At 36.0% G+C, this 144179-nt stretch overlaps 1 protein-coding gene and 1 pseudogene across 1 annotated transcript; both read left to right on the top strand.

Moving 5' to 3' along the window:
* The first annotated feature begins 53494 nt into the window (after positions 1-53494).
* LOC138705776 (trehalase-like) lies at positions 53495-124988 on the top strand. Its single transcript, XM_069834411.1, has 10 exons — positions 53495-53557; positions 55986-56113; positions 91192-91357; positions 95212-95449; positions 97919-98294; positions 102825-102958; positions 109201-109484; positions 115084-115353; positions 118650-118804; positions 124862-124988. Exons 1-10 carry the CDS (start codon positions 53546-53548, stop codon positions 124902-124904), a joined length of 1806 nt encoding a protein of 601 aa, XP_069690512.1. The 5' UTR covers positions 53495-53545; the 3' UTR covers positions 124905-124988.
* Positions 124989-128205: 3217 nt separating this feature from the next.
* Positions 128206-129009, top strand: LOC138705569 (COMM domain-containing protein 5-like; annotated as a pseudogene).
* The last annotated feature ends 15170 nt before the right edge of the window (positions 129010-144179 follow it).

Raw genomic sequence — 144179 nt, 5'->3', positions numbered from 1 at the left:
TACTTACATTTTTAAACATATGATATGAGTAAAAGCACTTTATACATAATCCAATAAGACACTTTGAACATTGTGTTCGAACAATACTGTTACTCCCTTTTTGAGCACATCTCCTCCTCCGTTTCAATGGGATATATTGAACCCAATGATTTATACAATCATATCGAGATTCTCTGCTGTTATATGTAATCGGAGAACAAGTTAGTCTCACACCCGCTTTCTTTGTGATAAACATTGCAACTGATACGAAAATGGCATTCTTGCTACATATATGTTACAACTTGTTGAAAATCGTAATCTTGCGACATATACGTTACAACTTGTCGAAAATCGTAATCTTGCGACATATACGTTACAACTTGTCGAAAATCGTAATCTTGCGACATATACGTTACAACTTGTCGAAAATCGTAATGTTGCGACATATATGTTACAACTTGTCGAAAATCGTAATCTTGCGACATATGTTACATCTTGTCGAAAATCGTAATCTTGCGACATACATGTTACAACTTGTCGAAAATCGTAATCTTGCGACATATACGTTACAACTTGTCGAAAATCGTAATGTTGCGACATATATGTTACAACTTGTCGAAAATCGTAATCTTGCGACATATACGTTACAACTTGTCGAAAATCGTAATCTTAAGACATATACGTTACAACTTGTCGAAAATCGTAATCTTGCGACATATATGTTACAACTTGTCGAAAATCGTAATCTTGTGACATATAAGGGTGTAACAGTATTGTTCGAACACAATGTTCAAAGTGTCTTATTAATAATAATAATAATAATAATAATAATAATAATAATAATAATAATGAGAAGAAGAAGAAGAATGTATGTGTTTAATTCACAAATGTGCTAGATTGTTTTTTATCAATTACTCACCAATTGGCTTAAAGTACAACCATTTACGCCATCAATAATTCCCCCATTCCAATTTCCATTTCCCATTACTATTTATCAATTCAATTACCATTACATTAGAATCTTAATATTTTTTATCAATTACTCGGCAATTGGCTTAAAGTACAACCATTTACGTCAGTAAAATTAGCAACCTTGCATAATATTTGCACACATAGCAGATAGCGCTTATACAATATTTGCGTATCATAAGACGCTGCGAGAACAATCGCCGGATGTGAATTAACAGCTTGCATATTATTTGCATCATGCAATATTTGTGTAATATGACACGTTGCAGGTGCTTCGAAAACATGCTTTTATTATTACTCAGCAATTGCATCACCGGATGTGAGCTTGCATAATATTTGCACGTTTAATCACATCATTGTGTAGATGAAATTTCAAACATGTATGAACTTGTGTATTTCAACTATACAAACTTGTATGAACATATGTAATTCAAATTATTACGTTACGCCCCAACTTCAATTACATACCTGCACTTGTGAATGACGTCACACTTTAAGTTACGCCGTGTGTATTTCAAATTATTACCCCCCTACCCCATTTCCAACTTCAGTTACAAATTTATAACGTCATACTTTAAGTTACGCCATATGTATTTCAAATTATTACCCCCTTCCAACTTCAATAACAAATTTAATTTACAAGTGTGCTATATACATTTTTTTATCAAAAATTGGCTTAAAGTACAACCATTTATGCCCTCCATTCCAATTTACACTTGCGAATTTCCAACACCCACCCCCGCCATTTTCCATTCCCCATCAATTAAATTACCATTACATTAGAATCTTAATAATAGTAAGAAGAAGAATGTATGTGTTTAATTTACAAGCGAATTCTTTACTCAGCAATTCACACACTCGCCGGATGTGAGCTTGCATAATATTTGCATACATAGCAGATAGCAGTGCGAGAACAATCGCCGGATGTGAATCAGCAAAATACTTGCACACATAGCAGATAGCGATTGTGGGATTTTCAAACCTGTATGAACTTGTGTATTTCACCCCCCCCTTACAATTAACTATACAAACTTGTATGAATATGCATAATTCAGACTCCACAACTTCAATTACATACCTGCACGTGTGGCATGACGTCACACTTTAACCTTGAACTCTTAGATTGCCATTTATGACGTAATTTAAGTTACGCCCCTTTCCTACGTCATAATTTAAGCCCCCCACCCCCTCCATGACGTCAAACTTTAGCCACGCCCACTTCTGACGTCATGCTTTGGCCCCGCCCACTTCTGACGTCATACTTTGGCCACGCCCACTATGACGTCACTTGCCACGCCCCCTCGCTCCTGCCTAGCTCCCTAGCTCCTGTCACGTGGCCACCATTCCAATACTACCAACGCTCGCGTCACATTAGTCGGTGAATCCAGTGCAACAAGATCGTCTCGTGTCTTCGTAAGTATGTTCAAATAATTGGTATACTTCCTCTCCTCAAAACTTACAGATTTTGACATTAAAGTTTTCATTAAAAATAAATACTATTTCACATCGCAATGATAAATCACAACACTTGTGCAATATACACGTTTAAAACGTGAGTACATTTGATAACTCAATTTGACCACATTTTCACTTTTGAAGTTTTTCTCTTTTCTATTCCATAATATATATTTCAGATGCAATTCACCGTCCAAGTCGAACTTTTGAAACAAGATCTACACACATCAGTATTATGAAGTTTAAAACGAGGAACATTACTAACATGTTCATAATATCCACAATTTTATGTATTATTGCAATGCAATCACAGTTTTAATTTTAAGCATATAAGTCTGTACATTATTTTATACATATCATAGTTAATTTTTAAACCGTTCATTTCATCAAATTTTCATTGTATTTTACTACAGAGAGTAATAATGAGATATTATATACAGAGCCTGATGATGCCCGAAGGGCGAAAAAGTTCTTAATCTACATTGTTTAGAACATAATGACTACATGTATGAATAAGTGTCATTAGTTTTAGTAATATTTGATTTGTCATATGACTGAATAAACAAACAATATTATATTGTATTATATTGTATTGTAACACAATGTGCTAAGAGTGTTTCTTGGAAGCGTTCCTTAACGGATACAAAGGCATATTCTGTAACTCTGTAAAATTTACACTAACCAAACCAATGGGTGAATGTAAGTGAATCGGATCGCTCTGATGTTCTCTTTAGGAGATATTCACAGTGGATTTTTGGTAAGTTGCGCCAGTCCTCGTCAATCACTTAAAACTAAGGACAACAGAATCATCCAGACCATAAATATTGTAACTTTTATACAAAACGAGAATGTAACTTTTATTCGAAGCAATAATAATCACTTTCTACAATTTAATTCTACTCCCGTCAACAATGGGATTTGCACTCCACACAGTAACACAGTATTCGTTATTGCACTCCACAGACGACACTGACAATTTACTTGGATTATTGAGAACAACAATGTACTGCTAATCTTAACTAATGTTCACAAAGCACTATTTACAAATCGGAACTGTCAGTTCTCAGTTCACAGTTCGTTTGCCTTGGCTAGCTCAGTCACTCGAGTTCACAGTAACTCGAACTCCAGACCTTCAGAGACAGTCCACTGAACTTTGAACTCAGGTCCCCCAATTGCGGTTCACGGCACTCGAACTCAGGGCTTCAGATGCTCACACAGCTGCGGACACACTCAAGTCGAACTCCGGTCTCGAAGCTGGCTTCAATGCTACATAAGACTGGCTTGCTGTCCAACGACTACAACAACACTGCTCAAGTTTACTCGCGTGTCGTAATTTATAACCAAACCATAGCTACGAGAATGTACGATGCTAGAAATTTCCACGGATGTCCTGAGATGGCACTCTCGAATTCTGTGGATTTCTCCCCTCTCTGCCGCGGTCGCTCTCTCTCCTCTCCTCACCTCTCTACGCCACAGCACATGCCCCAGGAAGCAGATGCGCGAGCAACTTGCGCCGAACTACGGCCGACCTTGCTCTTTTTCTGCCGATCGTGAGATTGTATCCCAGCTCTGTCACAATATCAAGGAAAAATTTCCATTGCTAAGTAGGGAATCGAATCCGAAACTTCCTAGTTGAGAGCCAGAGTTGCTAACCACTAGAGTAGAACAAAAACTGGCCAATCAACTGTACACATTCGTGCGCTGTATGTGTTGACTGCCATCCAGGCGTCCATACCCTTATCTTTCTTTTGGAATCTCGGCTCAGTTACTGCCAGCTCACCCACTTTCTTTGTCTTCTGCTCTCAGACTACTACAAAGTTATCAGCAGGGCAAGAGATTTGGAGTACTATAAAGTAATGGTGAAATATTGTATATATAGCCAAAGTTGTTCTGAACTTGAACCTAGCTACTTCACTGATCAAGCAGGAGTACAGTGCAGTCAATGAAAATTACACGCAAGTTGTTGCTAGATTATTTGAGAACCTGCACTGTTTTGCAGTATAGGACGAATGTGTTTGGTTTTTAAGCCTGCAATCTGGTTTTATGGCGGAAAGTTGTAGTCTCATTTATACTTCTGCATTTTGTCTGTTCCGGTATTTTGTTTTAATGGACACATTCGCGGAGAATCCAGTGATAAAGTATTATTATTATTATTATTATTATTATTATTATTACTATTATTATTATTCATATTATTGGCGTAACATCAATATAACGCTTATTATTATTATTATTATTATTATTATTATTATTATTATTATTATTATTATCGATGATGTTTCATGTTGTTATTGATTCACATTTTCGTAACTTTTATATATTTTTATAGTCTCCACTATGTATAAAATAAAATTTAAAACCATATAAGACTCACGGAACCTGGCAATATGCTTTGAGAAACGCTCTTCTATGGTAATTGTAGCAGTTGTCAGACTGAACGAAGAATGATGTAATATGGACATACATTTTCGGAAATCGCCATCAGAGATAATAGCAATAGTGGTAATCACGATTAGAGTATCCAGTGTTATAAACAGTAAAGACCTCTGGAATGCATAGTATAATATTTTCAGAACCTTGTAATATGCTGCCGTGCCGCCACGCTGCAACTACCGTGACAATCGGAGCAGACCTAAGAGGCGTGGCTATAAGCTCTAGGGAGCTCTCGGCTCAGGAAGTGAGACATGGGCAGTATGTAACTTACGGTAGCGAAAGCGACCTAAATAGACCTATAGATATTGTTCTATGGAGAGCATTTTAGCCTAAATAGCTCTAAGCTAGTCTGGTATATTATATAATGGAAACATTTCATGTCTTCACTTATTTGTAGTTCTCTTACATAACATTTTAGATCACCAAGTAAACCAGCCATATTTCGAGCTCCGTCTGTTGCTATAGACATAAGTTGCTTTATACGTAGACTGTTTTCTCCTACACATTTTCTTAATGCTTGGAATAGGCTAAATATTGTCCCGTTGTATTTTCTTTAAATGGAATGGCATAGAGAAAATATTCTTGGAGATCTTTCGTAACTCTGCGGACGGAAACTGTACATTCTACTGTATCAATGGGTTATCTATGTTTTCGTCTAATGCGAGAGAATAGACCATAAATTGCAAATATAGCTTTCAGGTATAGCTCCCTGTAAAGCTGATTTGAATAATTTCAAGGGAAATTCTTCCGGAGCCGGGTATCAAGTTCACAGAAAGCTAGATCTGCATAATACACGTCACTGTTCGTTAACAGAAAACCACAATTTAAGTCACACAGAGTTTGTGTGCACCCAATATTGTATGTTTCACGATTTGTCAGCCCATTTTGAGGTATGTGGATATAAAGCAAAAAATTGAGTTGGTGTCTGGTATAGTTTCTGGGTAGGTAAGTCGGTAGAATGTTGGTGCGCTTAGCCAAAGGTCCCGGGTTCAATACCCGGCCCGGAACAATTTTTCCCTTGAAATTATTCAGACCATAAATTGATGGATCGTTGATTATATTTGTCGTTCGCTTAGTGTTTGAATGTCCATTATCCTCCTCTGTAATATTCATGGGGGATAATTTCATACTATTGAGAACATCAGATTATTCGAGACAAATAATATTAGAAACTTTATTCAAACATGTTTTATTGTACTCCATTATTGCAATTAATTAAGTTTGCGACATCCAAAGCAATAACAAAACTGCATGGAATTTTCTATCACTCTAATATTTTCTTAGTTAGTTATTTAACGACGCTATATGAACTACTCGGTTATTTAACATCGATGGGATTGGTGATAGCGAGATGAGGTCGAGGATTCTTCATGAGATTACCTGACATTCGCCGTATGGTTGGAGAAAATCTCAGCAAAAACCCAACCAGGTAATCAGCTTAAGCGGGAATCGAACCCACGCCAGATCGCAACTCCGGATCGGCAAGCAAACGCTTCAGCCGACTGTGCTACGCCGTTGGCACTCTTAATCTTCTTTCAACACATTCTAGTAACGGAAACTATTTTAATTTATTCATTGTTGTATTGGTTCCATCCGAGCCCTACGAAACGAAAATTATTTTTATCCTCATTTCTACTACATATTCCCTCTGTCCCATAATAATTGTCCGGTACACTTTTATTTCTTGTCCCATAATAATTGTCCAATATCCATAATTTTACACTGGCGTTTACATAGGAGCAAAATGAAACACATGAACGAGTAATACAATGTATTAGTACAGAATCAGTATAACATTGTCACTCAATTAGCAAAAGAAAAAAATTATTAATCCGGGATCTGTATAAATAGGCCAATCATTGAGCAAAAAAAAAAGAACATGAATATTACTTGCACAAATTTATGACTCCAGGATCTGTACAAATTGGCTAGTCATTGAGCCGAAAATAAATACTCCTAGGTGTGCAACTTTATTAACTGCAGGAGTAGTACAAATTGACCAAGAAGTGAAAGAAAGAAAAACATTCTCCTACGAGTAAAGACGAAAAAACTGCCTGTTAGACCGGGAAGGTTGTCATTCTAACAGTTTGCCTAGAACCATAGATCTACTGCTGCAGTGCTATTGTAGCCTCGCCGTAAATGATCCGAGGACACTCCAAGCGAGATGGCAGGATATTGAGGTGGTCCAGGTGCCCTTTTTGCATATGGGGAGTCTTGTTGTTGTTCCCGTCATTGACTTTCATTATTTCAATGAGATGGGACTGCAAAGTGAGGAAGACATTCTTGAGCTTGTTGCGTGTCAGCTGAGAGAAAGCTGTTTCAATGGCGGCGATCAACTCATCAATAGTTTGTGAAGTTGCTTGATGCTGGAGAGACTGAATTGCCCGGAAGTACCCCAGATCGAAAACATTCATATCCGGACTGTTTGGCGGTTGGCACACGAGTTCCGAAGTGATTCCACTGGCTGCTGCAGCATCCATCCAGGTGCGGTCATTGGGAGCGATATGCGGACGCGCATTGTCCTGCTGAACTGACACCTGAATTCTCCCTGTGCGCGGTCCAGGAGGCCATTTTGCATTTATTGCTGGGATTAATTTGGTGATGAACATGGATCCACTTTCCAAAGATTGCCGCCCCCGTTGCCAAATGCAGCGTGCTGTACTTTTACTGACATGAAATTTCTCGGCCGCACCTGTTAATGGCAACTTTCTTCACTACGTCAGCCGTAGTGTTTTTCAACAAAAACTGCTATACCGCCTGCCGTTCACTATCTGTAAGGTTCTTGCTACCCGTGTCACTCACTAACGCCAGTTGTGTTCCCAGGATGTCCATGTCTGTTCAAACGCATGTACTCACTGCAGGAGTATGTTCTACTAACGATTTCCAGCTTGCTTTGCTACACTGGTTTGTATATAGTGCCACACCGGTGAGTTGCAAACCAATACCCACTTTCAGTAATCTTCTGGGTGGTGCGTGTTGCTTGTCTCAATAAGATCACGTTATTGCTCTGCATAACCTTGTGCACTGATCTACTGCGCATCTCCTCATGCGTGCACTTCTCGTTTTCCCCGTCGTCTGTAATTACTGTAATACCATTTCGGCGTACCGGACAATTATTATGGGACAGAGGGAGTAATATATTTCCGTGTACAGTTAGATTTATTAAGTTCATGCTTATCTATGATTTTGTGATAATAATTATAAATGACTATTAGGATTTTAAAACACACGAGGGATCTTCCATTGTCTCCATGTGCGTAGCAAGAATGGTTTTCGTCCTATTCTTCTTTAAACACACGTTTCTGAACAGATGTTGTATGTCTTGGAAAAGAAACTATCTAAATCTAAGCAGGTAATCCGCCACTGATAGATGCTTGTGTACTGGAGTTGTATGGGAGTTGGATGGGAGGGAGGGGTGAAGCAAAGAGAGATCACTTCGCCGTCCCTGTCACAAAACTATTGCTAATAATCATGATTATAATTTTGCCGATCCCTGGTATAGAGTATTTTTTCATTTTCTTCCTCAACGTATCAAATAAGCTCTACGCAAAACTACATACGATCAGATTTTTCCTGTTCTTATAGAAGTGGTAGCAAAGACTGTCACGGTTTTCTTCATAATAAACTGTGATGTTGTGAGCTGCTAGGTTAATTTTGAAACACAATGGGCTGGCCCTAAAGTATTGTGCAAAGTATTTAAAGACTTTAAAAACTTTAAGGTCTTTAAGACCTTAAATCTATTCTATACACTTGTGCCTAAACCTTATTAGAAATTTCTCTTTTTTATTTTTGTCGCGATTTTTCCTTTTTAAAATATGTTCTTTTCATTCTATAACGTCAAAGTTGTCCCGCGTCGTGGCGTCGCGATCTAAGGCATCCTGCCTAGGACTCACGTTACGAAATGCGCGCTGGTTCGATTCTTCATGGGGGAAGAAATTTTCTCACGAAATTTCGGCCAGTGTAATGGGACCGGTGCCCACTCAGCATCATGATGCACTTGGGGAGCTACGATAGGTAGCGAAAATCCGGTTTTGCAAACCAGCTATAACGGCTGGGGGGATCATCGTGATTACCACACGATACCTCCATACTGGTTGGATGATCGTCCATCTTTGCTTCGGCATGTGGACGTGAGGCTAGCAGCCGGCTGGTCGGTCCTGGCCCTTCATGGGCTGTAGCGCCATGAATTTACTTTATTTTACTAACGTCAAAATTATGAATTTCCTGACTACAGCAGATATCAGATTTATCTCTGTTAGGTTTAAAAAGATTTGCGTTTATTTATTGAAATGAAAGTCGGCTTTGAGATTCTCTTTGTAGGAATTTTCCACATATTCTGCGGTTTTACCCAACATCTATTTCTCGTCTTCTGACAGAGGACAGTGTCGTCGTTAACTATTGTAGTTTGATAGTCTGATCAGATAAGTAATTCTTCTTATACAGATCAAATTATGGACACAAAGAATTCAGCGATGGCTGATGCTGTATGTTAGCTTAGGTGACCTTTCACAACAGCTCTTAGAAAATGAATGTTATCTCCAATCTTGAGTTTACTAGTACTGTGATGTCATAGATAAGCGGGTGAACTCATTTCAAAGTTGAGTGTTGTTCCACCCAGTACATTTCCGCCAATTAATTATCAAGATATTTAATAACTTCTTGCACCTGTGGCTACTTGGAATGATTAATCTTAAAGATTGATACGACAATATAAAAAGTATTAGTGGTCTCTGAAAATTAGTTATATAATATAAAATATTGAACTATTTCCTATTGGTTCCAAGATATTTTGTCTTTGGAGCGCTTGGAAACTTCTCCTTACTTTAATCAGATAGCATTCTGTAATATTCTACTTTGCACAGATTTTTGGAAATGCAATGTGATCGAATTTTAAAGTTCTCGGAAAACATTTTGGTGAAAATATTAAACTCAGTTTCCTTGCACGTCACCAGTTACATGGTATTTCTTGACCTACATTTACATTGAATTGCCTTGATCAATATAAGTAACACGCAGAGAGTAAATTTCGCAACATTTTAATTTTGGTGTTACATAACAGCCCAAGATTAAATAAAAGTAAATGAGTACATTACTATTATTCGGTGGAAGAATAGTTTATGTTATGAAACTATTTTATAATGTCATACTTTATTGCATGAGTAAAAAGTTCGTTCCTTCAATAATTTTTACGAATGCAATAAATTTTATAGCATTATAAGAGAGTAAAAATTAGATTTTATGTGAGGCGAAGCCGTAGGTAATAAATTCCACGAGGGCATAAAATCTGTTTACTTTCGTGTGCTCTCCAATATTTTATTCATTACTGGTACCGTATCTAATTTCAAATTTAAATTGTACGCCTTTTCTTTGTAATCTGTTGTTTGTGAAGACGTTATAAATTAGTGAATGCATGGATTTTATGGTTGCTAATGTGTTAGTTGTCAGTGATGTGAATAAATCTATTGTTTTGATTTGCTAAGTAAAATTAAATAAGACCAGTTTAGGTAGCAGTCATGGATAAAATCCTTTAACAATAATTTTTATCCGCGTTGGTTTGATAATGGATACTTATCCATCGTCACATCGCTATGGTAATGGAATTCATTACCGCACTGAGTGCGATGGTTAAATGTTTACCGCACTGAGTATATGTAAATGATTATCGAACTGAGACAATCATCGTATAATGAACGCATTAAACGTATTATTAAATAAACGAGATAAAATATTGTAAGCAATTAGTGGGATGAGCATAATTACCGCTCTCATTTAATTACAGAACTCTACTTACGCCTCGATCTTGCAAAACACATTCGAGAGGTAGTGATGCTCATATCCCACTGGTTGCATAAATAACTATTTTCACTCCCACTGCAGTAAGTATGCTGCTATTAGCGTACTTTTAGGGAAGTAGATGAATCTTATCGTGACTATGTTGGTTGCTATGGACGACGGAAAGTAAATCACTTTGCTTCCCTAGAGACTCAAGTGAAAATATGTTTCGTTCAACAGTCGCATAGCAACAAACAAAATAATACTGGAAAAGTCAACGACCCTCCCAACAGTTTTGTTATTAATCAGTAATGTAAAATGAAGAAAACTATTTTATTACATAAAATGTGGAAGTGGAAGGAACATTATCGTGAGTTAAGTAGAATTTACTAGTCTAGGACTACTTAATTGCAGTCCTCGCTTCGCTCGGGCTCAAAATCGTCCCTAACTAGCAAAACCTATTTACCTCGCTTAATACATAGTATAAATAACTATTTCTCTCCAGCATTTTAAACAATCTTTATCATTAATGAAAATCATGCATAATATGCCACATTATTGCACAAGTGTCGAAAAAATATTACCATACCAACTGAAACGTCATGACTTCTATTAATTATGATAGCATAACTTGTGCCGTAAAATCAAACTGCCGTGGCATAATATTGATGTACATCACTGTTATCACAGTAAGATAAATGCCAACAAGACGAAGACCATGGTTATAGGAAGAAAAGTGGAAAAGGTAAACTTGCGAATTCTAAATGAGGCAGTAGAGCAAGTGTACAGCTTCAAATACTTGGGACGTATTATTAGCAGTAACATGAGCTGCTGCCAGGAAGTCAAAAATAGGATACCAATGATCAAGGAAGGTTTTTATTAGAAAAATGAGCATCTTCTACTGACCTCTGGAGAAAGAACTAAAGAAGAACTAATGAATTGCTCTGTGTGGAGTGTAGCTTTGTACGGGCAGAAACATGGACATTACGACGAAGTGAAGAGAACCAACTAGATGCATTTGAAATCTGGATATGGAGAAGGATGGAGCGTGTTAGGTAGACAGACAGAATAAGAAACGTAGCTGTGTTGGAAACAGCGGTTGAAGAAAGATTGATGCTGAAACTGATCAGAAAGAGGAAAAGGAATTGGCTGGGTCACTGGTTGAGAACAAACTGCCTTCTGAAGGATGCACTGGAAGGAATGGTGAACGGGAGAAGAGTTAGGGGCAGAAGAAGGTATCAGATGATAGACTACATTAAGATATATGGATCATATGAGGAGACAAAGAGGAAGGCAGAAAATAGAAAAGACTGGAGAATGCTGGGTTTGCAGTGAAAGACTTACTCTAATGGAGAACACTATGAATGAATGAATGAATGTTATCAGAGTAACTCCTTTTTCATAGCATGATGTTTAAATTTATTTCTTTATTAATTGTTTCATAATGCTGCCATACAAAAAAACAATGTGTGAAATACCTCTGTGATCTCATACAGGTAATACACTTGTCAAAAGTAGGAAAATCGCTTCGCTCTTTCCCTAAACATTAACTTGTGCTCTAATAATCTATACACATAATTTGAAGCTTGGCATCCAAACATAGGGGGAAAATAGTTTTTTAGTGAAATGTCAATTTTTTTACATAATTTTAGTATTTCTCAAAATCCATCTGTTGTAAATTTTGAGAACTAATGGTTTTTCATAATAAGACAAAACACACACTACAATAAACATTATCATCAGTAGGATTGCTAGAGTTCAGATTCTCTGACATCGTAATGCCAATATGTCGATCTTCATTTGTTTAATTTTTTTAGAACGTCTCTATATTGGTTATTAAGAACGTCAAGGGTGACTAAAACGAATTTACAGGTCAGGTTCTCTGAAGTGTAATTTTCTGAGCAGAGCTGTGTATTGGATATCATAAAGTAAAAAACTTAAGAAGGTCTGATGACATTATTATAATTAAAAATGATATCTTATTATAGTTAATGCCGTCATACGAGCATTTGTCACTATTGATACACATGAATGCTATTATATTATATTGTATTTATTAACATTCCATGGTATTCATACATGCTTACATCTAGAATATGGAACAAGTTAAATAACTTAATATTATTATAAAATCTTAATGTATAGTCACAGTCCAGATGAAATATATACAGACGAGATTTACAATATAGTCTACTAGTACAACACATAGTTTTAGTATCAATTTCATGAAGTGTTATTGAATGTCGTGAATTCACCTACAGAATAGAAGGCGTGAGAAATTAGGTACTTCTTCAATTTGTCCCTAAATAATTTTATGTTTTGAGTTTCATTTTTTATATCGATAGGGAGGCTATTAACAAATTTTACTGCCATATAACGCACTCCTTTTTGATAGCACGATAGACTTGCCGATGGAGTATGAAAGTCATTTTTTGACGTGTATTTATGCTATGAACTGTTGAATTAGTTACAAAGTTTTCACGATTACATACGAAGAAGATTATTAATGAAAAGCTATACTGACAAGCCATGGGCATTATTTGTAGTTCTCTAGATTTCGCACATACTATTATTCTAATCACTCTTTTTTGTAATAGAAATATATTGTTACTATCTGTGGAATTTCCCAAGAATATTATTTCAAAACTCATTACCGAGTGGAAGTATGCAAAGTATATTGTTTTTAAGGTATTGATATTTACTATCTTTTGCATAGATCTAATAGCAAAACAAGCTGGATTTAGTTTGGGAGTAATTTCTTTAATATGATTATCGATTTTTAAGCCAAGAAATTTGGTTGTTGCTGTTTCTAATTGGGATCTATTATTAATTATTGCGCTAGAAATTTGCGAGGTTGAATTTGCACAGGATTTGAATTGAATTATGTTAGTTTTGTTTCAATTTAATACTGATTTATTGACTGAGAACCAGTCACATATTTTGAAGAGAATTTCCTATGTCGAAGATTGTAATGTGTTCGAGTTATTGGCTGTAATTACTATACTTGTGTCATCTGCAAATAATATGGGATGACCTACATCTTTTATTAGGGGGGCAAGATCATTTATAAACATTAGAAAAAGTAGGGGACCTAATATTAATCCTTGAGGAATACCATTATTAATAGTTCCCCATGTCGATGCAGATTTCATAGTTTATTTATCTTAACTTTCTGTTTCCTATCTATGAGATATGAGTGAAACCATTGGTGTGCAACACCTTTAATTCCATAACAATCTAATTTATCTAGCAGCATTTTGTGATTTATACATTCAAATGCTTTGGATAAATCACAGAAAATCCCTCCAACTTGTATTTTTTTATTAACTGCCTCCAGAATTTTGTCAGTTAAACTTAATGTTGCATTTTCTGTGCTTTATTTTTCCTAAATCCAAATTGTTCTGGGACTAAAATGTTGTATCTTTCTAGATGATGATATTATCTTTTATACAATCCTTTTTTCAAAGATTTTGGAGAAGACTGGTAGAAGTGATATGGGTCTGTAATTTTCTGGAGACGTTGTTTCTCCCTTTTTAAAGATAGGAATAACCACTGAATATTTTAATCTCTCGGGAAATATACCATTGAACATTGAATAGTTACATAAATAACTTAATGGCCCAGCTATAATATGTGAACTCGCTTTTAATATTTTGCTTGTTATTTCATCATACCCTGAGGAGTTTTTTGACTTTAGATTTTTAATAATTGCAAATATTTCTTGTTTGTTTGTTGGAAATATTTGAATATTTGGGAATTTTGTCGGAAAATATTGTGTTAAAGAATCTAAACTGTTAGTAAGATTATCTTGGGGGATGTTGAGGTTATCAGTTATTGTAAGAAAATATTTGTTAAGTATCTTTGCAATTTCATTTGGGTCTGACGTTTTTGTATTGTTAGATATAAGGGTATAGATTGTTACTTTACTTTTTGATCGCCCACTTTCTTTTTTTTATTATGTTCCAAGTAGTTTTGATTTTATTATCAGAGTTTTGTATTGTTGTATTATAGTGTAATTCTTTAGCTTTTTGAATTACTTTGTGTAGTATTTTTGAATAATTTTTATAGTGTTGTTTTAAGTTTGTATCATTACTATTTCTGCTTTGTATGTATAATGATCTCTTGGTTTTGCATGAGATATTAATACCTTGTGTAATCCATCTATTGTTACAGATTGTTTCATTTTTATACTTTACAGGAAAACTGGATTCAAAAATATTTAGAAATGTTTCATGAAACTAGTTGAATTTACTGTTCTTATCACTTTGACTGATACTGATTCCCATGTTCCATTTTTAAGATTTATTTCAAAATTATTTAATGATTCCCTGTTTATATTTCTGAATCTCACTTTAGTTGTTTCTTTTTTGATGATGTGTTAATATTTATACTTAGGAGTTGAGCATCGTGATCCGAAAGAACATTAATTATTGGGGTTGTTTGAGATATATCTATTTTTTTCCTTTTCCGATGAATATGTTGTCTATTGCAGTAGCTGAATCCCCTTGTATTCTGGTCGGAAAGTTTACTGTGTAAATTAAATTGAAAGATGCTAGCAATGAATTTAGTTGATCTTTCCTATTGCTTTCTGTTAGATAATCGACATTGATGTCTCGGCAAAAAATATATTCACGTTTCAGTTTCTGTAAGTATTCTAGTGCCTTTTCCAATAAATGAATAAAATTTTCGTAATCTCTAAATGGTGCTCTATATAGACATAGTACAATGGCATTATATGTTTCATTTTCTAATTGAACAGCACAAATTTCTAAATCCCTGTCTATACTGATATGAAAATGAAACATTTTGGGGTTATGTAAGTAGACGCAGAATATATTATCTTAAATTAGAACTTCATTTCTATAATTTACTGAGTAACAGTTTTGTAGTAGCCTATATACTGTATATATATATATATATATATATATATATATATATATATATATATATATATCCCCTTACTGAAAACTACAAAACTCAGTAAGATAGCAATAATAATAATAATAATAATAATAATAGTAATAATAATAATAAAAATAATAAACTTTACAAGCCAAACAAGAACATAGGCCTACATAGATGTCACAGACTTTATCATAGAAAAAGAAATCAATAAGAAGTTACTATACATGATTGTTATAAAAAATTGAATATTATAATGGTTATTATTCAAGTGGTGTGTGTCTCAGTCAGATATTGAATGACGATGCGGTGTAGATATTTATATGTGTGATTCTATCATTTTTCTTCGTTGTTGACGTCTTACAAAATGTTGTTCAATATTCTTTTGACAAGATTAACTCCATACGTAAATGAAATTGTTGGGGATCATGAGTGTGGTTTTAGACGTAATAGATGGACTATTGATCAGCTGTTTTGTATTCGACAGATATTGGAGAAAAAATGGGAGTATAAGGGTACAGTACATCAGTTATTCATAGATTTCAAAACGGCATATGATTTGGTTAAGAGAGAAGTTATATATAATATACTTATTGAATTTGGTATTACCAATAAACTAGTTCGACTAATTAAAATGTGACTCAATGAAATGCACAGCAGAGTCGGTATAGGCCACTTTCTATCAGATACTTTACCAATTCACTGTAGACTAAAGCAAGAAGACGCACTATCACCTTTACTTTATCGTATGCCGGTCTCCGTGGTCGCTCCTCTCCGACGTGTTGTCGAGGTGGGGAGAGAAAACGGGAGTGACGTGACAAGATGGCTGTCGCTTGTGGATGGGGTGGTGATAAGAAACTGTGGTGAAGTTTAAAGGAAAGACTGTTTTTAAATTAACATTTATTACAGAAATAGCTAACAAAGAAAGTATAACTGTGGTTCCCTCCTAGTCCTGTGGTAGGGGTAACGGGGGTCGTGATATTGATAATATCGCCCCGAGGCTTCGATGCGGGAAGAGTTATGATGGGTGATAGTAAAGTACGATTTGAGTGAGAGGGAGGTAGGGGTAACGGGAGTGCCTGGGGAAAATCGGCTTGCTCTCATGTGTGTAGTGGGAGGGGGCAGGATGACTAGAGCGATGGAATCGGGTTGACGGTTGATGCTCTAGGTCGAAGGATCTAACACAGCGTACTGTGCGACTTATCGACGTTCGAGAACACACCCCTTTGGATTCGGAGGATCAACACAGCGCACTATGCGACTTACCGACTCCAAGAGGGGGGGTTGGTGGCCTCTAGCGTTCGGAGGATCAACACAGCGTACTATGCAACCTACCGACAATAGAGGGGGGTTTTCAGGAAAGGACTGTGGTTTATCGAACAAGCCGGGATAAGTGGGGAGACCAATTCAGGAAGAGAAGTGGGTGGGTCGGAGGTGGGGATGAGACAAGTAGCGAGTCGAGAATAACATAAGTTTAGGATACGTAAGAAGTGAGGAAGATTCGGCTGGTGTAAGAAAGAATACAGGAGACGGGGGTGGAGCTTGGCTCCCTGTTCCCGGAGTGGTGGCCGTGTGTAGACACGTCCGAACAAAAGACAACAATAGCGTAGGCCTAGTTGGAAGACTGCTGCCAATGACGGAGGACGCGTTAGAGCTACCTCTTTGCCATCTGGTGAACGAGTGACCTGGCCTTTTTTTTTTTTACTTGGGGATTTATTATTTATTTGAAGTGAACTTTAATGGCAGGCAGAGTAACTCTCTCATGCCCCCATGTTTTAGATTGCTACCAGTGTACTTCATTAGAACCAGGTACCCAGCATCGAAGCCGTTAGCCCTGTGAACTTACAATGTATTTATTTTCCCCTATTATAATAATACGCCTTGTGTCCAAGCTATATTTATACCCCTCTGAACAATGGTGGTTGAGAACGCCGTTGACGTCACAGTGCCTGGGGGTATTTCTACTGCCAACATGACTCGTCGCCGCGCGATCTTTGCTTTTTCCCTCACAAGAGGGGGAAAAAGCGAGCCAACCTGTTTTCTGCGAGAGAGAAATCAGCGACTCTCTTTTGCGCGTGTAGGTTGAACCGTTTAAAGTAGGACGCACGGGCATGGAGAATTGATATATGCAACAACATTTTAACTTTGCTCTAGAATATGCCATTAGGAAAGTCCAGGATAACATAGAAGGTATGGAATTGGAATTGCTTGTCTATGCGGATGACGTGATTTTGTTAGGAGAAATTCTACAAACTGTTAGGGATAATACGGAAATTTTAGTTGAAGCGAGTAAAGCGATAGGTTTGGAAGTAAATCCCGAAAAGACAAAATACATGATTATATCTCTTGACCAAAATATTGTACGAAATAGAAATACAAAAATTGGAAATTTGTCCGTCGGAGAGGTGGAAAAATTCAAATATCTTGGAGCAACAGTAACAAATATAAATGATACTCGAGAGGAAATTAAATGGAGAATAAATATGAGAAATGCCTGTTATTATTCGGTTGAGAAGCTTTTATCATCCAGTCTGCTCTAAAAAAGCTGAAAATTAGAATTTACAAACCAATTTTATTACCGGTTCTGAATGGTTGTGAAGCTTGGACTCTCAGTTTGAGAGAGAAACAAAGCTAAAGTCAGTTTGAGAATAATGTGCTTGAGAAAATATTTGGGGCTAAGAGGGATGAAGTTACAGGAGAATGGAAGAAAATTAACAAGCAAGCCTGCATGCATTTTATTCTTCAGCTGACATAATTAAGAACATTAAATCCAGACGTTTGAGATGAACAGGGTATGTAGCACGTATAGGCGAATCCAGAAATGCATATGGAGTGTTAGTCGAGAAGCCGAGGAAAAAAGACCTTTGGAAAAGCCGAGACGTAGATGGGAGGACATTATTGAAATAGATTTGAGGGAGGTGGGATATGGTGGTTTTTTTTTAATTGGGTTATTTTACGACGCTGTATCAACAACTAGGTTATTTAGCGTCTGAATGATATGAAGGTGATAATGCCGGTGAAATGAGTCCGGGGTCCAGCACACCGAAAGTTACCCAGCATTTGCTCGTATGGGGTTGAGGGAAAACCCCGGAAAAAACCTCAACCGGGTAACTTGCCCCGACCGGGATTCGAACCCGGGCCACCTGGTTTCGCAGCCAGACGCGCTGACCGTTACTCCACAGGTGTGGACGATATGGTGGTAGAGACTGGATTAATATTGCTCAAGATAGGGACCGATGGCGGGCTTATGTGAGGGCAGCAAAGAACCTTCGGGTTCCTTAAAATCCATAAGTAAGTAGTGCTGTGTTATGGGACAGGTATTAGTAATTGAGTCATGCTTCCTATTTCAGCTATATCTTTAAACTATGTACATAAAAATTAATTTCATATTTCTTTGGTTTATACTAATCGATTAGAGCTGTGATCACTGCCGTGCATATCATTTTGATGTAGGAAGAATAGCAGCCATTTCACTTCTTCCTGTTCTGATCAGTAAATTTCCCAACCAGTATCGAAAGAAACACTCAAACTCCTAATAATTTACAATGAACAATTTTATTTAGGTCGCATATAAGAGTCCCCAACTCTGCTAAAGCATTAGCTGATTTTCGTATATCAGAAGTAGATTCCTCTCCACAACCTCTACTGCTGAACATACATGGAAACTTATATAAATAATTTACTTCTCTAATCTTTCGCACTAACAATTCATTACTAGCTTTTGGCCAACTATACTTCTTTGATTCAACATATCCTAATATTTTATGTGATCAAAATGATGTCCAACATTCACTGGTCCTAAGAGAGTGAATCGGGGGAGGTGACAATAGCGGGAAGATGCTTATCTCTTTATAGTTTCACATTATTCCAAGAGAGATCATGTCTTCGTGATCACTGAGACAGCTGATTGTCTGGAGAGTGGAAGCTAACTCATTTTGCCACGCGTTCTTGTTGTGAGAAGAAGAAAAGCAAGAAAACAGCTCATTTTCTGCTATAAAATAATTGCAAGACATGTTAAAATTTTAATACATCCTTGAATTTGTAATAACTCTCAAAACTTTGTAATGAATGTTGTAGTAAAGGTTCTAAAGTTTGTATTTTTAACAACCAACGACCTTGTTCCGCCGTCTTAGGTTGCGTCACAGCACTAGGCATCTTCCCCGATACTTGCGGAAGATGCTAACTTTTTTTTCGGGGTAAGATGACAACTTGTTTCAAGAGTTTTATTATTTTGTTTTATTTCAGGGAATACGTAGACATTATGTAAGGTCCTCTGATAGAGGTCAGCGGATTGAGGAAAGTCTTCAACTTGCGATGGAACATATTAGAACAGGAGATATGAACTGTTTTAGAGCATTTCAAGCACACGGGATTCCTTACCGTACCCTTAAACGTCACCTAGATAAGAATGATGACAAAAAAATTTACTGGACTGAATTCATTGCGTACAAGAAATGTCTTCACGAGTCATGCACACGGCAACAAAATCTGTGCAATGACTATGTTGCTAAGTAGTGTCCATGAGATTCAGATTAAGTCATTTTTGTTATATACATTTATCTAACCAAGGTCAGGTAAAAATACATATATAAATAAAGAGGGAAAGATGCCTGAAATGAAGGTAAGAAGAAACCTGTATCTATAAACGTGATAATTAATGTTTTCTGTTTTGTACCAAAAATATAGTTTCAAAATACCTTCCAGACTTTGATATTTCAATATGAAAATCAAAACAAAAAAACAGTACCTTAAATTTTCAATCAAAGAAAAGGTTATGTATGCATCTTCCTCCGATCCACTGTATTCTCAAAACGTTGTCAGATATTGTTGCTAACAATTTGTATGCTATTTCCTACAAAATGTAGGATAAATATTGAAAAATGAAGAAAACGTGTGATCTGTAGATTTAAGTTTCGTTGATCATATTGCGTTAGATCAACGACGATACAATAAACCTACTGCAGATAATATTGAGGATGTTTTTGTCTCCGAAGATAGTGAGCCACCGAAATACCGTTATGTTGTACATGGAAGATAAGGGGGATCAAATAAAGCCCTCATTGTGATGTGATGATAGGCTACATCCCCTTCTCTTCCCTTATGACTCACAATTGCAACACAGTGTCCTACGCCAGCAAAACAAGCTCACTAGAATAACTTTATGTACTTCGGTTTGTATCATTTCAGATTGCTGTTTGTAGCCATTTCTCACATATTTATAGTCTCACAAGTTATTCCAGCAATATTTAGTAGACCAGTATTGTCGGATAGAAGCGCAAAGATTACAATTCCTAAGGAAAAACCAAAAGGCATTACTTACTGATAAAATGAGTGACGTATAAGATTTTGTAGTCTCTCGATCACTTCAGCACGATCTTTTAGCAGATAAATAGTGATACCGTCCTCTACATTTCAAGGCAGTTCACGAAACATGCATTAGCTATACCAAGATTCTAAGTCTAGTGTCAGAAAGCATGGAAAGCCTTACATTTTCTTAACTCTCACCTGCAATCCGCAATGGCCTGAAGTAGCTAGATACTGCTTTACTCCCACATGAAAAACATACTGATCGTTCTGATATTGTTACTTGTGTTTTCGCATTGAAACTCAAAGAACTGAAGATGGATTTGTTCAAGAAAAAGTATTTGGCATAAAAACCATTAAGAGGGAACTGTTTTTAAAGAGAGATTTTTGACAGAGTTATGCTTCATTGAGTTATTACGTTATTCGCACTGCTACTACTTCCGTGGAGTATGTTTCATTATTATGGAAGCAAATAACTTCCAAAATGTCTCGAATTTTTTTCTGGAAAATAAATATGAAAAATTTTTATTTGAACTTCTAATCAATTTAGTTAGCAGCATTTGCTGTACAAACCAGTAGTAACATTATAAACTTGCTTCGGTTATAAGATTATGACACAAATTATTCCGTCACTATAGAAGTCGTGATGTTTTTGTTGTCGTGGTAACATCTTAAGTTACTGGCACCATAATATGGCATATTGTGGACGATTTTGAGCAATAGTATATGCACAATTAAAGTAATTAAAATCACTGAACTTACAAGTTATTGAATATTCAATTATTTTGAATACTGAAATAAAATTAAAGTTCATGCTGTTTTAATATTTTCTCCCTCAAAGCCATTACATTTCCTATATTTCAATCTGATGGGTACCGTTTCTTCTATCATCATTCCCAGTGCACATCCAAGATTCCATCGTTATGAAGGCGCTGAACAAGTGCCATCCACTTGCCAACTGACCCCTAGGACGAGGTCTAGTAAAACTTAACCAAATCCTCCTTGGGGTAAGGAAAAATGTCCCTACTTTCGGGAGCCGAAAAAAGGAGCAGGACATTTCAGAGATAGGCTGCACGGGCGAGGATGATGACGGCGAAAGATGCAACCCCTACCTCTGCAACTGTTGGGACTTCGCTTCAACCTTCAACTTCTGGAAGACTTGAGTAACAGGAATCTGTGAGTCGGATTTCCAGTAGCAAGGCAAGTGTCAAAGGGAAGTTACCCCGTCATAGTGGTACTCCACCTGAGGCACAACATACCACTAAACGGCCATGAGGAGGCAGAGGAGATCTACGGGTCTCTTGGATGCTGTGTGGGAGGTCGTAACCAGGATCCCTAGGAAGCAGGCACGCACAGGTTCGAGTTCACCAAATTGTGGAGAGAATGCGTCCTGGTCACTTGCGAGGACGAGGAGTCCCTTTGTGGCCATATCAGCCACATCAAACCATGGACAGAATTTAACTTTGTAGCAGTCAAGACTTCCAAGCTTCTTAAGCTCCAACAGGCAATGCTGTAAACCTCTGAAAAAATAATCCTCCAACTCAGGAGGCACTCGGGGTACTGAAAAAAACTAAATAGAGGCCTAAAAACAGCATCGTAAGGCTTGTGTCGCATTCCTGCCTTCTGGGTTGATTTCCAGATTATTGGGTGCATAATGGGTGTCTTTTGTGCCTAAGTGCTATAGTTGAATAGCCTTAAATCAGAAGAAGAAGAAGATACCGTCATTCCCGGATGAACTGACTCACAAAAATACTGAATATGAATCAAGTATTCCAATAATGTAAGAAAGCATACTGATGAACTTCATATAAAAATTAAGCTCTTCACATCAAAGATGGTGATGAAAATGTGGATACGTGAAAATACATAAATGTAAAATGAAAATATGTTTTCCTTTATACATGGTATAGGGAAACTAAAAGTTTTTTATAACTGTACGCGGACGTTTTCCTTTCGACGGATGACTTGCTATAATCTCTAAGGAGACAACTCAGCATCCGCCGTCCAACATAACAGAGAAAGTTCAAATAAGAAGTAAAAATTACCTAAATTAAGCAGAGGTTTGTAGAAATTGTGTGCCTTGTTTCTGCATACATTTTTGGCATTCGTTTATTAACGTATATACCATTAATACTGTACTCGTTGAGAAATAGAGACGGTGTTTTGACAGACGTAATATTTAGTTGTCAGCTGGGTTGCGTAGTCGGTATAGCGCTGGCCTTCTGTGCTCGAGGTTGCGGGTTCGATCCCGGCCCAGGTCGATGGCATTTAAGTCTGTTTAAATGCGACAGGATCATGTCAGTAGATTTACTGGCATGTGAAAGAACTCCTGCGGGACAAAATTCCGGCACACCGGCGACGCTGATATAATCTCTGCAGTTGCGAGCGTCGTTAAAGTAAGATTAAAAGATATCTAGATTTTCCGTGTTAAATAGGGGTCTCTGTTTCGAGGGATGACAGTACAAATCACAACAATAAGAAGTCCAATAAACATGGTCCTCAAATAAATAGCTTTTAACGAAAAACGTACTTCAAAATTCATGTATTGTGATGGGTTAGTAGGGCCACACATCCTACTCCGTAGATTAACTGGTTCTCAATCTCGGCGTCTCTTAGTGAACCTATTACTCGTCTTGCTGGAGAAAGTGCCATGCCATCAAAGATTACAAAATAAATGTGATTTATGCACTACAGATCATCAGCCCATTTCCATAACAAAGTCAGACGACATCTAACAATCTTAGATGGAGGTCCTCTATCTTGGCCTGCTCCTTCCCCAGATCTTAACCCCTTGGACTTTTTTTTATAGAGACACTTAAGGCCTAAGTGCATGTAACACCCATTGAAGTCATTCAACCGTTACAGATTCGTGTCTTCAACTTCCGTCAGCACATCAGAGACCAACTAGAGATGTTTGAAAGTATGTGTGGTTCACTAAGTCGTTGGGCAGAAGGATGTGTTATTATGAATGTAATTCACATCAAGCATCTACAATGAACAAGTTAAGTTCTAATATTTCAGACAATATTAATATCAAGATATATGTTTATTAGCATTGTTTTACTTGTTTTGATGAATTCTACTACCTCTTAAAATATTATACTTTTTTTTTTTTAACATTCTGCATGCACGTGTGTGTGTGTGTCTATAATTGCTTGCAACGTTAAAGTGGTCTGTTGTTTTGTGATTTCAAATAATCACAGGTCGCCGTTTGATGATAATTATCTTAGCATAATCATAAAATGAAGACCTTGAATTTTGAATTAATATACTAGTATCCAATGCAAGAAAGTAGATGTGGAGGTTGCGAACAAAACCGGTCATTTCCGCCGAATACAAAAAATGAGTATTTTACTGTTTCGGTATGTTGAGAAAAGCATATTTCTGAATATGTTACGTGTTTATTCTAACTCGTCATTTCCATGAGAAACAGTATGGTAAAATCAGTATTTTTAATCAAAACCGATAATTCCATATCATACTAATGCCAATATTTTCATTGTCTTTTTTTGTATAAAAAACGGACAATTACCAATCTACTCAAAATCGGTCATTCCCACTTCTATGTGCAAGAGTGCTATTGCTTATTGCAATTACTGTAAAAGTGTTATAATATATTCAGTTTTCGATGATACAGTAGAATGAAAGTGAACAATATCTAGGAGTACGCTCGTTTTGGAGCAACTTAACTAATTTCTTTCTACAAAAAAATGTAATTTGTCAATAAGTATTCATAACAGAAAAATTGTTACATAATCCACGGTTTGAAAAGTATAGAGATTTGGTTTAAAGTAAAAACTTCATTTTTCACAGTCATTTGTTCCCTGTATAAAGATCAGGGGATTTCACATAAGTATATAGTCAGAAATGAAACATCTCTTTTAAAGGAGTGCCCTTGAACTTTTTGTAGAAGCTGTACTCAGAAATTCACTTGAGTAATATTGTGTCCTACTGAAGTTAAAGTTGCCTGGAATCTAAGTATTAAAAGCAGAACTGAAGTAGCCGTTTTTCCTACTTCAATGGGGGCTGCCTCAGCCTGGTGCGATGAAAATTGTTTCATCACGATAAAGTAACTTAAATAGTTCGACGTAAACCTATTCTCTTCTTCATTGAAAGTTTCCGCTTTTATGTTGACAAATTGACTAAAATAACTACAAAATGAATTAACATTATTGAATATTCCCAGATAGTTGCGAAATATAAAGGCCTTCAGCTACATTTGCTTACACATTCTTAGACTGTGTTAATCTGGCAATTTGAAATTACCTTTATGAGCTGGGAGCACAAGCAAAACGAATTTCATGGTATCTAAATGATGGTATGGTAAGTGAGAAAGATAACTAACGGAATTTAATTTTAATGCAAAAGGTCTCAAATAAAATGAGTTTTTGCTGGTGTCTTCTGACTGAGGGACGAGCTTCTTTAAGTGTGATACAAATACTGTAAATGACCTTAGCTGATACAAATACTATAAAATACCGTTACCTGATACAATTACTACTATAAAAGACCCTTAGCTGGTACAAAGACCATCAAAGATCCTCAGCTGATAAAAAGACTATAAAAGACCCTTAGCTCTATTTCTGTTTTTTTTCTAGGCTAAGCTATTTATCTCTGTTCGAAAATTCATCGGATGTCACCGGTGTTGAAACTGGAATTAATGGCAAGTATAGTAACTAAAGAGTTTTCGGCCATCAAGTTCAAGTAGGTGAGAAAACTTAATTTTAAATGTGACTGTTTATGTTTATAATGAGTTATACAGTCATATGAAGAAAAATATAAATTAATTAGTCTAAAAGACATCCATTCACATAAACAAACTGCTTTTATTGACATGAAGTTAGATTCTACAGATTCATGTCTGGTATTCTTAATATATTCTAACACAACAAACATATTAAACGTTTTTGTAGCTGGATTATAACATCGAGTAATTGACTCTTCCCAAATATTCGCGGCTTTCATGACCATTTTCAATGTGTGAACTTCGTACTACATAGTCTGTAGGCGGAATTATTTTATGGACGCTTTGTTATCAGCGAGATTCCAGGTCATACGGTGCCAAAGGATTCGCGTCATGAAACATGACCAATCTTCTTTGAAGAAGATATTGCATGACGAACGAAATTTGCCAACTACTGTTGACTTCACCATTCAGCATTCCAGTAACCTGATTGCAGTAGCTCATGCTAATCCGCTCTTATCCGAACTCGGCAGGTAAGAGCTTATGGAAGGAAAAGAGCATGAAAAATCATGATCCACGAGGGTTATGTATGTATGTATTTATTTACACTTCAAGTGGGCAAGCACCCGGTGGCAGTGGTTATCCACCAGTAATTCACAAACTTACTTCATTATCACACGTTTTATTTTTTTCAATCCATTTACATCAAGATCGGTCAAAATAGTCTCCTTGAAGTATTATAACTGCTTCCTTACGCTGTGGTAGCTTTAGGATGCCGCTTAATTCCCCTTTGAACTTTAGCTTTCGGATGCGTTGGGTTACAGCTGTATTCAATAGAGTTGCATAAATTCGTGAACGAATCGCTCACTCGAACGACTAATAAAGAATCGTAAGAATGGATTCGTGGTATGAACGAATCGTCATTCAAAAGAATCGTAACGAATCGGCATGGTATCACAACCAACAATACAATTCGATTCTATTTATTGTTTGAGGTAACCTGTCAGCGGTCATTTCCGAACCGTGTCGAATCCTCCCGATCGAGCAGACAGAAAGGATTTATGATATTTTAACAAGGTTGGGTTAAATAGCAGAGAGTGTAATGCAAAAAATGTACTTGATAGTAAGGTTCAGCTGATAAATTATTTTTAGGAAACACTATCTTGGATAATTTTGTGGTCTTATGGAGGTCATAATGAATGATTCCAATGAGAAAGAGACCATCCAATGTCTCATATCTCATGCCATCTATGCGAGAGATGTAGAACGTTTTTGTTCTACCTGCTTTTTGCAAAGGGAAGTGTCCTGTGAGTCGTTCGTTGACTTCAAAAGAATAGTTGGAATCGCAGACTGGGAGGAATCGTGAACGAATCGTTATAATCGATTCGTAATGTATGACTGAATCATTGAAATCGACTTCTGAAAAAGAATCGTGTTGCCCAATTCTAGTATTCAGGTCATTTAACATGGAAAAAAGTTTATCCCGAAGTGGATTCTTCATTTTCCGGAAAATATCATAGCCAGGTGGATTCATGTCCGGACTGTAAGCTGGCTGAGACAGTGTTTTCCACTTGTAATCGGCCATACAGCATACACTAGCAATTTGCAGTCTTGAATTATCGTAAAGAAGAAGCAGATAAGACTCCAATAGCTGTAATTGGTTCTGGCGAATTTTTGGGCCAGTTTCCTACGGGCTATGTCTGAACATGTCATCCGTCTGTCTTCTTCCAAAACATTGGCAAAAATTATCTCTGTAAAGAAATCCGGTGATGATTTCGGTCTTCCAATGCGTTGTTTGTTATCAGTTGCAATATGATCTTCACAGACATATCGAGACCATCGGGAAATGGTACTACGGTCTTCTGTAGAGTCACAACACAATTCTCTCGAAGCAGTTCACAATTTCTGGCGGCGTACGTTCACGTAAAGTTTCTATTTTAATGAATGTTTTTTTTTATTTCAAACAGTGACGTGACCTGACTGATTTTCATCGCCCATTTCAATTGCTTATACACAAAAAAAAAGGTTTTAACAATTTAATTGAACTTTCACAGAATCGTTCGGAAGAACTCTCACTATTAACGCAATAAATAAAAACCACGCATATCCATGGAAATGAAAACGTATGCGCAGGTAAGAATCTTAGCCCTAGGTCTTGACTGCTTAAAATTCAGCGCCCACTGCTGAATACCTTGAACTTACCAAGGTCTTTACTCTTATGATCCAATGTGTATCCTCATAGAAGTACCTTAGTTTGCCACATTGGGACCAGAGTGTTGCTAGCTGTGTTCCGATGGGAATGATGGGAAGAAACTGGTTGTAAGTATTGCAAAGACAATTTTAAATGGATATTATGAATAGGCCTACCAATTATTTACAGTTTGTGAGTATTACAACACTGATATTATTATTATTATTATTATTATTATTATTATTATTATTATTATTATTATTATTATTATTATTTAGCTATAAAATCGTACTTTTGTATAGAAGATTTACAATTTAAGTCGCTGGCAAAGTAGTCATATTAGCGCATTTGTCCAGTTGGTCAGTAATTAGACGTTGGCATTCCTGTTATATTTGAATCTAATACACACGGGACATTGCTGTGAACACATCGGGTAGCAAAGGGAATGTGTTGTCAATGGTTTTCAATTTAATGTTCAACCATTACATTCATATGTATATGTTAAATCAAAAACCGTATGTGGTATACATATTGTGATGAAATATTTCATTTAAGCTGAAAAATTTGTACTATACTAACTTACTATTAATAATAGTGTTGGTGATATAATGTATACCTGTAATACCGATCGGACCTGTATAACATGAGATGTAAATACGATTTTTGCAAGCTTTAGCTGCTACATTCGCTTATAAATTTTAATAGTTTCGTGAAAGTATACATTGAGTTGAAAGTCTTTCTATGTTATATTTCGATCACCTGAACTAACAGTTTACTACAAACCAGTCTGTATTCATATCCTTCCAATTAGAATTTAGAAGGTTGAATTCAGCTCTGAGAACTCGAAATGAAAGTCTGGGAATTGAGAGAGAGGTATAGAGGCTTATCGGGCGGGACATGAAGCATCCCCTTCCACTGCAGCCTAAAGAAGCTTTTTGTGCGGCCGTAATGGAATGACTTCTGTGCTGTGAAGCTAAACGTTCCCAACATCCGCGGCACTAAACATTCCTCTCTGTTCTTCTACTGGCTATGCCATATCTTTGGTAATAATCTACATATATATATATATATATATATATATATGTATATATATAAGCTATACACGATTCATTTATATAAATAAATAAATTCAACATTACATATTCACCAATAGACATAATATAACAAAATCCGTGTGCAAATGATTCATTATGCATTACATATAACATTTTGTACTTTTTTTCTAAGACATCTAAGTATTATTATAAGGATAACGTATTTTTTTAAGTCGCCATAATAATCATACATTTCGCAGCTGTGAACTAGCTTGTCTGTTGCCTACTTCAAGGGAATTCATTCTCTGAAGTAGCGGGAAAACGTTCCACACAAGTCATTTATTTGTAAATTAGATTTTTTAAATCTTATTGTTATTATTGATATGTTTGGGTACCAATATTGAACTTAAGTCCCTATTCCCTCTTCTAAGCAGAATATATCCAATTGTATTTGCATATCTGAACTTATATTTTTATTTAAATGTGTATATTCCAACTTCGAAAGTAAGAATTTCATATAGACAAACTCAAATTTGTATTAACATTGAATCCAATCCTTACTTCTCCAGGCCAGCATAGGCAACGTCATCCCTATGTAAGGTATTGTGCACTTTTTAAGTTATTTTGCTTCACTGTAGTCTATTCTTATTCTCAACATAGCTTTCGAAATAACCTAATTTCATATCTATATCTACATTAAGGCAGTAGGATAGATAACAATTAAACATGTAATATTTTTGTTTTAAGGTAGCATCAATTAAACTTCTTTAAACTTATGTGAATATTTCATTAAAATATAATTGTTTTGTTTCCGACGATAAAAAGTCTTATCATCAGCTAATATAAAAATACATAATCTATTTTAAAACCGTCACCAAAATATATTAACACTGTCTAGTCTAGTCAGCTTGTCAACAAAGGCGCTATTTAAACTTTGGACAATGGATTACCGTCCTTCACTACTTGAGTAACATTATTTTTGTGTTGTCAATTGTCATTCCTATGAAAATTCTGATCTTTTTTTTTTGCATAAGTTCTGAATTGTTTCATCCCATGGACACAACCAGGACACAATCTGTTGTTCATATGTCCCATGTGTACTTTACTTTGATATATTCTTTAGAATGCATTCCATAATCTACTTACTTACTTAGAAATGGCTTTTAAGAAACCCGGAGGATCATTGCTACCTTCACATATGTCAGCCATCGCTCTCTATCTTGAGCAAGATTAATCCAGTCCCTACAATAATATCCCACCTCCCTCAAATCAATTATTACATCATCCTCCCATTTATGTCTCGGCCTTCAGAAAGGTCTTTTTCCCTCCGGCTTCCCAACTAACAGCCTATATGTATTTCTGGATTCGTCCAAACGTATTACATGCCCTGTCCATCTGGATTTAATATTCCCAATTATGTCAGTTGAAGAATACAATGCATGCAGTTCTACGTTTTATAACTTTGCAGTGGTTGTGCAGTCCCATTCCGAGACTTATGTTGTGGTTTGGTAACAAGCTGCTTTTTATGGTGATGGGTTGTTAGCCCTTCGCCCAACTCCCAAGCTGGAGGACCACCCCTTATCTGCTGTCCGCGACTGCCTATTCAATATCTTCACAGCTACCCTCCACATCTGGAGGCCGTCTCCTCTATCCACAACCTGAGGACGCGCCATGCTGTGGTGATAAGGACCCACCATACATGGTTCCATAATCTACTAGTAACATAAAAGTTGTTAGATGAAATTACCTCTTTTCACATATTATTTGCGCTACCAGAACATGAACGATACTAGCGAAATCTACATTGTACTCTGCACAGCGTAGGATACACTCATTTATCACCTTAATTAATTAAGAATCAATAGCTTAGACTACAATAAATCTATGGAAAATGCAACATTTAGTTTAACTGACAAAATTCGTGAGGCAATTAATAAAAAATTTCAAATTGGAGGGATTTTCTGTGATTTATCCAAAGCATTGGTCTGTATAAATCATAAAATGCTGCTAGACAAATTAGATTATTATGGAATTAAAGGCGTTGCACACCAATGGTTACACTCAGATCCCATAGACAGAAAACAAAAAGTCGAAATCAATGCAATGAATATCACTATGAAATCTGCCTCGACATAGGAAACTATTAATAGGCCTAATGGAATTCCATAATGATCAGTAATAGGTTCCCTACATTTTCTATTGTTGATAAATGATCTTGCCCCCTAAGAAAAGGTCATCTCATACTCGTATTATTTACATATGACACAAGTGTAGTAATTACAGCCAATAACTCAAAACATTCCAACCTTCAATATAGGCAATTCTCGAAGTATATTATTGGTTCTCAGCCAATAGATTAGTATTGAATTGTAATAAAATTAACATAATCCAATTTAAATACTACCCAAATTGAACTTCTTAAATTTCAATCGCAATAATTAACAATAGACAAAATCCACAACCAAATTTCTTGGCTTACAAATCGTTAATATGTTAAAATGAAAAAATCATATTAAAGAAATTACCCCCAAACTAAATTCAACATGTCTTGCTGTAAGATCTATTATGTAAGAGATTGTAAACCACAATACTTTAAGTACAATATACTTTGCATACTTGTCCTCGATAATGAGTTTTGGAATAATATTCTGTGGTGATTCTACAAATAGTAACAGTATATTCCTACTACAAAAAAAGAGTAATTACAACAATAGAGGTGCCAAATCTAGGGAATCGTGTAGGACAATTTATAAAAAAACTGCAAATATTGCCCTTGGCTTTTCAGTATATGTTTCCATTAATAAAATTCTTCGTATGTAATCGTGAAAACCTTGCAACTACTTCAACAGTTCATAGCACAAACACTAGTCAAAATGCTTTAATAATCTATCGGCAAGTCTATTGTGCTATCAAAAGGAGTGTGTTATATGGCATTAAATTTTTCAATAGCGTACCTATGGATATAAAACTCAAACTGAAAACATAAGATTATTTATAACCAAATTAAAGAAGTGTCTAATTTCTCACGCCATGTAATTTGTAGATGAATTTATGTCATTCATCAACACTGCGTGAATATTTATTTCTTGAAATAAGTATCAATACTAAATCCTTGTATTGTACTATTGTATTGTAAAACTCTTCGGAATATTGTAAAACCCTTCTGTATATATTTAAAATAGACTGTTTCATTGAATTATGACTTTGTAGTAACTTACTGCTAAGACTTGTGGACAAGTTTCATATTCTAGCTGTGAATCGATGTACGAATACGATGGAATATAATCGTACAACACAACACAATGCAATAACCTTTATTTACTTTCTTGAAAAGATTATAGGCCTACGTTACTTTCTACAATCACCTGGAATTTTACGTATATGTTTCAAAATATATGTCATACTCAGAAATTTTCTTTCAATCTCATATAATTTAGAAGTTCAGTATTTAATTCACAATAAACTAAAGATTTGTCATTAAATTAATTATCATTTGCTAAGATTGGTTACCTATTTTTGCAACTTCCATTCAGTAGCTTCTATAAATTATATTATTCCATTTAATTTATTAATTTCATTTTTATTTGTCTACAATTATTTACAAAAGTGGAGTCACTCAACTTTTGTTATAGGCTATTATTAATATATAATTCATCTCTTGAAATGCGGCGTAGGTTCGATTCGCGATAGAGTCATGGATTTTCTCCATTGATGGAGTCGTTCCGGCCTCACTATGGCCCAGGAGTTCACTCAGCCTCTCTCAGAAATGAGTACCAAGGGTATTTCCTTGGGATAAAGGCAGTGAGTACGTAGGAATGACATTCCTATCGCCCTTAATGCCAATTTTCTATACAAGTGGGAGCCTTAACCTCCTGCCACACTGTCGGCCTCCGTGACTTTACATTTTATCTCCTCAAATTAATAAAAAAGTTTCTTCATTTTTAAGCTCTATGTTCCGCGTCGTGTACACTAAGCAGGATTAATAATCGAACATCGTTTTCGATGGAGTTATTTGTTCTTGTGAATGCGAATCATTTGAGGACGAAAAATACAGAGTTCTTTTAGTTAATTACAAATATATCTATGTTTTCAACATTACCGCTCACATGTACATCAGGGGGTTTGAATTTAGAATCAACAATAAAAAAGCAACAAATGATGTTAAAACCGTTCGTAATAATTTTACATAAGAAGGAACCGAGTTCAGAGTTGCAGAAAAGTTAAGGCTCATTCACAATGAAAATTAAGCATAACCGTAACATAAACACAGAAGTTTGCGGCCAGGCTACCAAATGGGATCATTCACAATGATTCACATAAGCATTGACATCAACATTACCGTAAGACGTTAACATGAAAGTTTGCAAACTCCGAACTTTTATGCTTATGCTTACGTGATTTTCAAACAGAACACAATCGTGGAGCGCTGAAGTATACGACAGAATATGAGGAAATAGCGTCGTTGTTATGTTTCCATGATTACCAATTATGTTTGCTGTTATGTTTATGTTCCCATCGTGAATGATGGTATGACTTCTTGATTTTACCGTAACGTTTATATTCTTAAGTTAACGCTTACGTTATGTTTAATTTTCATTGTGAATGAGCCTTAAAAGTTACACGTAAGATCTGTGTTCACATTCACACGAAGTGACATAAATATGAAGACACTATCTTGCCCTGGTAGGTGGAAATTAAAATTGAATTTGCTAGATCGAATTATTTATAGGCCCTACTAACTGCGTTTTAATGTTGCATAACGTATGCCACATTAAAATATATTACTTACGTAGGAGTTGCAGGTTTCTGAATTAAACTTCCAAATATCTCTCCTTCGTTTGTACTTCATTATGTTGTTATTACTTCATTCATTCATAGTGTTCTGCCCAATGGCAGATCTTTCAGTGTGAACCTAGCATTTTCCAATCTTTCCTATTTCCGTCTTCTTTCTAGTCTCCGCATATGATCCATATAGCCTATCTTAATGTTGTCTATCATTTGATTTCTTCCGCCCCGAACTTTTCTTCAGTTCACCACTCCTTTCAGTGCATCCTTCAGTAGGCAGTTTCTTCTTAGCCTATGACCTAGCCATTTCTTTATCTATTCCTGATCAGTTCCAGCATTATTCCTTCTTCACCTACTCTTTATAGCACAGTTTCATTTCTTATTCTGTCTGTCCATTTCACATGCTCCATTATTCTCCATATCCACGTTTAAAACGCTTCTACTCGTTTCTCTTCACTTCGCCGTAATGTCCATGTTTCTGCCACATACAATGCGACACTGCGCACAAAGCACTTCACTATTTGCTTCTTTAGCTATTCCTCCAGAGATCTGCTGAAGATGCTCGTTTTTTCTATTAAAAGCTTCCCTTGTCATTGCTATCCACCTTTTGACTTCGTGGCAGCAGCTCATGTTATTGCTTAACAGCCTAAGTAGGCCTATTTGAAGCTGTCCACTTGTTCCACTGCCTCATTTCGAATTCGCAAGTTTACTTCCTTTAGTTTTCTTTCGATAACCATGGTATTTGCCTTCTTTGTATTTATCTTCACCCAATTTGTATTATTATTATTATTATTATTATTATTATTAGGTATTAGTATTACTATTGTTATTATTATTACTGCTATTGTTGTTATTATTGTTATTTTTTATTACGGGGAAGGAAACAATAATCGCCAATTAGGAACAGGATTATTTGTTCGTAAAAGGCAGGGCATGTAGCACGTATGGGTGAATACAGAAATGCATATAGAGTGTGTTAGCTGGGAGGCCGGAGGGAAAAAGACCTTTGGGAGGCTGAGACGTAGATGGGAGGATAATATTAAAATGGATTTGTGGGAGGTGGGATATGATGATAGAGACTGGATTAATCTTGCACAGAATAGCGATCGATGGCGGGCTTATATGAGGGCGGCAATGAATTTGCGGTTTCCTTAAAAGCCATTTGTAATTATTATTATTATTATTATTATTATTATTATTATTATTATTACTATCATAATTATCATTATTATTATGATATAATCATTAAAGAAGTAAAACTACATAAAGGAATTATTTTTTTCTGAAGATAAAAATATTAAAATTGTATGTTAACTGAGAAATACCGTTTCTTAAAAATTGTCAAGCCAAACACACTACCTAATTAGCACATTTAAATACACGATAATCAACTCATTTCAAGATATGAAGAAATGTAATAAGACTGTTATGTCTTTATAACGCTGTATGGACAAACGTACAACTACTAGATTTAAATTATTTCATTTTTATGCATGAGTATTAGAAAAAATTAATTGTAAGAAAAAAAACGAATTCCACAATTACATTATATTCATACACGAAACAAGGTCAAGGATAATGTATTTGCTTTACTTAAAATAGCGGTTTTTAGTTAATGCGCAAAATGCATGGGAATATGTATATAATTTGCATAACAGTTTTTAGCTTCTCTTTAGCGAAGTAAGAGAAAGTATTGTGATGCTACAAAAATCGATTTAGAGAGTATCATGGAAATATAGGCTACGTTGTTAGCAGACAGCGAAAATGATGTTTGAACAGACGACGGCCTTCTGTTTAATGTTTACTTATAATTAGTAGTTTTTCATAAACTGTTAGACACATTTATTTATCTTTAATGTCTAGAAGTCAATGAAACTGGGAATTATGTAAAAGAAATAAGAGGTTTCATTTTAAAAATCTATACAAGGTGGTTATTTCATTTGCGACGACTGATAGTAAATCTCATAAATCATTTGTCAGAAATTGTTATTCACGTCATTATTCAAATCAATTATATGTCAAAATTTTCTACATGCATTGATTTGTTCCAGTAAAATTAACCTAATCTAAGCATCATGGAGGAAACGCTCTTTAGTTCCCTTTAAATAATTAAACTACACAATTACACTTCAAACTAAAATTTTTTTGACAAAAATTTTACTTACTTACGGCTTTTAGAGAACCCGGATGTTCATTGCCGCTCTCACATAAGCCTACCATCGATCTCTATCCTGAGCAAGATTAATCCAGTCGCTACCATCATATCCCACCTCCCTCAAATCCATTTTAATATTATCCTCCCATTTAAGTCTCGGATTCCTCAAAGGTCTTTTCACTCAGGTCTTCCAACTAACACTCCATATGCATTTCTGGATTTGCCCATACGTGCTATATGTCCTGACTATCTCAAACGTCTGGATTTAATGTTCCTAATTATGTCAGGTGAAGAATACATACAATGCGTGCAGTTCTTCATTGTGTAATTTTGCCCATTCTCCTGTAACTTCATCCCTCTTAGCCCCAAATATTTTCCTAAGCACCTTATTCTCAAACAATCTTACCTTCTGTTCCTCTCTCAAAGTGAGAGTCCAAGTTTCACAATCATACAGAACAACCGGCAATATAACTGTTTTATAAATTCTAACTTTCACTTTTTTTTTTTTTTTTGTGAGCAGACTGGATGACAAAAGCTTTTCAACCTAATAATAACAGGCATTTCCCATATTTATTCTGCGTTTAATTTCCTACCAAATGTCATTCCTAGTTGTTACTGTTGCTCCAAGATATTTTAATTTTTCAACTTCTTCAAAGGATAAATTTCTCATTTTTATATTTCTATTTCGTACAGTGTTCTAGTCAGGAGACATAATCATATTATATGTCTTTTCGGAATTTAAAAGAAGTGTATGTCGTTTTCTTAGCACTTTTTTTTTCAATTTACTGAAGTTGTTCTACCTGAAAGCAGCTTGGGAATTATATTGGTACGTAATTTAGAAAACATCCTTTACGACAATTATAACCTGTTTGATGGCTTTAGTTGTTGATATTAAATTTGTTAGTATCCGTTTACCTATAAAATTGTGTTAACATACAAAGTACCTAAATATAGATTCAATGTATATCCTTTACATTTAGTAACTTTTACACATACATTTTACGGACTTCTGCGGAAAATTGATTGTGTAAATGCAAGCCAGAAGGAAGGAATAATGGATACTCTATGACGTGAGTGATAGCATACAGATCATGTCTGAAGCACTTATGTCCTCCCACGACAGGAAGTCCATGAGATTTATATTCTCATGAATTAAATAACTGTAGGAAATCCAGAAAGTTGGAGCTGGCGAATGAATAAAATTCAGTTATGGCACAAAGGAATGAGAATTTACATAGATATGTCTTTGCCAGTACGACTTTTCTCTCAAGAAGCATTCCATTTGAGACGCATCTTTATATATGGTATTATAAAATTATTGTTCTAACTTATATATTTTGTTAAGTATATTGAATAAATTAAGCAGTCTGTGCTTATCTAGTACTAGGTACTAGATAAGCACAGACTGTTTAATTTATTCAATATACTTAAGATTATAATAACTTGCTTATCGGAAACTTCATACATAATGAAATTATATATTTTGGTTGGCATATTTTTTATGTAACAGCAAAAATCAAGAAAAACATCATTTAAATGAACGTCGCATTGCCACAAGTATGCCTGAATAAATTAATGCTGACACATTTCCAGTGAAAATACTGAAGCTCCATATTCATAGAAGCTAACTTTTACATATTTTCAAACTTGGCTTAGGGAGAGGTTTCAAGGAAGTGCTTTCAAACTCCTCTCAGATATTTTTCTACCAACGTGACGTCCTGCGTTCTTTCAAGTACAGGACAGGAAACTTACCTGCCCCAAATTACTGGTATCAACTGTGTGTTCATTTAGTATTGCATTTAAAAATTTTGGATACTAACTTTGACAATGCTGCAAAACCTATGACAAGAAGATATAGCCTATATACTAAGGGGAAGAAATTATTCAAATAGCTTAACGGAGAAGGGTTCAACTTAAACTGATGTATGTACATACTGAGGGATTAAGGGCTTGGTGGATAAATATGTGAAGAGATAAGATAAAAAACAGACAGATATACGATATGCCCAAAACCAATTTTGGTATTAGTTCAGCTCAAATTTGTATTTCTGCGAAAATATTGAAATCCATTTTATGCAGCATAAACCTTTGTACTTCACATAATGATGCAGTGAAAAGAAACGGCACAGAGAGACAGGAAAACAAAGGTACGTAGGAGTTTTGAAAAAACCACAACATTAAATTTAGCATTAGTGTATAGTCTATTTGTTATGGGAACACATTCGAAATAAAAAGGAAAGGTTAACTGTTATCACCTTTACATGTCTTACAATCACGTGCTCATAACGTCAAAGATCAACGCTGACTGCTCTTTTCCTTTAAACAGAGTCATTTCCTCAAACATTTCTAAATAGATTTTTTTTGCAGCTTCAAGACATTGTGTAACAAAAATGTAAAAACTTCCATAACTATTTTGTTCTCTTTCTGCTATAAAAAGGTACACATACTCACAAGATATTCGTCATGTTTAACGGAAATCCGTGGGATATTTACTAAATTCACTGAGGTTGTAGAGCTATCGCACTTTTCCTCAATCTTTCTACGAAGTTGTGGGAGTAGGATATCAGAAAAAATCCGTTTATTTATATTCGTCTCTGTTTCAGTCCATTAATCAATTACATCAACATATTATCGCAAAATCGTTAAAATCCTCCGCAAGAGAATTTCACGCACCTGGATATTATAATGGGAAGAACGAATGTTCATTTCTGTATATGGATCTAAATACATAATCTCTAATACTGGATATCATTACCTCACCGAATGTAGCACCGTCTTTCCACACCGGAGACCAGAAGAATCCAGGTGCAATTCGTTATGTACAAAGACGATATTGGGACAAATTTAATATACTCCAGATAATCCTGTTTTCCTCTGCCATAATTCCATCAATGTAACATTATTCATCATTATCTCGTATGAAGTATTCTGACAATGTTTCAATGCCACAGTAATGTGCCCAGGCACCTAATGATCTACAACGGACGCCAGCTATGAGGGATAGGAATGATTTTCATTTATAGAGTGGAATTATCGATATAACAAAAATAACAACTGTGTAATTGTCAATTTTTATTCAATTTTATCGCCACAGTCATTAACGCCGCCATCACAATCACCGCCGCCGCTACCGCCGCCGCCACAACCACCACCACCGCCGTCGCCACCACCATCACAATCACAACCACTACCACCAGCACCACCACATCAACAATACTACTATATCATAATGTAAGCAACGTCATCATTAAAACAATTTAAATTCGATTATTAACTATGAGGTGAGTTCGGGTGTGTATTCAAATCAAATCTCGCTTGGACTGATTGTCTAACTACAAGACGAATCTAAGGTAATTTCATTGAGAATTATAGGACTCATTTCGCCAAATGCCATCTCACTATCACCAGTACTAACGATAGATAACCACACGATAGATACCCGATTAAGAAGGAAACTTATAAATAAGCTCTAGGCCAGTTTCATATGTTATATATACATATACATATATAGCCCGTCCCATAAAAGCGTAACTTTGCGTTTTTACGAATTTTTGTAACAGTCTCTACAATTGTCAGCTAGTCCAAACGGTAGGTTTTGGTCAGTCCTATTATTTTATTTAATTTCTTCCTGTAACCGCTACAGGATGCCATCGACAAAGAGTACCATGATACAATAGAGTAAATGCTTTGAGGTTTAATGATACAGTGTTGTTAGAGTGAAAAATAACAATTTGAATTATATTGAAACACATGATATTAAACGAAGTAACGTCAAGGAGATGCGAATTAGTCATGGTCCATATGCATGATGCCTGAAAATAGCTATTGAGCCTTTGAGTGCTGCAATTATTAGATATCTTAAAATATTTTATGCAGGCCAAAAGATTTACAGAAGTCGACTAGGAACCGGGGTATGGTCCCACGGGCTCCTATCATTAGTCCCGTAATGACGATGGATTCCAGATGGTACTTGTCCTTATAAAAACTGATGGAAGGTTCATATAAGAGTCATTCCACGTCAAATCGCACAGCAATAAAACACGACCTTCTCGTAAATGGTCGAAATTTTTTTCATGAATTCCACACATCAAACAAGGAGACCCGTATTGCTTTATTTTCACAATTATTAATTATTTGTGTAGTTATGACTATCTGAAATTACGCAAATTATGCGCGCACTATTACAAAAACTCACTTGGAACTCTGTGTCTACATATAATTGAGATTTGCGGTTTGGCGCATTTGAAAGACTAAATACAACACTTTTTATTACTTTAGGCTTATCACAAATAAATTTAAAATTTGGCCTAATTTTTCAATCAATTATTTTTCAAAGCAAATTTACTATATTATATAGCCAAGTTAAAAATCTGAAAAAATACAGACTTGTTCCCTGATGTATTATCTGTAAACTACTGCATTTAGAAATGTGGGATCTGGACACATACATTTGTAACAATTTATTTTCCGGAGGCATGCACGCTCTCGCGATCCCCAGCTAATGAACTGCTTGTGGCCGTGGGCTAGAAGGCTGCCTACGGAAAGTTTTACGAAATCCCCCGTTGCATATACGCCACACTACAATACAAATTCATTCCTTCATCAAATGATTAATAACTTAAGGAACAGTAAATATTTTATCTAAAGTTATTTTATTATTGTCAGCTCAGCTGAGAGGGGGAGCCCTTCACAAAGTTGTATGTTTATACTATAATATAGCTAAGTGTTTAACGATAGCAAGGCTGAGTAAGGCAGTAAACTTTATGGCAGTAAACAGATGGCAGGAGACAAAATATAGAAGAGAAAAATAATCAGTCAGGGTTTGAATTTCATGGAGTGGCGTGAGTTTTATACAACATTAGTGACAGCAAAGATCGCATAATATATATGAAGTGTTTAAATCCATTTGACCTTCCTAATCACGCTTTTAAAAATAAAAATACACTAAGACGCGTAAGTCACGATTTATTGATAAAGCTTAATTTAAAGGAGTCTTTGAATATGCGAATATGAGATCCTTTTCGTAAAAAACCTATCAACTTCCGGATATGTCAGGTGAAATTATATGTGAAGCCGGTATTTCTTGTGATATTAATAGACATGAATCAAATGAAAGTGCGGACAGAGGAAGTGATTATGCCAGTTCTTCTAGCAGTTATATGGATACAGCGCTAGAAATCAGTAATATAGAGGAATTAAACAAGAGTTTGATGTCAATACAATCCCCTATCAAGAAAAGAAAACTACAACAAAAACAATACCCCGTGAAAAGTTTCAAAAAGTAAAAGGTTCTCTAGCAAGTAAAGTTTTTCATGTAGAAGATGGATCGTCATCCCTTCAAAAGTCGGTCATATTTTATATTTGACGATATGCAAAGAAAATGTACAACCTGAAAATTACATAGTTATTGCAGACTTTTCTGGAAATCATTCATTTGTAATACAAGATTCAGTACAAGGTGTGCATTGGAACAAATGCCAAGCCACAATACATCCTTTCATTGTATATTTCAAAGAAGATACAGAAATTCGTCACAAAAGTATTGTTGTCATCTCAGAAAACATAAAACATGACACCGATTCCTTTCACTTTTTTCAACACGAAGCAATCAATTTCTTAAACTAAGAATTCAACGATATGAAAAAAATCATCTACTTTTCCGATAGATCAAGTTCACAATACAAAAACAAAAATAATTTTAAAAATAATTGCTTACATGAAGACGATTACGGAATTAGCGCCGAATGATACTTCTTTGCAACGTCGCACAGTGGTTCCAAACTCAAATCTGACTGGACAAAAGGTACAAAAGTTTGAACTTCAAAACAATATAAATACTGCAGTTCTATAATCATAAATAGTCGTGTATCTACGATTTGTATTCAGTTTTCCATAAAAATAATTGGTCTGCGCAGGAGCAGGTAGAAGTCAAGTGATCAGCACGACATTCTATTCTCGTTAGCATCGTCCGGCAAATTACCTTCGGAACATCGATGTGTGAAGATATAATATATTGCCAATCCCCTTCGAGTTTCGATGAATAAAACTACAGGTATTTCCCTACATTTTTAGTGCATTTTCGAACTTTAACATTGTGTTATTAAGTTATAATACTCATTAATACACAGAGAAGTGCTCCGAGTTTCGAATTTTATGTTGTTCCCTTTTGGTTTTGTCCATGTATGTGGCTAGTTTGTGTGTTGGTGCATTTCGATGATTGACTAATTTCGATGATTGACTAATGGTGAGATGGGTATGTTTTCTTGATGTATTTCCGGTAGTTCGTTTACTTTTGGTGCTTCTGGTTTGATTGGTTTTAGTTGTTGTTTCATGTTGCTTGGAATTATGTGTTTGTTTTTGCTTATTGTGTTTTTTACTACGTTGTGGTATTGTGTGGTAGGGTCGTTTTTGAGTTCTTTGATGTTGTTTTCCTTGAAATATGTTTCTATTTTGTTGTGTAGGTCTTGTTTGTGTAGGATGACAGTGCAATTTCCTCTATCTGCTTTGATGAAAGTTAGGTTATGTTCTTGTTGTTTTGTCCGCAAGGTGTTTATTTGTTAGCCTATTATTTTTGTTAATAATAATCTGAATATAAACCTATGGTTTTTCAAACTTACATCATTGAATCAGATTGAAGAGTACAACAAATATATAGAATGGAATGTAGTGTAGGATGTTTCATTAAAACTATAACTTTGTGTTACTACTAATTTATTACAGATATGTCGTAGACCTTCACTTCATAAAAATTTATAGACATATGATTGTGAAGGAAATCATGTTTCCGAATACTCTACCCTAAAACGTCGGTTCAGTTTCTTGTAGTTTTTTTTTTTTTTCAATAAATATTTCACAATAAAAATTCTCTGTTCTACAGTGAAAGTCATCTCACCTTCCTTATTGGTCAAACAGTAACACTCACATACGTCATAATGAACAAAATACGCTATTAATATATCCACTCCACTGAACTGGGCTGCTTACTGGAAGCGGGATTCCCCGTCACATCTCCCACAATATGCGTGCTTAGATAATAATTAATTATTTAAGAAGTAATTACCCTTTAGTTGAACAGTACAGGCAGTCCGTCTTGTAGTGTAGAAGAAACACGCGAAATCAGAACCAAGAGTGGAAATACTTCTACAGCTAATAATGATTCTTACGTAATCGTTTTCTTCAATGTGAAGTATAGTGTTTGTTTTATCAGTTCGCTATATATAATAAAAGGTCATAAAGAAAATCTTTGATCTGATTTTGACAAATCGACATTTTGTGTCGTTCATTTCAAATAACGACCTATTACTTTTTTATTGAAAATAATATACATTGAAACAAATTGGCATGCAGGTACTGAATATTAACCAAAAATGTCCAACAGTTTAAATAGTTAGGTTCACACAGACAGAAAAACATACGGTTTGACAAAAAGCCACTTTAATCAGAGTAGGTATTAAATCTCAGCTTGGTGCCCAGCATTCGACCAAGTAGGACGACTATTTTGACGTATACCGATATATTTTTGTGAAGTTCAATTTGGATACATAACTCAGTGGAGTACTATTTGAAATTATCCATGGCCCATTGAATTTCTACTTACAAGGGAAGGGTTTCGGCTCGAACAGGAGTTTCGTTTCCAAAATTTGTATACAGGCCCATCTTTACATCTCTGTAAAGCTACCAAAAGCATTCATTTGTGTAATGTGCGGTTTGTGTGTTAGAGCAATGTGCAAGTTGAGGGGTGGTGAGAGCATTGCACAAATTAAGAGGATGGGACTCCTTACCCGTAAGCCTAGCCTAGCCTAGAAGCTAGTGCGAGTGGTAAAATGTCTAAAGCCCATTTAAAAATATTTTTCTCCAACGTTCTGTCCGAAAATATTGCACCTAATCAAAAGTGTACACTGTTGTGTGATTCATTGAATGCGCACAAAGACACAACCTTAATAAATGAATCATTCCAAGGGTAGGACATAGAATGTATGATCATTCCACCTAAAAAAAACTAAATATATCCAGACTCTGAATATCTATTTCCTTAGACAATACAAAATATATGCTCGGAGGATAACAGATTACATAAGGACTCTTGCAGAGAATCCAGAACTTAACTTGGGAAATCGAGTGTTTATAATGAAAATGTATAATGAAAATGCACTCTGTTATGCATAACCAGTTGTCTGCTCCAGTATTCCACCCTATGCTTCAGTATTCCTGGCAGTCAGCTGGCTACGTGAATCCTGAACAAGTCTCAGACTTCAAAAATGTAATTCAGGTGGCATTTGATTTTTCAGCACTGGAGTGTGGTTCAAAAGATTGTTCAGGTGTTGCTTCTGCGTGTTGTGCTTATTACTCTGCTCCATACTGTTTTATGCATTTTATAGAGAATCCTCATGTACATTTTTAAAGAAGTGTATTAACCAATATCAACCAAACAGAGAGTTACAGAAATGAATGCTTTTAAGGTCTTCATCATCATTGTAAGGCAAGCCTCTGTACAAATTTTTAACCAAAAATTTCTGTTCGAGCCGAAATCCTTCCCTTGCCAGTGAAATTCTCTTCGGATGCATATCTCAGTGAAGTCTTCATTTCGCAGGCTCACCAAGGATATTCAGAGTGAAGGTCGCTTAAAAATAACTAGTTATTCGAGAGTTGGGTATAATTATTTTATTTTTTGTTCAATTTACTATCACTCGGCGTACAATAGAAGTTGAAAACATACTCCCATAGAAAATATAAGAATACCGATAAATCCCGCCTTGAAGATATTGGTTAAACTGAGTTAGTTAATAAAATGAACAAACAAAATAAATTGATTCTCTAGGAATTATCCGTGAATATAGCGAGGCTTACTTAACCCTTTCTAACCCAAATTAAATTTACAAGCAATCCATGTTGAAACAAATAACTGTATTAGGAACAAGTTACGGGAGTGGCAACATTTGAAACAAAACTATATTGATGAAAATGTATTGAAATAGAAGTTATCCAGCAAAATTTACCTTCATATGTAACACACAAGTATATAAATTCTATAAAGTTAATTATTGCCATATGGTATCTATAGGTAAGAAAGGGTTAAGACTATAATCGTTATTTCTAACTTGACACACGATGGGACTCCCTTGACGAGGATTAACACAACGCCAGCCTCTACTTAGAACAGCACTAGATCGAACATGTGTTTACTGGCCTGGATTCGAACCCATAACTATGGTTTCCATAACACCAAAGCAGCAATTTAAGCAATGTCGGTATTAAAAATTTAGCGTAATCAATCTCGAAAAGATACAAATTTGAACTGAAGCAAATGCTAAGGTTAAGAAAAAAGAGCATCAGGGGAAAAACAACAGGATGGGAGAGATAAGTGAATTAAAGAGAAGAGAGGAAGAATGAACGTAGGAGTGAAAGAGAACGCAGAAGACACGGGAGAAACAGAGTGACAGAGGGGAAGGAAATGTAGAAGTAGAAGAAGAAACAAGGCGTGGAGGAAAGTAAGGAAAACAAAGACAACAGTCAGAGAAATAGAGAGAAAAAAAGTAGAAATAGGGATCAAACTCAGACCCCTACAGTAAATCAGCAGAAAGTAAGACGAGGAAGAAAGGCGAGATAAACATAATAAACCAGAAAGAAAAGCGAGGAGAAGAAGAAAGAAAAGGAGAAGAAACTCGGAAAACAGGGGGGAAAAAAAGATGACATTTTAAAGAAATCGACCAAGAAAAGGGATGATCATAGCAAGAGGTAAGAAAACTTTAGAAAAACAGGAAACTAGAAATAATGAGAGCAAATTGAGGAGAGTGAGCAGTACAAGGGGAACAAAGAGAGAAAGCAGAGCAGACGAGATAAGAGGAACAAGGTGGTGGCGGAAAGAAGGAAAAAACCGCCAGATGCCAGAAGTGCAGGGAAGAAGAAAATGAAGTGTGAAAGGAGATGAAACTGTAAGAGGAAAACAAAGATATCATATCTCAATAGCACTCAATTTAACAGGAGGCTGAATGGACTCCGGATCCGTTCTGTAAGTTTTTGTAAGGAGAAAAATCCCGCAATCACTCCTATATGTAACCATATTTTTACACTCTTGCACGAATAGAACACGCTGCACCGTGAACTTAACCCGGAATGTGGTAATGATGGTAATGGAATGTGAAGAAATTATGCCTAAATGAGTCCGAGGTCCAACACCGAAAGTTGCCCAGCAATACTGCTGCAGTTGGCTGAGGGAGAACCTCGGAAAAAATCCCGAGGTAACTTGTCCTAACCAGAATTTGAACCCGGGCCTGCTCGTTTCATAGTGAGACATGCTAACCGTTACTCCACAGCGAGGTACAACTATCAATCGAATTAGCTGTCCGCAAGTGAAAGAATAATCCGACTTATTTGGCAACAACTCTTTAATATATCGCCCAAGATCGGTCTCTGACACTCTGTGTGAAGTATTATCATTTAAGTCGTATTTCAGTCTTAGAGACGTCACAAATATATCTTATACAGTAATTAATAGACTTCGATGAATTGCCACACGCAGCATGCAATCAGGTTGCCGATAGAGGAGGTGAGCGATCTCCCGGTCTCGTAGTATAAGCAGTTCATGTTAAGAGTTGTGACCGGTCCAAATAGATAGAGCAGTTACAGCTAATGTATATCTATGTAAGCACTTGTTTTTGCATTACTATGGTTGGAATAGTCAAAGCTTAACATTTGTTCAGTGCAGACAAGAATTCAAACACACCACAATGAGAGTGTTGCTGTTCCAAACAATTGCTCCTGGAATACCCTTACCCCCGCAGCCAGTCTTGACCCGTTGGAAAACGTGATTGGATGCTGTTAATTATTATGCTGAATATTACGGCAAAATAATGGAGGTAATTGATGCATTGGATAGCACAGACAGTTCCGCTGTTGCAGCTGTAAAATCATTGCCTTCTGAGCAGCTATTGGAAGATATTCAGTTCATTGATTCTAATTTTAAAATCGTGTCCAAAAGCATCATCCTATTAGAATCGTCTACACTACAACTCTCAGAAGCCCTTAATATAGTGTATAAAGTATCACAAACCGTTATCCAAAATAAAAATTCACTAATTTCAGAAAAAGTGAAATGTAAGTTGAGAAACATTATTGCTGAAAATTCTGCCTATTTACAACTTCGTATTATAAATAATGTACTATCAGGACACAACAAGACGTCTAAAATTTGTGTACTAAAAAGTAGTGACTTTCCGTTCTTCAAATATGCACCTATTACATCGTGCGATGTTGAACGTACATTTTCCCAACATAAAAACTCTTTGAGTGACCATCGGAGGAGGTTCACTTTTCAGTCGCTCAAAATGTAAGTAACTCTTCACTGCAATGCACATATTCAAGGATAATGTGAGTATATTACATTAAATTTTAAGAGTAAATATATCTCACTACAAAATAATTGTGTATTTACATGTTTAGACATTGTCTACTTCAATGATCATTCATTATATTTCTTGAATGCAGAATACAAGTTTTATTGTAACCGCAGTATACTGCTAAGTGTTTACTTCAGAGGCATACTCCATCCGTCGCACGTCCCCTTCTCATGCAGTCTATACTGCGTGTGTAGTAAACCTTACGATTCTCGTGGCAATTCCACGAAGTCTAGTAATTAATCTTACCTTCAATTTCAAGTATTAGATTATATGCTGGCATGTTTGAAGAACCTAAATGATTTAGTTTTAATTTTACTATATGGAACTTAATTCTGAGGAAAAAATATACTTAGACAAATGGGCTGTTAGTAGATTTGTAGACAGACACAAACATACAAACAGTTAGGTAGATATTTCGGTAAATAAATAGTTAAATGGATAAGTGGATTAGTTGGTAAGTGAAAGATCTTCGTGGTTGGATGAATGCACAGATGGATAATTTTTCTTTTTCAACTATATGGGGAAGATGAAATTGTTCATAACTACTGACCGTTTTAATAGTGAGGAGTTAGAGTTTGTGATGATATTGTAGATTAAGAATTTCACTCCGATCGTTTTGCTGAAATGTTGTGAAGTGACTGAGATACGGCTTGACCCAAGCTTAATGAAATAATAGTGTTATACCGGTATGTAGTACAAAAGAAGAATACGAGCTGAACAGATCAGTTACATATACATATAACAATACATCCATTCATTAGTTCATTAATTAATTAATTAATTCATTCATTCATCCATAGTGTTCTACCCAAGGGCACATCTTCGACTGAAAGCCCAGCATTCTCCAATCTATCCTATTTTCTGCCTTTCTCTTTGTCTCCTCATAAGATCCAATTATATCTTAACGTCGTCTATCATCTGATATCTTCTTCTGCCCCGAAATCTTTTCCCGTTCACCATTCCATCCAGTGTAGCCTTCAGAAGGCAGTTTCTTCTCAACCAGTGACTCATCCAATTTCTTTTCCCCTTTCTCATCAGTTTCAACATCATTCTTTCTTCATCCACTCTTTTCAACACAGCTTCGTTTTTTATTCTGTCTGTCCACTCCACACGTTCCATCCTTTTCCATATCCACATTTAAAATGCTTCTACTCGCTTCTCTTCACTTCGTTGTAATGCCCAAGTTTGTACCCATACAATGCTATACTCCACACAAAGCACTTTAATAGTATTTTCCTTAGTTCTTCCTTCAGAGGTCCGCAGAAGATGTTACTTTTTCTATTAAAAGCTTCTTTTGCCATTGCTATTCTCCTCTTGACTTCTTGGCAGCAGCTCATGTTACTGCTTATAGTACACTCCAAGTATTTTAAGCTGTCCATTTGCTCTACTGTTTCATTTAGAGTTTGCAAGTTTACCTTCTTTACTTTTCTTCCTGTGACCATGGTTTTCGTCTTGTTGACATTTATCTTCATTCCATAATGCTCACAGCTGCCATTTGTATATATGTATGTATTTATTCACACTGCAATGGGTATATACCCGGTGGCAGTGGTAACTAATTACACTCAATAATGACAATAATAAATTATTAATTAAAAATACAATTAATGATAATACTAATAATTAATACTAATAATAATAATAATAATAATAACAACAACAACAGGGAATATACTAAATTAAATGAAACGATCACTTAAAATAACATTTGAAATATTCTAATTTGTATCTTAAAACTAAGATCGAACTAAAACCCACGAGTATATGTTCATATCTGCACAAGTACCTTTCAACATTACACTCATTTCGCTGTCAACTCACTCACTGCACTGGAACTACGACACATTTCACTGATTCTATCCTGATTTCACTAACACTTCAAAAACATTTCACTGTTCAAATACTTTGCACTGCCACTATAACCTATACAGCTTCACTGACAGGAACACGTTTCACTTACACAGCACACTTCACTGACACGACATACTTCTTCACTGATACAACACACTTCACTGACACAACATAATTCTTCACTGATACAACACTTCAATAACAACATATCATTTACAACCTTTAAGTACTGTGTATAATTACCGTCTATTAGTAAGGTCCTTAAGCCTATTTTTAAATACATTTTTGGTTGTTGGTAAAGCCTTTAGTAAGTCTGCAGGTAAAGCATTCCAGTCCCTGATAGTACGATTGAGAAAAGAAAACTTTCCAGTGTCCGTCCTCTGCCTTCTTTCCCTCAATTTATATGAGTGGTCGTTCCTTGAAGAGTAATTTGGCGGCTGCAACCTATTTTTTATTTCTTTCCAGGCAGGCTCACCTCTGTATGTTTTGAACAGTGCGCATAATCGAATTCGCGTTCTCCTGTCCGTGAGTGTGTCCCATTTTAATGGTGAATTTTTCCGACAACACTTAAGAGCCCGTTTTTTTAATCTTTTCCAGTGTCTTAATATGTTCTAATCTGTAAGGATCCCAACATGCAGCACCATATTCCATTACTGGACGTACTAGTGATTTATATGCAATCTCTTTGGATTTATCAGAACCTTTTCTTAGTACCCTCATCACAAAGTGTAACGCTCTCCATGCTTTTCCCGCTGTGTCTGTAACGTGTTCCCCCCAGCCGAGATCGCTGCTAAATGTTATTCCGAGGTATTTACATTTGTTAACTTCCGGATTGGTTTCACCCCCTAACGTATACGATGCGACTATTTTATTTCTTTTCCTTGTAAAGCTGATGGCTTTGCTCTTTAGAGAATTTATTTTCATTTTGTTGGCTATTGCCCAATCATTTATTCTATTGAGGTCATTCTGGAGAAGAGTAGTATCTTCAAGACTTTTTATTTCCCTGTATAACATACAATCATCCGCGAATAAGCGAACCCTAGATAAGATATTAACTGGCAGATCATTTACAAAAGCCAAGAATAGAAGAGGCCCCAAGACACTCCCCTGCGGGACCCCGGAAGTAATTTCAATTGGGTTCGATAATTCCTCCCCTACCCGTACTCTCTGAGTGCGACAAGTTAAAAATTCCTTGATCCACTGGAGCACTCTGAAGTCAATCCCCGTTGATTGTAGTTTAACCAACAATATATCGTGTGGGACTACATCGAATGCGCGTGAAAAGTAAATAATCACTGCGTCTACTTGGCTATTGGAATCTATTCCGTCTTCTAAATCCTGACATACCGTTATTAATTGACTCTCACATGAATAGCCCCCCCCGAAATCCATGCTGACAGTTATGTAACCAATTTGAGTCATCCCAATGCTGCCTTAGATAAGCTGAAATCAAGTGTTCCATCTGTTTGCAAACCACAGAGGTAAGGCTGACCGGTCTGTAATTTTTTGTATCTGAGCGAGACCCTGACTTATAAATTGGCACCACTATTGCATCTTTCCAATCTCGCGGGACAGTACCATTGTTAATTGATATTTCAAATATACGCACTAGATAGGGAATCATGGCTTCCCCTCCCAATTTTAGTACGTCTCCGGCGATACCATCAGGTCCTACTGATTTATGAGTTTTCAATTTAGAGATCCTTCTCCTTATGTCCCTAGGCTTGATAGAAAACTGACCCGTATTTTCCACAGAAGCTAAGTGTGGTACTATTGTCCTCATCCCAAAAACAGTGGCATAATAGGAATTTAATTTTTCTGCTTTTTCGCTGTCCTGTACGATAAATTGATTGCGGTCATTTTTTAGTGGGAGGCTCGAATAATTTTCCTTGCGTCGTCTCTTCACATATTTATAAAATTCCTCCCACCCGTTTTGTTCACCTTTGAAAAGTTTGTTTAGGTAATTTTCCTGCGCTATCTTCTTCGCATTAAGCAGTTCTTTCGATAGTTGTGTGAATTTTGTTTGTTTTGCAAGGCTTTCCTTGCGCTGTCTGTAGGATTTCCTTAGTTTTCTTTTCAGTTTCCGTATGTATTTATTATAATATTCCGGATCGGGATTGTTTGATAAGCGTTTAACCGGGATAAATTTCTGTATTCCTGTTAATATAATCTGCTTGAACTCCGCCCAGCATTCTTCTACACTACTGCCCTTTACTACCCATGATGAGTACTTTTCTCTAAGATAATTTTGGAAGCCTTCTCTGTCCGCTTTGTTATATTGCAAGATATTTTTGTTCTTTTTACCGCTTTGCTTGTACTTAGCATTCCATAATATTTCAAGAATTACCGCGTCGTGGTCACTAATACCTGGAATCACTTCAATACCTGCGACTATTTCTGAGGGTCTTAAAAGAAATATGTCTAGTAACGAATCTCCCCTTGTCGCCCTGTCTGTTACTTGAATTAAGTTATGTTTCCAGATGAATGCGTTTACTAATGACTGGGCTTGACTCATCCCTCCCTCTATTGTACCCTGCCAGTTTACCTGAGGCAAGTTTAGGTCCCCTGCAACGATAACATACTGCCCGCGGATTTTTCTATTTTCCAACATATCTCTTATTTTATACAGTACGTTCAAGCCTTCTTTCGGGGCCCTGTATAAACCGATGATGTGTAATATGTTTCGCGAATAATCATCCTCTATGTCTACACCCAACATTTCGAACTCCGAGTCCTTAAAATTTTCAGCGCTTTGCAGGCACTCTTTTACACATATAAAAACCCCTCCCCCTGTTCCTACACGGTCGCGTCTGTATGTTACATATTCGTTTCTAAATACTTCTGAGTCTGCTACTTCGCTGGAAAGCCATGATTCCGTTCCTATTATGACGTCAGGATTATGCGAATCTACTAGGTTCCAGAATTCAATTGATTTATTATAAATACTTCTACAATTCACCTGCAGCACCACTAAAGACTTACCATTACATGACATAATATTGGTGATCCCTGTTGTTTCCGCTGTGGCCGCCGCTACCACCTCCGTCTCTCCCATCGCCGTCGCCGCTTCCTCCGCCGTTGTAATAGTACTCGTACATACTATTTGCCGCCGTCATTCCCGGTCGTTGCTTCTCTCCGTTGCCTCCGCCCTCGAGAACAGCGCTCCTAGTCCCGTCGCTCCTCGTCGATTTAGATGGATTCCATCACGTCCCAGGTCCCCGTCACCGATCCACGAATTTGGGTCCACGAATGTTGCTCCCGTTCTATCTGCCACTCAGTCGAATGCCTCATTGAGTCGCCCAATCCGAGTCCAGTGAAAATCTCGTCGCCGCACTATCCCGCTGATAATTATCTTCGCCTGGGGGTACAGCTCCTTCGTTCTTACCGCCAAGTCGTACATATCTCCCATAACGTACTCGAATCGTCGCCTCAGGTCATTGGTCCCCACATGTAATATTACAGTTTTTATGTCCCTTTTCTCCTGTTGCTCCAATTTGAGTTTCACTTCGTCGACTCGTATCCCCGGGTAGCACAGCACTTCGAGGTCCTTATTTTCCTGTCCCACATGTCGCACCATGGAATCTCCTATCACCAATATCTGCTTCTCCTCGCTCGCCTCCCCGTGTTGTTCCTCGCGTAGCCGCCTGTTCTCAGCTTCCATCTCTCTCAGTCGTTCTTCCGTCTGTTGCAGCTTTTCTTTCAGTTCCGCCACCTCTTTCTTCAGCGACTCAATTTCTGTGTCCGTGGTCTCAACAGCTATGTCCCTCATACATTCCCTACACCGCCAGTTTAGCTCGAGTACCATATCCCTTAGTATCATCTCCTCTTCTGCTAATAACACCATATCATCAGCAAATCTTACACACTTTATTCTTCTTCCTCCTACTACTATTCCTCCCATGTTCTGAAAACAGTTCTTTACTAAATCCTCCAAGTAGATGTTGAACAGGTTAGGTGATGAAGGGCATCCTTGTCGTAGCCCTAATCCTCTCCCTATTTCATTTCCTTCAGACATTTCACTTGTTGTTTCATACAAAGGTTACTGATCAGTCTCCTCTTTTTCCAATTCACGACAATTTTCTTTAGGATCCCATTAGTTTATTGCAATTTACTCTGTCAAACGCCTTTTATAAATCCACAAATACTACAATAAAGAATTACAAAAATAAGTGGAAAGGCTATAGTAATAGAATTTACGGAAATTTAATACCTAAGTCATTTGGTAGCAACTGGCTACGGACTGGAATGTCCTGGGTTCAATCATGGTGATGGGATTTTTCTCGTTGCCAAAACTTTCAGAATCCGCTCAGTCTCCTATCAAGTTGAGTACCGGGTTCTTTCCTGGAGATAAAAGACGATCGAAGCATGGCACAATGGGACGGATTGCGATTCTAGCCGGAACAAAATCAATTTTTACATGTTCTCAATTTTAGGCATGTCCTATCTCAAGTTGTTGCTAATGAATCATAGAATGCTTATCTAAGAGAGAGAAGCTTTGACACTAAACGTACGGACGTCACACAAGGATTCTCCTACGTAACCAGTTTTATTGCTCAGTCACGCTGAAATAGTGTAAGAAGCAAGCTTGTTTTGTGTGATCTGGGAGTGAAACATTTTGTGTTTCTGAAATGAAGAATGAAGAACAAGGTTGGTAGATAATTATTATATAAGTTTTATGTTCATAATAACTTTGAATTTTTAGAAACGGCGTGTTAACTTAACGGCGGGAAATGCGATTTTTAAAACTATTTATCAAAGTAAACGTTGACTTATAACACCAGGGACACATAGGATCACATTTATTTTTATGTCAGAATGTAGGTATAAGCATGCACTTTAAGACTAACGTAGTTTAATTTGCTTCTACTGACCGCTCTGCATGTGGTTAATTTTTTTCAGACTCGGAACCGCTACCAATGATTTCGCGCCGTGATCTATTTCCAATATTGCCAATAAAAGTGGCGACTTAGATGAACTATATAGATATGTTTTGAACAAATTATGCATTGAAACATGTGATTCTAATAGTGAGAAGTGCATTCGTAATATTTTGAAAAATATTCGAAGTTATTTTAACAGATGTTGGATGCAGTGCCACCGTAAAAAGGATTATTTTCTTAAAAAACATTGTTTTTGGCAGATCAGAGCCAACAACAAAGATATTTTTGCAGCTAGAAAAGAGGAGATTATTTCTAGATTTCGCTCTCAACTAGGGCTTCTTATTGTCAAGTCGAAATCTGGTGGCCCTGGGACTCAAATGATGTCAATACTGCACGTCGGTTTTTTGAAAACCCACAAATTATAGCCAATATTACGGGCATTATTAAGACCTCATTCACAAATTGTCTGTAATTTTATGCACCATTTCATGTGGATATTCAATATACAGTATATTGAGGCGTTTGAGAAGTACCACACCAATGATACAGCCCATTTAGCCTATATGTACAATTATATCCATGGTAGTACATGCCATTCAGCGTGCAATACTGATACATGGAGGAAAAATTGCAGAAACTGCGATACTTCCTCTTGGGATGTTATTTGAAGATACTCAAGAGGCAAGACACAAAGATTTACGAAAGTACAGGTTAGATCACTGTAGGAAGTGTTCTCTTGAGAGAAACTTAGAAGATGTCCTACGCATGTTAGTATCTTCTGATCCGATCATATCCCAGATCAATCGACATTCAAGTTCAAGAAAATCAAAACTGCTTACGGCTACAAGTATCAGCAGCGAGTGCTCAACTGCAACCCCAAGATGAGGACGGCAGTAGCGGAGATACAACAGATGCTTCAGATTTCTGACCATGAGTCATAAAATGTACTACATAGTAGTCTGTGAAATAATTTCTGTTTACTTTAATTTTTTATTCGCATTAGTTGTATGCAATTTTTATTGTTGTAACTTATGATTTTTTAACAAATAGACATTCTATACTAAAATAATAATTCTCATACAAATATTTCATCAAATGTCGTAATAATTTACCTTCATCTTACTATTTTCAACGATTCGAAACGAATTTATCAATATTAGATTTTGTTCCGGGTAAAATCGCAATCCGTCCCACTGTGCATGGTGCCGACCACACCACCTCATTCTAATGCCGAAGTCAAGCAAGCATGGAGCTTTACCTCAAGCGCCTTCATGGTGGTTTTAGGGGATATTTTTCCTATTTTGACCTAATATCTAAGTAAATTTGTAACTACTTTGCACGTGGAAGAAGAGGGAAAGAAAACTCGTTCTGAGATGGTGGAAGAACGGAACAATAGATCGTGAATATGTGATGGTTGAAACTGTTGTACCATGGGAAAGCATGCGATTCCCAGTATTTTTAATAAGAGTTGTTGTGAGGTAATTGATTGAGCTCTGAACAGAGATTTTAATGGAGTAGACCTAGTGTTTAAATGTGATTATAGAATAAAGGGACTGATATGGTAGTCATTAAGAGGCAAGTTCGTAAGCATATGGGCCACTGACATGGGCCTCCATCAGGGACAGGATTATTTTAAGCGTCGTAAATCTACGACAAGGGTGTCAGGTGTAGCTCCCTTCGCAAAATATCCCTACTAAGAATTTTATCGCCCTTAAAAACTCATCGCCGTAGGCCGGATTTGAACTCGCGATCCTCGGATACAATGGATAATTTGGTAATTACCGGACTACCGCGAAGGACTGGAAAGGGAAATGCTCGGAGAAAAGAAAGGCTTGCAGGGATTTGAACATTAACAAATTGGTTGAGACACTTTTGGACAAGTTCCAATTGCAGGAACATAGATCTCAACTTAAAAACCACAATCGCTGCTACCACTAAACTACAGCGGAAGACTCATACTTTATAAAGCACTACTTTCCTTATCGTGCGACGTCTGAATCTGCACGTACTATGTGTTCTTGGTGTTTCATAATGTAATATACACATCAAACAGCAAATTTTATATATACAGTACGTCGGTATTGGTCTGGGAGAGGAGGAAGTGGGCAACAATTTCCCTTACCTGGTGTCTGATAATTGAGTGACTGATAAGAGGAGCCAATGAGTGCGCTGCTGCGCGCATATATATGTTGCAGAGCTCGTTGGACGCAATCAGTAGTGAAGCGGACGCCATGGCGATAGCGACGGACGCTGGCATCTTCCTCATTGTCGCGGCTCTCTTCGCCGGTGCCGTGGCCGACCGTAGTCCACAGCCCTGCGACAGGTAAGCGATTCCATCGTATAACACCTTCCAAGTTGGTACTCACTGTTGTAGTAAGATGCTAACCGTACTCGGGCCACATTCACGCATTGATCGATGTGGGCGATGCATCCTACGGTAAATTTTTATTATTTTTAACAGGTACTGGTGAAGGTCGACAAAATATATTGAGTCGCGAGACAAGGTTAATCATTTTTACGAAGTTAGTACTTTTAAAAATGAATATTTTCCTTTCCTACGTATGGAAACGTAAGTATTTTTTACTCCCTCACTAATTACTGCATGACAGTAGGTTTTACTGCGTGTATCCATTGGTCTGTCGGCCTCTTTCGATCGGGAGGTAATTTATCACGTCGCGTCGGTGTTATTATAACTTAAGGTATATGAAGGACCGGTTTTTTACAATTGGTACAATACGGCTCTAATTGTACTTATATTCCACTTTTTAATGTGTACAAATTTTCAGTCATGATGTTGACAACAAATACGGCGCGTCATTCTAACAATACATGGAAGCTATAAGTTTCGGATCCTGTCTTTGAGATAGGTATTTGTCCGTTATCAGTGTTATGTCCTGTTTTTTTAATTGGTTATTTCACGACACTGTATAAACTACTGGGTTACTTAGCGTCGATGGTATTGATGATAGCGAAATGGTATTTGGCGAGATGAGACCGAGGATTCGCCATAAATTACCCGAATTTCGCCTTACGGCTCAGGAAACCTCGAAACAAAACCCAACCAGGTAATCAGTACAAGCGAAAATCGAATCCACGCTCGAACGCAACTCACGATCGGCAGGCAAGCGCCTCAGCCGACTTAGCTACGTCCTGTGCTTTATTTAAGTGGTGGTTCGGTGTCGCGCTGACCGTGCGTCATTGGAGTTTCCGGTACAATATAATAATCTGTTCTATAGAGGATTCCACGATAAAAAAAAGCATTGATCTTATGGGCCTTGCTTAGTACACTGTTGCCGCAAGGTGCCTCCGTTAGAGGAAGGAGTGAGGTATAGTATCTCTGTCTCACTCTCTTCCTAAACGTACAGTTTATCGCACAAAATAGGCACGTCGAGTCCAAATGATTAAAAAACCTATTAATGCCATAATGATTTCTGAAAACAAAAACATGCATTATATTTTATATACATTACAATTAAACTTTGGACATTTTGGCCATTAACCAACTTTTGGAGACCTGAACTAGGTTATAAAACAAAAAATAGACATTAAAATACAGTTTAGGTACCTAAAAATACAATTTTAGGCAGCTGGAAATACTATTTTAGACACCTAAATATTTTTAGCCACTCCAACTACAATAACTATAATGATACAAATAATTAGTGAATATTAAATATCACGCTATACAATGATAAAGACAGTAAAAATTATTGTTGTTAGGAACTTCATTTTATTATGTCTTAAATTAAGAATAATCAACTTATTATTAATGCATTCATTGGCCTCATTGCTCTGTATGGCTGCTGATACATACGTCTCAATATCACAGTTAAACTAATGAATTTCTTATTAATACATTATTCATAATTGGCTTTGCAGGACATCATGATCAGTGATCATAATATAAGCCTAAATTTTCTGTTGTGGCACTTTACCTTTTGTTAGTTTTGCGCTTATAAACTGGTTCTAACTTTCCACGCGACACTGTTCTTTTGTATTTCTACTACCCGTTCAAGTGCTCAAAAAAAAAAAAAAAAAACCTGTTACTTTCCGGGAATTTTTTCATTCCTACAACCAAACTATTACAATGTCTTTGAGCCAGAACTTCCTCATTCATTGCTGCACTAAAAATGTCTCACCCATGTCAGACTGGTTAAGGCTGGTTCACAATAAACCGGGAATGGAAACAACGAAAACGAGAACGGAAATAATATTACATACATTTATTTTAACAATATTTCCGTTCTCGTTCTCGTTTCCGTTCCCGGTTTATTGTGGACCAGCCTTTAGCCTCCCTGCCTTCCAACGTGGCGACCTGGGTTCGATTCCATCTGAATGAGCCAGGAAGAAATTTGTGTGGACAAAGCGGGCGCGCGGAGTTTTTCTCGGAGTTCTCCCGTTTCAATACACCTCAACATCCTCATTTTGAGAGTCCCGAATCAATCCTCTAAAACAAATAGCAAATGGCTGATAGTTGTACACATTTATTTTTAATAAAGGCTATTACTGCTACACGAAAAATTAAAACAACATATTAACAAAACAGAAATGGGTATTTTTCTACTCTAAAACTGTAAAATAACTCATAATGGGGAAAAATAGATATTTTAGGCACCATAAATCCCATACCAAATGTTAACATTTTGTATAAAACTTGAACTTGAAGCTATTTCAGCAGTGTTAGTTATTCATGCAGAAAAAATTGGCATTTAGTCTAAAATCCGAGGTCTAATTGTAGCATATTACATGAAGTATACATATATTTCTAAACATCGCAGACAATGTTATACTTATTTTAATAGTGTGAAATCTTGGCCTCAACTGTACCGCCCCTACTTTTCTGTTGAAGTCCACAGTGGATATGTTTGGCAAGAGAGCGGAAGGTTAATCTACTAATTTAGCTGTTACCCCGTTATTCGTAAATTAAATATATGCTAATTTAAGAAGTGTAACAATATTGTAGCACATGAAATCGCTCTAGTTCTCAATGAAATTGTGTTCCATTAATTAAAAGAAACTAATTAATTACTAATTCTCAAGAAAACATTGGTAAATAGTTGATGGTAACAGCCCCCATAGCTAAATTCAATGCTTTTTTTTTTTCTTAACGTGAAATCCTCTATATTTTAGGTCGAAAGAGTAACGCGCTGTAGCGTCGTGGTGTAAGGTATTCAATTTTTTTGCTTGCGTACTCCCAAAATATATTTTTTTATGTCCGCACCCCCAAACTGCATTGAAATTACCTAAAAAGTAATAAAAGACTATGATTTTTGTGTTGTATGAAAAATAAATTATTATTATTATTATTATTATTATTATTATTATTATTATTATCATTGATGCAATAATAAAAGTAATGAATTATGCAAAATGCTACTGAAGCAAGGAAAGACAAGCGTTAATATTGTAAAAGAAAATATGTAAACTGCAATAATTATCAACAAGTATAATAAAATAAATGTCTGAATTTTTCACATAGATTGAATACCACTGGCTTAAGGCATCATGCCTGTATTCGCGTTATGGAAAGCGCGCTGGTTAGAGTCTTCATGGAGAGGGAATTTTCTCATGAAATTTCGACCAGTGCATGAGACCGGTGCTCACCCAGCATCATAATTATTTTGGGAAGCTGCGGTAGATAACGAAATGCGAAATCCACCTTGAAAATTAAAAAATTAAAAAAATCTCCCCACTACTACTACCACCACTACAACAACCACTGCAACTACAAGAACTGTAAGTGCACTTGTACACAGTAATTATATTTGTTTGAGCTAAGACACGAACACATGAACTACCAGAAGTGACTGACTTCTGACTGACTTCTGGTAACCTAACTTACCATAGCAGATAGGGAAGGAAGATTCATTTCATCGCACACTATACTAAAAGCCAGGTTATGAACCGACTAAACCGGAAGCAACGTTCTGTTGCTCTCTTTCTGAGCTCTGTTGCCACATAGTGACGCGAGATTCAAAGTGTGTTCAGCGTTTGTCACCGAAATGTTTAAAATATCTACTGTATATAGTTCTCGATAACACTATCAACAATATTAGAAATTAAAATTATTGTTTTTAAAAAAGCACGAACTAATGACGCCGGTACAAAATGCGGTGGACTCGTAATGCACGTGGTACTCCAAATGAACTGGGAAGTTTGACTACACTGTCTCCGTGATTTCGTTGCCAGATTTTCGTTAGCAGACGACATTTTCACGCGAGATCCAATGAAAAGCTCCGTTCTCCTTTTCCCTTCCAACCCCCCCACACTCAACTTGCCATCACTGCACAGGCTACCCCTCTAACCCGCACTTTCCTCTCGCCCTGCCAACTACTTCCTGTTTAGTCGGTTCATAACCTGGCTTTTAGTATAGACATCACACAAATGTGGCCTCTCTAGTCATGGGATCGGTATGACGCAGGGCCACCGCTGAGGCATCAAAGGACAATCACAAGACTACAGACAAAAGCCCAATCCCGTAGACGGAAGATAAATTTCTTCCATTCCCAACGCCATAAATCGAACTTCGAATCGCGGCATCCACATAGCACGTACTTATTAACTTCCTTAACGACCACGTAACAACTACTAGATTATTTAACGTATGGAATTTGTGATAGCGGGATGGTATTTGGCAAGATGAGGCTGCGGATTCTTTATGAATTACCTGACATTCGCCTTATACTTGGGAAAAACCTTGGAAAAACCCCAACTAGGTAATGAACCTAAACGGGAACTGAATCCACGCCTAAGAACAGACCCGATGCTTGACTTTCCGTAACCTATTTGTACAAAAATAAATAAAATGCAAAATACATCCTTTGAATTGCAATTGCATATAGCAAATGCATGTTATATCAGTAATTTTTAGTATGGTACTGATCACTTGTCTCCGTCTGCAATCATAAATGTTGCTGAAAACAATTGACTGTAGGTCTACTAGACGGATTACAAAAAGGCACATGGAATAGGGGTATACTGAACTAGCACCAACAGATAGCGCTCGTGTACTTTGAGGGATGCGCTTTGCGTGTGCATTTGTTTTTCGGTACATTGAGGATATACGTATTGTACTAGTATATTAAATACTCCTAAAAACAACTAAAAATGACAAATTGTTGTTATGTCCCTATATGTAAAAACCAGAGAAAGCTTTTTGTTTTGAATCAGGTCCCGAAATATTCTGAATATATGCTTTAAATCTTAAAAAATATAAGTAATTAAATTGCGCCTCGAAAGTGCTAGCTATTAAATAAAAGCACTTCAAATAAGAAATTGTTGACTACAGTTTCATTTTGGAAGAGGAAAAAGAAAAATTAACAAACACATATGCAATCTCGTCAGCGAGCTATGTTAGCTTAGATTATATGCAGTAGTTGTAGGAGTCTCCGAAGTTTATGCCTGCAGTAAACTCTCGATAAACTGGGATGTTTATTATCCAGGACGATCCGTAGTGAAATCCATTTCATGAATAATGTTTTTAATGTACTGTACCCTAATTATTAAAACCATGTTTTAACTTTAATTTTCAAAATCATCCTACATAGTACTCAAAACTGCATGTCCTTAACCTACAAAACGCACGACTAATTTTGATAACTGCTGCGATTACATTATGTCATCCTATTAAAAATTGCATTTGATCTTTCTGCAACTACAGAAGAAAATACAAAGAATTCAATCTCGATAGTCCCTTCCCTATAAAAAAAATACATTGGTGGCTGCATATCCTGATTTTAGCGTACGGTCCTTAAATACTAATGATTAAAGGGGGCAATATTCACCTTCGAGATAGTTCATATTTTTTCATTCGTGAATCTCGTTCTCAAAGTTCTCGTTTAGGTTCATGAACATTCAATTTACTCGTATCTACTGCATACTGCAGATTTCCCCACCCATCTCGGGGAATCGCTCAATATTATACAGATTTATGTTATTATTTATTGTAAATTAAATTGAATTATGAGGTAAGAAAATATTGAATTATATTAAATTATACTAGGTTATACAAAATAATCGTAAGTATAATTTTGACACACACAGAAAACCAACAAGCAGGAAAACGTAAACAACTGTAGCATATGACATAACATAGCCCTACAACATGTTGCGCCGCATGGAACTCTCCTGCCATCTAGCGGTAAAACTTCGAATAAGATATTCCTATTGGAGAACAGACACGGAGTGCGCTGTGACGATATCGCGTATAGTGCGGTGGGAGCGAGTTCTGTCCATCAGCATTCGAAATACGAGTACAAGGTTTGTAGAGTTGTGTTATTTTACTCCTGCCTTAATAATAGCTGTAGGCTACCTCACACCTTAATCACGTAAAAGTTGTTTCTTCATATAAAAGAATGACGTCTACAGGGAGGCGAGCTAGTGGATCGTCACTGTCTTTATATTCACTATCAATATCACTATCATCTCTTAAATTTATTACAAAATTTCTGTAAATTCGTCCCGTGATAATCTTCCTCCTTTGTTGTTCACCATCACAAATCAGGAAATGTAGTCTTCTTTATAGGCTTCGTTCGTATGCTTCTATTATATGCAAAGTACCGTTTTGTTGGGAAAACTCACTCTTTACTTTTTTCCAAATCATTTCTATCGCATTACATTGACAACGATAAGGTGGTAAACGCACTCCAAGATGATCTTTTGTTATAGCTAATTCATCCAGTTCGTAAACTTTTTCTCGAATTTTATACGGTGTATTTTTAGTTGATTATTTAACGACGCTGTATTGCATATACAGACAAAAAAACACACACACAAGTATTCTGCCCTAGTGGGTATTTAGTGTCGATGGGATTGGTGAGATGATATTTGGTGAATGAGGCCGAGTATTCACCATGTGATTATCTGACATCGCTTTACCGTTGAGAAAACCCTTGGAAAGAAAAAAACCAAACAAGTAATTAGCCCAAGCAGAAATCGAACACACGCCTGAGCGCAATTCCGGATCGGCAGGCAACCGCATCAGCCAACTGACCAACTGAGCTACGTCGGTGGCTTATACGGTGTAACTCGTTCTAATAATTCTAATAGTTTCCGTGGGATGAAAATCTACGTTTTTTTTTTCTTGCAACATCGCTATAATTTTTCGTTTAAAGGAATTTATGTTAAGGAGCATGTCCACTTGAACAGAATGGTAGCTGGCTGACGATAACCCATTCCTCGCACAGATAATATTAATAAATCTGTTTACGAAGCAATCTTTAAAAGTGTCAGCATAATCCGAAGTTCTCGATTGTGGACAAGAGCGAATGATTACACTGTTCTGCATTTCAAAACTTATTTTCTGTTGTTTTCAATCTGATCGCCGATTCTAAACGGATTTTTTGTGCTGAATTCGAAAATAATCTCCATTTTTCTCCATCACGTCAGGTTTTCAGACAATTCATGAATAACTAGAAATGAAATTATTGCTTTGTGAAACGTTATAAAAATTATTTTCAACAAGAATTTTGTGAGAAAACTAGGCCACAATTTGCTGTTTGCCACTAATTAATAATTAATTAATAATTATAAACACTTTCATAACCTTACCTCAATATTGCACTTCAAATTTTCTCTTCTTTGACCTCCTCGCATTTTGTTCGGAGCAGTACCTTTTTAACATCCAGCAATAGTCCGCAATGTTTCCATTATGAAGCAAAATACCTTTTGAATTTTCTGAGAAGAATCTATGAAGAAAACCTCCACTCTTTGGAATTATAGTTTGTTATATAATTTTAAGACGGCAAGGATGTTTTGGCAATACATTAAATTTTCTTCTTCAGCAAAAAAAAAAAAAAAAAAAAAAAAAAAAAAAAAAAAAAAAAGGACAAGTTCCTTCTCACGATGCTTGTACCATGAAAATTATGTACCTTGAGCCAATACTTTCATTTCTTTTAACCTAGAACCTAATAGTTCTGCTGATTCTTTAGGCAAATTTAAATCCCTCGCTAAATCATTAAGCTCACTTTGATTAAAACATTTATCATCACCAGTATTGTCTGGTTCATAAGTATGATCCACTGGAGATTCAGTTTCAGTGCTACTGGATGCAGATGGCAATGTATCTGATTCAGGGGAACGGGAATATCAGGACCACGAGGTAAGGCCCGAATGGCAGAGGGAATGTTAGGATATAGAATCTCTTTCTTGTTTTTAGCAGTATATTCAGCTACCTTACTGTACAAAAATAATAATCGTCTCCATGATTTGTAGATTCCATCCAAATCATAGGGATACCAAAGGGCAATGACTTCCTTTTTCCATTTTTCCAACTCCTCAACTCTTCAACACAACTACGTCATACTTTGTGGGGGCACTAGGATTTCTCCTGGTCTCCTAACTTAATGCCAAAATATTGAAAGTAAATATTCTTTACAAAAGCTGTTATATTCAGTCTCTGTTTTACTAACGTATATGACCCACATATATAGCAAAACAAATTTGAATCATTTACACGATCACCTTTCGACATTTCTATGAAACAACACTATTATGTTATACTCTCGAGAAAAATGAGAACTCACACACTTCACTTTTACACGACAACCAACAACACAAAACTGAACCTCTAATTTTAAAACAACTTTTAAAAGGGGATAGGTTTATTATCTCAGTAAGGAAATCTGTAGGCTCATAAGCTCGATTGCACTTCCATAAATAAATATATATACAGGGACCCTATGTCATTTCTCTAATTCATTGTTAGTTTTAATAGCAATCTCTAAGAGTAAATATTTCCTTCATAATTTTTTATAACCTGAGACCATACATTTCAACTTCCTGTTTATAGATAACGTTGGGTGCAGACAGATAAAAATCTCAAAGAATAAACAACGGATGTCTTAACCTCGGTTCATTTTAAAGGGAAGGGTACAATTTTGTACATCCTCTAGGGGCGGATACGGTCAGTAGATTTTAATAAATATCAAATACAAACATAATAAAATATATTATGATACATTTTAAGCAATAAAGTTTAAATTATAAGCTGTCGTGCCTTTTTAACAAACGACAAGCACACGTAATATTACTATATTACGAAAAATATTGAAAACATAAAATTTTGAATTATAAAAAATTCTGACGTGGTACGCGAAAACGGATTTCATTTTTGCAATCAGTGTGAAATTGTGATTCGGAAACACTCATTTATTTCAAAACAACAAAATCCATGCAGAACGATGTTATTTACGAAATACTTCCAGGAATGAAGCCAGTTCTTGGGATCCTACATGTGTCACTATGAGCCTGCTTCCATTGTCTGGCGACACTTCAAGACCATCCCTATTTGATGATTTGATGAGTCTTGCTATGTTATGTATTGTCTACAATGATTCTGATTGACCCATGATTCTTCCAAATAGAAAATTGAGCTCTCATCTCCAGTGGTTTATTTCTAAAAGGAAAGTGCCCTAGCTCTGGGATTTCAGTAGTACCGGTAGTAGTTGTCCTCATCCCAGCGTTTTCATCATCATCATCATCATCATCATCATCATCATCATCATCATCACCACCACCACCACCACCACCACTTATGCAGAAATGCATATGGAATGTCAGACGAAAATACATGGTTTCGAATCTAGATCAAGAAGTTATTAGATCTGCAGTGTGGACCTCACTATGAAACTGTTCAAATGTGAATAAAATATGACTTTTCATAAATGCAAAATTTGACGATAATATAAAAATCATAAAGTGCCCTGGTGCCCCCTGGCCTCCAAAAATAGTACCATGGCACCGCTAAGCCTGAAATACGTCCCTATTCATTTACAGAAACTCTCAACTTGTGAAATATCCAGGCATTTTATTCAAGCAGTACCTATGTCACCTGTCTCTATTAGGAATCTCCAACTATCATTCGTTCTGTTGCTACTGAAACCAATATATATTTTATAATTTTGTACACGGATGAAACAGAACCTTTTTTATTTATATTTTCCCTTATTATATGAATTATATTCTCCTCAGGTTGCGGATAGAGGAGACGGCCTCCAGATATGGAGGGTAGCTGCGAATATATTGAATAAGCAGTCGTAGAGAACCGATAAGGGTGGTCCTCCAGCTTGGACAAGGGGCTAACAACTCATCACCGTAAAAACAGCTTGTTACGAAACCTTACAATAAGCCTCGGAATGGGACTGATTCTCTGGCACGACTACAGTGGGCGAATCCAGAAATGCATATAGAGTGTTAGTTGGGAAGCCGGAGGGAAAAGACCTTTGGGGAGGCCGAGACGTAGATGGGAGGATAATATTAAAATGGATTTGAGGGAGGTGGGATATGATGATAGAGACTGGATTAACCTTGCACAGGATAAGGACCAATGGCGGGCTTATGTGAGGGTGGCAATGAACGTGCGGGTTCCTTAAAAGCCATTTGTAAGTAAGTAAGTACAGTAGAACCTCTATTATCCGTAGTAATTGAGGAGATGGACTGAACGGCTAATCGAAAAAAATCGGATAATACGTACATGGAAGATTTTGTAATTTCCTTCGTGGTCTTGTGTTTAACTCGCTATGTAGTGGATCAGAAATTCACTAATTTAAGTCTAGTTGTCAACAACGGGTTTTTAAGGACCAAGGAAATCCGATGTAATGAATGTCTCGGAAAAAATATGAAAAATGGAGGTCTCATGTTTTAGATTTAGCCTACATAATTTGTTACACTTTATCCTTATTTCTGATTAAATCACGCAGTTGTAACTCCAATCTCATATTGTGGTGCGAGATGAGTCCCAGTTTTCCTTTTTCGATACTTGGCACAACACGTTTTCTGTTAACACTCGTAGAAGACATTGTTATATAGAACGGCAATTCGAACAGTAGACAATACTGCGTAATGATAAAGGCTTATAATAAACTAATAACACCATATTGATTATACATCTTGATTACACAACTTTTAACATTATATCACTTCTGATTATAAAGTAACGGAAACGAAAGCAGAAGGTGCGAAGACCACTCAGTTCTGATGATGGCCCCCAGGCCAATCTAGTCAAAAAGATAACCTAGTTAATTAACACGTAAAAGCATATTAAGTAATAACACTCTCTAGAAAAAAGTGCGTAGGGCCTACTAATATAATGTTCAAAACATTACTTCATATAAGTTATATTATTTCTGAAGCAAAAAAAAAAAAAAAAAAAAAAAATCAATCAATCAATCAAGAGCGAGAAATAGACAGTCGGATAATCCGTCAATCGGTTAATAGAGTGACTGATAATAGGGGTTCTACTGTAGGTAAGTATAAATTATATGCTTTCCTGTTGGATACTTTCCCTCATCATAGAAACCGTAAATAGTTCTACGAAATATAACTTTCGAATATTCACTTCACATAATTATAATTACGTTTCGGCCTATTGTGACTCTTTCCCGGAGACCTGAATAATGACATACCGTATTTATATTTCGTACGTTGTCTTCGGCTTCCTTGCAAATTCTCACAACTGTACGGATTACTCATACCACCACACATATTGACAGTGTCAATCTTGGCTCTTGGAAAAATCGACAGTTGTACGTGTTCCTTTTGCTGATAAATTCTTTAAAAAATGAACACATTATACTTAAATTACTTCTCTGCATTAATGCATGGATATAGAGGAAATTGGGTATAACAGTTTTCGTAACACACTTTCATACACCATCGTATAATCCGTCAGGTTTAATATTGGTTATCTTCTTTCTGGAAGGGGAAACAGTCTAGCTTGTCCAAATTCTCATACATGTCACGAATAGACTTGCACAATAGCGGGATTCGTGTGGTTATGTTATCAGGATGGCTAAAGTTTAGGCCTACTGACTAAGACGACTCCGAAAGAATACAAACTTGGAATGTCAGGAAATACACTTACTCCAGGTCCGAACTTGGATGTCCAACTGTTGTAATTAAATCTACTACTGTGTCTTTAGCATGAATGAGTGTATTTGTAATGACTTGTATTATCCACAAGGGCAAATAGATCAAGGTCGTTCCCTATCAAACTCCTCTTTTCCAACCGCCAGCTGTTATTATGACGCATCTTTCGAGTTTTAAACGCTTGTGCAGTTGATAAGAACATATATGGAATACAACATTCCTTTCCTGATTAGTTAATTGTGTTTGTATTACAATCCATAATCATGGCGCATGTGCAACAAAGGTTTATTAATCCAAAGTCGATTTCCCTTTATTAGTTCAGTCACTGAGTGGAAGAGTGAGCATTGTACCTTAATGAGTTTGCAAAAGATTTCTAATTTCTTCATAATCCCCAAAACTCTTTACAAATTTCAATCAAACTCATATTAAAAGAGAAGATGTATTCCTCTTTCTTTTTTATTTCTTTTTCTTTATTTCTTTCTTTCGTCATTTCTTTTTTATTTTCTACCTTCCTTCTTTCTTCCTCTTTTTTCCTCTAATTACCCGAGTACTAAACTTTCTTTGCATTTCTGTATTTAATTTTTTATTACCAAAGAGACCGGTAATCCTTTTTTATTTCCTTCTTTTTGCATTACATTTTTCTTCCTGTTTTACTTTCACAGAAGTAGAACCGATTTTACATTTTCTTCTCTATTTTTCTTACGGTGTAAAGCAGTTGGAGGTCCACCGCTGTGGAGTAAAGGTCAGCACGTCTGGCTATGAAACGAGCGTCACGGATTCAAATCCTGGTTTGGACAAATTACCTGGTTGGGGTTTTCCGGCGTTTTTCCTGAACCAATTGAAGCAGAATTGCCGGGAAATTTTCGGCGTTGGACCTCGGACTCATTTCGCCATCATTAATTCATATATCATCATCATCACCATCATCATCATCCATACAATAGCCCGGGTTAAGTTCACGGTGCGGCGTGCTATACTTGTACAAGAGTGCGGCTGTTCGGCTACCCAATCATTCACAGATAGGAGTGGTAAGCACAATAAGCCTCAGGCTGCAGTGTAAGCCTTCGGGTCCCTCGTCCGTACAAAAGAAAAAATGCAGGCGGAGAGTCATGCTGATTATTTATTCATCTTCTTTTAGTGCTGCTGGTATGAAAGTGTAAATGAGCACGCTACACATTGGTTCTAATGACCAATGAATAGCAGCAGTAAAACCAAGAACACGGTTATTAAAACTGCCTGAAATGAAAAGATTAGTACCGGTACTGTATTGGTCTAAAACTTCAGATGTATCATGTAAAAGGAATTTTCTCAATCTTAGCTGAAAATTCATGTTCTAAGCATAGAAATCCAGTCCCGATAAAAGATAATTAAAATAGATAAATACAAATGAGTAAGGTAAGTGTACCAAAGGCTGACACTTTAAGAAACAAATTATGAATTTTGCTTCATTACAGGCAAGTTAGTTATTTATATGAGTTGGTACAGGTATCAGAGACAAGGTACTTATTTCTGTAAATTGGAGAATCACACAAACAAAGGCTATATGAAGAGCAAATATATTTTTTATTTTTTTTTTCAAATAAGCATGTTACTTGCATCAATAGCTGACACGTCAAAAATTGCGTTGTCCCAAAGGCTGACACATACATGCTCCAAAAGTTGACACTTAACATAAATGAAAACGAGAAATCGGCTGCCAACAATTAGGTTATGCGCCACCATGGGGGAAAGTTTTCGAGTTGATACCACTGACTGAGAGCTGTATTGTCTGAGGTTGGCCAACCTGCATACGCAGGGAGTGATGCGCGGCAGCAAGACGAAGATAACTTTCACAGTAACGGGAGCGTCCAAGTTCTCGTAGCATAGTGTGATGCAGTTTCTAGCCGCCGAAGTCGTTTCACCAATTGAAATTTATCGCCCTATGAAGAAGGTGTACGTGGAGAACTGCATGTCGCGCGCCCGAGTGTATGAGTGGACAAGGCGATGCCAACAAGGGCGAACATCACTGGAGGACGGACGACCCGCGCCCTGGCCAAGTCCCACACAATCATCACGGAAGAAAATATTGTTGCAGCAGACAATCTCATCCGGGCAGATCTGAGATGTACAGTGGACGAAATGCTCTGAACCTGAATATCAGTAATGGATTTGCATCCTATTCAATAATCCACAACTGATTGAAGTACCATAAACTGTGGGCAAAGTGGGTGCCAAAATGGCTTACAAGTGAGCAGAAACAATACTGAATGAGACTAAGTTTGCAAGATCTGATGCGTTATGAACAGGGGGTGGAGGCTTTCTTCGAACGTATTGTGACCGTGGAATGTAACATGATACAACTACGAACCGCAAAGCAAGCGACACATCGTGCAGTGGAAGCACGGCACATCACCATGCCCAAAAAATTCAGAAATTTCACAACCGTAGGCAAGGTGATGCTCATGCTGTTCTTTGAATCAGTGTGTCTATTACTCTGCTACTTCATGGAGAGAGGAGAATCTGTTACCTCCGCTCGATGCTCCGAAATCCTCCGTACTGAATTGCGTCGTGTCGTCAAAAACAAGCGACGTGCACGTTTGCATGAAGGTGTCATTACGTTACACGACATTGCCCGACTACACACAGTTCGTCACACCATGAACACCATTCGAGACCAGCGCTGAGAGGTGCTCGAACATACTTCTTACAGCCCGGACTTGTCACCTTGCGTCTTCCATATTTTCAGCAAGCTGAGAAGTGACCTGGAAGGGCGCCGGTTTGCTTCGCTTGGTGACGTGATTGAGGTATTGCAGCAGTGATACCACCAGCAGCCAAAAGACTTTTATGAACAAAGTATCAAAAATCTGGTGAGCAAGTGGGAAAAATGTCTGAACACTGCTGGAGATTATTTTGAGAAATAGTAAAATTCTGCGGTGAAAAACATTATATTTCGTTTTCATTTTACTGACCCTAGTACTTGGGCCTGGGATAGCACTGTCATCATCTCTGTCCTTGCAATTCTTGTAGCTTCATCTTCAATAATTACTATCTATCTTTCCCTTGAAGGACATGGTGGAGGCATAGTGAATCCTAAGCTAAATTAGGGACATATAAGAAAAACAAAGTATTCTAATTAAACATTCCTTGCAATTACCATAATAAAACGAAGTAATTTGAGTGAAAGTAGATAGTTTTTAATTTCAAGATTTAGAAGAAAAAAGTATTATTTTTTACTAGAACTGAATCTCAGAGTTACAAAAATGTTATGTGACAGGAACAAAATTAATGAAAACCACAATTATTAAAATTTGAATATGAAACACCGGCACAGATACAAAAAAATTTAATGTATTTTAATAGATATAGTAAAAGTTTAAAGTATTCAGACAGAAGAATACAAGGAAAGAATTTGTTGAAACAGACGATTTAAAATTATTACTTGAGTGACAAAAAATTTTGTCAGACTTATGAACAAAATTTTTGAAACTGCTCTTATAGTTGACACTCCCTGTCAGCTTCTGGTACAGAACTTTCTATTGTCAGTAGATTTAAATACCAGGTTCTTGTAACGTTTCTGGAATAATATGAACAAGAAACTCATTTAAATGTTAATTTTTTTATTTCACCAAAGCCTGACACATTGTGTCAGACACTGGAACATCTGTAAAATTAAGAGTACCAATGGCTGACACCCCTGTGGCAGGTTATTCTAATTTCATTTTCAAACAAACCATGTTCTTACTATCTTTTGCATACAAGTTTGCATATTCAATATCAATAACAATTTAAAATTCCACATAAAATGGCATTTATGATTAAAATAATTGTATGTGCATGCTTATCGTTTTGCTTAACAATAATGGCGATTCCATGGAAAATGATACAACAGTCTACTTTGTGCAGCATCCATCATGTTGAAATCAGGTGTATTTCCAGGAGATTACTGTGCGATGTTGCCAAGATAACAGGAAGTTAGAACAACTTCAGAAATTCTGTTTCTGACTACATATAATCTTATTACGGCATATTGTAACTGAAAGTGTCAGGCTTTGGGTCAGTGTCAGCTTTCGGTGCAGTTACCTTAAATAAATGAAAAAATAATTTGCAAGGTTTTCATATTTCTGTCGTAGTGTAGCCCAACCCATATTTGTGTTCTTATCTGATATTAGATGTTCACACAATGGTTTCTTGTGACTCAGGATCAAATGACATTGTTTCACTTATTAGCCAATTCACAGACACTCATTCTGCGACTTTTCAGAATAAGTACTTCATTGTGCGGGATCTTTTAATCGTTTATTGTATTTTTAATCGTAAAGATTGTTTAACAGAGGTGCATCTATGTAAGTAAAGTACGACTTAACGGACTAGCACCTTTTATTTTACACTTAACGTGCTACAAAACCGTTTCATTTAACATATCACTCACCGCCTTCTTTTTTCGCCATTCATTAAATAATAACAGCTCCTTATAATATCGATCTCTCAATTTTCCTGGTATAGCTCTTTAACTTGCTTGTTATGCTTCTACCAATATTTCATTAGGAATTTCAATTCAATCCATTTCTACAAATTAATCCCTGACAAAATCATTTGTAGTAAACACTTTTGTTTTCCTACCATATCAACCGATTAAGACGTTTCTCAACAGTTATTTTATCTACAAATTCTCAATAATTTCTGTTCCAACAAGATACAAATACAATTACTAATTTATTTTCTCTTAAGATATACGATTCAAAATACTATAAAACGTTATACAATACACACCGTTTTAAGAACTCAACATGCTCACATGGATAACTAAACTCACTGTCGCTCCTTTAGTTAAATTCCATGCTCGCATGTTAAGTTCTATGTAACGGTCTTGTAACGTAAATAACTATAACAGAAGACTCACGACGCATTGTACAGCATGAGGACTTTTAGAAATTATATGCTACTGTAGTGCACCCGTCTTTAAATAATTTGCGCCAGTCGAAAACTGCCGAACGAGACAAACAGTAACCAGAACCTCCTATAATTGAGGGCCCCAGTGGAAAAAGGGGCCCACGTCACATTCCTGTTGATTTTTAGTTTCTTCGATAATCCAACAGATCTTGTTATCTAGGACTTCTTTTATGAACTTTCGGTCTTGTGGCATGTGTCTATCGGACATGGTAAGTATTTATAAATGTCTCGTCTTCACTTGAAGAGAGAATCTCTGTGGAGTAAATGCTTCTCTACAAAATGTAGTTTTTGTGACAAAGGGCCCTTATCTAATGAGCCCCTCAATTTTCAGCATCGTCGTTTTATTCCGCACTAAGGAACCCGAGTTTAATTTGCTGTGGAACAGCATTTGAGGCATAGATATCTTCTGTTTGCTTCCTCCTGTTAATTGTTAATATAGATGCAAGGCCGCAACATAAAGTAAGAGCTTGTATAATAGACTAAATGTACTTCGAACAAATGAGTACAGTACATATTATTTTAAGAAGAGAGGATAGTATTATTATTATTATTTTTTGTTTCCTTTTTCCTATTTGGTGTAAAATATTAATTTTTTGTATGTAGAGCTAGAGAGCTCATAGCTGTGGCAACTCAATCAAATAAAAATATTTTGAAAAAAAAAATTTTTGGGCCCAAATTTAAAAAAAAATATGCCCAATGCAGGATTGTACTAAAACCGATATATCTAAAATCGTTTTAAAGATAGATTCAAACAGTTTTTTGCAATTTTCTGATTTCCTTTCTTGCAAACAAACGGACGCATTTTTAAAATGAAATCAATTAACAAAATTCTGTTTCGGAGAAAAGTTTCATAATAGTCTAAAGAATGTGTGTTCTAAATTTCATGCATGTATCTTTAATAGTTCAGAAATTGTATCCATTTTTGTCTGGCAATGAAACAAAAAAAGTGAAATTACTGGAAACCGAAAAAAGCGGGCGTGTGATTTAAAAATCCATAGCGCAGGAAGTTTAAAAATGGCGACTCAACATCCGATAAGGACACAAATACCCACAAAATGTTATGCTATGCATTCCACACATATCACAGAGTGTTTTAAAGAATTTTCTTTCTTTGAAAATTTACTCATTTTTCACCTAAAATACCATCCTCTCCCCTTAATACAAGGGAAAAATAAAGCTCCAATTAAATTTGAACTATTTACTACACCATAAACGTTCTCTATCTACGCAAGGTTTTTTTTTAATATCCCTTGCAGTTCCTATTCTGTCAGCAGCCTCTTTAGCATTTTATTAGACTTATACAAGACGGATAAATGTTGAAACTCTCAGGTCCAGAGCGGCCGGCTTCCACTGAGACAACACGGGACATTACAATGACAGCAGGCAGTCATCCAAGCCCTAGGTGGGAATCGAATCCATGTCTATGACTTTCATCAGAGTTAAAGTTGTGCATCTCTATTTTAGACATTCACTAGCAGCGGAAATTTCTGGTGACGTAATCTACATTGCTCAATGTCACCACCTATTGTTCGAGAAAAGACAAGACAGGATAATATACCTGGGTGTTATGGGAAGGAGATAATGACTTTCCACTTCCCAGAATCAAACGAATTTGCAGACTTGTACGTAAGGATCAATTGCACAACAGTGGAAATAATAATAATAATAATAATAATAATAATAATAATAATAATAATGATAATCATCGTTTCTTTTATTTTAATTTGCTTGGATAATCGTCACTCATCTTTCCTGCGCACATCTTGATTGTTATGTAATAAGTAACTTACTGAAGAAATCACGAGCAACTGACTTCAAGTGACCATTTTACGTACTTCTTAACCATGAATTACCTAATTTGTTGATGTCACCTGCTACGTCAGACTGCTTTTTGTGTAAAGAGATGTGAGAACAAAGTGGATTTTATTCAGCACCAGTTCAGTTGTACTTAATGTAGTGAATTCATTCAGACTCACTATTAGTTTTCCGTCATCGTCACCTTTGTCACAAACCACCACGGTGAATCACTGCTAGCGCGTTGAATTTATAAACCAGGGGGCCCGGTTCAAATCCCGCTTCACCCTGAATTTATAACTTGTGTTCGGCAAGTCCGTGGTCCAGGGAACATAGGGATTTTCTCCAGTTACTCTGGTTCCCAAGTGACGTCCCAACAATTCTCCATCATCATAATTCATTCATTCATTACGATCGTAATGTAGATCTACCGCCTGTAGTACACTCTGGATAGTCTCTGACGAACTAAGCGGTCTACGCTTCCCGGCACTAGCGACATCTATAAGCCCGCTGCAGAGTCGGGACGAATAACCGAAAGTTAAGAGCCCTGCAATTGGAGAAAAGAAAAAAAAGCTATTTGTCACAATGAACGCTATAGTCAACTTCGTCAACATCTTCCCATCCTCACTACGTGAACGCCAGTTCCCGATTCTTACAATGTTTCCTTTCTCAATTCCTCTCTCTTCATAGGTCTGGTATCATGATTTCCGCTGGCAAGCCGAGAAGTGTTTTTTTTCTAAACATTGATAATGGCAGTGTCTCATATAGCGTGTTTTCCGAAACAAAATTATTTCCCACAACTTTTAAAGAGTTTACCGGGTGTGAGGGGATGGACTATGTGCGACAAGATAGTTTTAACAGGTCAAAACATGTTACTTCCTCTTTTCTAAGGTATTATGTTACTTTAGTTACATTTATAATACAATAGTTTAGCTTTAATGAATTTGGATCGTTCAGTTTATAGTGGGAAGTGTTTACTTACTGCATTCTACATTATACTATATACTTAAAAATGGATATGTTTACCAGAATAGTAGATTTTTAAACAGTAGCATTAACTGCTATCAGGAAGTCAAAAAGAGGATAGCAATGGCAAAGGAAGCTTTTAATAGAAAAAGGGACATCTTCTGCGGACCTCTGGAAAAAGAACTAAGGAAGAGACTAGTGAAGTGCTTTGTGTGGAGTGTGGCATTGTATGGACAGAAAAATGGACATTACGACGAAGTGAAGAGAAGGGGATATGGAGAAGAATGGAGCGTGTGAAATGGACAGACAGAATAAGAAATGAATCTGTGCTAGAAAGAGTGGGTGAAGAAAGAATGATTATGAAACTGATCAGGATACTACCTGCTAAAAGATACACTGGAAGGAATGGTGAACGGGAGAAAAGATAGAGGCTGAAGAAGATATCAGATGCAGACGACATTAAGATATATATGGAACGTATACGGATACTAAGAGGAAGGCAGAAAATAAGAAAGATTGGAGAATGCTGGGTTTCCAATAAAAGACCTGCCCTTGGGCAGAAAACTTTGAATGAATGAACTGATGTGTTTACTTGTTGGAAGAGATAAACCAATCCAGTCATATATAAAGGAACGCAAGTCCATCAATAAATCACGTTTGATTTCGTTGTAATTTAGTACGCCTCTCTCTCTTTCACTCTATCTCCATCTTTAATTTCAGGAGAAAATGCTGTTCATTCCTTTTCAAATACTCTAATATTAATACATTTATTTTGACAACTGTTGTTCTTTTACACGTACCAGTTTGTCATATTTTCGAGTACCCGTAAACGCCAGTGAACCAATCAATTTTATTGTCAAAGAACTACAGTTTCCTGGAATTAAAGACGAAATTACTGTCAAAATATACATAGAGAAATACATTAATGTACAATGTTAGGTGTTCAATTAAAAATTAATTAGTACCGGTATTATAAAATGGACTACAGCACTAACCAAACGGAAATTCATCTGTTGAGTGTATCTCTCTCTCTCTCTCTCTCTCTCTCTCTCTCTCTCTCTTGTTTAATGTTACAACACATTATTGGAAACTTATAAAGATCTGCTTCTCCGTTATTATTTCTACCTTTTTCATGTCCCACTATTTCGAGGTACAGATAGATTTTGGCAGGGCTTAGTTAATTTCATAATAAAAAACGGACACTTTTTATGTATCTTCTGATATTATTGCCCTTTTCTAACACGTACCATCAGAGAAAACGTTATCAGAAATTTCCAACTTTAGGCATGTGTATCTTGTAAACTATTATAAGTTACATTTTACTAAGGTCTATTATGTTAATTTTTTTTGGTAGGTTATTTTACGACGCTTTATCAACATCTAGGTTATTTAGCGTCTGAATGAGATGAAGGTGATAATGCCGGTGAAATGAGTCCGGGGTCCAACACCGAAAGTTACCCAGCATTTGCTCATATTGGGTTGAGGGAAAACCCCGGAAAAACCCTCAACCAGGTAACTTGCCCCTACCGGGAATCGAACCCGGGCCACCTGGTTTCGCGGCTAGACGTGCTAACCGTTACTCCACTCCATTATGTTAAATCGATGTAGAATTGACGATGAAATATGCTCTTAAAATGTTGCGCATTAAGTTATGAACATCCTATATAACATGAATACATCCGTTCGGAGTTCCTTATTAATTCCTCATTTTATATTAAAAAATAAATACACATTATATAACATGAATTTATCCTGTTCATAGTTCCGTAATAAGTCTGTTTTATTTTGTTCTTCCATTGAAGATCCCCCCCCCCCCATAGATAATATGTCGACGACAAAAGACCGGCACATTTACAAATAGGTGCATGAAATTATTTACGCTGAGACACTGAATAATAATAACAACAATATAATAATAATAATAATAATAATAATAATAATAATAATAATAATAATAAGAATAATAATAATAATTTGTGTGGCTGAATACTGCTATCTAGTAACTTGCATGCTTGAAAAAAGATAACAATAAAAGCTTATAACCAGGGCTGTGGCTCACACTGAGACGGAAGTAATTCTGCGTGGAGTCGAAGTCTGAGTTTGAGTCAGAGCACAGTCTACTATAATCGTTTCGCTGTAAGAAAAATCCTAATATAAACAACAGCACGTGACTGAAGTGAGGCTTCATTGGCCGTTGTTTGGAGATTCTCAGTACGTGTTCCCACCTACTGTTGTACATTCTGTTTCATGTTAAACATTTCCCGTTACTCGTCAAGTAGGCCTAACCTCACTACTATGCATTCCTTTGCTTAGGAAACATTTACTTTATAATTACTGTAATTAGAACTCACTTAACTTATTATATACAGTTAAGACTATTTCGTTTTTGTCCGCTTTTGAGAGGGTTTCCACTCTTATGTTTAATAACCACACACACCGAGGATGCAGAAGCCATACTTCAGTACCACGTGCTTACGTGAACAACTACGAGCTCAAGTGACGCCAGCTTGTTACAGAAACAGACTACCTCGGTATTATTGTTGGTATTCATCCGCGTTCATAGTACATAACAAAATATAAAAGTAGCTTTTCTTTTACATAGCGCTCTACATATAAGTGAAGTTATATGTTTCATCGTATTTAACAACTAGAATTCAATTTTTTATTTTCAAATAATGCAAGATTATGGTTTCCAAATACGAACTATATTTTCCTGCGTCATGTGAGTGTTTTGACTGGGAGCCAATCACTGGTATGACAGCAACGTGCTTATGTTTACATTAGGATTTTTCTTACAGCGAAAACAGTATATATACAGTCACGAAGCTTGGGATAATTTTTTGCAATTCTCGCAGTAGTTGCTAGCCGCTTGGAGCGCTGTGAGTATTAGGAACAATGGACTGTGCCATAGCCATCGTGATCTAATATAGGCCGTAAGGCAGACCACGTAACTCGCTTAACCCGATCACGAAGGGTGATGTTTCAACCATATAAATTAGTTGGAATGCATAACAGTAACATATGATTCTCTAAAATGTAGTATATACATACAAATTAAAAAACATTTATTTGAAAGTAAGGCACGTGATGAAATGTTTTCTTTCGTTGCCTGAACTACAATTTTTTTTAATTGAGTTAATCCTTTCAGGCATTTGGCTAAGAAGTTCATTAATTCACGTAAAGCTTAATAAAGACAATTCATTTTGGTTGTCTGTAGTTGAGTTTCTGAGATTTCCGATAAGTCTAACAGCCAGTTCAATTTAAAAAAAGAAGGAAAAAGGACAACCCGGGCAATCCCGGTTGCCTTCAGCTAGTAATAATAATAATAAAATTTGTGTGGCTGAATAATGCTATCTAGTAACTTGCATGCTTGAAGAAAGATAACAATAAAAGCTTATAACCAAGACTTCACGCAGAATTACTGAGAAGGAAGTAATTCTGCGTGAAGTCGAAGTCTGAGTTGGAGTCAGAGTATGAGTCGGGGTAACCGCATCTACTCCTCGACATAAAAAGTGAAATATATAATTTTATTTTAACACTTTCACTACCGTGTGCTTTACGATGATCCTCACATCCTAAATGACGGAATCGTCCCTGCTTTCAAAAGATACATGTAGTCGCAGAAACAGTTTCACATTGAAATAGATCAAGAGATCTGAAGGAGGGGCCTTATCGTGTTATGCTGATTGTCAGCGTCACTGGATGCTTCCCTTACGAGATTGACATGCAGTGTAACAGGATGCAGGGAGATAAATTGTGGGAGGAAATGGCATAGGCAGGCAGTTCACAGTCCCTTGCTTCTGGTCAAGCTCAGAAAATACTATTATCCATTCACAATTTGAAAGTAAATACCGAATATACGGACAAAATGTGTCACTGCGCATCTCTATCACTTTATTTAACGACACTTTATTGATTGCAAATATCTCGTAGATGGCATGCAAAAGATGTGGCAGTTTTCATTTATATTCAGTCCTCGAGTTCGGTCCCGAAGTTTTCTTGGCGAGTTGTGCGATCAGTTTTACTTTCTGCCGGAGTGTTTTGTCTAAGGGCAAGCGCGCCACTCGTTAGCTGGTTAGCCAGTTAGCCGGGTCTCGGTGATTAGCGGGAGAGTAAAACAATAAAACAAACCAAGCATACAACAATACACAAACAAATTTAAGAGGCTCATTACTTAGCAAATTATCAAATGAGGTGTTGAAACTGCCCGCCTTTATTCTCCACACATTTTTGGCATTCTATTAGGAAATTATTCATCACTCGCTGTAGTTCATTTTGAGAAATCCGGACAAATTCCTGACGAATACTATCTTTGAGTCCTTGTATGGTGCGCGGGTTTGTCTTTAACATAGCATTTTTTTTTAAATTTAGGCTACCCCAGAGATAATAATCGCAGGCTGTTAATTCGGGGGACCGAGGGGGCCACAAATCCCTACTAATAACACTCTCTTGTGGAAACACATCGTGAATTTCTCTCACGGATATATTCGCAGTGTGAACAGTGGCAGAGTTCTGTTGAAGAAATGCATAATCACGCTCCCTGTCGGTTAATTCTCTGAAAGAAGGAATTAGTGCACAAGTAACAGAATCACTGTTACTCTTACTTACTTGCTTAAGTACTTACTTACTTACTTACTTACTTACTTACTTACTGGCTTTTAAGGAACCCGGAGGTTCATTGCCGCCCTCACATAAGCCCGTCATTGGTACCTATCCTGAACAAGATTAATCCATTCTCTATCATCATATCCCACCTCCCTCAAATCCATTTTAATATTATCTTCCCATCTACGTCTCGGCCTCCACTGTTACTCTAAAAAAAGAAATTTGTCCTATGATTCTTTCACTACTAATGGAACACCATACACCGATTTTATCATCATTGAGGGGCACTTCATGTACAAAGTCATATTTATCAGTACTTCAGCAATGATTGTTTTGAGTACACGCATAATCATGAAGGTGGAATCAGGCCTCGTCCGAGAAGAATATTAAATGTGGGTAAATTTGTCCATTGTACAAATTTTCCAGAATCCACTCACAAAATGTGCGCCTACTTACGGGGCCACCTGGCTAAAGAGCATGTGCGACAGTTACTTTATACGGCTTGAAGTGCAATAAATTTAGTAGCATTTTGCATAGAACCATACGAAATTCCCGCTTGTTGTACAAGATGATGAAGAGATTTTCTAGGAGAATTTTCTAAACGATCACGAATACCATGTAATCTTTCTTCGGTAGAACACTATGCTGCTTTTTTGGTTTCTTAGGCTGGACACTTCCAGTTTCGTGAAATTTATTACAAATATTATGGACTTTTTTTACGATCTGGAGCGTCTACGCCCCGGAATCTTTCTTGAAACCATCTTCGAACTTCACGATCTGAGTTAACACATATGAATCGTAAATAAAGGCACGCTGTACCGTTGTAAACTCACGAGGCATAATACACTTCATGTATACTGTCGAATTAAGAAACGAACAACACAACACACACCCGGGAACAGCTGCGCTACGACTGCGACAGTGAGTAAGGTCAACAGGTCAGCAAGCAGGCTTGCTATTCCCTCCAGTGCGCTGAAAACTAATGGAGGCTCGCTCAAAGGAAAAACCCCGCGCCGCGGGGGAAAGCATAACTGATTGCACGGTATAAAAAATAGTTATATTCGTTTATGTAATGTGATCGAAAAGCACCAGTTAAGTTTATTGTCTCCCGTCTGTCTGTCACTAGAGCGAGCTTCTATGAAACTTAAAACTTAGTAATAACAGAAAATATATTTTAATTTACTTCAAAGCTCACTATATGATCGGGGACACACTGCATCTTATTGTTTTATGACCGCTTAATGTACACACTAAGATTTCACTTCACACCTCTTTGTTTATAATCTCAAGGGCGTTCAATTCTCCTCATGTTCTATTTTCGGAGACTTCGCTCTTCGATGAAGAACTGATACGAATATTAGTAAAATATCTCTGTGATCTGATCAGAAATGTACAGTTTGTTACACACCATCCGTTGTAACAGTTCCTGAATCATCTACGTGCGTATTTTTGTGTTCGTGTAGGCTATGTGTAATTTATCATTTATGATTCCATTAGTCATATGCTTCTAGTCAATTTGTGTGCAACAATTTTACCTGAACCTGTGCAATCTCAATATTCTCTAATCTTGCTTAGAATGTACATATTTGTGTTTGTGTACTATCTAATGTGAAAACTAGTTAATTCCTGGTCCCTTACAATGAATTATAAGTTGTATAGTACGAGGATTTAATGCTTTGGAAAATTATACGGTATCTACCGACACAAACGAATATTTTCTTCTGGTGATCTGCAGGTTAGTCTGCTTGCAATTCGTATTGAGGTACAAGGGTAAAAAACCTGTCGTGGATGATGAATTTTAAGAGGCGATGAAAGTCCTACCATGGCTTTCTTCAGAACACGAAATAAACTAGACGATCTCATGTAAAAGAATCCTATTTCCTGAATGGACTCCGGGAAAAGATTTCAAAAGCTTTTTGTCGCCCGCTACGTTACTTCTTTGCAGACTATTGTTTCTGCGGATCAAGTCTCTATTGAGAAGAAAATACTGCATCTCTGCAGTACAATGTTTCTTCACAATGTGTAAGCCTCTTGACGAACAGAGTAGGATAAAACGCAGGAAATATGAGAGCTGACAAAATAAGGCCTTATGTGACCTCGAAAATATGTATTCTGATAATAAATCTCTCAGAGAGTAATTCAATCGACAACATGGCATGCTAGACATTGTTTCATTCTAATTTCTATGAACGCATATATAATTTATGTCTTCCACAATAAATGTTATGTTCTAATGTTCTATTGGAAAGGTATTTCTGTAGTTAAAGTTATGCAGCGTATTAAGATACGACCATATATCTCTCACGTGCTGTTACTTGCATTAACGCCAATGTGAAAGAGCATCTTATCTTTGTTTGTTGTGCCAAGGGCGAAATCTGAGTTTTCCCATTTATTAACGATAGACGAAATTGAGGAGCAACAAGTAGCCCAGCGTCCTCTATAAACATAATGCGCAGCAGAGATATCAAGTATGTTTGAATGTAACAAACAAACTTAACGTTTCTTTTTTCATAATTACTTCTCGCAGATCTCTTTCGTTTGGTTCATTATGATGCGACTATGAATGTCTGTTTCAGCAAAATGGAAAAATAACATCAAACAATTTATTGCCTGGCTAATATTTTGACGGGCTATGCAGCCTATGTGGCTGAAGCATTAGAGTGCTGGCATTCCATCCAAGCGGATCGTGTTCGATCCTCGACCTGGTCATGATAAAATTTGTGATGGACAAAGCGACGTTGCAGATAGTTTTTCTTAGGGTACTCCTTTCTCCCTCTATAATTGCACCTTCTCTGAATGAGGTAAAGTATTGAGTGTAGTATTGGGTTTCGTTGCTGTCATATGAATGACTTCGGGGCTCCTGGTTCTGAAACTTATTAGGTGCTCGTCTGTGAATGGGATATGGCTCTGTCAGGCTGAGAGAGGTTGGTCCATCTGTCAGCATCGAATTTAAGAATGCTAGTCGGACCATCTTTCGGAATGGAAAATCATCGCATGCCAATTTAAAATCTAAGCGCAAAGATCCAGCCTAGATCCGGCCCTCCCAAAGCCAGACAAGCGGAATGTTTTGACTAAGAAAGTTGCAACGTATGTTACATTCTTGCTTGTAAATATAATACTTAATAGGAATGAGAGAAGGAACAGTAATTTAGAACAATTATCTTTTTATTAATAGCCCACTTTAACGAAATATTTATTTATGCATGTTACACTCATAGTTACAGTCAGTACTTCAAGCAAATCAACAGTGAAACAAAGACCTCAAGCAATAATTCTCCGACTAATGATTGGCGGAATGTGTTTTCATTGTATGTTGGACTACGTGCAGGTAGTTGTACAGAATCTAAAGATGAACTTCTTAAATCGATATTTTGTTTAAAGTTCGTCGAAAATCTCCTTGACAAAAGCAAACAATCTCGGAAAATGCCAATTAAGGGTAAGAATACTTATCATTACAAATAATATAAGTAGGTAAAATGCAAATCTAAAAGTAATAAAGGTTTATTCTTTACAAACCATGAAGGCGTACGGAGACATTGAGGTGATGCTCCGCACTTTCATGATCTGTAGTCGGCACCGAGCTTCGATCGCCTTTTACTGCCAGGAAAGATCCGACACTCAATTGAGTGGACGACGGGGATATTCTGGAAGTTTTAGAAACGAGAAAATTCTCGTCAACAACTTTCACTCCATAGCTAGAATTGCTCTATCGCAGGCCTGCACAAACGGCGCTCATTGAGCGCGGCCGCTCCTTCGGAGCGAAAGAATCGTCTAACAGTTCTCCGGAAAGGTACGTCGGAATGACGTAGGCCTGCTATAGGTAGAGGATAGTCCACGCAGCTTTCTGGTGTAGTTATTTCACTTTGCCTATCTACGGCTACATAATGGAGGAATCAAAGACGGAAAAGTGATCACCAGGCAAATTCTTTCAATATTACATGCGAAAACGCTTATTTTTTCACAGCTGCTGGAGTCAATTCTTATCTGCCACAAAAGTTTGAAAGAAAAAAGCTTGAGAAACATAATATAATACGTCATTACTAGTCCACACATAGAGATGCGATGGTTTTGTTGGTGAATGTCGCAGTAAAATGTTCAGGAGTTGAAAGTTGCATTATTACATGAGGTAGGGTATGTTAGAATTTATTAATCTTCAACAATTTATATATCTCTCTTCAGGAAAAAGGCCAGCTCATTGTTGATATGGTGAATAAATTACAGAATTTCAGTCGTAAACTTACACTTCTCGTAAGTCAGTTTGGGGAAGGTAACATGGCTCACTTTCCAACGATAGAAACTGCTCGTGATGAATCCATGTTAAACGATTATGTACAAATATTAATTGAAATTCAAAATGAATTTAATTCTAGGTACCAAGATCTTGTCGGGAAAGAAGTTTGAAGTTATAATAAATTCCTTCAACACCAGTTGAAACCGTGTCATACGATTTAAAGCTTGAACTTATTGATCTTCAATGTGGCCTAAGGGCTAAAGACCGTTTGAATAATACTACTAGCCTGGTTGAGTTTACAAGACTAAACCTAAGCAATAATATCCACGACTACAAAGGCTGGCTGTGAAAATGATTGCTATGTTTGACTCAACATTTATATTTGTGAGCAACTGTTTTCTATTATCAACTTTAATAAAGGCAGACATCGAATATCTGTAACTGATGTTTCATTACGATCAGTTGTTCCTTTCAGCTGCCAACAGCATAAAACCCCATTTTGATGTACTGTTAAATAAAAATATAACAAAATGATATTGTATATTTAAGTATTAGATTTTCTATTATTTCTATAAAAAATTCTTTATTAATTAATAATAGTCCAAGATAGTTTTGTAAACACTGATCGGGAATTCAATTCATGAACACTCCTACTAGTACTTTTGTGTACATTTTGTACGAGATCACTCCTTCTTCCAGTCCACCCTTAAGGTGCGTACACACTTAGCGAACGAACAACGAACGAAAGACAAACGATTGCATTCGCTGATTGAAATCGGTACGTGTGTACGTCGCAGCAAAGGCAAACCGATCGTTTTATTTGCCTTCGGAAGTGATCCGTCGCTTGTCGGTACATCAAAGGAAGTTGGTATTCGTTGTGGACGGGATTTGCCACTAGTTGGTAATTCGTAACAGAACGCAGCGCTTAGTTCATTTTCACCAACAAGATGTCGAAACTGGAGTGGACGGAAGACGCTGTTATATATAACTCTTATTAATGCATAAAGGAAGCAGGAAACTTTATGGAATCCCAAGCATCCTACTTACCACAATAAAGTAAGAAAACGTGATGTTTGGGAAGCTAATGGAAAGATGTTCAGCTGCAAGATAGGCGAGTCAAACACGTGCAAAATTTGAAAATTATTTTTGTTTATTTATTTTCAGTGGATACACGTTTGTTGTTTATTGTAGAGACCAGAAGTCAAAAAGAAAATTGAGTCCCTACTGACATCGTTCCGGAGGGAAAGACAGAAGTCCACAAAAAGATATGAAATGGGGAGTGATGAAGTGTACGAGTCAACTTGGTTCGTGTATAAACATATGTCGTTCCTTTTGGACAAATTCACGTCCAGAAAAACAAAGTTCCAACCTTGTGGTCACAAAATAAATTATTGGCACTGAAAAGTGCCTTTTCGTAAGCATGATGAGCATTCGATACAGACAAATCTCTCTTTTTAGTATTTTAAGATAATTATTGTCAGTGAGGTATCCGAGTACTGAAACTTTCCCCTGTCTTGCAGTCGTACCTTAATAAAATCTTCCAGTTCCTCAATTATAGCTGTACATATTTCTGGAACAATCCTGGTAATTAGCTGTTTCGACACTTTGAATAAATACATTAAACTTGTATACGAATTTCCTGTAGCGAGATATCGAAGTGTTAATGATAGCCTTTCCTGAATAGGTATTGCTTCTCGCCAGCCTATGTCTTTCTTGGAAATTTTTGGCCTTATTTTGCACAGTAATATTTCGAAGTCTGTTTCTGAAATGCGACAGAAGTTGTGAAATTGTCCCGGTTCCATTCGACGTAAATCATGAAGCAAGTCAGTGCCTCTATATTGATTATAACTTTCGTAGAGTGGCGTCTGCCACCATCGCCTTTTGGTTTTTAACTTTCTTTGTGTTAAACTGCCTACAATAACAACGGCTGCGCTTGCTATACTTATATTTCCATCTGCCTTTATTGTGGATAATCAGCGAACGTGAATGTTTTCTGACAATTTGCTGATGATTTGAATGTTGCTCCAAACAGCGAACGAACAACGAAGTTTTGCTTCATCATTCGTTCGTTGTTCGTTCGCTAAGTGTGTACGCACCTTTACACAGAGCCCAGCCAATATCTGCATTCCGCTCTCGAGCTGTGAGCCGACTTGGAGAGCGCAAACCTTGTGCAGGCCTGCTCTGTCGACTAAGATATTATGGTGCCAGAAATGCACACCTTACTTAGCAAAGTACAGTTGAGACGAAGATATTAATAGGCAATATAATTTCCGGTTAATTTCTGATAGCCTACTAAAAATCCGAGTAAATAACTTCAACGGGATTTGAATGGGGAAAAAAGAGGCAGTTTTAGAGTGACGGTGCTTTCATATAAATCAGAGGCGTGTGTAGACACAAAGAAAGAAAAGATTAAATGTGAATATTAGGCCTAGAAGTGAATTTTTAAGAGAAGTAAAAATACGTAGGTACCCTACATTTTTATAATTAATGAAAATATTTTAAAATAACTATACATATATTCGCTTAAGATGACGGATAACATTAAGATATCTAGGTCATATGCGGAGACTAAGAGGAAGGCGAAAAATAGGGAAGACTGGAGAATTCTCGGTTTGTAGTGAAAGACTTGAAGTTAAGTTTCGCTATTCTTTGTTGCGGATTTCAACATAGAGTGAGATACGATATTTTATTTATTACACTATGTCATACAGTAAATTGAGAAATGTTCATAGTTTGGAAACTACATATCGGCTCTTTGGATCAATCAAAATCTATTTTCCAGAACTGGAACCTAATACATTTGCAGTACACAAGTACAGAGAATGGAAAAGAGGAAATTACCAAAATAAGTCCTGAATTAGAAGCAAAATACGAACTTTATGAATTATGAAAGCTTGTAAGAATGTCATATCACACCGTGGCTGGCTCCGGTTGGATCCATGCACTTAGAATTACATTTGTCCATAATATGTCCTAAATAATTGAAGCGTCGGCTGGAACAGCGTTGTAAGTTACATTTGGTAAAATTTACAGGCGCTGCAAAAACGTGTACACGTACAACGTTGTTCTTATAGGGTAGCAAACTTTTGAGTGGACAAATTTCACGTACTGCATTGATGGACAGTTGCAAGCCAAAGAGTATAGCAAGGTAACATGACATACAACATTATTACACGGGAACATGCCGAATGAAAATTTTGTAACTTACAACGTTGTTCCAGCCGACGCTTCAATTATTGTTCCAGTCCAACAAGTAGTCCTGTCCCAAGAGAAATAGATCTATCTAATAAACCCCAGGGCCCAGAACTCCAAGCCCTTCCTATAACAGCCTGGGAAACTTGTATTACCACCAAGGCTTCCCCCAGCCTAATTTTAACTCTTGTAGATGATAGATGAAATGAGAGAAAATGGAATAAAGGGAGAAACGGGAAAAACTCTGCACAAATTATGGTTCGAACCCGGGTCGCTGGTTGAAAAACTAGCGCGCTAGCCTGAGCCACAGACGCGGCTAATGCCAAGTCATTCCAGGAGAACAACATATATTGAAAACAGTTATGTCCAATATCTTGTGCAAATATTACTCATGTATCTCACTGATATAAAAATGTAGTAGGCCTTACCTTATGTTCTCTCCTTTGATCTTACATCAACAGTACACACGAGAGCCTAGATTAAGTACTAAGTATAGATCATAGTTGTGTTTCGAATTTCGCGTAGAACATGGAAAGTTGACCATTATTAGTGTGATATCTGATGTTTTGGATGGTGACATGGCGTCATATTTACCCCACGTCACTGATTTCTAAATGATCTTTTCTAAAATCAAAATTTAAAAATTACAGAAGCTTACTTAGCTAAAAGTAAAACTACAACAGACTACTATAAATACATAGCCTACTGTACATACAGTACACACATATACAGACATACATACACGCATAAACACGCACACAAAAAGACACACACAAAACACACAAACACACACACACAAAACACTCAAAAACACACAAATGCAAAAACACATACATATACATACATACATTACATATATACATGATACATAATACATACATACATACATTATCTTATATCCAGTAACGGAAGAAATGCTAAAAAAAAAAAAAAAAAAAAAAAAAAAGAGTTCAAATGATTTAGTTGATGAAAATGAAAATGGTATTATAAAAATATTGATACAGTAAAACCTTGCTAAAACGTACCCTCTATAAAAAGGAAACCTCCTCAAACGAAAAATAAATTTGGGCACGGAATGATTTCCTATGTAAAATAACATGTTAAAACGGAAAACTGCCTAACGCGAAAACGGAATCATTTTTGGGCACCATTTAGGCAAAAAAAAAAAACCTAACTAAAACGGATAATTTTAAGCATAACTGTTGCTAAATTCTATCAAACCATTCTCAATTTTGCGATAATATTGTACGAAGCATGGCATAATTTTTTGTGTGATTGTACATGCAATAATCTGGAAGACTTTCGCTATTCTTTGTCAGGCGTTGGTGGTGAAGCTTCTGCAACTATCGCACTATTCTGTGTTTATTGTCAAGGACCCTGGCAGTTTACTGACCTCGTGTACAGTTACTTCTTGCAACCCTCTTGCATTTTCGTTCATTAATTTCAGTAAGTCAATACAGTGACAAAGGACAGTGCGAGTAGAATAAAACTGTGAATAATTGTAGTGTAGTGTCAATTCAGTTTCACATTTTCATGTATTTATTCAAAGTTTTGTGTTAATGTGTCAATACAATGTTAAATAACAGTGCGAATAAAGTAAAGTGTGCGATTTAATAAAAAAGCCTAGATGACCAGTTCTATCATGGAAGAGTGGCTTTATTCTTTTAATAGAGCAATGAAACGTCAAGGTCGTAAGGTCATACTGTTTTTAGACAATGCTACCTGCCATCCAAGGATTGATTTGTCTAACGTGAAGTTAATCCATTTTCCACCAAACATAACTTCAGTTACACAACCGATGGATCAGGGCGCAATTTACACTCTGAATTGATGCAGGACCCGAAGGAAATCCTACAATGTTCCCTTCAAAAAAAGTCGCGGGAATGCACTTTAAAAGAAATGTGGGGCCCAGGAAACTAGGGCGCAGAGAGAGGGAGAGAGAGAGAGACTGCGGTTACGTAAGTTAATCCTTAAATTGACAATGTGTCCTTAGGATACATCAGGTTAATAGGCTATAATATAGCATCTTCTATATATATAGTTTGAACTGGTAATGGAAATTACGGGAAAACGGCTGAACGGATTTTAATGAGTGACCCCTCATTTTCATGCCTGGCAACCAAAGTTTTTCGGAAAAATAGTAGTTTTCAGTGAAAGTCAATTTTCCTACATAATTTTCCTATTTTCCAAAATCCATCTGCTGTCAGTTTTGAGAACTAATTTTATTCAATCACGGCCGACTTGATTGAATTTCAGAACAAAACACACACTACAATAAATAATAGGCTATTACACGAAGGCCAAGACCTGCAGGATTGCCGACATATTTAGAGCTCAATTCAATTTGTTATTAAAAACTTATTCTGCATTGTATAATTTTCTGAGTACAGCTGTGTATTGGATATTCAAATCTACGAAACTTGAGGTGGTTTGACGACATTATTACCATTAGAAATTAAATATTATTATAGTTAATATCATGACGCATCTATTTTTTCATTAATTGTACATAATATTGATGCTATATTGATGATATGAAAGTGAAACGTTTTGTGGTTATGTAAGTAAATGTAGAGAATATCTTAATTTAAATCTTCATTTCTATAATTTACTGAGTGGCTGCTATATATAACTACAAAACTTAAGTAAGATAATAATATTGTTATTAAAAATCAACTATTTTTATACTTATTAACCCAGTGGGGTTGGGTCTTTTTCATATACTTAATGGCGGTGTAGTGTAGATATTGATATGTGTCATTGTCTTCAGTATTGGCTCGAGAGAGCGCAAAAATTACACTTCCTAAGGAAAGATGAAAAGGTATTAGCCTACTTACTGATAAAAGAAGAGGCCTAGAAAATTTTGTAGTCTCCAGATCATTTCAGCAAGATCTCTTAGTAGGATAAAATGGTTTTACGCTCTACATTTCAAGTTCTACATGCAGCAGCTATACGAAAAGCTATTGTTCGAGAGCTTAGCAAACCTGACAGTTTTTTTAACTTTTGCCTACAATCCACAATGACCTGAAATAGCTACTGCTATCGTCCTGACATTGATACTTGCGTTTTCGCGTTGAAACTCAAAAACTGAAGTTGAATAGGCTCAAGAAAAAGTATTTGGCCTAAAATAATCCATTCAGAGGGAGTATGTTTCATTATTATGGAAGCAAATAACTATAAAAAAGAAGGGTATTCTTCATTGAAAATAAATCTGAAAAATTTTTATTTGAACGTCTAACGAACTTAGTTTGCAGCAGTATTTGCTGCACAAGCCACTAGTTTTATGTTATAATTTCAATAGACCAATAGAAAGAGAATTTGTAGGAAAATTAAAATTTCACAATACTGTAATATTGTACAACATATAAAAATATGGACTTCGCGATAGTTGTTTTCTTTACGGTCCGACAAGGTTTAATAAACTAGTATCAGAAATGAAGCTTTGTCAAGTTAAGGGTTAATAATTGTGAAACTAAAATTCACTTTGCATTTACTATAGTAACTTTTATTTCACATTATTTCTTCATTGTGTTCTTCCTATAGTGAGCATATTGGAGTAGTCTATTCTTATTTTTGCCAAAACTCAACCCTTTGTAAAACGAAACCTGTGAAAACGGAAACAAAAAATTCTGGAATGATCGCGTTTCGTTTTAGGAAGGTTTTACTGTATCAACATATTATTAGTCACGTCTATTAGACTAAACTGAATTGACTGGTTAATCATTACATATGCTTAAAAAATTAAAATTAAATTTAATATGAACTGCTGCGAATGATTGATCAGAATCAAAATTCTAACTACTAATCTCATGTTTCAGTCCTGTCTATTGCTACGGAGAATTGCTGAAGATGGTGCAAAATGCACACATCTACGAAGACGACAAAACATTCGTCGATAAGAAGCAGAAGTTTCATACTAATGAAACTCTACAGTATTTCGAGGACTTCATTGCACAAACTGGAGGAAATCCCTCGAGACTTCAGGTAATGAGACAGATGTACAGCAGTGGCAAAAAAAAAAAACCGGATCGACCCTTGTAGCTGATTTCAGAGACTCATTCACAGTGACAGCACGATAGACTGGTAACTAAGACTTTCGTGGTTCGAATCCTGCCTGGGAAGAAAACTTTTTTTTTTGTTCCTTATTCAAATTTATTCCCAATACTTTTCGATTGCAGCGATACTTTACTACTTAATTAACTTACTATTCCCAGAACATGAATTTTACCAGCTTATTTTCTAATTGCTTTCGAAATGGGTTACGTCAGCAGTCGAAACTACAACAATTTCAATAGATTACTCGCTATCTTGTGAATGGGGGCGTGGCATGCGCAATGGCTCATTTTGGGGACTTTGATTATTCCGTCTGTCCGGTTTTTTTTGTCACTACTGTACTTTCTCCATCTTTCTATACAGCGCATTATGTTAGCTGAATTTGTCGGAAAATAAACACAATTTATATTAAATTTAAGCTCTTTATTCAGTTATATTATATTGTATTTTACTTATTTTAACATTCAATAATTATCTTCTTCCAACAAAAACTAATTATGAATATTTTACAATCTAATGTGTGTTTCTTGTGATACTTTTAACACTATTATTAGTAATTTCTGTTTTGCGTGAAATTTCGTTAAAATATTCTATTTGACATTCAAATATTTTCTATTTGGAAACAGAAAAATTAGACTCTCCACAGTCAAATATTTATATGGCTATTATTATTATTATTATTATTATTATTATTATTATTATTATTATTATTATTATTATCATCATCATTATCATCATCATCATATTCGCAGTATCATCATCTTTAGGAAATGAGTTTCCTGCCTCTGTTGTATCACGAGATAGGCATTAAAATTTAATGGAATTTCCTTAATGTAAATCAATCTCAATTCTTCAGAGAATACAGAATTAATACCAGTCATACAATCCTATTTTCTTACTATTCAAGAAGAACTGCTACAGTCTTCTTGCTATGGAGTCAATGACTTCCGAAGACGTTATGTTGTCTTCGATCAATTAATTTTGAAGAATCGGGTAGGCTCAAAATATTTTTAAAATGAGCTGAGTGTAAAACAAAATTGAATATTAACCAGTTATTCCCTGTACTTGCAAGTACATAATTAAAGAAAAACATATGAATTTAATAATGTGATTATTATGCATACATTTACTGCATGTTCTTCTCGTTATACGATTTATTACTGTAAATAGGACTCATAAGAATAAGTTATGAGTGAGAGAAATATTGTGTTCTTATGTTTCATATTGACTATCATACTATAAATTATATAAAACACCAAGAAGAATCCATATGAAAAGCTGTCCACAGAAAAGTGGAATTCTTGGACTTTTTCTTCAACTTTACATTTACAGTGGAACCTCGATTTATTGTTCCTGGATGTATCATTTTCCCGGATCCATCATTCAAATTCGTTGGTCCCTGAACATATTCTATTTAAACTATGACTATAAAGCCCGCATCTATCGTACCTCGATTTATCGTTTTCCCGCATCTATTGGCCAGATTTTTTAGCCCTGAAGTGTGTAAATCCAGGATTGATCAGTTTTAAGAAATATCAACAAGCTTACAAATGTTTGTAGCAGTTGATGTCTTCAGAATGTTGTGCTGCAAGCTCCAATTGTGAAGTTTTATGGTTATTGGCCTGCTTACTCACAGACCTTCCTCACAGTTTGCCTGGCAAGACAATGTAGAAGGGTCCATGTGTCCTATCGATCGTTTTCTATTGTAAAACATTCCAGTCCGCGCTTCCACCAAGTTGTGTACGCAGTCTATCACACGTGTTCGATTCTCGACAGTTCGTATTTTTAACTTGGCAGTTTCTAATCTGATTTTCTCAAATATGGCATTTTCGTGTAAAAAAATTCGGACTTTAGAAGAATGACTTCATATCATAGAAGAGGTGGAGAAAAATACAACAGAGAAGAGGATTGACATAGCTAAGCGTCTTGGCCTGCCACCTTCAACTCTAAATTGCATAATGGCAAAGAAAATAGAAATCAGACAGCAGGCTGATAAGTGTGGTACAGCAGCCAAAAAGAGGAAGGCAAGCAAAGAGTCAACTTACAGCGAGCTCAAAAATGTCCTCTTTTCCTGGTATCAACAGGCACGAGCATCAGGCATTCCCATTGATGGGACCATCTTGAAGGAGAAATCTCTGAAAATAGCTGAAACAATCTGCATTGAACGGCTGGATCTCTTGTTTCAAACAATGCCATGGCTTGGTGTTTAAGAAACTGGCTGGGGAAAGTGCTGCTGTGGACACCAATGTTACGGATCTCTGGTTTCAAAGACTCCCGGAGCTGCTGGAAGAGTACGAGCCTCGGGACATCTATAATGCAGATGAAACAGGCCTCTTTTTCAACTGTCTTCCAGACCGTACGCTGGCACTTAAAGGAGAATCCTGGCACGGAGGCAAAAGTGCGAAGGAGCGACTGATTGTACTGCTGTGCACAAACTCTGATGGCTCAGACAAACAAGTTCCCATCGTTATTGGCAAGTCTGCAAAACCACGGTGTTTCAGAAACTTGAAGAAACTACCTGTGAAATACTATGCTAATTCCAAAGCATGGATGACATCGGATAAATTCTTTGGTGCAAGAGGCAAGAAAATCCTCCTTTTTATTGATAATTGTGCTGCGCATTCTCCAGACACATCCTCTTTGAAGAATGTGAAGGTGATGTTTTATCCCCCAAAGTGCACCAGTGTTGTACAGTCACTTGATTTAGGAGCTATAAAGAACTTCAAGCAGGCGTATAGGAAGCAGCTAGTGCAGAGGGCTTTATGTTTGATGGATGAAAGGAAAGAAGTAAAAATGAAGATAGACATACTACAGGCCATTCACTTTATTGTTTCGGGATGGCAACAAGTGACTCAGTTCACAATTCAGAACTGTTTCGTAAAATGTGGTTACGGGGACAGAAATGAAGAGTCAGACATGTCGGAAGTCAACAGAAATGATGAAGACGAAGACTGGACTCAGCTGGAGACAGGAACCACTGGTGTCGATTTCGACGCTTATGTGTCTGTGGACCAAGAACTCGCGACATGTGGTGTGCTGTCTGTGGAAGAAATGTGTGAGGAAGTGGCGAGTGGAAATTCCATGGAGGAGGGACAAGTCGACAGTGATGATAATGATGAAGTTGATCCCAAACCAGTGCTGAGTTTTCAAGAAGCACTAAGTGCGTTCGAGACCATGAGAGCGTTCATACATGCTCACGAGATCGCCGACAGAGACCAAGTGAACATTATTAATATTGAGAAGCTACTGTTTAGCTTAAAAAGTAAAGGTGCAAGTAAGCAAATGAAAATTAGTGACTTTTTTTAACAAGAAATGAAGTGAGTTAATAAAAAAATCATTCATGTACCACACATTCTTCAGTATATGAATACACGTGTGTACTATAAGTAAATTTGACTGCTTATATTCATTTTAGACAGGTTCCCGTATCAATCGTTTTCCCGTTTCCACCGTTTTTTTTTTCAGAAGTCCAGAACAAAATGATGAATCGAGGTTTCACTGTATACATCTTGATTACACAACTTTTAACACTGTATCACTTCGGAATATGTATGGTAAGACTTTCCTGTGTTAAATTTCAACGTCAAGCCAGAAAATAAAAAAAAAGACACAACAATAAATTAGCCACACTAAAGACACAACAGACGTTGAAATGTAACACAGTAAAGTCTTACCATACATATTGCGAAGTTTTCATTTATCTTAAGAAACATCGTAACTGCCTGCACTCAATAGATTAATTATTCATATGATCAACACATTTTGTGATTTTCCTAACTTTTCAGATAGAAGAATTTGTTAACAGCACGTTTGAAGATGGCAAAGAATTGCAACCCTATACTCCTGTGGACTGGACAGAAAACCCTGCTTTCCTTCAGAAGATATCGGATCCTGACCTCAGAAGTTGGGCTAAGGATCTAAACGAATTCTGGAAGAATCTTACGCGCATAATGCCTGAAACAGTTCATGAACATCAAGACCAGTATTCCATTATCTATGTATCTAACCCATTTGTCATTCCAGGTAAATTAATGAGAAATGTTATAAATCTGTGTTGTTTGAGTAAAAGGAGATGTCATAAAAATGAGTTTGGAGATAAATGAAAATTAAACTTCGGACCCTTATTGCAAATAATATTCTACGCAACACATAAATTGCTAGTATTCTTTTGATTTTTGCACACTTACTTGAATAATTTAACTTGTGTGTTATCTGGGCAACGAAATTCCATCTGCACAAAAAATGACTTATCTCCCTTTACCCGAACATCACAGAAATTTTGTATCAGCTAAACCTACAAATTTTATCAAAATTGAGATACTCATGAAAATAACTTTCAGTATTTGAAGTATAATTCACATTCTGAGGTCCCTGAGCACTTTCTGAGCCATCGGTGTAGCTCAAGCGGTACATGTTTTTCCCTTCCGATCTGGAACCACTCACAGGCATGAGTTTTATTCGCGCTTGGGCTGTTTATCTGATTGGTTTTCCGAAATTTTCCGTAACTGTAAGATGAATGTCAGGTAATCATATGGCGTATCTCTGGCCTCATTTTGCCAAATACCATCTCACTATCACCAATTCCGTCAACACTACATAATCTCGTAGTTGGTACAGTTCGTTAAATAATCGGCTAAAGATAATTCTAGCTATTTTCATCCTAATGCTTGAATGTCTTACATTATCTGTAATTCAAATCAAACATTTTTCAAACTTGACATTTAATATGACCATTAAGTTATATAGACATGCTTATTGTCCCATAAGCGTAGAGTTTACAAAGGTATGTTTACCGAAGACTGTAAGTTTTGTGGAATGATTACTTCCGATGCAAGAGATACCTCGAATTCAGTACATGATAAGAAATAATATGACTTTCCATGGAAAATCCAGTATAAAACCTAAAATAACAATAAAAATCTCATAAACCAAGTTACCATATCCAAATTTTAATGTGCTCTCCTAATTAGGAGATTAAGACGAAAACAAAGCAGACAATAAAATTCAATTATGTGAAATACATCACTACAGGATCTCTCAAAATTTAAGTGCTGATAGAAACAATTATTTTAATGTGTTGCAAGATTATGGCAGTGTCATCTTCTCTAGCCTGTTCGTATATGGAAGAGAAACGTGGATAATGTAAGGAAAATAAATGCAGAATAAAAGCGAACAAAATTGAATACTTGTACTTTAAAAGTCTTATAAAATATGAAGTAACTTATAAAAAAACAAAATAAAGCAGAAAAAAATTGAATGCCCTAAATAAATAACAAGGAATTACAGAAACGTATGAATACATACATACATGCATACATACATACATACATACATACATACATACATACATACATACATAAGTGTTCTGCTCAAGGACAGTTCTTTCACTGCAAAATCAGCATTCTCCAATCTTTCCTATTCTTTGCTTTCCTCTTAGTCTCCGCATATGATCCACTTATCATAATGTCGTCTATCATTTGATATCTTCCTCTACCATGAACTCTTCTCCCGTTCACCATTCCTTTCAGTGCATCCTTCAGTAGGCAATTTCTCCTCAGTCAATGACCTAACCAATTCCTTTTTCTCTTTCTGATGAGTTTCAGCATCATTGTTTCTTCACCCACTCTTCCCAACATAGCTTTATTTCTTATTTTGTCCGTCCATTTCACACGCTCCATTCTTCTCCATATCCACATTTCAAATGCTTCTATTCGCTTCTCTTCACTTCGTCGTAACGTTCATGTTTCTACCCCATACAGGACACACTCCATACAAAGCACTTCACTAGTCTCTTCCAGAGTCCGCAGAAGATACCCCTTTTTGTATTAAAAGCTTCCTTGGCCATTGCTATTCTCCTTTTGCCTTCCTGGCTGCAGCTCATGTTACTGCTTATAGTACATTCCAAGTATTTGAAACTGTCCACTTGGTCTACTGCCTTACTTATAATTCGCCAGCTTACCTTCTTTATTTTTTTTTTTGACAACCATGGTCTTCGTCTTGTTTGCATTTACCTTTATCTCATACTGCTCACAGCTGTCATTTAGCTCGAATAGTATATCCCTTAGTATCGTCTCTTCTTCTGCTAATAATGCCATATCATAAGCAAATCTTAAGTACTTTATTTTTCTTCCTCCTACTTTCACTTCCCATCTTTTTCCTCCTATTTTCACCCCTCCCATGTTCTATGGCCATGATAATCTTAATTAATAATGATAGTAATAATAATAATAATAATAATAATAATGATAATAATAATAATAATAATAATAGTAATAATAATAATGAAAACTATAGTAATGTAACTTTCTGCATTAGTCAAGTGTTCAGAGGAACAATCAGATGGTGTTGAATATTATACATACAAAGGTAGAGGTAGTTTTCATTATTATGATGATGATCGGCAATCGATAAAACAGTCTCTTAACTTCAGTGTACAATTTTATTTTCATGGCAAAATTTGCAATATTATAATTCTACTTTGACTTCCTTCAGGCGGCAGATTCAGAGAGTTCTACTACTGGGACACGTACTGGATCGTTCAGGGTTTACTACTTTCCGAGATGTATGACACAACACGAGGTATGCTGGAGAACTTTCTGTCCATGGTAGCGAGGTACGGGTTTGTGCCTAATGGAGGCCGCGTCTATTACTTGGAGAGATCGCAGCCTCCGCTGCTTATACCCATGGTGGATAGCTACTTCACTGCTACCAACAACGTCACCTTTCTTAAAAATAACATTCAACTCTTAGAAGCCGAGTTTCAATTCTGGATGGCGAACAGGACAGTAAATATTACGAAAAATGGCAAAGACTACACTCTGGCCAGATATTACGCAGTATCAGAAGGACCCCGTCCTGAATCTTACAGGTAGGTGGAAACATTTACTAAAAAAAACTTTTTATCAAATTCATCTGCTAGTCAGGCCGTATATAGCTTTTTATTTTTCTTCTTCTTCTCCACCACCCCTACTGCCACCACTATTAACTATCACTATCATCATTGTCAACTTTTCGGATTGTTCCGATATTCCAAATAAGCACTTTCGGCCTCCTTTAGTTGGTTGTAGTTTCGCGAAAGCCCAACTCTTGACAATAATTGAGTTCTCATCTCAACTTACTAAATAATTGATATCCATTTTAGAGGTATGCGCTTCTTTGTAGGGTAACGTTCCCTATATCGCACCACTTTAGCATTTATAATTTTTATTGAACAATACAGTTTTTATTTTCTCCATTCCTTTACAGAGATACATTCCCAGATGTAAAAAAAGAATCCTTGAATTTGATTTAATATTTTTGAATTAAAATGACATTTTCGAAACACTTGTCAGTGGTGTCATTTAGGCAACTAGTTTCCTAAATAGCACCTGCGGTTTCTTAAATCGCACCTCTTTAACTGCAGGCAACAGGATGAAGGAAAGCTTTTAATATTGAACATATTGAACAGTATTTAATATGAATAATGTAATAAATGCAAATTACAAGTTTATTGAAATTAATGAAAGACAGTAACGCATCTTCAAATGAAATTGAAAAAATAGAGCGTAAATTACTAACATTTAAACTTTCTGAATGCGTTTTTTATTGTTATACATTTGCCATGTGCTTCACCAGGCAGTTCAGACTGTAAACTGCGTCACCATTTCTCCACGATTATCTCGCAGCCACCTAAGAACTGCTTCATGATATAGCTGTGTGAAGTGATTTGAAGATAGCGACATCTAAAGGCTGGGCCTATGAGTATTATGACGAGGAAGCTGAAATAGGAGCACATCATTTTCCCGAGATAATCTAGCTTCTAAATTTTTGGAATGGGTCGTATAGGTGGACATACAGAAGCAGCACTTTTTTCTATGGCAGGTTTAAGTGGCAAATAAAATGTTTGAGCTATTCGACAAATAGTTCACTGTTGATGTAACCTAACTCAGAGCAAACAAATAACGATCCTGGAGGAGCACCAGATGATAATGAAGGATGCATTATTTGACGCTTAAAAATTATCACAGGTGGCACAAAATACCTGGTGCGCTTGTACAACACACATTTGTTGTATTAACGCCCTTTTCACAATTTGATATTGCACCCACCTGATGCATTCCTAGTTCAGTTAAAATTTTTGGGCCTTCTTTTGTACGGTTAGAATTGCTACAGTTGCTCATATCGCACCGGTGCGAATTAGGCACCTACAAAGTAGTGCGAATTGAGAAACTACGCCATAAGTTATTATTTCCTTCATTCTAGCCTATAATCACCACATGTTCGAAAATCCTACTAAGTTAAATGTTCTTTAATACCTCTTTAAACGAATAACATCTTAAGATTTTGGATTCCTTTGCATACAAATCCGTTATTTAGTTACAAAATGTTAGCTAAATATACATCCAGCTGAGCGATTATATTAGATACACTATCACCACGCTGCTAACACAAAGAAATGGCAGAAATCAAGTGACATGGTGGAAGTTCATATGGTAGATTGTAACAATACCACTAGATGCCATACTACTATAGTAATTTGTTTTAAACTAGCAGTGGTGCGATTTAGGAAGCGGTGCGATTTATGCTACTCTACTCTATTGTGCTGTTCTTTTGTTATTGAAAGTGATATTCAAAATAGGGTCCAATTAGCATTTTTTTTTTCGAAAATCACTTTTTTCCATTCAATTGTACAATAAGAGACATGATAATAATCGAGCGAATCGAGTTTTTTCTAAGTAACTAAGTAAACGAATGTCACCGATAAACGATTAGGTAAAACGCGGAAATTCTTCTTCAAGCAAGTAAAGCGATAGGTTTGGAAGTAAATCCCGAAAAGACTAAGTATATGATTATGTCTCGTGACTAAAATATTGTACGATATGGAACTATAAAAATTGGAGGTTTATCCTTCGAAGAGGTGGAAAAATTCAAATATCTTGGAACAACAGTAAAAAAATATAAATGACACTCGGGAGGAAATTAAACGCGGAATAAATATGGGAAATGCATGTTATTATTCGATTGAAAAGCTTTTGTCATCTAGTCTGCTGTCAGAAAATCTGAAAATTAGAATTTATAAAACAGTTATATTACCGGTTGTTCTGTATGGCTGTGAAACTTGGAATCTCACTTTGAGAGAGGGACAGAGATTAAGGGTGTTTGAGAATAAGGCTCTTAGGAAAATATTTGGGGCTAAGAGGGATGAAGTTACAGGAGAATGGAGAAAGTTACACAATGCAGACCTGCACGCATTGTATTCTTCACCTGACATAATTAGGAACATTAAATCCAGACGTCTGAGATGGGCAGGGCATGTAGCACGTATGGGAGAATCCAGAAATCCATATAGAGTGTTAGTTGGGAGGCCGGAGGGAAAAAGACCTTTGGGGAGACCGAGACGTAGATGAGAAGATAATAGTAAAATGCATTTGAGGGAGGTGGGATATGATGGTAAAGACTAGATTAATCTTGCTCAGGATAGGGACCAATAGCGGGCTTGTGTGAGGGCGGCAATGAACTTCCGGGTTCCTTGAAAGCCAGTAAGTAAGTAAACGAATGTCACACTGCGCATGCTCCGAACCGAAAGTCTTCAATCTTATGTTAACGAGATATTCGCTTTGCTTTTTTGTTTAAATATTACATATTATCTAAGCTGAGGAGGAATTAAAATTATACCTCTTATGAACCACAATACAGATCTTGAAATATTTTCGCCTGCTTAACAATTATGTCCCTCACTGTACTTCTTTAGAAGTTACAACTATAGAGGATTTCGTATTAAGAGAAAAGAATTGAGCGTTTTGGGCTATTCTACCAAACTACCACGTAGCTTCTACAATGTACTAGGCAAGGCCCATTAAACCAATGCTTTTTTCTTAACGTGAAATCATTTATAATCAGTAGAAAAAGGGCCCAGAATGAATATCCTGATTTGTCGAAGAAGGGCCCAGATATTGTTTTCGGGACCTCATTGTAACACCTCATTTCAGTTTGTAGAAGAACGACTCTGGCAGTTATAATTGGGTCCTTCTACTGCCAGCTTCTATTCATAAGAATGTTATTTCATTAATTTACTCGTAACTCAGTTACTTCACACTGTGGTACATTTTGTAGCTTACAGTTCGAGTTTTCTTAGCAGATATGTCGTCTCATCTGTTTCAATTTAATTTACTTAAAGTAATAGCTTAGAATGTGATTTCTTTTCAAATGATATTAATATTAAAGATTTCAATAGTAATTTTATCTCTAAAATAGCAGTATTGTGGAAGAAGTGGCCAGTCCTGTTATTTTCAAAATATAAGTTAAATCCTTTTCAAGCAGCCAAAGAAAGAATAAAATTATATCACTTCATCATGGAAGTGCTTTAAATATATGATGTTAAAGAATTGATTTTGTGTCAGTATTTGATACTGAGATAATCCGTTTTTTGTTCCCTTTTTTGCTGGTTGAGTGGAAATTGCTGGTTGAGTGGAAGAGAAGGCCTTACGGGCTTAACTCTGCCAGCTAAAATAAATTATTATTATTATTATTATTATTATTATTATTATTATTATTATTAATCGTCTCAATAGTAAATGTAATCCTGTCAAATCACAACTAAATACGATAGACACTGCGCTGATTGCGATTATTGCATAATATATGCGTGATTATGCGTGTATAATATTGTAGAAATGTTTATTTGTTGTAAAGAATGAAAAATAATTATACTGTAGCTTAAATTTTCATATCTAATAGTACATTATGCAACGAGCCTATAATGGGAGTGATTAAGACGCGAGTATGTTTATGAAACGAGCGCAAGCGAATTTCATAATTTTCATACGAGCGTTTTAATTACCGTTATAGGCAAGTTTCATACGACTTTTTATGCTCGACCATATTTCTAACTTGAAATTATTCATAAGTATTCATATTATTCTTATCTGACTGGGGAGCGGAAGTGACCTTGTGCAATATCTCGTAAATTGTGAGATATGCGCAGACGCGAAAGTATTGATTTTTTCCGAGGAACAAATGTCATTGACCTTGATATAATCTAGAGAGTAAAATGAACATTAATCTTGATATAACCTGGAAATTGATTTAGACATTTAAAAACGAGATGACAAATTGAAATTATTTGAATATTATTTACAATTAACGCTAATTATTATAGTAACAGAACATAAACTTCTGCGACAGTATTGGATTTTCAGCCTCCGTTACGTTTCGCTAGTTGTCTTTCGATTGCATATCCGAGAATAATCGATACTTGCGCTTTCATATTGCTACAATTATGCTTTCTGATTGGTGGAAAACCTGAACTTTAATGAATAGGTGTACTTTACTGAGGTCCATTAAAGGGCTGGTACCAGGTGTATAATTAATACACTTCGGCATGGTCGAGCATAAATTCTTTTTAATTTCTCTTTTGCAGCGATGACTACGAACACGCGCAGGAATTGCATACTGAAGAAGAGAAAAGACAATTTTATATAAATATAAAGTCTGCTGCTGAATCTGGCTGGGATTTCTCAAGCCGGTGGTACATCATGAACGGCAGGAACAGAGGTGAGCGGTAACGGCCTGATCTTCCAGGCGCAGCGCCGTCTGTGCACGTGTTGCCATGTTGTCGTGGCCTGCATGACGCACTACGGTTTTTTTTTGGTCGTTTATTTATACACGTTTTAACATCTATGGTCATATCGCGTGTTAAGATCTGTGGGTATACCAGTAGGCCGTTGTTATTATTGTTAAGTTCCCGTTTTCTATTGTGTGTTGTAGATGGCTTGTGTTGAAATAACTGATTTAGATTTTTATTAATGTTTACCCATTATGCAGTTCATCAGCAAATATCAACTTCAGTGGAAGGGTCATCTCGAACGAATGGATCGATGCAGAATTCCAAAAGCACTGTTTCATTACCATCCGGATGGCAAAAGATCTCTAGGCCGTCCGAAAAAGAGATGGACTGAAAATTCTAGTTTCAGACCGTAACAGGCCACTGAACTTAATACTTGTTAGGAAGACGACGATTAATGTTTATGATACTGGTGACTGAGGCAGTTATGAATGATGATATGTATCGGGCATTTGGGCATTTGTCTTTATGACTGAGAGAAACCATGCAAACCCCAGTCAGATTGGCCGGCCAGGAGGTTTGAACCCGGGACCTTCCGAATACGGGTCTCAAACGCTACCGTCCGGGCCAACCCGCTCGGTACTACGGCGTTAAGAAGTTTTATTGTTTTCGCTTGATGTGTGATGCTATGGCAATATCTCACGCGGAAGTGAATTGTTGTGAGAAGCATCTTCATTGATAACCATTGGAGATTGGCAAAGAAAATGTTATAAAATGCATAATAAGCATAGAAAAGAGCTATTCCCCTCCACTCTTCAGCCACTTGTAAGTAGCTTCAATGGAATCCAATAGACGGTACTTAATTTTTAGATTTATCAGTAAGATACCTAAACATTTAATATTTTGTGTTGAATTCTTTCATATTCTTTCTCTTAATGGGTTCCAATTTTATTCATTCATTCATTCATTCATTCATTCATTCATTCATTCATTCATTCATTCATTCATTCATTCATTTTATATTTGCTTATGAACATTATATAACATAAAAAAATCAAATCCAGATTATTTTTGAACACAGTTATAATACATTTCTGCCAGCGACCAGTGGGCTTCTTCAGTTCATCTTCAAAGAACGTCTTTCCTTGATTGTGCAACCACTTCCACACTTCTTTCATCAGCAGATCATTCGTTGTCCCCTGAGTTTTACTTCAGCGAGCCAAATAGGTGATATTCGCACAGAGATAAATAAGGCATATATGGAGGACATGACAGCATTTCCCAGCATGTTCGGTAATTGTATCTTGTGTGACTTTTGCGCAGTGAGGACGGCCGTTGTCATGAAGGAGGATGATAATTTTCGACAATTTTCCACGCCTTCTGAATGAACCTTATGTTTTCTTTCAAATTTACTTAAAAATACCCAACATTCATTGTTTGTTGATGTAAGATAAAATCTATCAATATTCTCCTTTCAGGTTAAGAAATCCGAAGTCATTACCTTTTCCTCAGATGATTTAACTTTGAAATTTTTTATGGCTGCATATCTGAATACGTTCGTTCCTTGTTAGCAATCTTGGTTTCGGGAGTGTACGGATCAATTCTATGCAGGCACTCCTGAAACTCTTGGTTTTGGCGGTAGAGACGTTGAAAACAAAGTTGAAGTTCTCTTGCTTCAGTTTCATTTCTGGGAACCCATCCTGTACACACTTTTGAAAACTTTAGGTGTTCGAAAATAATTTTTGTTTGGCACTACCAACTCTAATATTTTTTTTGGACAATTTACAGACACTCTTTGGTTTTCACGAATAAGTTTTTAAACGCATTGTGTGTTTTGTTGATTGATAGAAATCCCAGGAAATTGAGCATGAGACATGTTATAAGAAACAGTATGCCTATTTTAAAATAATTTGCACCATTCGAGTACTAGTCTACCGAACAATATGCACAGTTTTCGTAGAACTGTAGGCCTTTTGGTCCTAGAATTTTATAAATTTTAGCATAACCGATTCCTTTTGCCCTGAGAAATCTGAATATAATTCGTTATGCAACAGCATTTGAGGCACAGATACCTTAAGTGTTTGTTTTGTTTTACTAATTTTTTATGCATCTATAAAAGCAAGACGAACAATCTAAAAACAAATGTTTGCATATAAAACTTATCGAATATTATTCTAGTGCAGAAGAATAACAATTTATATAACGAAGATAACATAACTTATCGTTGTACTCGTACTTGTACATTTTACGCGTTTCACACGTTCATTTTCCTCAAATTTCATTCAAAAGAATACATAATTCGAGTCATTTACTAGGCGCCCAAGTAGGAAGGAAATTTTCGTTTTCTGAGCTGCATACGAAATTCTTTCCTTATAACCTGAAAAATAAGTCTGACATGTATGTAAATAATTTTGCAGAAATTCACATAATGTAGCCCAACGCAGGGTAAAAGTTGGCAAAACTGTGATACGACTAATATTGTGATAGTTCTTTTGAGAATTTATTACAATTTTACTGAGCGAGAGAAGGACCGGTTTTGTGCAGCAATTTGTCCACGAACATTCCCTTAATACGTTGACACAAAAAACCTATCTTCCTCTCACTCAATATAATTATAATAAAATCTAAAATATAACTGTCACAATATTAGTCGTATCACAGTATTAACAACCTTTACCCTACATTGTAATAAGTTCTAATGTAATTTTCCAGTTACTTACTTACTTACTTACTCACTCATGGCTTTTAGAGAGCCCGGAGTTTCATTGCCGCCCTCACGTAAGCCCGTCATCTGTCCCTATCCTGAGCAAAATTAATCCAATCTCTATCATAATATCTCACTTCCCTCAAATTCATTTTATATTATTTTCTCACCTACGTCTCGGTCTCCCCAAAGGTCTTTTTCACTCCGACCTCCCAATTAACACCTATATGCATTTCTGGATTTGCCATACGTGCTACAAGCCCTGCCCATCTCAAACGTATGGATTTAACGTTCCTAATTACGTCCGGTGAAGGATACAATGCGTGCAGTTCTGCGTTATGTAACTTTCTCCATTCTCCTGTAACCTCATCTCTCTTAGCCCCAAATATTTTCCTAAGCACCTTATTCTCAAACAGCCTTAACCTCTGTCCCTCTCTCAAAGTGAGAGTCTAAGTTTCACCAAAATCTATTTCAAGAATAATATAAATATTAATATAAGATACGCCCTATTGATCGCTTGCAATGAGATTCTAAGCGTATTCCTTTGTTTTTAAATACGGTAACTCAACAGTACTGCTGAATCACGTGGAAAAATTGTAATATTAATTGTTTTTGTGAACACTCGCAAAACAAAGGGACTTAGAACTAGCGAATGCCAATCAGACAGATAACCCCTCCTGTGTTCACTTCTTTGTATCTGTAAGTAATAATTAACTTCTTTAACAAGCTCCATTAAGGTTTGTTTGCCAGTTTATTCTTCACTGTACAAGAAATCACGAAGATAAACGCCTGATTTGATTTGGAAAACGTCGTTGTATTGTTGATTCTAAATAAACAAGGATTAATTTTTACGAGAAAAGGATTACATTTTATTGTGCACCATTCCTATATCAATTCATGCATAGATACTGAATATGAAAAAAAAAATGTTTCGGAATATGTATGATAAGACTTTCCTGTGTTAAAATTCAACGTACCTCGTTTACATGTTTCGACCTATTTATGGGTCATCTTCATATTCCGAAGTGATACAGTGTTAAAAGTTGTGTAATCAAGATGTATAAACAATGTCCTGTTTAGGAGAAATCGTTTTACACAGACACGTAATAACAAACACTAAATCTATTTTTTCGTGTCAGGGATGCTTTTACGAGAAAAGATTACATTTTATTGTGCATAATTCCTATATCAATTCATTCATAGGTGCTGAATATGAAAAAAAAGTCTTGTTTAGGAGAAATCGTTGCACACAGACACGTAATAACAAACACTAAACCTATTTTTTCGTGTCAGGGATGCTTTTACGAGAAAAGGATTACATTTTATTGTGCATCATTCCTATATCAATTCATTAATAGGTAAGTTACTGAATATGAAAAAAAAATGTCTTGTTTAGGAGAAATCGTTGTACACAGACACGTAATAACAAACACTAAACCTATTTTTTCGTGTCAGGGATGCTGAAAACACGAATTTCTTAAAAAATCTGGAAATTGACCTTTTGTATTATCATAGGTACTTTCTTTTCATATAGACTTGTTAACGGTTTTGTTTACTGATGTACCGGCCCGTGGGTCCTCGGCGAGGATGGGGTTGCGGCCGTCAGAATCAGTATCGTGCAGCAACAGCAACAACAGACTTACCGTTAAAATAGATGCTGAGAATGTCGATCCACTTGTCCTACACAAATGGAATTCGCGTAAAATATTCACTCTCTCCAGTTCTGGCTAGTTTCAAAATCGTTTTTACACCGATCCCGTGTTTTAAAATTAATTCCGTAACTTATTTATTGCCTGCATCGTCGACAGTCAAGTATTCGGAGATTTCGCAATAAAATTACTCCGTACTGGACAGGCAAACCGATTTACATTTATAATATGCCTTGCACATAAACACTCTTTCTTCTAGTCACATAGCGAGCCATTCTATGCGGCATCTTACACTTCACTGCACTCACAACAATCGTACAATTGCACAACAAGCATGTCCACACCTGTGGAGTAACGGTCAGCGCGTCTGGCTGCGAAACCAGGTGGCCCGGGTTCGAATCCCGGTCGGGGCAAGTTACCTGGTTGAGGTTTTTTCCGGGGTTTTCCCTCAACCCAATACGAGCAAATGCTGGCTAACTTTCGGTGTTGGACCCCGGACTCATTTCACCGGCATTATCACCTTCATCTCATTCAGACGCTAAATAACCTAGATGTTGATACAGCGTCGTAAAATAACCCAATAAAAAAACAACAAGCATAGGCGCGTTCAACGTGAAGGGAAATCAGGAAGCAGAGAGGACGGTAGAAGGGTAGAAGGTAGACTAACGCCGACCGGGTCACATGCCGTAGGTCGGTAGACCAAACCAGTAACAGCTCTGCATTTCGTACAATGAAAGTAAAAAGTATTTTTCTTATTTTGTCCTTCACAAATCCTATAGAATCTACCGGAAATTGACGAGAAATCGTCAGCTAACTAGGTTACGGCGGAGTTTAAATGTGTATATTGCATAAGTTATTCACCATTAGTATATTATATGATGGAATGATTGTTATCAGCTATAGTGAAAAAGAAAGTGATCATCTATTGTTTTCCTGTCTAACAACTCACTGAAGAAACTGAATAAAATAATGAAACAATTTGTCAGGACACCTGGCCTCAGAGATCGAAACCTATGCCTTCTACTGGGTGTTCATTTCAAAGTGTGTCATGACGTCACTGTTGTGAGTCAGCGATTTGAAGCGAGTTTCAGCTTTTATGTCAGAGAAGTTGCCTATTAATCAAGGCGTTCAATCTGAACTTGAGAACGTGTACGGTATAACTTGAATGTCGTAGCAACAGATGGCGGTCTGTAAAGTCTGTGTGCTACCATAACCTCTTTCGAACTGTGTTTTGCGCGGGCAAGTCGTACGCAGGGTATTTGTTATCATCGATTGCGTACGGCAACATCCCACAACACAAATCAAAATGCTCCGTGTCCATGTTGACCGTCCAAGTTAACAAATACGTAAGTAATCGTCTTAACCCTCTCCCCATATCCCGACAGTAGAAAAAAAAACTCACTTCAGTACGTGTTTCCAAACAGTTCACATTCTTGCCACTACTGGCGTTACCCTACGTACCGGTAAGTAATCTTCAGAATGAACGCCGTGCTTGCTAGGCAACTTCTCTCGCATTTAGGTAATACGCCTCTGCGGAAGTGTAGGAAGATTGAATTCTCTAGGCTCATCGGCTAGCCACATGACGACATACAGCGAGCCATGACACATTGTGAACTGAACACCCAGTATATTCGAAGCTGTGACTAGTCTATTTCGTCATGTACAAATAAAAAATATAATAATAATGTCTATATATAATAATTACAATAGCTGTAAAAATATTAGTCATTTTTTTTCAATATTGATCTTTTATAAAATTGTTGCGAAATATTGAATAAATAATTATTAACTCCGTTTTCTAGATTAGGATTATTTCCCCGTATATACTTAATTTAACAACTGAAAAATTGAAATGATTTTATATAATAATTTGTTTCAGGAAATATAACTAATATTCAAACGGAATATATAATCCCTGTGGACTTAAATGCATTCCTGTATTTGAATGCTGCACTACTTTCAAAATTCCACAAAATACTTGGTAATTTGGAGAAATCTCAGCATTATTACAACGTGTCAGAACAGTGGAAGGCTGCTGTGACTGCTGTACATTGGAATGAAGAACAAGGAACATGGCTTGATTACGATGCCCTCAATGACAGACCAAGAGAGTACTTCTACCCATCCAACCTGGCACCGCTCTGGACAAAGTGTTACGATCCAGTAAGAATTACAATATTACAGCTTAATGTATAAGCATAATACAGCATTTTTTGCCCTTTGCTCTAAGTTAAGTAACATTGTAAGTATTTATTTTCAGATGTCAGTAGTAGTTTTTCCCTGCCGCCAGCGTAAGGGACATTATTTCGAGCTTTTATCCATGCAACCTGGAACCATGCTTACCAGTACTCTTAGTTCAGTTTAGGACAGTGTACTAAATGTTTCTTGTTTTTATGTAATTTTGAGTTCTTATATAAAACAGTCCCTCTGATTGAGGTTCTGGCTGATTATTACCAGACATCTCACGATATGTGTCAGAGGAAGAACAATATGTACTGGACAATAAGCTAATGATGCGCCTATCTCATAATGTACTGGTCAGAGTGCTGCATTGGAGTTAAATCGCTCGCTTGAACTCGGTCGAGTGTCGCACCCTCGAGTGAGATACGATCGGTCGTGATACGCTCGTAATAAATAGTAGCACAGTACAAGGTCATCTTATCTTGTATGGAAGGCGATAGATAAGATACACATATGTTTTGCTCACACGGTAAAAATAAGGCTTTATTTTCTACGTTTAATGGAACAGTCAATGGAACGTACCAAAACAGGAACATGAAATTATAAATAAAATAGTATGAAAAACTTCGATATATAGTTATTATTCCTAATTAATAATTATTCAGTATTTGATTTACCACATACATAATATGATATGTCCATACATAGTGTTCCGCCTATATACTACGACAATGTAGAAACGTTTTACAAAATATTATTGACTAGCTGAAAGCACCCGGCGTTGCACGGGTTTTCCTTTCTGCTTCTATTTTTAATTAAACTGGTTATTACATTTTCGGTAATCTCGGAAACCTAACTATAGACAACCAAAACTAATTGTTTTTACTAAGCTAAGATTAATATTTACTTAACGTCACTTAATGAATATTGATCAACTCCTTAGCGAAATGTCTGCCAGTGTTACTTACTTACTTACTTACAAATGGCTTTTAAGGAACCCGAAGGTTCATTGCCGCCCTCACATAAGCCCGCCATCGGTCCCTATCCTGTGCAAGATTAAGCCAGTCTCTATCATCATACCCCACCTCCCTCAAATCCATTTTAATATTATCCTCCCATCTACGTCTCGGCCTCCCTAAAGGTCTTTTTCCCTCCGGTCTCCCAACTAACACTCTATATGCATTTCTGGATTCGCCCATACGTGCTACATGCCCTGCCCATCTAAAACGTCTGGATTTCAAGTTCCTAATTATGTCAGGTGAAGAATACAATGCGTGCAGTTCTGTGTTGTGTAACTTTCTCCATTCTCCTGTAACTTCATCCCGCTTAGCCCCAAATATTTTCCTAAGCACCTTATTCTCAAACACCCTTAACCTATGTTCCTCTCTCAGAGTGAGAGTCCAAGTTTCACAGCCATATAGAAGAACCGGTAATAATAATAATAATAATAATAATAATAATAATATTTATTAATACTATACACTTGAGCTACATTAGGCATTGCAGCCCGAAAGAGCAGAAGCTCGTGCTCGGGCGCAGTTCAGATCAGTTATACAAAATATATCACAAAATTACGAGAGTTCATTGAGCACAATCACATTAATAAATGGTAAAATACATACAGCATGTAATATGTCTATATACAAATAGAAAATAAAGAAGTACATGAATATTAGAGTAACAATTTTTAACTCAATTAGCTTAAACAATTAAATAATTAATCTGATTTGTTTCTTAAATCTATGTGTGTTAAGTGTACTTAGCTCAGGGTAAGCTCTAATTAATGTATTATATATTTTGGGTCCAAAATTTCTGCTGTGTTTTATAAATTCTAACTTTCAGATTTTTGGACAGCAGACTGGATGATAAGAGCTTTTCAACCGAATAATAACACGCATTTCCCATATTTATTCTGCGTTTAATTTATATTTGTTACTGTCAGTGTTAACTCAATTCAAAACAGTTGTAAATCAGGCACCGAAAAGAAAACACTTCATCACGTGCCTGACGTTCAGCGGTTTTTTTTAATTTATATATTTATTTGTTTTTATTTATTTATTTACTAGCCGTACCCGTGCGCTCCGCTGCACCCGCTAGAAATAAATATAAAGTAATTACATAATTAAAATAGGAAATTTGATCCAGGGAACATTCGTGTTTGATAGAAGGATAAATCGTTTAATATGTTACTTAATTTAAATCGTATTTAAAATATTAAAATGCGATCATTTTGATCCAGAGACCACTCATTTGGTGCAATGACAATTCCTTTAACATGTTTCTTAATTGTTATTACCAATTATTTTTGGAAAAGCGAAAATTAACAGAAAAATTTTGGCTACAGATTTATTATTATGTTTATATTATGAAAAAGTGTGATGATAACGGATGTACTCGAATTAGAAAGTTTTTAATTTGTTGTGGGAGCCCTTCAATCTCAGGAGGAACAACTTTTACAACAGCGCAACATAATCTGCTTGGCTCATTACCCAATTTTTTTGCATTGCATTTATTGCATATGTATTTTATGTATTTTAACACGATTCAATTGAGCATAGTTAAAATTTGAATTATAAAATAATGGATTGCTAAGCTAACGTACTATTACTGCATACTAAATCAAAACACTCTCGTTGTTCGTTAATTCTCTGAGATAAAAATGAATATGTTCATAAACATTATTATAAGAAATACAGGAAATGAATATACAGAATAACCTATTAAGTTTTCTGTGCATAAGAAGCTATTTTAATCTTACCTGTCCTCAATTCATTCAGACGTTACTGTAATAACATTATAGCATTATGTCCATCTAGAGAAGCTACACTTTCCAATGGTGAAATAATAATTAATTATACAAATCAGTTAATTTAGCTTCCGATATTACTTCATACAAACACAGAAACATTCTCTGTAGGCTATGTTTCATAGCTTTCGATTGTTGTGTCCAAGGCCCCTTATAGACGAAGTCATTTGTTTTTTATTTCAATACACCGCCTTAGAGATCAGTTATTTTAATTTTAAAACTCATTTATCTCATTAAATATCAGTCCTATCAAAATTTTTCAGTGGGTAAAACGTATCAGAAATCATTTTTAAAGAAACTTTTGTTATGTAACATATTTCACAAAAATCAATAATAAGCGAGATACTTCGATTTATTTAATTCAGGCCCTCTTATAACCCCCCTTTTAAATAACGTATTTTGAATGCCATATAGCCTGTAATCTAAGTTACAAAGAACTTTAATTATATTCTAATTTTCATCGAAATTGGTTCAGCCATTATCGCGTGAAAAGATAACAAACATACAGACAGACAGACAGACAGACATACAAACAAAAATTTAAAAAAAGCGATGTTCGGTTTCAGGGTGGTTAATTATATATGTTAGGACCAATTATTTTTGGAAAATCGAAAATTACCAGAAAAATTTCGGCTACAGATTTATTATTAGTATAGATTATTAGTATTAGTATTAGGCTTTCTCTTCCACACCGCCAGAAATACAAATACAATAATAGAAAAATCAAACTACGAACTAAGTAAAACCTAACGAAAATATCTCTTTTCCGCTTTCTGATCAGTTTCAGCATCGAAAATGCCTGCAATTTAGAGCTACTGTCCTTGAGCTCCATTTTAATATGGCCACTACAAATGCTAGTCGCACTGAAATTGCAGTTGCTTAAAATCGAATGGGTATCATAGCAATACGTGAGATAAAAACATATTCTTCTCCTTTCGTTTTTGCAGTGAATATTGCCACTTCTATTACGTTTCGCATGAGTTCTTCATACCAATTCTTGTTGGTGCATAATTTTGGTGATTCAATATTTCGCATTAATACTTCTGATTATTCAATATTAAATAAATTATGTGGTAGCAATTCTTGTAGTTTGACAGAATTCAAAAATTCAGTTGGATAAAACACAGTCTGCTCACTATGTAAAACTGCATCAAGAAATTCATAATAAGTACGGTCCTGGACTGCGTAAAGATAGTCGTACTTATTGCACGAATTATCTAGCTTTAGCCTTCATGCTGTATCAATAATGTTATTTAATTTCGTGTTATAATTTCCATGGCCTCGTGAAGGTCGATGTTGAATACAACAAACAGTAAAAAACAATTGACTATAGAAGATTGCAATTTAGTAATAGGCTACACTTGAATGTTTGATCGTACTTACTTTTATTTTTTATTTTATAATTAAATTAACGTCCATTTGCACAATTTTAATATAGCCTATGTTTTTCTCCTGGTTATGAAGGTTAAATGTGCAAACTTTGGCACATATCGGTCAAAGCGTGTAGATTTGTATAGAGAACATACATACATACCCACATTCACTTTTATATATTAGATATAGCAGTAGATTAATAACAATATTAGTACAGAGATAACGTCACAGAAAATATAATAAAACGAATAATCATGTTGCACAACTGTTACAGACTTTAAGATTGATACACTAATTATTATTATTATTATTATTATTATTATTATTATTATTATTATTACTACTACTACTACTACTAGAAAACTTGATACAGTTCTTGCATTATCGTGTTTGTGTTCTCCGTTTATAATAATTACATTTACATCCAATAACATCTATCAGATGTGGCAAAAACAAAATCACTCCTGTGGGGGGAGGGGGGGGGTTAATTACCTACAACATTTATATTACATTTTAAAGCAAGTTTTGTAGTTTTACTACTATGGAGAGGTTAGTTAAACACTGCAAAGTTTTGAAATGATAAACATCTATGATGTTACTACACAGTTCATCACTGTAACAAGAACGAATGTCTAACGCTCGGCTTATACCATTCGAGGAATTATCGCTCGTGACAATTTTACCCATCATGCAAGTGCGTTACCTATCGCATTAAGCTATGAACTACTTGGCGCTCGAGAGAAAACGTCCGATACAGACCTCTGGTACTGGTAGACTACTAATTTTGGTTCAGTTAATTGGAACGTTGACTATAACCATTTGATAATGTTTGAATATACGGCACTTTATTTTCGTTGCGCATTTTTCAATGTTTCTCTTTTGTACCACCACAGGGCGCAAGAAACGTTTTAACGCTTTTCTCCTTTCTACCGCCAGGGACGCAAAAAGAGTCGATCCACAGTCAAAAGAGCGAATTTTTTAAATGTAATTTGCCGTAGTACGGTGTCGATTTAAAAATGTTCATTTATCGATCATATCGTGTGTGACATGTTAGCGACATATTAGTAATTTAATACTGTAACTTTTACTCCGTTTATTTTGTGTTATTGGTCCAGAGAAAGTACTCATGTAAAGAAAGACAAGTGTTTTCGTAAAATACAAGTATTTCCTTGGACAAAAAATACAAAGTCTCTCATTTGTGTACGGTGAACGCTTCTTGATCCTCTTGTATTGAATAAAAAATAATTCTCTCGTGCGCCTGGCGGTGGAAATAAGAAATAAGGAGCAGGCAAACAAATAACAAATATCTGAGTACCGTGTAGTCAAACATTACAAATAATCCAGTAAACAGAATACGATATTTATAATCTCTTACATACCATTATTTGTGTATTTTTTCAGGCAAGTGCCGCGTATTATGCCTCAAGGTCAGTGCAGTATGTTACTAATTCAACAATTCTGGATTACTTGGGTGGAATACCGACATCATTTGAAATGACCAACGAGCAATGGGACTATCCAAATGCATGGCCCCCTCTGCAGATCATAGCTATCCAAGGTCTTGCCTACACAAATGATCCTAGTGCTAATAATCTTGCTTATGAATTAGCAAACAACTGGGTGCATGCAAATCACAAAGGATACCGTGACAAGCACGCGATGTTTGAGAAGGTGAGACTGAATTCTATTCTGTACACATTTTATAATGTTAAATAACCTATAATCTAAGAGTCCATCTATTAACGACAAAGTTCCCTTGTAAACTTGATTATGATAAAAGTGGGACAGTTGTAGATGCTATCCATGACCATAGTGCGCAAAATGATGGTCAGCGGAAGTAACGGTTGATTAGAGTTTTTATTAGTAATCGATTATAGATAACCTCTAAATGCTACCAAAATAAAGAAATTAAATAACATAATTTTTCCGTTTCTCTTTTTGGATTTTCCCTAGACGAAAAATATTTTATGGCGTTTCTCCTAAAACTCTCTGTTAATTTAGAGGCTGGAAACATATATTGTATCGATTGTAACACTAGTATGTATCCAGAGCCGTCTCAACAGCGTTATAGGGCCCCGGCAAAATAGTGCACTGGACCCTTCTACAGAACTACTCACAGGAATAAACATACATATTATCTGTAAAATAAACTTATGTTTATTAGTACCTGCACACAATCAGTGTTTTGACACTAAAAAACATTATGTACGGCAAAGATTAATCATTACAAAGGTTTTGACAATACAACATGAGCCTTGAAATTGAAAACAAAAATTTAGCATAAAAATGTACTTGGTTCGTAAATCATACTGACCGAGATAACACACACATCATGAAATTACCATGAATTATTTATTAGCAACATTTTCAAAATTTCTTTACAAATTGGCTTCAAGTCACTGTCCTTCATAATGTCGGATTTACCAACTCTCCGCTACAACTCTCCAACTCTTAACTTTTCTCTTTCTACCGAGTTAGGAGGAGATTTGAATGTTGGGGCAGGTGATTGGAAAATTAATTTCAAATTCTAGTCTGCGTATAGATTAGCAAAGAGCCCCTGTATTCGTGGGACCCCGAGGCAACTGTCCACCGTGCCCATTGCGTTAAGACGGCACTGTATGTATCCATAGTAATATTCATACAATTCAATTAGGGGGAACCCGGGCAAAGCGGATAAGCTAAGAACAAACAATGCCACAGGCTATATTTTGGTGATCCCGAAATAAAATCTTCATGACATTGATTGTGACACATGTTGTCCACATGTATAAAAAACAGCAATTCGTTTCTCGTACCTACGGACAGCGATACGATTTGAGAAAGAAAATATAGTTAATTATTCGCTTTGCCCAGGTACACGGGCAAAGCGAATAATTAACCCGTGCAAAGTGAATATCCCTATAACATTTTCACATTTCTGTTTAATTTTTATTCAATGATAATAAAATTAAATCAACATATAAACACGATGTTAATGAGTTCTATTACACGAGAGGATAAGTTATTTACAGCCCATTACATCACGTTAGATTAGTACAAAATACAAATTTGAACAAGTCGACGTTTCACTAGCACTGAAGACTTGGATTTCTTCTGCTTTTGCTCTTGCCTATAAGTTACTTCTCTTTCAACGTTTTTAATCGGTATAGATGTAAGAACGTCAGAGCGCTGACATTTTCTTCGTTGAACTCTTATCTTTCGAGCATCCACTTCTGGCACTGGTCTAAATCAAAAGAACTGACTTGGATTCTCTTGTTGACGATGTTGAGGGTTTTGGTGTAACCGGAACTGAAAATCTGAGTGTAATTGATGTATTGAATATTCCTTAGATCTCTGAAGATAACCACATCACAGATGTGGTTGATTCTGAGTGAACATTAACTGTTTCTTCAGCCGCTGAAGAAGCTGGTACCGCAGAATTTGTTAAATCTGAACCAGCTGTCGTTTCGCTGATTTCCATCTCAAATTGGCGATCTGTAAGTTCATCTGAAGCAAAATATTCATCAACAAACGTTATGGTTGTATGGTCAGATAGCAGAACCACTGATTGAAAGATTTTATTTCTTGAAGTGCTTTCTTCATGGCTTCTTCAGACCATTTGGCTTGTTCCGTCTTCCTCTTGAAAAATTAAACCATCTGAAACATGTTACGAACTTTTCAAGTAAAAATTAAGATCAATGTTACCGATTTATAATTTAATTAGTGTGACTTAATGCCTCCACTATGTAAAATGATCTAACACGCTTTATTACAATAGATAAATATATATAAAAATACAGCTGATACTTATATAGTCAAATAAAGGTGGCAGAGCAAAGCGGATAAATTATCCACTTTGCCCTATTCACTTTGCCCGCAGACGCCACTTCGCTTTTCATTTAAGGTTATACAAACATAAACGTCAATAATCTTCTTCGTAAGTACGGCATGTTGGAAGGAATTGTATCGCCTATATATTACTATCACATAACAAAGAGTTTCTGCAGTACTCTATGTTGTACATATGTTTCTCTTATCTTGAAATATTTTGAGAAAACAGTCAATTTTCTTCAAACACACGCTGACTTATTCTCTCACTAGCTAGAATGACGACAAGTCAGTTCCAGGAGCAAAATCTGATTGGGATTCTTCCCCAACATAGCAGAAAGCGCTACCTGTTGGCGTTTCTAAGAAATGGGAATTATTCTCTTTGCCCGGTTTATTCGTTTTGCCCGGGTCTCCCCTAATCAGAATGATGGCCCCTATAATTAATCTTTTCCGAAAAGTGTTTATCACATTTAAACCTCGTTCATTCCACATCTTCATTGATAGTGGTAGTGTTTTATTTAACGACCCTTTCAAATCTAGAGGTAATTCAGTGTCGAAATTCAACACAGACGAAAAATGGACAAAGAATTTTGCAGGGCACGGTTCTTTTACATGCCGTAAATCTACGACAGGAGACCTACAGCTTTACTTTCCACCCAGGGGAATACATGTTAAGAATTTTAACGCTCTCTAAAATCCAGCACTCTCACCCGGGTTTGAACCTGCGAATCTTGCATCCAACTGAAAGCTTAGTTCTATTGTAAATTATTAGATTAATACCGTAGATTTGAAATATAAAATTATTTATTACCGGTAATAATAACATTAGAAGATTAAGTTATTAAAACACATAATCATATTACTAAAACTCTTCATAGCTATACAGTGCTTTCTCTACAGATATAAAAAGGATAAATCTGATTGAAAAAGAATGATTGGTAATCCGGAATATGTATTATATGACTTTCTTGTGTTAAATTCTATCGTACCTGGTTTACATGTTTCGACCTATTATGGGTCATCCTCAGAACTCGTCATTGTTGGTCTTGGCGCCTCTTGTTTTTGTTCCTGTAATCCTAAATAAGTAGGCTTTAAATTGTATTCCCCTTAGAAAATACCTACTATTTCATTGCTCTAATTAATTAAATTTTGTTTGTTAGTATGATGCTGTTATCCCAGGGAGATATGGAGGTGGAGGAGAGTATGATGTGCAGACAGGATTTGGTTGGACTAATGGCGTTATCATGGAACTTCTGAATACATACGGATCAACTCTAACATCAGAAGCGAGAAGTCACGCTTACAGTAATAGAAGGTAAAGCTAACGTCAACTAATGTTATTGCTTTAAAGCTCTGGAAGTGGTGTTTCCCTTAGAAAATATTATCTGCGAACATTTTCATAAAAATATTCACAAATTTATTTGATACTATTTATATTTATTTTGTGGTTTAATTCTGTAACACTATTCTCGTAAGATCTACTCTTACAGAGGACTCTGCACTTATCCCACCTATCCTCGTTTCAGCTGCCCAACTGGCAATGTACTACATCTAGCACACGCATATTAACTAGTGACCAGACGTTTACAAATTCTAGTGTTTATTCTTGGTTAGTCTCTCAGTGCAGTTTAGTAAATTAAAGCTCTGTATGGGTTATTCCATCTCAAATCGACCGAAATATAGAGAACATTGACCTTGCAATTTTTAAATACAATGAAACTTTTTCTATCCGTAGACAACTGTGATATAATGCTTTGTGCAAAGTTTGAGGCATCAGAACTTAATAGTGTTTAAATTAATAATATTTAAATTTATCGTATTTTCATAAAATTAGCAAATTTAAACTGTTGTGGCTCCGAAACCCTTTTACCCAATCATCAAAATCGTGGTTTATTTTGATGCTGAAAAGTTAAAGTTTATATTGACATGTAAACAGTTTTTCTTACTTTTTATGGAAATGGAGAAATTTAGATATTTCTTCATTAAGGCGCCTTTGGCCACGAAAAAAATATTTTTAAAATATATGGTTAGATTCCGCATTGAAAGTACAAATAAACACATATTTTTTACTGGTGGTACGTTGATAAGAAAGTATTGAAAATATCAAATAAAGAAAATAAATAGTACGCGCCTGAACTAACCAGCTGACTGTGAGACGGGAGGTAGTAGAGACAAGCAAGGCCAGGACACAAATCCGTGATGTGTCGTCTAGCAGTCATGGTTGAGCTAGCTTTATCACAAGTTTTCATAAACACAGGAGTAAAATGACGCCCAATGCTAGCTTATCTTAAGCTCTCAGCCAGTGGGTGCGGTCTTGGTGCGGTACTGCGCCGTTCAAGTCTAGGCGTGTGAAAATAATTTATGTAATACCCTCGAAACTTATTGCCGAGCCACTAAGCAAACAATGCCGAATCCCTCTTAATAATGCAAAGTTTTTTCTCAATATTTTTTTACATTTTTACAAATGGCCAAAAAGCCTAAAAGCAAGTAAAATCAGATTATCTGTCTCTCTGTGTACAATAAAAAATAAGGATTACTTCTTAACATAGTCTACCAAATGTCAGCTTCAAAATAAGCTCTCGTTCAATGTTTTGGAGTAAATGGTTCCAGAGTTCTGAGCGCTGAAAAAGGCTTGTTTTTATAAAATATGCTAAATTTGTCGCTCAATAATACCAAAACCGTTTGAAAATGCACTCTCCTCAGCACCTTGTATAAGTAGGGAAAAATTAGAGTATAAAAATGCGAGGTTTTTTACTGATCGATTTCATATGGAATAGCCCGTATTTATCAGTATAGTGTGCGCGAATTCTTTGTATTTTTTAGTTACTTGGTAGTCAAATACTAAAATAAACATTTCTGAATGTATAAAGAAAGATGAGTTAGTCTACTGAAAGCGATGAAGCTGGGAGTGTCAACCTGCTCTTTAGCCTGAACTGCTAGTTGGGAAACGCTGAAACAGAAGTAGAAGAGTCTGTAAAATGGGAGTGTGCCATTGAGAAAATTCTGCAACGCCATTTTAGTCTCTTGTATATAAACAGAAATCAAAGAATAGAAAATGACAGGCCTACACAATCCCTCAATAATTTAAGGTCTCAGTCTACATTTTAAAATAAATCCTTACCAAATTGTCCCCTGATTATGTGGTTAAAACTGAACACACTTTTCCGTCGTATTTTCTACCTATTTTCTTCATAAATGAATGGTTGGAGTAAATCTGGCTGTAGGGGTCTAAATAATTTACATGATGCTCAGAAAAGGCACAAATTACACTATCATAATTACGAAAAACTTTTCAATGAATTAACAGGAAGTAGTAGAATATAGAGTTCAAAACCACTTACAAATTCTGAAATGCTTCTTGGATTTCCGGTGATATACAGAATATTCTAATTTCTCCTATTTCTCAATTTATGGTTATGAAAGTAGGCGTAAAGGAAGAAATTCGAATAGCCCCTTTCGTAACAATCATTTTTAGATGGACGAGCAAGATAACGTAATTCCAATTATCATGTCTTTAAGATATGACTACGGTTGGCAGTGTACTGGAAAGATTTCTTGAATTTAAGGACGTTAGTGACGACCGAAGAGCTGGTACATTTTCTTAATCCAAGCAAGAATATGTTTCTTTTTTAACATGCGCCATTTTCAAAACTTTAAAATCATGATGCAGACGTTCCCATAATTTTTTAAGTCACGTCTCGCCATTGTTGCTTTTAAATCTTCTCGGTATTGAAATCAATTCCCCATATGTATAATTTCATTTCACTGACTGCAATAGTACAGCGTCTTTCATAAGTCCGTGAAACAATTTATAAATTCACCACAAATAAGCTATGCAACGGATACCAAATTTTATTGTACTGAAATAGAGGCAAACTCATAAAGTCTTTTTTTATACAAATGCACAATCTTTCCACCTTTGCTGATACGGCCAGAGTGCGAATTAAGATTTCTGATGAGGAGGGGGATAGAAAAAAATTAATTATGGTTTATTTATCGACGCTCGCAACTGCCGAGCTTATAAGGTTATCAGCGTCGCCGGAGTGCCGGAATTTTGTCTCGCAGGAGTTCTATTACATGTCATTAAATCTACTGACATGAACCTGCCGCTTTAAGCACACTTAAATGCCATCGACTTGGGCCAGGATCGAACTCGCAACCTCGAACACAGAAGGACAGCGCTATACCGACTGCGCTACCCAGGCCGGCGGGAGGGATAGAATCCTAGATAGAGAATACCATACATAAAATTATTATCCTCATTCGATACGGCTCAACGCTTGGTCGCATTGAGTTGCTTGCCTTGCATCTTGATTATAATAATAATAATAATAATAATAATAATAATAATAATAATAATAATAATAATATCCATGAACAAGCTTAAGATAAGATTGTAATTCCTAAGTTATTAATTGTTGTCAGCTTGCCGGTTATAATAATACATAGTATTATTTTATTTGCTTACTATATAGGCTACTATACTTTATAAAATATACTCATATTAAAACAATTATATTTTGTGAGGGGGATAGAAATTATCCCTGGCAGGGATGTTAATATGAAATTATGAGAGGAGGATAACTTTTCAACAAGGGAAAATCTCTCCCATCCCCCATTAATTCGCAACCTGGACACGGCAGATATCTATGTGATAAGTATAACTGATAGCTCATAATAATCTGACGTGCGTGTCAGCATATCATAGTCGACCAGAGCTACAGCAGTGGTGATACAGTTGAAGATTAGTGGAGAGCAGAGCCACAAAGACAGTATTATTCATAAACCTCAACAAGGAAAGGTGACGGGGTTAACTCCGGAGACCGAAATGGCCACGAAATTAACGCGTCATCTTCTTATTTTCTGCATCCTTTTCTTTATGGCAAATTTTGAATGCGATGTCCTTGCACGTGTTTGTGGTAGTGAGCCAGACAGCCGCTTTTTTGAAAGATGTAAACATTAATCCTGTCTTCATTCAGTTGTGGCATTAGCCAGTTTTCAAACATGTTCGTGTAAATATATATATTGATGTACCGAAGTACATATGATATTTCCATGCAGATATTCTGCGTCATCACATGATGAAAGAGTGATGGAGCGGAGAAAAATTCTCTCCGGCGCCGGGATTTGAACCCGGGTTTTCAGCTCTACGTGCTGATGCTTTATCCACTAAGCCACGCCGGATACAATCCCGACGCCGTTTAGAATCGTCTCAGATTAAGCTCCATCTCTGGGGTTCCCTCTGGTGGCCGCCCTCTGCACTACGTCATAGATGTCTATGAACGCAGGACCGAAGTCCATACATGTGTTGAGGTGCACTCAGATGAGTGACTGATTGGCCGGGATCCGACGGTATGGGCGCCGTCTTATATCACAAAGTGATTTATTACGCATATCATATATATATTGATGTACCGAAGTACATATGATATTTCCATGCAGATATTCTGCGTCATCACTCTTTCATCATGTTCGTGTAAATCTGGAACTTCTCATACCATTTCTTGATACTGTTGAAAACAGATGCTGCCTTCTGGACTGCTCAAAATCATTGCTGTGCAGCAGTGGCGATGCGTTCAATGTTCAGAGAACCCCTCGGAAAAACAAGGAAAACAGTTGTTTTTTTTTTTAGTTGGTTATTTAACGACGCTGTATCAACTACTAGGTTATTTAGCGTCGATGAGATTGATGATAGCGAGATGATATTTGGCGAGATGAATCCGAGGATTCGCCATAGATTACCTTACATTCACATTATGGTTGGGGAAAACCTCGGAAAAAATCCAACCATTTAATCAGCCCAAGCAGGGATCGAACCCGCGCCCGAACACAACTTCAGACCGGCAGGCAAGCGCCTTAACCGACTGAGCCACGCCGGTGGCCAAAACAATTGAATTGTTTAAATAAATATTTATAATTTACACTATCATTCTTTATTTCTTTCTCATCTTTAATAAGTTTACTTGCGGCTCTAATGTATTTTTGTCGTATGAAAACCTTTTAATCGCAGAGACCGAATACATGCTTACGAGGTTCAATTTCTCCTCTGAACCTCGCCGAGCCAGCTTCTGGACTTGTGTGCGGGACGAAAGGTAAGGGAGGAATGCTGCAGGGGAAATATGTTCATGCGTTGGTAAAAATACCAGCGCACTGCGCACTGCACTGAGCGCAGCTGTCCAGTCACGTAATAGTGAGACAGCCGACATGCTATAGCGGAAACGTAAGAATGGTCGTTCTTGGTGTTTTAGTCTTAATATATTCATCTGTGAATGTGACCAGTGTTCGTTTCCAAAAAAAAAAAAAAATGAATAGTGTTCAATATCTTTTACAAACAACATTTTCAGTTTTAATCTTGGAAGATAATTGTAAAATAGAGAAGCTTGGAAGGCCATTATCTCAACTCGATTTAAAGCAAGCACAAACAAGCCGAGGTAAGGCAATTTGCAGGGCTTTTAATGTAAAAATATGTGAAAGAAACAGCTGGATTTGCGGTTTTGAACGTACAGAAAAATTATTTTGTGTCACGTGCCTGCTATTTGCTAAGGGTAAAGATATGAGCTGGACATGCACTGGTGTGTCAGATTTAAGTCATTTGACACAGAAAATTAAGAAGCATGAGGAATCTATTGCTCATAAGAATGCTTTCCTAGATTTATCAGTCCTTGGAAAAGCAGAATTTAGGCAACAGCTTAGCTCAGCTTTCAGGTAGAATATTGAAAGACAGAATGATAAAATAAGGAGAAATCGCTGTTCTTTCAAAGATAATTGATGATGATGATGATGATGATGATGTGATGATGATGAACATAATCATCATCATCATCATCATCAGGCTCATTTTAAGGTAATTATCTACTTTAAAGGACTGTAATAATTTTTTAATTTTTCAGAAATGTGATATTGTTTAAATTGTTGGAAAACCATGTTATATCATAAAACTAGTGAACTCCTTGTCATTTTAGGCACGAACCGCCACTGCTGTACAGTTATATTGGACGAGGCTCTTGAGTAGAAATTGCAACACACAAAATGATTGCTAATGTTTACTGAACGTCATTTTGCTACTACTATCTCCTAACGGCAAACTACGGCAACTATGAGAGCGGGCTTTTCGTTAAAAAAAAAAAAAACTTGGACAGTTTCTCCCTCAATCGGCGTAAGAATTACCATTATCTGTTGTGTAGTTTATTTTTGGTGGATTTCTAAAATGTTTCACTGACTTATGAAAGACGGTGTATAAATATAACCTAACTCTATATCAAAATGTAAAAATTTCAAGAAAAAGATGTGGACAAAGAAATGAACTATCAAACAGTGATTGAGTGAGTGAGTGATAAATACGTTTGCTTATTTTGGTGTAATACTGTTTCAGGTGGTGGTCCAGACGACACGCATCACGACATATACGAAAATAAGTACTTCTGCCCTTGTCAGTGTTGTGATATGTTCATGTGTACTTAAACTTTGGTGTAAATATTAAAGACGTATTTTATTTCTAATTAATTAATTATTGAACAAGTTTTGTATATTCTGTAAATGTATTTCTAATGTTATTTTTAAAGTGGGTAAGAAACATCTTCAGCATGTGAAACTACTCCTGTTGGTAAAGGTAAAAGGTAAAGGTATCCCTGTAACATGCCATGAAGGCACTTGGGGGGCATGGAGGTAGAGCCCCATGCTTTCCATGACCTCGGCACTAGAATGAGGTGGTGTGGTCGGCACCACGCTCTGATCGCCTTTCACCCCCGGGAAGGACCCGGTACTCAATTTTATAGGAGGCTGAGTGGGGCCGTTCTGAAAGTTTGGCAACGAGAAAAAAATCCTGTCACCACCTGGGATCGAACCCCTGACCTTTCAGTCCGTAGCCAGATGCTCTACCAACTGAGCTACCAGGCCGCCACTCCTGTTGCTATTACCTTTAAAATAAACTCGAAATGTAATCAGAATTCGATACATATTAACGTATCCATTATACGTAGTTTACTCCGAAAAAAATATATTGTAATAACATTGCGACGAGCTTGGACATCTTGAAAGGGTAATTTACTAAGATGCGACCTCCTATATGCCGTTTTTTCTCTAAGTTATACAAATTCAAGAAATAATCTATTTTCGTTGCAGTCAATTAAATTGTCCTGGAACCTCGGTTTTTGATTGGTCCAGGGCAAGTGCATTCTTTGTTGGGAATCAGTTGACAGTGACGCATTCTGGTAAATTACTCTTGAAAGATGTATATATGCAGCCAATTTTGGAATTTACTTAGGACTAAAAATTGAATTGGATATAGTAGTCTACGTAAAGCTAGATAGATAATGGCAAGATACCCAAAGAACTCCTACAGTACCAGCCTAAACGGGGAAAGATTGACTGATTGACAGTATATCAGGCCAGAGGCCTAAAAAGAGGAAGGATGATGATGATGATGATGATGGCGCACAGGACGTACACATTTCCAAGACAAGACAAACTACAGCTGGAGAACTCGTTTAAATAACACAACAAGCCATTTGAACTCAATTTTACTGAACACTTCTCTATTGTTAATTTAATTTCATAATTGAAGACATCTGTTCATTTTATGAATAGACCTACATTGTGCTATTGTAATATTACTAAAATAAAAACTAATATCTAATTACGTTTTAATATTTGATATTCGTGGCATTCTGAATAAAGTATAAAGCGTATAAAAGAGTTATTCTCTAAATTAATGTCATTACTAGAACGTACCCATAGAAAATTAAAATGGGGCATTGTGGAAAAAGACTTGCTTATAACTGAGAGGAAATTAGGATTGATTTATAATAAACTAGCCGTACCCGTGCGCTCCGCTGCACCCGTTAGAAATAAATATAAAGTAATTACATAATTAAAATAGGACGTTTGATCCAGGGAACATTCGTGTTTGATAGAAGGATAAATCGTTTAATATGTTACTTAATTTAAATTGCATCCAAATAATTAAAATGCGATCATTTTGGTCCAGAGACACTCATTTGGTGCAATGACAATTCCTTTAACATGTTTCTAATTTTTATTGCATGCAACCATAGTTTAATGAACGTTGACATGATTTAGATTTAATGTGTATACTTTATTTTACTTGTTATAGGTTTCCATTGAATTATGGTAATAACTTAATTTTAACCCTTGTTTTCTACGTATTCAGTAAATCGCGTTTGGCCCACTATGGTTCTGAACCCTTCAAATAACTTAAATTATATTATATAATATTACATATATTATATTATATTATATTATATTATATTATATTATATTATATTATATTATATTATATTATATTATATTATATTATATTATATTATATTATATTATATTATATCATATTATATTATAATCCCCCAGAGACCAAGGAAAACAGCAGTTGCAGCCTTCAGACTATTGACAAATCATGACTGTCTAGCAAGTCATCTCTACAGAATAGGTATCCCAGCTTTACCCATATGTATCCTGTGTAACGATTCAGCAGAAATGAATGAAGACCACTTGAAGACCTGTGAAGCATTAAGATCAGAAAAAACTACAGTTCAAAAGTATTGGAAAGCACGACTGCTAATGGCTTCATTGCCAAATGCAAGGCACTAGACAACAACAACAACATATTATATTATATTATATTATATTATATTATATTATATTATATTATATTATATTATATTATATTATATTATATTATATTATATTATATTATATTATATCAGAAGTTAATGTAATAACATTATAGCATTATGTCCATCTAGAGAAACTACACTTTCCAATGGTGAAATAATAATTAATTATACAAATCGGTTAATTTAGCTTCCGATATTACTTCATACAAACACAGAAACATTTTCTGTAGGCTATCTTTCATAGCTTTCGATTGTTGCTGTCCAAGGCCTCTTGTGGACGAAGTCATTTGTTTTTTATTTCATTATACGGCCTTGGATGGCAGTTATTTTAATTTTAAAACTCATTTATCTCATTAAATATCAGTCCTATCAAAATTTTTCAGGGAATAAAACTTATCGAAAATTATTTTTAAAGAAACTTTTGTTATGTAACATTTTTCACAAAAATCAATAATAAGCGAGATATTTTGATGTATTTAATTCAGGCCTCCTTATGACCCCCCTTTTAAATAATGTATTTTGAATACCATATAGCCTAAAATCTAAATTACAACGAACATAATTTATATTCCAATTTTCATCGAAATCCGTTCATCCATTATCGCGTGAAAAGGTAACAAACATACAGACAGACAGACATACAAACAAAAATGTCAAAAAAGCGATTTTCGGTTTCAGGGTGGTTAATTATATATGTTGGGACCAATTATTTTTGGAAAATCGAAAATTACCAGAAAAATTTCGGCTACAGATTTATTATTAGTATAGATAAAGATATAATTGACTCATATTCAGAGAAGTTAGGAAAGTGGAATCATCCCCATTGCCTTAACTATAACTACAAAGGAGACATAATTTTATTACCTGTACGCACTTTAAAACTTATTAGTATTATATTATAAATCATTAAAAAAAATTTAATACAGAAAATAATTATATAGGCCTACCGGTACTTCATTATAGCACTAGTTATAGTATAATAATAACCAGTATTTTAAAGAGTGTTCATACCCAAAATGTCATCGTTGATCGCGAGCAGCGCATCTTTTCTGTGTGAGTTGTGGTCGGAATGGATGTTTAAATTAATTTGAGGTTTTGGTGTTTGGAAGTCACCATAAAAATATATCAGAAGTCAAGTATTCCTTGGGGGCCTTATATTCCAGTAGCTGCAAATTTTCTGTCGAATTTGTCGCCCGATGTACGTAAAAATGTGTTCAGATTTATGTTGCAATTGGCAGTGAATTCAATCGAAGGGAAAAGTATACCTGAAGGAGCATTGGATCATATTCAAGGGCAAAGCCATACTCTTTCGCAATTACATGAGTCATATGCAGGCGTACTTGCACTTATCCAGGCATTTATCCGACTACCACATGGATCAGTTAATGCTGATCATCTGAAAGAAGAATTAAAAGAAGTGAAATTTCCCGAGGAATGTCAAACAGACCTAGTAAATATCCTATATGGACCCAAGAGGTTGGATTTGGATGGGAGTATCACCCAAGACAGTTTCTACCAGAAGTTGGAGAAGTTCAGATGGCGAATTGATATAACGATTTCTTCAAGTGTTTTATCGAGAGTTTTGGAACCAAGCATATTGTTTGATATGACACTGAGTAGGCTAATGTACAAAGGAAAACATTTGAAGTCATTATTCCAAAATTCCACCAAATAAGATACAGTGTAGCATCAGTTTTGATAGAAATGGAATTAATGGAAAAGAAGAAACTTCAAAAACAGTGTGTAAACTGATGGACTTTATTGACGGTAATAATGTATAATGTCAACCTTGGAACTATGAATGCTTCAATTTAAAAAATAAATAAATAATAAAAGCTGATGCAACATCAGTTTTCTCCAAAGATATTTGACATATTTACGCAGTCCTCTACTTCAGGAGTGTATTATTTTACATAATCTAAAACATATTATATTGGTTTCAGATATGAAACATAACTTTTGGTCGAAAAGTGACACTCTATCCAAAGTTAGTGTCTGATTGAAATGATGAGTTATCGTAAGTATTAAGTGTTGTCAATAAGTATAATTAAGTTTATTTCGAGGAGATATAACGAAGAGATTATTTTAATATATTGAGTATATAATTTGTCTCGAGATGGGAAAGCCATAATAACTTTTGTATTTCATTGTACATAAGTTACTGTTTCATTAAATAATTAAATAGAAAAAAATATATAAAAAATAAAAAGAACCGATATCATAATCGTATTTTGACGTACGGTATTGATGGTTTTAACTTTAAAAAATTCTGTCTCTTAAACGATTGTCTTTCATTTGTGGGCGTAGGAATGAAAGAATGAACGAACGAACGAATGAATAGAATATCAGTAGGCCTACGTAAATTTTTGCATGTTTTACTCTAAATTAATTCATCTGATGGCTTCATTGCTAAGATAGCTGAGCATTGGATAACAAACTACAATTTGTTTAAAATTGTGATATTCTTCACATAAACAGAGATGCAGGGTTTCATTTATTTTTATGAAACATTAAATACCAAAGCATTTAAATTATCAGAAATAGAACAAATGAAGACAAGTAATACTTAAATTGTTTCTTACTCCATTTAAATAGGCCTATAGTTTGATTACATGAAATAGCTACTAGTACAAAGTAATTGGTGTTGGATATGCATGTAATTGTAAGCTTACTCTATTATAATATTATTAAAGTTTGGATAGACTTTTTAGTGAGTATAAGCTAATAGTTTGTATTTATTTGTTAATTAAGGTATAGGTACATAATAACGTTACAGTGTAAATTGTTGTTCGAAATACCTCTTTTTATAATATATATTTTCTTTTAATTATTTCGTTTCTGAACTTCTCATTCTACAAAATAACGCGCAATGCAATATTACTAATGTCAAAAAATATGCTTGAGTAAACTGTATTGAGACATAATAATAATAATAATAATAATAATAATAATAATAATAATAATAATAATAATAATAATACAACTTACTTACAAATGGCTTTTCATTGCCCCCTCACATAAGCCCGCCATCGGTACCTATCCTATGCAAGATTAATCCAATCTCTATCATCATATCCTACCTCCCTCAAATCCATTTTAATATTATCCTCTCATCTATGTCTCGGCTCCCCAAAGGTCTTGTTCCCTCCGGCCTCCCAACACTCTATATGCATTTCTGAATTCGTCCATACGTGCTACATATCCTGTCCATCTTAAGCGTCTGGATTTAACGTTCCTAATTATGTCAGGTGAAGAGTACAATGCATGCAGAATAATAATAATAATAATAATAATAATAATAATAATAATAATAATAATAATACAAGATAAACTATACCACTTTAAGTCAACAGAGTAAAACATACAGTGTTTCATCTCATTCTATATGTCTGATAATTTTATTTATTGTTGTTTCTGAGACCACGTGATAACTATATAATAATAATAATAGATTATAGGCCATTCCGTGTCTCGTAAAACCTACCTGCGCTTAAGGGGATAAAAGAAGTGGACTGGGAAGCTTCCCTTCCTTGCTACACTTCCATTTGCAGGTAGCTAGCTTGCATACCACTAAGATTCTTACTAGAGATGAACAACGATCGAGAAATCAAGAATAACAGCGCCCGCAAAGCCGAAAACCCGCACGACAATGTTCTATACGTCGCATAGTTGACGTGAAGACTGCTTGTGAGTGTTTCGAGACGCCAAGATTGACCACTCCCGAAGTCCTGAACGAAAAGCAGCCTTGATTTTTTAGTAGGTTATTTTACGACGCTTTTTCAACAGCTTAGGTTATTTAGCGTCTGAATGAGATGAAAATAACAATGCCGGTGAAATGAGTCCGGGGTCCAACACCGAAAGTTACCCAGCATTTGCTCATATTGGGTTGAGGGAAAACCCCGGAAAAAATCTCAACCAGGTAACTTGCCCCGACCTGGAATCGAACCCGGGCCACCTGGTCAAGCAGCCCTGAATCGCTACAGTTTTTTATACCTGACTGAACTTTTATCTACTTTGGCAACTGTTATACTGGGTGTTCATTTCAAAGTGTGTCATGACGTCACTGTTGTTGGGTCACCGATTTGAAGCGAGTTTCAGCTGATATGTTAGAGAAGTTGCCTATTATTTAAGGCGTTCTTCAATCTGAACTTGAGAACGTGTACGGTATAACTTGAACGTCGTAGCAACACATGGCGGTCTGTACGGTCTGTGTGCTACCATAACCTCTTTCGAACTGTGTTTTGCGCCGGCAAGTCGTACGCAGGGTATTTGTTATCATCGGTTGCGTACGGTAACATTCCACAACACAAATCAAATGCTCCGTGTCCATGTTGACCGTCGAAGTTAATGTCAACAAATACGTAAGTAATCGTCTTAACCCTCTCCCCATATCCCGACAGTACGTATTTCCAAACAGTTCACATTCCTGCCACTACCGGCGTTATCGTACGTATCGGTACGTACTCTTCAGAATGAACGCCGTACTTGCTAGCCATCTTCTCTGCCTCTTAGGTTATACACCTGAGCTGCGGAAGTGTAGGAAGATTGAATTCTCTAGGCTCATCAATCTCTAGTTCTTACTATAAGCCTAGATCATATATGTAACACATAAAGTATGTCGGGGTTATAGGCTTTGAGGTTAACAACTTTTGTCAGGTTTACTACGCTACCATCTAGTTGTTACATAAGGAGTCACGTCATAATATTCATTTGAATTGCATTAGCGACTCTGCTGCCATCTCGTGTTCGTTTACGGCGGACGGGTGGCGATCCTGGTGGTTGTTCTCTTCAAAGTGCTGCCGATTTTAACGTAGCGAGGAGTTATCCGTTACATATATGATCTAGGCTATAAGCTACGGCGCACACAAGCATTTGGTTTCACGAGATAACGAATGACCTACAGTCAGCAAAGCTCTTTAACTACTGTTAACATTACCCATAATTTAGTGATTACGATACTTATCGATGGAATCGAAATTAGCGAGTTGAGATTCTTTTAATTGGTTATTTAACGATGTTGTATCAACTGCTATGTTATTTAGCGTCGATTAAAGTGGTGGTAACAAAATGGTAATTGGCGACATGGAGATTTGTCATGTGATTACCTGACATTCGCCTTACAGATGAGGAAAAACTCAGGCAAAACCCAACCAGGTAATCATCCCAAGCGGGAACATAACGCAAACCCAAGCGGGACTATAATCCACACCCAAGCGCAGCTCCCATCAGTAATGAGAAATATGCTACCGCTTTTGCTACATCGGTGGCTTTCCCCCCCCCCCCCACAACTAAAGTTATGAGTTCTGTGCCGTTGATTTAAAGAGAACCCAACCTCTGATGAGAAAGCTCCAAGCAAAATTCGCTTACCAGCAGTTTCTTACCCCAGCAGTTCCGTACTTTGCTGATAGATTACTCTACGGATCAATGTACCGAATGAGATGAGCCTGTAAGGCAATGCCTCATAAGATCTAAGAGGTCATAGCCATACATATCATGAAAATAACTAGAAATCATCATAACAGTCAAAATGGGCCAATAAACTGTTGTTTATTCCAGACATAACAGCAGATAGATCTTCAGAAGAAGAAAAAAAATATATTAAGCATTGCAGCCAATCAGCGACAATTTTATTGCTATCAGTAATAATAGGCTATTAACCCTGTTATACCGTCATTCTTCAGTCAGTAAATTAAACCGAGACCAATCGAGAAGTGCGAATTGTTTGTTACATACTCTATTTTGGAAATCAACAAACCCGGTTAGGAGTTGCTGTAAATTGATAGTGTACAGAATTTCAAATTGGTAGAAATTAAATACAATAAGGTATGTAGAACGTGTCGTTAATTTTAATGGACCATTATACCAACATAATATTTTAATTCACGTCTATCAGTTACACGTAGATTCTTTAAGCATAGGCCTTAGATATTTTTCATCAGTTATTCTTAAACAAAAATTATGAGTTTCTTTCAGGTTCAGTGCTGAAGCTAAATTATTGAAATATATTTCTTTCAATATAAAACTGTTCTAATACTGTTCTCTGAATTTTATTATTGTAACAATTACATAGTATATCTTTGTTTGTTATACAAACATGCAACAGCTTTCCATTTAATGTAAAATAAGAATTTTATTAATGTTTACAATGAGATGATGTATAAGTACATACAGCAAAAGTTTCCAAACATAATGTGTTATGTTCTGCTACGCTATAATTTAATTTCTTCAAAGAATAATTCCATGTCTGTTTTCTGTTGCACAAATACGTTACTAAAGCTCAGTGTACACATTTACTTTAATTAAATCTGAGTTTGAATTCGCCTCAATGTTCTTGTGTTTGTGTGATTCATCATTTATTTATTGTAATCTGATCAGTGCCTGGCACCTTGTATCTCGCGTGTTTGGCATTCTTACAGTATTTTGAATGTAATTCTGCATAAATTCCATAGCATGATGAATAACGTGAATTACCATACATAATATAATATAAAATACTGTTACCACTACCACCACCACTACAACTACTACTACTGCTGCTGTTGTTGCTGCTGCTGGTACTACAACTAGGCCTACTACTACTACCATCACCATCACCACTATTGTTATTAGTATATTTGGTTATGCATTACAATATTGTAATGCATTTTGAATACTATAAAACCAAAGATAGTCCATAACAAAAATAATACTACTTGTAATGATTATTTATTAATAAAATGAAGAAATTTAGATAATTCATCTAATATCTCTGTACAACAATTTTTACTATTTTGCATACACTTTCTTATTAGTAGAACCTGAATTTTAGTTATTAGACCTACATATGCTATTATTTCTTATCAGATCTATAGTACCGGAACGAAATTAAGATACATAGGACATTAAAAAATTAGTGACAACACTTTAATTAACAAATATTTATTCACAATGAATTGACATAAAATTCTTAAAAGTAATCTCTTCCAGTATCACGTGCATGTCGCCATATCTCTGGAAGGTGACGGATGCTATCCGCAGCGTCACTTTGCTCTAAGCGTCTAATTGACTGCTCTACAGCTGTTCCAATAGTCTGTCTATTTCTAAAACGTACCATTCTCAGTAGTTCTCATCTGAGGGAAAAGTTGTAGTCTCAGGGACTCGTATCCGGAGGATACGGAAGATCGGACGTGCTCACGGCGGGCATATCGCCCAGTGTGCGCCCGGTGCAGGAGACGGATGTGCGCAGGAAAGATGAATATGTAAACAGTGTCGCGCACTAAGACCTATTGTAACCACGTAGTAACGTCGCTGACGATTTGTAACATCTACTGATACGATACCTATCTATGTCTGCCTGTCTGCCTACCTACCTATCCATCCATCCATCCATCCATCCATCCATCCATCCATCCATTTGTCTGTCTGTGTACCTACCTACCTATTTATTTATTCATTCATTTATTTTTTTTTATTTATGTATTTAACTTGGTAGAGATAAAGCCATCAGGTTTTCTCTTTCCCTCTACCAGGGTATTACAACTACTATATCAAGACTACAATTACAATTAAAATTAATATTAAATTTATAATTACAATAAAGTCAAAGAACTAAAACATAATTTTATTAATAAAGACTGGACAATTTATTATACAAGTTAAGAACAAAGAAAGAATTAACTTACTTAAGACTGAAGTATGAGTATTTTATGCTACAATAAGAGAGCTATTTGCAAACAGAATAGAACAAGTACCGGCACTACATTTAAAGTGGCTCTTTTTGTTCACACTGGCGAACGTACCAAACGGTTAATATGTGGACACTCTGTTATAGGGAAAAAATATAACGTTCAGCCATATTACTACACCTTACATGTACAAACTTACTGTATAGTGATACTGTTGGAGATGAGCGTATACAAGTAATAGAAAATTTAAAGCAATTCGTCGTCAGTGAGGTAAGTTGTTTTAGGAAGGTACAGTATTGTTCCATACATTTCCCTACTTATTGCAAAACATAAAAAAAAAATACAAGCAAAATCATATTGATAACATTTCGTTGTGTATATAATGTAAATATATTGTAAAACAAATCTCTAATTTGAAAATACAAATGGAAATGATGTAACTAAATATTATTGTTAAAAATCATAAAAGAAAATGCATGAAGTAATAGGTACATTTTGTTGTATTGATGATGTAACTACTGTATATTATAAATACAATTCTCTAATTTCAAAAGACTTATTGAAATGAAGCAATAAAATATTCTTGTCAATTCCACTGGAACAATGGTTCTTAACCTTTTATGAGTCAAGGTCCCCTTTTAAATCTGGTGAAAGCTATGGATCCTCTCCTAAGAAAAACATAAAAAAGTGACAAATATTGTTATATATGCTTCCTCTTTTACGTTAAAATAATATAGTGAATATATATGTTAATATTTTATGTGACTTCCACGGACTCTCTGAACTTGAAGCCCGTCCATGAATTTCCAAGGAGTCCATGAACCCAGGTTTAGAACCGCTGTAGTAAGAGATTAGCGACTGAGCTGCCGCCACTCCTCTTGCCTCATATTTAAGAGCAACAACTGCCTAAAAATTGTCCATCTCGCCTAGGGCACGCTCGATTCCTTCCTGCCTGACAGGCTATGGTCTAAACCAGAACTGTAGCTCCTGAGAGCACTGCTATACTCCCCTTTTTTACCCCACCCACCTTTTCTACCAGCGCGGTCATGACGTTCTAATTACGCTCGGCTGCATTAACATTCTTTCGCGGCGGCAGGTATATGGGTACAATACGCTATCAAGAATTTACAAATGAACAGATAATACAATCCTTAGAAACAAACCTTTAGAAAGTAAGAGAAAAATGAATGAGGAAAATAAATAAATTAAAAAAGACATGTAAAATATTTTAAAATGTATGTGTGCTAATAATGTAAGAAGGTCTACCTATGAGTATCGTCCTATTACTAGTAAAGCCGATTAAATCCACTTTTTGTGTAAAATAAGTTAAGAACAGTCCCTGACATGTCTTTCCGTGCTCTGTATTCTACTAAAATGAAATAAGTCCGAAATGTTGCTTGCAGGTAACAAACCAATTACTTTATTTGAAGAATTTATTATGATTTTTCGTACATTAATAAAGTTTTAATTCCTGTTTTTTACAAAACTGGTATTACTGGTCTTAACTGGTTCTACTAATAATAGGACGATAAATAAATTGTACGTTGATAAGTAAGTAATAGCTATATGACCGGATGTCAATGCTGTCATTCAACATTGTAACGCACTCCAGCCAAATAAATATATAAATAAATATATATACTGTATATATGTATATATACGTATAAGTAAATACATAAGTAAATAACTAAGTAAGAAAGAAAGTAAGAAATTAAGTAAGTAAATAAATAAATAAGTAAAGAAGTAAATAAATATATAAGTAAATAAATAAATATACAAATAAATAAGTAATTAAGTAAATAAGTAGGCCTAAATGAGTAAAGAAGTAAGTAAATAAAAAAATAAGTAAATAAGTAAGTGAATAAGTAAACAAACAAATAATACGCGTACTGGAGTTTAAAGAGAACTGGAACGTGGCAAAATCTAAACCCGTGAAGGAATACTACTTTCAAAGGAAATAGTAATATGATTATTTTGTTGTTGAAGACGAAAGAATTGCTTTTTTACTGTGTCCCATCCAATTTATTTCCACTCGTCATTTCAATATCAAACTACATTTCAACGAAGTCCATATTAAGAATTATGGAATGCACAAATGTTCGGTTAAGTTCATTATTACGAATTGTATATTGACTATTTATTTATATACTGTAAAATTAAGGACGTCACTCGTTGTGTTCATTTTGAATTGAAATTAATAGTGACTTTAGCCTAAAGGTTCATTACTTAAAAGCTATAAATTTATGTTTCTGTAGGTGATGATAGGAAGAAAGTTTTCGAAAATCTAGAACAGGTTAGGTGCAAAGAAATCTCAAAGAAACTACCGACAGGAAATCTAGCATAATTTTAAAACTTGAAAAGAGATAACGCATTATAAAAACAATGAATTTATTACAATCCTTTTTGAAAATTACATGCTACCACTGATGGACCTTTGACGACAAGAGAAGATAAATAACTCTACGCGGAAGTCGATCATCCCAATAGAAGTGGAGTGAGGCTGACGTCATATTTCCCCTTCTTACGAGTTCTGCAGGCCTGGTCTAAACTGACGGGCCTTTTCATAGTACGATCGTTCATAAAACGTCAGACCGTAAAATGCGCGACATATTTATGGAAAAACCTATTAGGGCAGGGGAAGAAGTATCGTAAATAGGGAGTTTTTACGTGCATTTTTCTTAAATATCAAAATATTTGTACGTATGCAACTAACTCCCTGCATAAAAACAACTTTTGTAGACCGTTAATCTTTTCAAGTTCATAGATGGAAATAAAAAGTTTTATAGTAACTGTTCGGAGATTAAATCTGTAGAAATTTGAAGCTACTGTAAGCGTAACTACAGTATCTTGCATGGTTTTTAAACTTTGGATTACTTATGAAACCGAGGTGAACAAAAAACAGGAGCGAAAGAAAAAGAAGGGAAGAAATGTGGTGAATTAAAGCAGGAATAAAGAATATATACAAATACAATAACTATTTAAACAAAGGAAAGAAGGAGAGAGAACGAACAAGCAACATGGAAATGAAAATCAGAAGAAAAAGAGAGTATGCAATAAAGGAGAAAGAATATACTAAAGCAAGTTAGGACAAAATAAGGTTATAGAAAAAATAGGGAGAAATAATACAAAATGAAAAAAAGAAGAAAGAAAAAACATAAAAAAACAAAGAAGTAAAAATAAAACGAAAGAAGTGAAAGAAGATTTATCGAATTCCTTTCGTGATTAGGCCTATTATTGTGAGCATGGTAGGAATTAGTGTCCTGCAATGTTCGAACATGAGGGGCAACCAAGACATTACACACTTTGTTTATTTAGTAAGAAAAACTGCAGTAATCACAAGTCTGTGCTAAAATCCTTAAGCGGCTAAAACATGGAGGGTAGGAGTAAAGGACAGTGAATAATTTTATAACAAGGTGGAATAAATACGACAGGCATCCTCCTGCAGAGCGAACATAAGTGAATATCGAACTTCACCATACTCGATAAACTTGAACGGAACATAGTGCCTGTAATGCGCAACGGTAGGGTTTGTAAGGATGTTTGTAATTTGAAATAAGAGTTGCATACTTCTTTTCACTTTTGTTTTCATACTCCCAGCATTCATCATTAAAATAAGAAAGAAAAAGTATAATAAAGGTGGGCCCTAAAATTAATATCTTCCCAGATATGAGTACTTCATCAACATCATAGAATTTCCTGAATGTTACTCCCAATCATTATAACGCATCCGTCTGCCCTACGTCCTAGGACTCACACCTTGTTCGTTTACTGATTTTCCGATATGATACTCTCCCCATATGCTGTAGCTACGTCCATTTTTGGCTTTCCCCTTCGAAATTTTCTAGAGCTCCTTCAGTGGAGCGGCGAAACCCGAAGTGAGACAAGTGGCTAACAGGCTTGGAGCTCCATAATCGGTTTTTCACAGCCCCAACTCCCTTGCAAGTACGTGATTTCAAGTACCTTTTAAGTTTCTCCTCCCATTTCCCTCCAGTCAGTCATTCATTCATGATACTCTATACCCAATAAGAAATGAGTAGACTTCGAAGTTGAGGCACATTTACTCTGAAGTTAAGTACACACAGAATGATACAGTGTTTACAAAGCAGCTGGCAAGGTAGTCCTCACCCCTCATACACGTGTCATGTCAGTTGGATGGGCTTTTGCAATAGGGCCGAGCAAGAAAAAAATTAAACGTTCGCCTGAGTCAAACGTAAATATTATGTTGGTTAGAATACATTGTATTGTCGTCTCTCTGGTATAGAAACGTAAGACAGTATTTTTCTTAGGCCTATAAACAGTTATACATGGCAAAACTATTTACGAAGATGCTTCGTAAACTTTTCACAATAATAATAATAATAATAATAATAATAATAATAATAATAATAATAATAATAATGTTATTAATAATAATAATAATAATAATTATTATTATTATTATTATTATTATTATTATTAGAATGTGGGAACATAGGCTACAACTTTTGTAATAAATTGTACAATTGAATTCAAAAAGAATGGAACGACACTTTGTAGTTAGGTTAACACGAGTAAACTCATTGCGTTTCAAGGCAATGCTGTGATTTTTGCTCCGATTAATTCCTTTATAGTGATCCGTCTACAGTCCAGCAAACGGCACGAGGTACTGTAGTGTAAGGGTAAGGTTCGTAATTCCGGAACTAAAAGTTGTAAGTTCGCTTCCCAGCGGAGTTAATTTTTTTAATTTTTATTGTATTATTTTATATTTTTAATGACAATTGTTAGCGCAATTTGTTAATAAACTTGGTTGTCTTAGATATGCTTACCACAGACATGTTTGAGACTAGCCTTATTTCAACAATGTTTTCTTCCAATCGATTTAAAAATTTAAAATACAAATAGGCTACACTATAATTATTGTCTTTTTTAGTTCTTTATTTTACGACGCTGTATCAACATCTCGGGTTATTTAGCGTTTGAATGAAGTGAAGGTGGTAATGCCGGTGAAATGAGTCCGGGACCCAGCACCGATAGTTAACAAACATTTGCTCATATTTTGGATTTAGGGAAAACCCCGGAAGAAAACCTCAACCAGATAACTTGCCCCGACCGGGATTCGAACCGGGCCACCTTGTTTTCGCGGCCAGACGCGCTAGCCGTTACTCCACAGGTGTGGACGCACTATAATTATCACAGTATTAAAACACATAATATTAAAAATCATGTTTCGACTATACATGTTTCTCGATTTGCAGTCCTATCTTCAATAGTCATCTTTAAAAAGAGATTAATCTTTTGAAATAATCTATTATACAAAAAAATTACAATGTTGAAATTGAATAGTTTAACTAAATTGTGTTTGAAATTGAAAACGGCCATCAGTATAGAGTGAATACTTACAACTAGTCAGCTATTGTTCGCTGAGATGTGACGCCGGTGTGGGTTGGTAACTGAATGCGGCGTATGAAGTTGCCGTTGATTGCGTGTGTTAAGACTACGTTGGGCAAATTGAAAAGTAATATAGGCTTACACATAAATGAGAATGTTACTGTCAATCGGTGCTTTATCATTTAAATTGTTTTTGTTTTTAATTTTGTTTTTATAAATTTCTTTGGATTCTAGAATATTTGAAGTTTGGCCTTTACTTTGTACATGCAAGATAATCATATCTGAATCTATGTTCACAAAGAAATCTTGACTATGTAAATATGTTCGTTGAACACTGATTGAACACTGTTACTGTGTGAAATTGTCTATGTTCTTTATATCTTGTAACAAAGGTTCTGCAAGTTTGACCTATGCAGAGTGTTCAAAAAGTATCCAATGTTTTTGGAGGTGATAGTATGGATCAAAACAAGAAACAATTTCTAATAAACATGGATCCTACAACACATACTTTTTGAGATCTGAACACTTGTTCATAGGAGGTGCTCAATGTGACGTTCATTTATGGCAATGCATTTTTCTGTCCTACAATACAGCAGACTACCAGTTGATATGGATCGATAACTAGAGGGATCTTCAGTTAATCTTTTTTTACATACTGGAAATATTTCAGCAATTTTGAGGCTTTTTGGGAAAACTCCTTACAATAAGCAGCCATTGATGCAAACAGTAGGCCTAAGTGTAAATGTAATATTAACAGTTGCTTTTTAAAGGAAATTTTAGACATATCATAAATATATTATTTACTTATTTGAATATTTCAGTTTGAATACAGTATGAAGCACTTCATTTTCTGTAACGTCTTCCAAAATTAAATTAAATTAATATAATGAAACATTAAGTTTAGTAATCTCGGTCAACAGAATTTATATGAAGATAAAAAGTTACTTAAAATTTTCACTGAATGTAGAATGTTAATGTTATGAGTAACTTTTTTTTTTCCTTTATAGACAGGAAGTTGCCGAAAACTATTTCCCTTTGCAATTTTTTCGTAAATCGGAGCAATGTAGGGGTGGAGGTGTGGGAGAGATAAGGTCATGCATGGATCTAAAGACGCACGAATGTAATGACTAGAACACGACTTGCGTAAATGGAATCCAGGAGATTCAAACAAATCGAAATGTAAAACGTGTGCATTCAAGTTAACTCAGACAAAGCACAAACAAAATTAAGTATACAGAAACTGCTTCAAGTTGTGTAACGGATAACTAATAAGTAGAATTAAATAATTAGGTCCATAATGGCGCTCTTTTTAGAAAGAAACTGAGACACTTTTTATTACAGTAAATCTAACTATGTGTATGTAAGGTACATATTATTCACAGTAATACAGAAACAATAATATTTTCTTTGTAAAAACAAAAAATCAGAATAAAAACAAATACATTAATCATCCGGAACTAAAATAAAGCGTGATCATTAAACATTAACACGTCAGATGAACTTTATTGTGATAGTTTTATATGATTTGGAATTCTTATTTTTACAACCTGTTTTCCGATGTTCATATGCAGAGTGACTCGTCGACATTTAGCCTGAAACTGTGCGATAAGTTCGTGTCTGACAATGAACTTCTGTATTCTGACTTTGTTAATAATAATAATAATAATAATAATAATAATAATAATCATAATTCTTTATTTATACTGGCAGAGTTAAGGCCATAGGGCCTTCTCTTACACTCTACCAGGTCACAAAGTATACAGACAGTTAAAATTTAACAAAAAGTTAAAGAACAGAATACTAACATATTACAAAAAATAATAATAATAGCATAATAAAATCGACACTAAACAACATGAAAATAATACAATAATAGAAAAAAGAAAGTAAAATACATTGGAACATAGTAAAAGCAACTCATTTAGTACAAATGGTTAATATGGAAAACGTAAGGTAGAATATAACAAAATGGAATGTAATAAAATAATAATAAAAAGAATACGTGTCAGTGAATGGTCAATAGCCATGTCAAACTCTCCTAATAGTTGAGTGCTGGAATATTGAAGGGTTGAAGAGTAAAATAGGTAAAAAGGACTTTTATGACTTTATGGACGAATTTGACATTTTGTGTATGTCTGAAACATGGATGAGTGCTAATGATAAGATACAGTTTACGAACCATTGTAGTTTCAATGCATGTAGTAGATACAGAGGGAAGAGAGGACGTTGGCCGGGAGGTGTTAGTATATTCTATAAAACGCATGATTGGATGGAAGTTAGAGACATTGATATCAATTTAGAAGGTGTAATATGTGCTAGTATAAGGAGTGGCGCTATGCTAATGATAATTATTGGCTTATACAAACAGCCATCATCATCTAAGTTTTGCAACCCGTCCTTCTACGAAGACCTAGCAGAGAGAGTGATAGATCTGCGTGTAAGCTATCCCGATGCGTCATTATCGTTAATTGGGGATTACAATTCGAGGATCGGAATAGAAAATATTTCTTTCGGAGATTGGGCGGACGGTGAAAACGAAGTGAGAAAAGGGAATAAATGCAGTAAAGATAAGGTGGTTAATGTAGAAGGCAGGGAGCTACTTGCATTTTGTGACGCATTTAGCCTTGAGATTCTAAATGGAAAGTATGGGAGGGACCAAAAGGGGGAATTAACGTTTGTTAATGCCAATGGGGGGAGTGTTGTAGATTTTATTATATACAGCAAAGACGTAATACCTTTAATTAAGGATTTCTGGATAGGAGAAAGGTCGGAGTCGCATCATTTCCCTGTTTGTGTGGAGCTAGAAATAATGGACGAGACTAGGCTAACTGGGGATGGAAGGAATAAACAGGAGGAGGGAAGATCGGTCCCAATATATGGGTGGAGGGAAGAACACAAGGACGTGTATATACAGAGATTGGACGACAGACTGAAGGACGTTGACTCAGTCACGGCAGAACAGATCACGTTAATTATTCAGGAAGCGGGTTCTGTAATGAAGTTAAAAGGAAACCGAAAGAAGACACAAGGAACTACTAATTTCTATGACAATGATTGTAGGAGAGCTAAAAGGGAAATGGATCAAGCATTGCGGGCTTTTAGGCGGTTAGGGGGCGATGAGGAGCGAGAAATATATGTAGCACGTAGGAAGCTGTACAAGGACATTGTATTCGAAAAAAAGACACAATGGCAATGTAACATAGCGGAAGAAATCAGACAGGTCGCAGGACGAGGGAATGAGACGGAGGTATGGAGATCACTGAGGAAATTGCGCAAGAACCCATGTGTGGGAAACAACATCTCGACAGAGGCATGGTAGAGCCACTTCCAGGGGGTATACGAGTGAGGTGAGGAATTACGTGGTCTTAACTTCAATTTGCATTCAGTGCTGCAAGTACCAGAAATTGATATGTTAGATGGCGAATTTACAACTGACGACGTGACGAAAGCTATAAGTAGTTTAAAAAATAACAAAGCACCGGGTATAGACGGACACCTTCTGAATTTCTCAAAGAGTGTATTAATATACAGGAAACGACAAGTAAAATCACTGACATGTTTAACAAAATCTTTATGGGAGAAAGTTATCCTAGTGAATGGACATCGGCAATTGTATGTCCAATCTACAAAAAGGGAAACATGTCGGCTCCTGATATTTATAGGAGGGGGGGGTGGCGCTTTTACCAACAATGGGAAACATTTATTGCAAAATTATATATGAGAGAGTGAGGAAGTGGATACTTCAATTTGATAGGCTCTCTAAGTTTCAGGCTGGTTTCAGAGAGGGTTACAGTACAACAGATAATATATTTGTTTTAGACACATTAAGGCTAAAAGAAATACAGAAAAAGAGGGGAAAACTGCATTGCGCATTTGTAGATTTTAAAAACGGATTTGATTCGGTAAAACGTGAAGCATTGTTGTACAAGCTGTGGAAAAAAGGAATGTCGTCGAGAATGATTAAAGCTATATCAGCAATATATGAGAAGGTGGAGTTCTGTGTAAAGTATGAATGTGACAAAGTTTC

Source organism: Periplaneta americana, chromosome 9 (assembly GCF_040183065.1).
Source record: "Periplaneta americana isolate PAMFEO1 chromosome 9, P.americana_PAMFEO1_priV1, whole genome shotgun sequence".
Lineage (NCBI taxonomy): Eukaryota > Metazoa > Arthropoda > Insecta > Blattodea > Blattidae > Periplaneta > Periplaneta americana.
The sequence above is the reverse complement of the archived record's forward strand: the minus strand, read 5'-3'. Positions and strand labels throughout refer to the sequence as shown.

Coding starts and splice junctions, on each gene's coding strand:
- LOC138705776 (XM_069834411.1), top strand. Junction 91,358..95,211: donor GAAATCCCTCGAGACTTCAG/GTAATGAGACAG, acceptor CTAACTTTTCAG/ATAGAAGAATTTGTTAACAG. Junction 109,485..115,083: donor GGACAAAGTGTTACGATCCA/GTAAGAATTACA, acceptor GTATTTTTTCAG/GCAAGTGCCGCGTATTATGC.